The sequence below is a fragment of the Danio aesculapii genome, chromosome 24 (assembly GCF_903798145.1).
Source record: "Danio aesculapii chromosome 24, fDanAes4.1, whole genome shotgun sequence".
Classification (NCBI taxonomy): Eukaryota; Metazoa; Chordata; class Actinopteri; order Cypriniformes; family Danionidae; genus Danio; species Danio aesculapii.
The window spans coordinates 28,941,688-29,085,866 of NC_079458.1; the positions used below are offsets into that span (position 1 = coordinate 28,941,688).

Here is a 144,179-nt window from a genome sequence, read left to right on the forward strand (position 1 = left end):
AACAACTGAAAACAGGTCTAAATGTACTTACACGGTGTTGCTCTCGATGCTAAAGTGCTTCTCCTGCTAGCTAAACCTACTGTGCTCAAATATATAGTCTTTACCTGCCGTTTGGACACGCCTCCAAAGTAAAAAACACCCGAAACTGTAGCAGCGGGGCGCGAAAACGTCCGGCTCGACACACAAGCTCTTACAGTAACCAGGGAAACAGTGGCTAAACTTTCTAGTACTAAACACAGATAGCTGAAAACAATTTTAAATGTCCTACAACCATACACAACCAGCTGAAAACAAGTCTAAGTGTTCTCTAACCAAACACAGCAACTGAAAACAGGTCTAAATGTACTTACACGGTGTTGCTCTCAATGCTAAAGTGCTTCTCCGATGCTAAACCCGATGCTAAAGTGCTCCTAGTTCAAAATGCATATGCTAGAGTGCTTTTTATTTTTATTAACAACCTACAAAGCCCTGAACGGCTTAGCTCCCCAGAATTTGAAGGAGCTCCTGCTGTATTATAGCCCCTAACGTCCACTACGCCCAGTTAATTCTGGACAACTGATTATTTCCAGAATATCAAAATCTACTGTAGGCGGTAGATCTTTCTCATATCTGGCTAGATTAAAGACAAATCTCTTTGCATTAGCATACACATAAAACACAGATGCTGTTGAAATCCAAATCCTCTAAAGCAGGGGTCTCAAACGCAATTTACCTGGGGGCCGCCGGAGGCAGAGCCTGGGTGAGGCTGGGTCGCATCAGGTTTTCCACAAGATATTAATTATATTATTAATTATACATTTTTAATTTGTTTATTTTTTCATCTTATTTTTTGTTAATTTTTTTTTAATGAATAGATTTGAGAAGATTGGAATTTTTTAACACAAAATAAAATGAAAAGTAATAAAATTTAAAATTAATAAGAAATTAAATCAATTAGTAATAAATAGTAATAATAATAATAATTATTATTATTATTAGATTTACTGTTATCCGCCGTGCTGTTGTTACAGGAAAAAGCCACGCTGTGTTGTTGTTATTTGTTTTAACTACTTTTACATCATATAGAAATAAATGTAATGTTTATTGTGTGAGGCAAAGCAAATACAATGCTGGTAGAGCGATGCAAAGGACCCACAAATAATGGTGCGACCCTCTAATTGGTCCAGGTTACAGGGGACTTTTATTGTTGATGAACAGGTGTCGATGTGTGACTGCAGACGACTACATTAGGCTGCATTGAGTTCTTACTTTTCTTTAATCCCACCTCATACGCATCACTTTGATTTCTTTTCTGCTCACTGTGCACAAAATAATAACCACCAACCAATGAGAGAGATTGTAAACGCAGTAAAAATGATTAGTTGAAAATATTGTTCTGGACCAATAGTTAAACATGAATTTTGCTTTAACTAGCACATGACTACCGTCATGCGTGCGCATGCACAAAATCCACATAGCATTCGCTGCACTCATTCTCTCTCTCTCTCTCATTCTCTCTCTCTCTCTTTCTTTCTCTTTTTCTCTCATTTCCGGTGTGAGTGTTTGGGCACGAGAGGATGGGTGTGTGGGGGTGTGAGTGAGCAATCTGCTTCTATTTCCTTTCTTGTTTTCTTGCTGCTTGTTTCTAGCTGCTTAATTTGTTTGGCACCCTGTTTTCGACTTGTTGAGCCGTGTGCTGCTGCTCATTGCGAGGGCAGTATGACGGCTCCACGATCACAGGGGCTGAACAGTCTAACGCAGCATCATGGGGTGAAGGTGGCGTCCGCAGTGAGTGTTGAGGATTGTTGTTTGGCGATAGGTGTCGTGGGGCATAAGCATATAATGTCTGACTCGCGAATGAACAATGTCAAAGTTGTTTTCCTGAGTACGGTTGAGAAAGCTAATGAATTAGTGAAATCTGGCATTGTGGTGGAAAATCTTTTCACACCTGTACTTCGGCTATCCTTACCATCTAGAAAAGTTTTGTTATCAAATGTCCTGCCATTTGTTACTGATGATACTCTAGTAAGAATAATGTCTCGCTACGGTAAAGTGGTGTCACCTACAAAGATGATACTGATTGGTCCCCGCTATTGAAACATGTTGTTTCTTTCAGACGCTTTCTTTTTAAAGGAAGATGAAGAACTGGATGTGTCTTTACACCTTAAAGTTGAGGATTGCGATTACGTGATTTATGTCACTACGGAAAAAATGAAGTGTTTCAACTGCGGGGAAATTGGACATTTAATGCGCGCATGCCTAAAGATAAATGAAAAAAGATCTGAGAATGATAACGGTAGTGTTGGTGTGTCAGCTGAGGCTGGCACATCAAGTGATGCGACGTCGGTAACTGAAGTTAAGAAAGATGAAGTTTGGCATTCCGAGAATGAAAATGAGGTTGCTCTAGTGGATAATTTCAAAATTACGGTGGAAAAAAGCTCTTCTGATACTCCTCTCTGAAATCCTGATACACAATGCCATGACAAACAAAAAGACAACGTCAAATCTAATGTTTTACTGTCTTATGTGCGCTGGAGTGATTTTGAAATGGAAACAGAACAAAGTCATTTTAAAGTTCCTTCGAAAAGGAAAAAAGCAGATTTTTTTCAATCTAGTAAAACCAAAAAAACTGAAGTGTACGATATTTGTTGTAATGATGGGATGGAAAGTGAGTCTTCTAGCTCAAGCATCTGCTCGTCTCAGAATGACTGCTCCATTCGAGGGGTGGAAGTTTCTGATTATTTTCCTAACACAAAACAGTTTTTGAAAAAACTGAACTATATACATCAGAAGGCTTGTTTACTGGCAAAGACTGATTTCGCTTAAAGAAGTTTGTGACAAAATTGCTGGCTGAGGACATAAATGAAGGAAATATTTATTCGTAAGACTATACGTTTGAAAAGGTGTTTGTTTTTCTCTTTTCCTTTAATTGTTGGTGAGCTTAATATTGCGACAATCAATGTTAATGGTTTAACTAAAACTAAAACCAAAAACAAAAAAAAAAAGTTGATGTTGCAGGAAACCCATAGCGACTTTAGAAATGCTGCTGAATGGGCAGCAGAATGGGATGGGGTCTCAGTTTTGAGCCTCAACAAATCCCTTAGTGGGGGAGTTGCAATTCTTTTTAATAAAAATTGTACTCTTCATGCGTATCAAGTGGAAAAAAATTTTAATGGGAGACTCTTAAAAGATAGGGCCACCTTTGATAAAGTTATTTTTAATTTCATTTGTGTGTATGTCCCTTCTTCAGCTTTGGTAAGGATGGTGTTTTTAAATACACTTTGTTCTGTAATACAAAATTGTTGTGTGGAAGAATACCTTTGTCTAGGTGGACATTTTAATTGCAAAATGTCTAAATTAGACAGGAATCATGCAGAACCCCATCTGCCTTCTCAAAAGTCGCTTAATTCAACTTGTTAAGGCACATGAGCTGTGTGACGTTTGGAGGCAATTAAATGGGATGCAAAAACAGAACACCTGGACTCATGTTAGAGATAATGTTATCTCCTTAGCTAGGCTGGACAGATTCTATGTTTTTAAACGTCAATGCAATGTTATAAGAAACATTACTAAAGAGACTGGTTAGTTATGAATGCCTTGGAGGCTGAAATTTAAAACAATCAGGAAATAGATGAACAATTTCGTGATCAAGGTGTTTTTGATCTGTTAGTCGACAAAAAAACTCAGTTAGCTGATTTGTTCGTTTTTAAAACAAAGGGAGCTCTGGTCAGATCAAGATTTCAGAGTATAAATCAAATGGATGCTCCTTCCAGGTTTTTTTTTTACCTAGAATTAAAGAATGGTCAGAGTAGGACCATCCATGCTTTATATGCTAAATCAGGGGGATTGTTGACAGACCAACTGAAATTTGCAGGAGAGCAACTAGTTTTTATCAAGAATTGTATAAAAATTATCTCAGAGTAAACTATGGGGTTGAAAATTATTTTTTCAGCGCTTTTCCGCAGGTGTCCAAGGAGGCTAATAAGGAAATGCTCTGAGTGAAGTCCTCCAAGAGATGGAGTCAGGGATCGATGGTCTACCAGTTGACTGGTATACAACCTTTTGGCCTGATCTAAGGGAAGATCTAATGGAGGTGCTGAATGAGAGTCTGGCTGAGCGCCGACTGCCTCTGAGCTGTCGTAGAGGGGTTTTAACCCTTCTGCCAAAAAAAGGTGACCTGGCTGATATTAAGTGTTGGAGACCCGTATCTCTAATCTGTAGCGATTATAAGCTGCTCTCCAAAGTCTTGGAAAATCGGTTGGCAGGGGTAATGAGCTCTGTCATCCATCCTGACCAGATTTACTGTGTGCCCGACAGATCAATTATTGATAATGTTTCACTTCCTTGTGATTTGTTTGAAGTCTCCAAGACACTAAATATAGATTGTGGTTTCATTTCTCTGGATCAAGAGAAAGCCTTCGATCGGTTAGAACACCACTATCTTTGGACAGTTTTAAGTGTTTTTGGCTTTTCTCAGATATTTATTGATTATGTTAAAGTTCTTTATAGTGGCGTTGAGAGTATTTTAAAAATTAATGGTGGTTTGTGTGCCCCTTTTAAAATTTGTAGAGGTATCAGACAAGGGTGTTCACTATCTGGTATACTTTATTCTTTTGCAATTGAACCCCTTTAAAAAAGAATAAGAACTGAATTGCATGGCATAGTTTTACCAAATTGTAAAAATAACCTCACATTGTCAGCTTATGCTGGTGTCCTTTTGGAATCTGTAGATTCAGTGTGTCTTAATTTTTTATCTTGTACTGGAAAAGTTTTGTATACGTTTTGTGTGATCAACTTTAATATGAAAATGTTGGACAAAAGGAATGACACTCCTTGGCGTGATTTTTAAAAACTTGATAGTGAAGTAAAACGTCAGTGGAGAGCCCTGTACAAACCTCCATTGATGAAAAATGTAGGTGATTTGCAATGGAGAATCCTTCATTGGGCTATTGCTGTAAACTCTTTCATTTTAATTTTAAATCCTGAAATTAGTCCACTATGTCCTTTTTGTAATGAAAGAGAAACCAATTTTTCATTTCTTTGTGAAATGTGTTGGTGTAACACGGAGAGTGACACAGTCAACTGAAGTTAGGATCCACTTGCAGGTTTATTCGAAGACAGGGAAGCAATGGTCAACACAGGTGCAAACAGATGTATAAAGGCAGTTCAGACTCATAGTCAAATGTATCAGGCGAGAGGTCGGAAGACAGGTGGCAGACAAGGAGAAAGGTAAACAAGGCAAAGATCAAAACACGGAGAAACAAGACTAAGGAAAATGCGTTGAATTGTCACTTACAGGGAAACAATACTCGGCAAGGGAAGTGAGTATGTGTGCTGCTTAAGTAGTGCGTGTAATCAGTCTTTGACAATCCTCAGGTGGCGCAAGTGTAATCAGTCAAAATGAGTAAGCATGTGTGAGTGAAGTGAAAAAGTTAAAGTGAAACTTTACACTGGACCTCAAGCACCTTCCTCCAGACTCCGGGACCCTGATTTCTAAAGAAAATGCTAAATGTACTTTCATCAGAGAGCATAAGTTTGGAGCGCTCAACATCAGTCCAGATTTTAGACCAGGCGAGATGCTTCTGATACTGTCTGTTATTCAAGAGAGGATTGACACAAGGAATGCGACAGCTGAAACCCATGTCTTGCATCAGAATCAGTTTTATTGCCAAACGTGCTTCACACACACAAGGAATTTCTTTTGGCTACAGAAGCTTCCAGTGTACATAAAGTGACAACACAAAATAAATAAATAATAAAAAATAAATAAAAAAAGATGATAAACATTAAACAGAGTAGGGGAATATTTATTCATAAGGTAGATAGTCTGAGGAAAGAAACTTTTCCTGTGTCTGGCTGTTTTTGTGCGGTAACAGTTCGAACAGGTAGTGTGCTGGGTGTGAAGCATCCAGAATTATTTTGCGAGCCCTTTTACTCACTCTGGAGGAGTACAGTTCTTGAAGTGTAGGAAGGGTAGTGCCAGTGATTCATTCAGCAGTCTGGACTATTCGCTGTAGTCTATGGAGGTCGGTTTTGGTAGCTGAGCTGAACCAGACGGTGATTGAGTAAAACTGTACGAGCAGCTCCTGTGGCAGGTTGAACTTCCTCAGCTGACAAAGGAAGTATAGTCTCTGCTGGGCTTTCTTCACAATAGAGTCTATGTGAATGTACCACTTCAGATCCTGAGAGATGGTGGTGCCCAGGAACCTGAATGACTCTACTGCTGCCACAGTTCTGTTCATGATGGTGAGTGGGGGGAGTGCAGTTTTTTTTTTTCCCTAAAGTCCACTATCATCTCCACTCAGCCTGATGAGCATGCCGGTGCACTTCCCACGCTTGTGCGTCTTGTAGCGTTTCCACAGTACAGCTGCTCCGCCGACAATAATGTTTTGCAAAATGCCAGAGAAGTCAAAATCAGGTTCTTGATTAGTTGGTATGCACTGCCGAATGTTCAGCAGCTCGTCCCTGGTGTAACTGATCATGTTTGATAAACATAAAACAAGACAAATTAACAAAAACAGTGCAAACACTGGAGAGCTCCACACTGGAGGCGGCCATGCGCAGCGCCATCTTGATCTTATGTATTATACATCTGCGCGTAGTGGTTCTTGAAGCACTGACTTCAGCTGCAATCCACTCTTTGTGAATCTCCCCCACATGTTTGAACGTTTTTGGTTTCACAATTCTCTCCAGGGTGCGGTTATCCCTATTACTTGTACCAACATCTTTTCCTTCACTTCGCCTCTCTATTAATGTGCTTGGACCAAGAGCTCTGTGAACAATCAGCCTCTTTTGCAATGATCTTTTGTGTTTTGCCCTCCTTGTGCAATGTGTCAATGGTCATCTTTTGGACAACTGTCAAATCAGCCATCTTCCCGTGATTGTGTAGCCTACAGAACTAGACTGAGAGACCATTTAAAGGCCTTTACAGGTGTTTTGGATTAATTAGCTGATCAGAGTGTGGCACCAGGTGTCTTCAATACTAAACCCTTTCACACACTTTTTATATTTCTCATTTTTAGCTGTCATCAAAATTAAAAGAAATAAACACTTGAAATATATCAGTCTGTGTGGAATGAATGTATACATTATACAAGTTTCACAGCTTGAATAGAATTAATGAAATAAATCAAATTTTGAAGATGTTCTACATATATGACCAACACCTGTAAATGTGTGTATGTTCTTTAATCTAATCTATAGTGTTTGCTGTGCAGTAAAATATTTTATTTTACATAGCACAACATACAACTATGCTAAATGTGGCGTTTTTGCCTTGCATAATAAAATTAATTCATGCTATAATATTGAATTTAATTTATCTTGAAATTAAAATATGTTCTCTAATCCCAGTACTGTTTAGTTCAATTTTACATTAATTTGTTCTTTAATATAATCTTTTTGTTTTACTTAAAAACAACAAATGTGAAAAAAATGGATTCGGCTTTCAAATAGTTAATTGATGGAAGAACAAAGATTTCTATGCTATATATTTGTGACATAGATACTTACATTTGCAAGTTAAAGTCAGCCATTTTCTACTTTCCACTACAATCATCGCACGAGTCCAATAACAGCACTGTGTACTTCATGGTGACACTTTTTTAGTTTTTATTATAATCCAATACACATGCTAGACATACCACAACTTTTATACGCAAGCATCAATTTGGTGTAAAGTAAAAAAAAAATCATAAAATTATATGCCTATTTAATTAAAAACTAACTGAATACTTCCTTTTGACAGCCTGAAAGTCGCTGCAGTTATTATAGAATTCAAAACCCTTTGGACATGATTGACAAAAATATTAATGTCAGATTTAAAATGAGACAACACATAACCAACCAAAATCTATTCATCAATTGTGTAAAATATGGGCATCCTCACAAGGCCAAACTGTCCTTACATTTCCTGTCCATGTCACGCCCATCCCCCAATACATGATAAAGTGAACACATAACCGACCAAACTTTATTCATCAAATGTGTTAAAATATGGGGATCTGACTTCCAGCGTAGGAGAGATAGAGTAGACACGCGTTTAGGCTCGGTCCTACACTTTTTCACTTCTCATTTACTTTAAACCCCACATTTTACTCTACATTTGCTTCCAAGTGGACAATATATTTACAGTACACAACTAAACTGCGAATCATGGCAACAAAACCAGCCAAATCGAGCAAAAATGAACAGAAAACGGAGGCGAACGGAGACGAGGGCAAGGAAGTTAGCATGTCGGCTATCGCAAAACTCCTAGAGGACCACCGAGCCGCTCTCTCAGCCGACTTTAGAAACACAGTTTCTGCACTCGAGGTAAAACTAGATAAAATCCAGTCTACCGTGACGGAGCATAATTCAAAAATCGCCACTCTTGAAACCTTCACAAATTCACTAGAGCAGTGTTTCCCAACCCTGTTCCTGGAGGCACACAAACAGTCCATATTTTGGTTGTCTCCCTTTTCTGACCCATTAACTTCAGGTGTTGGAGTCTCTTCTGATGTTATGATAAGTTGATTCAGGTGTGTTTGATTAGGGAGAGGTTGAAAATGTGTACTGTTGGTGTGCCTTCAGGAACAGGGTTGGGAAACACTGCACTAGAGGAACGCGCACAATCTCTCGAAGCGACTTGCACAATGCTAACGGAAAGTAATTCAAAATTACTCACCAAGGTCATAGATCTTGAATCCCGTAGCCGACGCAACAACATACGGATCGTTGGACTGCCTGAATCTATTGAAGTTCCTCGGCCAACCACCTTTTTTTCCGAGCTCCTTGTACCTGTTTGGTAACGGAGTTTTGAATTCTCCACCGGAGTGCGATAGAGCCCACCGGTCACTTTCTGAGAAACCAAAACCCGGCCAGAGACCCAGAACTGTCATCATTCGTCTACACAGGTTCCAAGAAAAGGAAAAGATTGTTTGCGAAGCTAGAGCAAAACGAGGGAAACTTTTCTATCGTGGCACACCAATTGCCGTTTTTGAGGATTATGCTCCAGAGGTAATGGAAGATCGCTCCAAATACAGAGAAGTGATGTCCGAGCTCTATAGGCTCGGACTTAGACCAGCCTTGCTGTTTCCAGCCAGATTAACGATTGTTACAAAGGCCAGAGAGAGAAAGAGACTTACATTGGTCACAGAAACCAAGGACTTTGTTGCATCTGCCGGTCTCGCGGAGGTCTGAGAAATATGTCATCCCTTACCCTGTTGTTCCTTGTTTATTGTTCAATTGTTCACATACTATATAAGGGGGATAACCTTGTTTACCCTGAGAGTGAGATGTTATGAGTCTGATAGTGTTAGAACGCATTAAGCTGTTGTGCTCTGGTGGTATGAATCGTATTGTTGGGGGAATTTCAACAAGGCCACATCTAAGAAGTATGTGTGTATGTGTTTTTTTTTCTCCTCTTCTCTCTCTTTCCCCAGTACAGAAAGCAGAACACCTTGCAATTTCAAGTTCCCTCAGCCTATACACCATGTTAAATGGCTACTGGCTCCTATAAGAAGGGTAAAGCTTTGCGCCTGATTTCCTGGAACACTAAAGGAATGAATAGTGCCATGAAGGTTGGTAAGGTAATGACGCAGCTACAATATCTAAAAGGAGACATCATATTCTTGCAAGAAAGACACTTAATAACAAAAGATACTCAGCGAATTAAAAGGCTTGGATGAGCCATATATTTCATTCTAAATTCTCTGCTAAAGCTAGAGGGGCAGAAAATGTAATTGAAGATGTTAATGGCCGCTATGTGATAGTATCTGGCTCCCTACTTAACCTGTCAGTAATTCTAGTATCTGTTTACGCTCCAAACTGGGATGATGAAAAGTTTTTTATTAACCTCTTTGCCAAAATTCCGAATAGAGATAAGTATGTAAGGTGTAATCCTTAGTATGTAAGGTGTGTATCCTTATTGGAGGAGTCTTTAACCTTGTACAGGATATAATGCTTGACAGGTCATCTACAAAGCAAATTAAATTATCTAATTCAGCGAAAGTATTAATTGACTACTTTTCAAATTTGGGCATATCAGACCCATGGAGATTATATAATCCCCAGAGTAAAGTTTTTTCTTTCTTCTCTTAACCTCACCAATCCTTTTCCCGAATTTACATTTTTTTCTGATTGACAACAAATTGTTGAATTTTGTTACCAATAGTAATTATCATCCGATAGTAATTTCAGATCACGCACCCACTACACTCGATATTGACTTTCTCTCTACAGTTGTTGCTCCACCCCTTTGGAAATTTAGCTCTCACCTATTAACAAATCAGGAATTTGAAAGCTTTCTGGCTGCTCAAATTAGCTACTACATTGAATTCAATGATAAACCTGGAGTCAATAGTGGATTTCTATGGGAAGCTCTAAAGGCCTACATTAGGGGCCAGGTTATTTCTTTTGTCTCACAAATACGAAAAGTAGAAAAGAATAAGTCAGCGCATTCCTGACAACCTTCGTAAAATTGATTAAGCTTATGCTATCTCTCCTTCCCCTGCACTTTATAAAAAACGTCTTTTATTACAGTCAGAATACTATTGCATGATGACACACGTTGTTGAGAGAAGATTACACCAATCCAAGCAATGCTTTTTTGAACATGGTGATAAAGCAGGCAAACTTTTAGCACAACAGGCCCGTGCTTCCAGTACCACTAGTCAAATACATAAAATCAAATCCCCTAATAGCAGTTTTACTACTAATCCAACTGAAATTAACAGTCTGTTTGTTGACTTCTATATCAACCTTTATTCATCTTAACATTTATCAGCGTTTTTATCAACTCCAAACCCTTCAGATGACTTGATATATCCCAAAATTGACATAGACATCCCTAAAAAGCTTGGCAACCCCATATCTCCGCAAGAAATCCATGATGCTATTAGGTTAATGCAAAACGGGAAGTCCCCAGGCCCGGATGGGTTTACAGTTGAATTCTACAAAGCATACTCTACTTTACTAATACCAGTATTAGTCAGGATGTACAATGATTCTTTTCAAACAGGCCAATTACCCGAAACCCTTTATACGGCTTCTATATCACTACTTTTAAAAAAAGATAAAGATCCCACAGCATGTGAAAATTATAGACCGATTTCTTTGCTAAACGTAAACTGTAAGATATTAGCTAAAATTCTCGCCCTTCGCATTCAAGAAGTAATGCCTCAAATTATTTCATTAGACCAAACAGGCTTTACCTTAGAAAGACATTCTTTTTTTAACACTCAAAGATTACTTAATATAATTTCTTCCCCCTCAAGCAGTACCCCTGAAATTGTACTATCATTAGATGCGAAGAAAGCTTTCGACCGCGTAGAGTGGAAATACCTCTTTTTTTGCGTTAGAAAAATTTGGATTAGATTCTAACCTAAGGAAGCAGATCTCACGTAACGTGTGTGAGAAATACTACAGGAAGTAAAAAAAATTGATTGGAACAACAAAGCCTGATTTGGGTGAGGGTAGGTCTTTTCAGCCAGCTTTTGAAACCAAAGTCCATTTGGGGCATGGTAGGTCATTGTAAGGTCCAGACGGCCGGTGGCGACTATGGCGACGCTCACCGGTGTAGTTAATTAGACCCAGGCCCCAACCCGCCAAGCCATGCCCGACGGGAGACCGCCTTTCTGGGACGTCTCGCGCCTGGAGGTGCGTGTCCGACACCGATTGTCTCCGACCTGCCGTCAGGTTTTCTGGGAAGGCGAGAAAAAGTGGACTTAGGTTTTGACGGCTTCGCGGTTGAAGGAACCAGGGGGTCAATGGCGAGGCTGGCTGCACGCAAAAGTGCATCCGATCCCGGCCAGGGCTGGTGGGCATAGAGGGACGGGGGTACCGCCTCACCCAAGCGGTTCAGACATTAAAGGCTTGCCCACAGACAGTGCCCCGATTCCGGGCGAGCTGGTATGCGCTGGTGGGCATGGAGGACAGGGGTACCGCCTCACCCAAGTGGTTCAGACATTAAAGGCTGGCCCACAGACAGTGCCCTGATTCCGGGCGAGCTGGCGGGCGCTGGCAGGCATGGAGGATGGGGGGGTCCCAGGGGCACCAGTGCCACAGTTGGTTGAGTGAGAATTAGCGTGGCCGGTGTCGATGCTCAGCGGTGTAGTTGATTAGACCCAGGCCCCAGCCCGCCAAGCCATGCCCGACGGGAGACCGCCTTTCCGGGACGTCCTGCGCCTGGGGGTACTTGTCTAACGCCGATTGTCTCTGACCTGCCGTCAGGTCGCCTTTCGGGGAAGGCGAGAAAAAGTGGACTTAGGTTTTTACGGCTTTGCAGTTCAATGAATCAGGGGGTCAGTGGCCAAGCCGTTTGCCCCAACTGGTGTGTCCGTTTCCCGCATGCCTCCGGCCGCTCGTCCTTGGGTCATGGGAAATAAGCAAGGGGGCAGTGGCCAAGCCGTTTGCCCCAACTGGTGCGTCCGTTTCCCGCATGCCTCTGGCTGCGCGTCCTTGGGTCATGGGAAATAAGCAAGGGGTCAGTGGCCAAGCTGTTTGCCCCAACTGATGTGTCCGTTTCCCGCATGCCTCTAGCCGCGCGTTCTTGGGTCATGGGAAAGAAGCAGTGGGTCAGTGGCCAAGCTGTTTGCCTCAACTGGTGTGTCCGTTTCCCGCATGCCTCTGGCCGCGCGTCCTTGGGTCATGGGAAAGAAACGGGGTCAGTGGCCAAGCTGTTTGCCCCAACTGGTGCGTCCTTTTCCCGCATGCCTCCGGCTGCGCATCCTTGGGTCATGGGAAAGAAGCAGGGGGTCAGTGGCCAAGCCGTTTGCCCCAAGTGGTGTGTCCGTTTCCCGCATGCCTCTGGCCGCGTGTCCTTGGGTCATGGGAAAGAAACGGGGTTAGTGGCCAAGCTGTTTGCCCCAATTGGTGCGTCCGTTTCCCGCATGCCTCCGGCCGCGCGTCCTTGGGTCATGGGAAAGAAACAGAAGGTCAGTGGCCAAGCCGTTTGCCCAAACTGGTGCGTCTGTTTCTCCGCTGCCACAGAAGACGCGTCCGAACCTCCGGCACTGGGGGAAGGCAAACACAAAACCCCCATATTGACTGCTGCTAGAACTACGTGCTGCTGGTGCACCCCAGCCACCTCAAATTGAGCACTGCCCCGGGTGGTGGAACTGGGAAAGGCTGGTGCACCCGAGCTATCTACCACAGTACGACAAGTGGTGGAGAGGGTGGTGCCCCACAGCCAGGGGGGTCACCAACGCCACGTCTGCCTAGCGAGTGCTATTGACTAAGTCAATGTTCCTGGCTTAAGTGTGGGGTGCCCGGGCACTGCTGGAGAACATGTGTCAAAAAAGAAGACCCTTTGGGGCCTGCGCTTGCCCCCCGGAAAGGGTGTGGGTCCTCGGGGAGAGGGGGTGGCAGTGGTGGCCCTGGAGGTCAGGTCCTCCAGCCCCTCTAACGTGGGCGCTTGCCCCCCCGGAAAGGTTGTGGGTCCTCAGGGAGAGAGGGTGGCAGTGGTGGCCCTGGAGGTCAGGTCCTCCAGCCCCAATAACGTGGGTGCTTGCCCCCCAGAAAGGGTGTGGGTCCTCGGGGAGAGGGGGTGGCAGTGGTGCCCTGGAGTTCAGGTCCTCCAGCCCCTCTAACGTGGGCGCTTGCCCCCCGGAAAGGGTGTGGGTCCTCGGGGAGAGGGGGTGGCAGTGGTGCCCTGGAGGTCAGGTCCTCCAGCCCCTCTAACGTGGGCGCCTGCCCCCCGGAAAAGTTGTGGGTCCTCAGGGAGAGGGGGTGGCAGTGGTGGCCCTGGAGGTCAGGTCCTCCAGCCCCAATAACGTGGGTGCTTGCCCCCCAGAAAGGGTGTGGGTCCTCGGGGAGAGGGGGTGGCAGTGTTGGCCCTGGAGGTCAGGTCCTCCAGCCCCTCTAATGTGGGCGCTTGCCCCCGGAAGCATCAGCATTTGGGGCGATGGTAGGTCTTTCCAGCAAGCTTTTGAAACCAGTCCATTTGGGTGATAATGGGTGTTTGTAAGGGCCAACAAGATGATGGGTGGTCCCTGGAACGGAGCCATGCCCGACGGGAGCCCGCCTTTTTGGAACGTCCCGCGCCTGGAGGTGCTTGTCCGACGCCGATTGTCTCTGACCTGCCATCATGTTTTCAGGGAAGGCGAGAAAAAGTGGACTTAGGTTTTGACGGTTTCGCTAGGAGCTCGTTTAACGCCCCATGGGTTAGGCCCCTGCCCGGCACCCCCCCAACAATGGTGGGTTGGCCTCTATGGGTGTGGTTGGTTCCTCCCTGCCTCGGGCGTGCTTTGAGGGAGGCGTGGGGGGTTGTCCCTCCGCACACAACCCCCCCCCTTTCCCGCCTCTATCTGTGGGAGAAAAAAACTCAAATGGCCCCTCTGGTTTTGACCTAGAGCATGTCCGTCGCTCTGCCCGCCAGCCAGCCCGCCTGACCCCCTGTGCTTTGTACCCTACCACCCCCCACCCCCTGCTGATTCTCAGTACGCGCCCCCCTCAAATTCACCCGCCGCTATCGAGAGTTGAGGAGGGGGGAAGAGGGGAGGAAGAGCAGGCGGGCAAGGTCGCCTCCTGCACCGCTGGCACCATCCCCCGACCCGGCCCCCGGGCGAGGGGCAGCCCGAGGCCTCCGGGCCTCTGGAAGCCTACGATCCAACAAAGTACCCGGACCACGCCCGCGCCTTGAGTTGAGTATGGTTATGGCAATTTTCTGTTGGGCTGCTGGGGGTATGTCATCAAAGCTGACTTTTGACTTTCGCCCCCGTTCTGCAGACCTGCTTTTGGAAGAGTTCGAGGGTTTCCAATTGGGAAGCAAGCCTACCGGCCGCCTGCGGAACAATGTCGCCTCCAAACTGGCGAGGGTCAAGGCCTTCCTAGGCTACATGGCGAAAGGCCACGCGGACCCAGAAACCTTGTCCTTCCTCAACCAGCTGGCGCGCATCCGAGCTTGGTCTGCTTTGCTAGGCCAAACGGGCATGGCCGAACCCACGAGGGAGCACTACCTGAAGAACGACGCGCAGTTCCTAAATTATCTCTGAAACCCCGCCGGCCTCCTGCCGCCTCTCCAGCACCACCCTGGTGCTGGTTCGCAGGGAGCTTCAAGCTCTCATTCGCGGCATACGCCGCCGCGTCGTGGTACATGAGGTAAGAACCAAGCAGGCGAAAGCAGGCTGACTCATCTCCAAAGCCACCCTGCTACGCTGTCAAATTTGCATACGTAATACAGCAGTTTTAAGTGCAGTCTAGAATAAATGGCCTCAGATTTTTCATCCTGTGTCCGGTGTCATTACACATAAATAGAAAGTGTGTTCTTTTTTCCATGTGTGCCTCTACCTCTCAAAATGTCCATGTCCCTGAACTTCAGTCAAGTGATAAAGGACAAATACAATTGGTTCAAAGCAGGGGTTCTGAAGGGGTTCATGGTGCAATGCTTAGACACGTGACTTTGTGGCCTACCGGCCGCCTGCGGAACAACGGAACGCGGAACACTGTCGCCTCCAAACTGGCGAGGGTCAAGGCCTTCCTAGGCTACATGGCGAAAGGCCACGCGGACCCAGAAACCTTGTCCTTCCTCAACCAGCTGGCGCGCATCCGAGCTTGGTCTGCTTTGCTAGGCCAAACGGGCATGGCCGAACCCACGAGGGAGCACTACCTGAAGAACGACGCGCAGTTCCTAAATTATCTCTGAAACCCCGCCGGCCTCCTGCCGCCTCTCCAGCACCACCCTGGTGCTGGTTCACAGGGAGCTTCAAGCTCTCATTCGCGGCATACGCCGCCGCGTCGTGGTACATGAGGTAAGAACCAAGCAGGCGAAAGCAGGCTGACTCATCTCCAAAGCCACCCTGCTACGCTGTCAAATTTGCATACGTAATACAGCAGTTTTAAGTGCAGTCTAGAATAAATGGCCTCAGATTTTTCATCCTGTGTCCGGTGTCATTACACATAAATAGAAAGTGTGTTCTTTTTTCCATGTGTGCCTCTACCTCTCAAAATGTCCATGTCCCTGAACTTCAGTCAAGTGATAAAGGACAAATACAATTGGTTCAAAGCAGGGGTTCTGAAGGGGTTCATGGTGCAATGCTTAGACACGTGACTTTGTGGCCTACCGGCCGCCTGCGGAACAACGGAACGCGGAACACTGTCGCCTCCAAACTGGCGAGGGTCAAGGCCTTCCTAGGCTACATGGCGAAAGGCCACGCGGACCCAGAAACCTTGTCCTTCCTCAACCAGCTGGCGCGCATCCGAGCTTGGTCTGCTTTGCTAGGCCAAACGGGCATGGCCGAACCCACGAGGGAGCACTACCTGAAGAACGACGCGCAGTTCCTAAATTATCTCTGAAACCCCGCCGGCCTCCTGCCGCCTCTCCAGCACCACCCTGGTGCTGGTTCGCAGGGAGCTTCAAGCTCATTCGCGGCATACGCCGCCGCGTCGTGGTACATGAGGTAAGAACCAAGCAGGCGAAAGCAGGCTGACTCATCTCCAAAGCCACCCTGCTACGCTGTCACCGGACCGCTGGAAGAAAAATACCTGCCCTTCTAGGTGAGTGTTCGGTCCGCTGGTCGGCATTTCCGAAACCCTGACCTTCCCATTCTTCCCTCTTCTGCTCCGGGGCGCCAGCGAGGGAGCACTACCTGAAGAACGACGCGCAGTTCCTAAATTATCTCTGAAACCCCGCCGGCCTCCTGCCGCCTCTCCAGCACCACCCTGGTGCTGGTTCGCAGGGAGCTTCAAGCTCTCATTCGCGGCATACGCCGCCGCGTCGTGGTACATGAGGTAAGAACCAAGCAGGCGAAAGCAGGCTGACTCATCTCCAAAGCCACCCTGCTACGCTGTCAAATTTGCATACGTAATACAGCAGTTTTAAGTGCAGTCTAGAATAAATGGCCTCAGATTTTTCATCCTGTGTCCGGTGTCATTACACATAAATAGAAAGTGTGACCCAGAAACCTTGTCCTTCCTCAACCAGCTGGCGCGCATCCGAGCTTGGTCTGCTTTGCTAGGCCAAACGGGCATGGCCGAACCCACGAGGGAGCACTACCTGAAGAACGACGCGCAGTTCCTAAATTATCTCTGAAACCCCGCCGGCCTCCTGCCGCCTCTCCAGCACCACCCTGGTGCTGGTTCGCAGGGAGCTTCAAGCTCATTCGCGGCATACGCCGCCGCGTCGTGGTACATGAGGTAAGAACCAAGCAGGCGAAAGCAGGCTGACTCATCTCCAAAGCCACCCTGCTACGCTGTCACCGGACCGCTGGAAGAAAAATACCTGCCCTTCTAGGTGAGTGTTCGGTCCGCTGGTCGGCATTTCCGAAACCCTGACCTTCCCATTCTTCCCTCTTCTGCTCCGGGGCGCCAGCGGCTCTCAGTCAAACCCCGCTCGGTCACCCCCCGAACGGGGGTTAACGGGGGGTACTCTGACATGGCTCGTTTGACCGAGAGCCGCATAAGACAAACAGAGCCTTCGACACGGCCCAGTTGTCTCTCAACAAGGAAGAATACAGCTGGTTCCGGAGGTTCTTACAGCTGCTGGCTAGCCTCCCCGGGGGAAGCCAGGCCTCCTATTTTTTTTTTACTTCCAGACTCAGTCCCTGTCGAACCCTAAACAAATATTTTCAATCTGCGTGGCCCAGCATGGGGCTCCCCGGCAAGCCCACCTTCACTGACGTCCGAACTGCCATCGTGACGCATGTGAGTATCTATGCCAGTGCTACACCCCCCCCCCCCCCATGACCCCCATGACTGCCAGCTGCCAGCTGCTTTGACCCCAAAAAGTATCTGTCTGTCTGTCTGTCTCTGACGCAAGCAAAGAATTCACATTCTTCCGAGGATCGCAGGAAGGTGGCACAATTCATGTGCCACGACACCTCAACCTCAGATAAGTTCTACGCACTTCACCTCAGCCCTCTCCAAGCACGTGAGCGCCGCAGACTCTTCGAGAGGGCCTTGGTGGAGGAGGAGGAGGCAGCGGGCAGAGAGTGCCACTCAAGGAAGGGGTGCAAGAGGACAGAGAGTCCCGGGTCACCCCTGGTAAATCAGTTCCTTTTTGGCATGGACCTCAACAGAGGGACGTGTGGTGTTAGCTAACTGGCCTTATCTCTTTTTCAGCAGGGAACTAGCAGGAGGATGCTGCCATGGCAGCCTTCAAAGGGGAAATGCCCCCTCGAAGCAACAGAAGACCCTGAATCTTCCTGAATAAATATTTAACAATAAAGGTCATATGGTGTTCAGTGTCTTTATTATTTCTCTATCTGTGTGGTAAAAAATAGCTTCAATCGGGACAAATGATCCTCATCTCCTGTGTTAAAAGTGTCGCGTGGGACGGCCGGGTTCAGGTTCAGCCTTGGCTAAGTCCCAATTGGGACAAATGATCCCTGTCTCCTGTGTTAAAAGTGTTGTGTGGGACGCCCGCCTCCAGGTTCAGCCTTGGTTGATAGCCCATCGGGACAAATGATCCCTTTTTCAACACAAGGAGGTGCCAGGCTGGACGAGACTGTCCAGGGCTGCGCCGGCGTTGAATGGCCATATGGCCCATGGTCCAACCCTGGGTATTTGCAGGCATCTCCCGGGACGGCTCGGTCCTTTGGGCTGCATAAAGAGGTCGGAAGAGGGCTGCCCAAAAGCGGGGGTTAACTTCTGTGAGGAACATTGAGGGTCTGTGTACGTTTTGTTAATTTGTTTTCCAGTTTTAAACGGAATAAATGAAATGAAGAAAATGGTTGTTTTTCCGTTTTTTTTTTCACTTTTGCTCACAAAAAAACTAGATTTTGGCTCGATTTTTTTTTTTTTTTTGATTTAGGGCAGGATAAAGGATAAGCGACTTTAAAATTCATTATACACAAGTAGGCAGTGCTGAAATGCCCATTTTCCTCTGATTGGTCAACCAAATCTGAGCTCTTGACGTCGCCCTCAAAATAAAAGCCCTGCACGCAGGCTTTTAATTATTATTATTTAATTCTATATATATATATATATATATATATATATATATATATATATATATATATATATATATATATATATATATACAAACTAAGTTTACACATTCTATCATTTGAACCACACACAGTTAGCAGGATTACATCCATTGCGTATGTATAAATTAAATAAAGACATAAATTAGCAGTATTATTAGACATTTGCCATTAAAATAAATTCATAGTTCGCTGCCAAACGTCTTGCTGCTGTGCACCTGACGCTGAGCAAAGATAGCCATTTCCAAGCAGCACCTGCTTTGCATAATTGTTTCCGAGCAAGGCCCTTATAATAATAATAATATTTTTTATTATTATTATTTACTAGTGTTTTTTATTGTTTAGTTTTTTTAAATAGTTGTGAGTAGAACCAGAATAAGAACACATTGGGCCCTGGGGCTAGGCTATAACAAAGGGTACCATTTGTTTTTATTTTATTCACACCAATATTTACGATATATATGCTATTAGCCTATTGTAATTATTTATTTGATAAGTATACTATTTTATTGCAACGCCAACGTAGGCGTGTCTTATTATTTTTTGCTATTTGTTGTTGTTGCTTTTATTATTATTGTAGGCTACATGGCAGGCTATGTATTTAGAAATATTATATATATAATATAAAATGCCATTTAAAGGGAAGAACAGTGTTTCAAAGTTCCATTGTGTGACAGAAAAGACACACTGTGTGTGTTGTTTACTTTTATTGATTGTAAAAGTGTTTATAAAAATTTATTTTCATATTTCCTTGAAAGTGTTAGGTTCAAAATATCATGTCTTTACAGAGATTTTATTGTATTTTGTTTCTTTATAATTTGCAGAGGAAATAAGTCATTTGCAGCTGTGTGTGTCTAAGTTGTTGAGAGCTGACGAGCTGTAAGTTTAAATAATTTAATTAATTTTATTTGAATTCTTATGAATACTTAATCATTGATGTAAAACTGAGGAACTGAGTGTTTAATGGTAGGAGAAATTAAGCAGCTCGACTTAATCTGACAACTTTGTTGGTTGATGACTTAGACTTATTTGATTGTTTTCTTTCAGCATGAACTGATTATATCATTGACATAATTATTTAAAAAAGGTTATTTCTAGCTATTGTAAACATAAGAAAATAGGATAACACATATTGATGTGAAAAAGCTAACTTATTTTCAGTGGCTGCACTCAAGCTTAAACTTTTCTAGTCTAGTTGTTCAAATTTGCATACGTAATACAGCAGTTTTAAGTGCAGTCTAGAATAAATGGCCTCAGATTTTTCATCCTGTGTCCGGTGTCATTACACATAAATAGAAAGTGTGTTCTTTTTTCCATGTGTGCCTCTACCTCTCAAAATGTCCATGTCCCTGAACTTCAGTCAAGTGATAAAGGACAAATACAATTGGTTCAAAGCAGGGGTTCTGAAGGGGTTCATGGTGCAATGCTTAGACACGTGACTTTGTGGTCTTATAAACTAGTTAAAGGCAACAGGAGTTTCAACACAGAACAATTGTTATATTTTTGCTGACTGTTCTGAGAGCCAGAGAGAACAGAGCATGGATATCTACACAACTTCAGAATGTAAGTATTAAAAATCAAGAAAACTATATTGTCACCTTAGAATTATAATGATCTGACATTTTTGTCAAAATTTAGTTGCATCCAGAATGCAGATAGAACCTTATAATTCCAAGGTGATGATATATTATTTTATGAGATTATGTAAATAATATACACATTGTTTAAAGACATATATACACAGTATTTTGCAAAGTGCAACATTAATTACTGGGATTTACCCATCACAATTTGTCTTTGGCCATAATGTTTGCACATTAAAAATGTTAAAGGAGGAATTTCTTTGTACAAGTTTTTTTGAGAAGACAAAAGTCATTGATCTGGACTCTTGTATTCATGAATCCATAAGTAAAGCCTGTGCTATGACCAGGGAAACTCTTATATTCTGATATTAATTCCTACACCATATATTTACACTAAATATATATATTTTTCCTCTCAGGTCATATATTTGATTATGTTTACTATAATTTGAATTACCGAAACAAATTATTATTGAAATATAATGTGTAAACAGATTTCCATGATACATTCTGCAGTAATTGTATGTTTTTTTCTCCTAATAGATGAAAGTGGTGCATTTAATTTTACAGATTTTACCAACTTGGTGAGTATTAAGTTTATTCATATTTAACATAGTATTTATCTAATTAGCATCTAATAGATTTGTCAAAAACTTTGCATTAGTCAAAATGAAAATGCTGCCCATGGCAAACCTTATCACCAAGCAGTACTTAAGCTCTCATCCTGTTACTGCTGCATGGCTGTTTGTACATTATATCTATTTTCTAAATAAGAAGTCAAGTACAGTGACTTACTAATCTGTATCTTTTTCTTATTGTCTGATGCACTCATATGACTGTGATCAGGCAGATTAGGCAACACTGTGTAACTATGTAACTAATCAACACAAGTAGAAAAATTTCCACTCTGTGCATCAAATATTGTTTATCTGTTATCTGTATGTCAAGATGGAAAAGAATTTAGACTTTCACATGCTTCGGAGGGGCCCTGTTTTTAACGACCGCTGTGGCAGGTGACACTCGTTTATACACGCTTCAGAAAGCGTTGAAAGAGGATGTGGTGTACTTGTGTGGTTTCTCCACTAGAGACACCTGCACCTGAGTGTTTTGCACATTTAAATTGTTAAAGCTTGCTGAGGCGTGATGTCAGATTCCAATTTCGCTGATCAACCACAACTCAAAAAGTATGTGTGTGTGAGTATGTATGTATGTATCTGTGTTTTTTTTTAATGAAAATGCATAATTAATGTTAACAAATTGCAATGGTATGCTGTCAATTTTGGTTGAAATAATAATACGAACATTTAAAAAATAGATATTAAATTAAAAACTAAAAGAAGTAGTTTACTCTTATGGTATCTTAAACCTATTTCTTCCGAGGAATACAGGACATCAAAGAAGATATTTGGTTGAATTTAAAGGCCCTTCTTTACTATTTAAATGAGTTTGTCAATCTTCACAATGATGACAAAGTATCAAAAATTGTTCCACATGTTGCATGCACAAAAAAAAAGCCCAGAGAAACTGTACCCATTGACCAGACCAAAATATTGATTAAATTTATTATTAAGGGTGCAAACTTGTCCCCTCTCTCTATCTTTAAATAGGATGACTCTCCTCTTTGTGTGACAAGCTTATTAGCCAATAGAATGAGAGCAGCTTTATTCTCCACAATAAGCAGTGTCCAAACCAGCCTGGGTCACGGCCACCTTAAATAAAAAGGAGAGCACGGGCATGTGGAAACATTGTGTCTGCTGGGTCAAAGGGCCCATAGACTATATTTAAATCACCGATGACTGAGTATAAACAAAGCTGATTGGGATTTTGGATTTAGAATAAGAGAAGATTGGTGCAGATACATTAAAACTTGAACAGACTGAGTACATACGTTTCGGTCTCCGTATCTTGACAGTACAGTTCATATCAGAGAATCTCAGTGGATCTGACATGATCCATGAAATCTGTTTTACTGAGACATGCAAACAGAGAGAACACAAGAGAATCTCGCATATACAGAGAATCAACACATTACATGTAAATCAAACTATTTGTTGTTTTCTTTTGTTAATTCAAAGGCCTGCACTCATGCATCTGCATTTTAAAATCATTTTAACAAGTGTGCAAACTTGTCATCTTTTGGCAAAATTTGCCATTTTCATCTTGAAATTTGTCATTCTTGGAATCGTGTAGATCTGCAAATGTAATTTGAGGTGGGGGGTTCTAATTACAAAAGCTGCAATATAAATTTATAAACAGATTTAGACATCTCCGTTCGAGAGCAAATGCATGACAGTCATCTTTGTGTGACAGGCTTACTAACCAAAATTGTGAGCATAACTTCATTCCATCTAATCAGCATTGCCCAAACCACATCACACCACCATACTTACAGTAGGGCCCGTTTACACTAATACATTTTAGTTTTAAAACACATAAGTTTTGCTACGGTTACGCCTTCCGTGCACATTACCCTAGAGTTTTCGAGCCCTGAAAATGGAGCGTTTTGAAAACACTGAAGAGTTCGTTTTCATTTCAAACCCTGCTGTTCCGTGTCAGTGTGGATGGGGAAAAACGGAAACATCTGAAAAAGAAGGTGTGGCTGCAGACATTCGCCAATCTGATTGGGGCTTTTTCCTCAATATTAAGTGCACAAAGCTCAGTCTTGCATCCTTTCCTTAAGTTCAGACTTCGCAGGTTCAAAAAAAGTTTGTGTTGACTTCTGCAAAACAAACTCCCGAGGACACGTCAGGTAAAGAGAACTGAACTTTATAACATCATGCACACCCTGGCTACGTTGTGCCAAAAAATCTTGAGGCATTGTGTAACTACATATGATATTTTTATGTCATCTTTACTGTATGCATATTTATAACAAAACAGACTCTAACGTAACTGCCTCCTTTCATTTTCTTTGAAAAAATACCAAACATATCCTGTTTCTTTTGCTGAATATCAGTTTTAAAGAGCCCCTATTATGGGTTTTTGAAAATGACCTTCTATGCAGTGTGTAACACAGCTCTAAGTGAATGACAATATCCAACTGAGGTTTACATCTAAAAGTGCAGCATGTTTAAAAGTATTGATTCTTTATCAAAATAGTTGACTCAGAGTTAAATAAACGAATTGAGTTGGGTTTGGATCTTTTGTTTGATCGCATCGACGTCACCAAATATGTAGTTCCAGTTCTGGTAAAATGTGCACGTGCTTTCCCTCCACACACTAGCAGAGGCGCGGGTGATCACGGGACTGATCATGACGTGAAGATGAAGATCACTGACAGATGGAGATTCAGCTGCTTTCTCTGTCTCGTGCTGAACGCAGTCGACCAATTGCAACAGACTGGATCATCGGATCAATTACCGCAGTTTAGCTTTGTGCTAAGTTTGGGTTTGGGAACAAATTAATCACTGAATGATTCATATGGGAGTCGCTGGGATAATTAGGTAAAAATAAATGCATATTATAAGACAATGTTAGTGTTTTTTGACTTTGCACGTATATCAGCATGTTGTTGGAGACCTCTAAAACCAAAATATGACCTTTTTAATGCAAAATAGGGGCTCTTTAGTAATAAATAATGGGCATTATAAAAGTACAGCAAATAATATCTCAAATAAATACAATAAATTTACACACTATTGGAAATAAAGGCTAGCAATCAGTCAATATGGAGAATCAGTGTACGTGGTAACATTATATTAACTTTGTGCTCAGCCAAACCACGTTACCTGAGAACAAGTAATAGATTCAAAAGACCAAAGAGTTGTTAAATAAAGACAAGATAAATTGAATATCATGTTTATTGTCTATAGTCAGATGAAATTAAGCACAAGATCCGTGATGAACTGTCCGACGTGCACTGCTCTCATCTAGAGAGGTGTGTTCAAAGCCTCCGCTGACTTCCTGGAGCTCAGACGTGTGCATACGCTGCATGCCAGAGTGTGTGCATGGTCATCTGCAGAGCATGTGATTGGAGCTGAGGGGTGTGACATTTCACTAAGCATTCCGCTCCACTCAGTCGCTATCCGCCCAAAGCAAACTCTATGTTAAATTTTAATAATTTAACTATGAAATCGAATAATTCATTCCTCGATTAGGACTAAAACTATGAAACAAAAGAATTTACCTACAAATGAATTCATGGCATTTAATCCTGAACAAATGAGCATATACGAAATTCAAATTGACTAGAATCTAAAATGATTTGTTTAATTCGAAGTCATAATATGTAGACCTAGCTAAAAGAGAACTATTCTAAATTTGTGCCGTGATTTTGTCTGCATGTCATCAGTGCTCCGTAGTCCGTAGCCTAGCAGAATATATTAACCCCTATCTCTTTTTTTAGCTATTAATTTATGTTATGTAACTATAGCTCACCTTTTGTTTTACCACGTTTACATAGCACATGGTTGTGCTTTCTGGCAACATGGCGCTCCGCATTCCCTCTCAATTTCTTCTCCCTGTTCATTTATAACTTTTATTTTTATTTTACACGTGTTCAAGGCTGGCAACTACCTTGAAACAACACTTGAACTCCATAACTACCTGCTTGTTGCACAGATACAAGATCTTGAACTAACGTTGGCATAACAACCATTAAAGGTCATTCTGGGTAGAGCGAGCGGTTCTGAGCGGATGGGCGAACGGAACAGAATCTTCAGTTGGGCGCTCTTAAAGTAATTTTTCCGCTTCGCTTCCCGCTCCGCTCATATGTTCTGGTCACGTGATGTGCAGAGACTATAGGGACTTTGGTTTAGAATAGATTTGGTGCAGATACATTAAAATGTGAACAGACTGACAGAGTACATGAGTTTCACACTTGTGTCTTAACATTGCTGACCAAGACATGCAAACAGAACATGCAAAAGAATGTTGTTTGTTATGTATTTGGCAGGAATAAAATGTTCAAAGGTCAGATCTCATGTGTAACATTTACATTTTAACATCAATATACACAGACCTTATTATTATTATTACCAACTTTTCGTAGAAAAAAGCTCTTTATGGCCACCTTTTTTTTGCTAACGCCATCCTCATCTGTGTGTCACACACATCTTACAGGTAAATCCCCCCCGCGCAGTTGTTTTGGCGCTGCTTGTATCTGAAAGCAGCCTCTCACAAGACAGCAGGAGAGAATGTGAATTAACCCTTTCGGCATGTCTATGTTTATATTGACAGCGCAATGTTTTTAAGTCAATTAAATTATTGGTGTGGACATTTCAGTAGTTGCTGGATATTGGTGGGGACACATCCCCTCCGTCCACCCTAAATCTACGCCCCTTATGGGTGGCATATCAGAGATCAAAAGAGGACAAATTGTTGGTGCACAATTACAATATCATGGCATTCCCTGAGCCCAATACTTGTGCTTGATGAGCACGTTACTGCCAAGGAAGACCAAACCATTCTGGAGAACCATGTGCACCCAATGGTTTAAACATTGTATTCTTAAGGCCAAGTATCAGGATGATAATGCACCAATACACACAGTAAGACTGGTGACAGAGAGGTTTGATGATCATGAAAGTGAAGTTCAACATGTTACAGCCATAAAGAGAACTAAGAGATTTGTAATATTTTTCTATAATATTATATTATTTGTATTAAGATATATAGTTATTTTTATTTGATACAGCATTTGATTAGTATATTTTGTGGTATTATATTATGTACATGACGTTTCATATGATAACTAATGCCATACGTCATATGTATGTGTAAGCAACAGAGAAAAATATCAAGAAAAAGAAGGCTTGATGGTCTTTTGACCGTTCTTCGAAACCATATTTATATTGAAGCTTGGAAAAGTGTAAATAGTTCTTCCGATTGTTTTTTGCTTTTTGTTGAATCCTGACAAATGAAAAGTAAACTGTTGCATTGTAAGTTTGTGGTTTTACGTGTCAAATCCTTTGTGCCGAGTTCCTATGGAAATGGTGGAGAAATGAAAGGAATAGATCACCATTACAATCAGTGACCAGGGGCCTCATGTACAAAGACTTGCGTTGAATTCAAACTAAAACATTGCATACGCACAAAGCTGTAAATGTGCGTATGCAGTAAAAAAATCAGATGTATGAAAGAATGCGTACGTGTAATCCCACGCATAGTCTCTTTGTACATCTGAATTAACGTGAAACTGAGTGCACGTGCACGAGCGCAAAACCCCTCCCTGCCTCCTCCCCCTAATTAATATAGTAATGACTCTATTTTGGCAAAAACAAACGAAAAAAGCAATAGCAAAAGCAAGCAAGAAGAGAAATTCATAGAATGTGAATTGGAGGTGCTCCTTTTGGAGATAGACCGGAGAAAAGCGGTGTTATTTGCCCCCTGGAATTAATAAATGAAAAAAAAAATAGAGTGGGAGAGTTTAGCTGATGCGGTTAACACAGTGGGTTCTGAACATCGCACTGTGAGTGACTAACAAAAAAAAAGGTCCGATGTAAAGGAGTAAAATTTTGTAGTGTCTATTTAGTCGACGCAGTGGCGCAGTAGGTAGTGCTGTTGCCTCACAGCAAGAAGGTCGCTGGTTCAAGCCTTGGCTGGGTCAGTTGGCATTTGTGTGTGGAGTTTGCATGTTCTCCCTGCGTTCGCATGGGTTTTCCTTCGGGTGCTCCGGTTTCCCCCACAGTCCAAAGACATGTGGTACAAGTGAATTGGGTAGGCTAAATTGTCCATAGTGTATGAGTGTAAATGAGTGTGTATGGATGTTTCCCAGAGATGGGTTGCAGCTGGAAGGGCATGCACTGCGTAAAACATGTGCTGGATAAGTTGGCGGTTCATTACGCTGTGGCAACTCCGATTAATAAATGGACTAAGCCGGAAAGAAAATGAATGAATGAATGTATTTAGGCTAAGTGCAAATAGCACAACTCACTGGGATGAGCTAAGTGAGTGATTCCTGCCCATCACCGTTTGATTGACAGAGACAACATAACTAAAGAGAGCCACAAACCACAGCGTGAGTGGCGTAGTTCGTAAGGTGCATGGCAACATGTTTTGACAGGATTTATCATGAACCCGGTTTGAACCCAGCGTCTGATGAACTCATTCTTCTTTTTCCCCCCACTACATATCAGATTTTGCCTACTCTTCATCACGAGGAAGACAAGTAGGAATCATTAATAAGTGTGTGTATTATGGAGGACTCAGATTCATAGAACTGAACTGGATTGGAGAGGTGTTATATCCAAATCATATGCATTATATATTTGTGGAAGTTATACATTAAAAATGCCCTTAAATCCAAATTTTAGCACTGCTTCAGTGAACCTGAACAAGTATATTAAAATCCATTAATTTTCACTAGTTGTATTAGTATATATATTTTTTCAAAATGTGCTTTAAATGCTTTAAAATTAAGTTAAATCTTTGTAGCCTAGAAATATATGTACTGTATATCATTTATTTAAAATTAATTTTATTAAAAATATTATATTAATCTTAATTTTTTTATTCAAATATGGGGGTGTGGTCAGGTAAGTGCATTTGAGCATCACATATTATTTGCACATTTATTGAATGGAAATGTTTCCAATTCATGTATGCAAATTCGTCTTCAGATGGTGCATTTATAGCAATGTGCGTGCTGTCGATCACTCCAATTACATTGGTAAAACCGGTGGTCAGTGCAAATTGCTCTTTAATGTTTGGCTGGTCAACTGCATGGTATGGAAACCTTATATACCAGCTAGACATGCGGATGATCCCGTCCCATACAGTTGCCGTTGCACGGCTTAAAGGTACTTTGTAGTGTGCAATTTAACGCAATCGCCTCTAGAAGTCACCAGTGGAAAAAACAAACACACACAAGAAATGCACATACGCCAGACATGAAATTGGCGTGGACCAATGCACATTCGTGCGTTAATTTCATCATTAGTAAATCCAAACGTGAGTGTGAAATCTGGCGTACGCAAAGTTTTTGTGCCTACGCAGCGTTAATACACCCTAGCCACTATTTTGTAAGAAGAATTGCTCAAAATCACTCTGCAGGACATGTATCTGTCATTCCCAAGATGAACTGATGCTGTATTGGCCAACAGTATCTGGATGCAGCCTTTCTGATGCAAGCTGAGATTGCATCACTCAGCGATGCAATGTCAGACACAATGCACTCAAATGGAGCGAGTGACGTCACGGTGAGGGGTAGGGTTAGGGGTGTGGTTAGGTGAGCCCATTAAAAAGCATTGGATGCAGCTCAGATTGCACTGCAGCAGGTCTGCATCCAGACCCTTCTCGTATTGGCTGCAATGGATGCTCTACACCATACTAATGAATCGTGGTAAAACCAGCCATTTTATGTTCATTGTCCCAACCCTGTGTGTGTGTGTATATATATATATATATATATATATATATATATATTATAGGTGGGCATACATTAATTGTTTTTTAATCTAGATTAATTTCGAAATTAATTTAGATTAAAATGGCTCATTTGAATTCTGCCGAAGGCATTCATAATATGTGTGCTACCCAAATAATAAACCTTTGAGAACAGGTTTCTCGAGCCAGGTGGCGCATTAGACCAGGGGCTCATCTCCTGTTTCCAAAATGCATCAGAAACTGCTTGAGAAACAGTTTTTTTCTTTACGTTTGGTGAGCATTATTACATTCTATAACACTCTCACCAGTCCTTGCATCTTATTTGCATCTAATACCCCAGTTTGTCACGATGGCAAGAATGAAATATTCATGAGTTAAAGTGAAACTGTACTAAAGTAAGGCATCCTGCTGATTTGATTCAAAAGGGCTCTTTTGTCAGACGGCTCACCGGTCAGGTATAGATCCGCACTAAAATATCAAGGTGAAGGTCATCATAGCTTGCGTAGAATAGACCCAGCTCCCAACGCAACTTTGAGAATAGATTAACAGCGATATTTTTTTTAATAAATATCAGCACTAATAATATATATATATATATATATATATATATATATATATATATATATATATATATATATATACATATATATATATATATACATATATATATATATATATATATATATATATATATATATATATATATATATATATATATATATATGTGTATATATATATATATATATATATATATATATATATATATATATATATATATATATATATATATATATGTGTGTGTGTGTGTGTGTGTGTTATTTTTACCAGCCGAAACTACATATATTTGATCTTTACAAACTATTTATTAATTCACTTTCTTTTTCTTTAGAGGTTTTATTTATTGAAGAGCTTGTCCTCATTGTTCAGCTTGGTTCTGATGACTACCTTGATATCAGATGTTACTTCAGTTGTACTGCAGATTTTACTGCTGTTGAACTTTATTGCATTGTAGTTGAACTGCATTGTGAATTGCATTGTTTTTATTCCCTCGTTATACTGCGATTTTACAGTTGCATTACATTTTGCCACAGTTACTTGTGTATATAGGCTACTGCTGTTGTACTGTTCAGTTCACTGCAGTTATTTTTTTATTATTCGTTTTGGCAAATAAACTCTTAAAATTCTAATCTGAAAATTACTTGAATCCAAACAACATCCCTGAAAAAAGTACAAAATATTCCTGGAAGATGTTGAAGAACAAACTGCTTGGAACACAAGTGCAGTACAGTCCTTACCACACCATTGCAATATGAGAATACAGCAGCACAAGTGCAGTAAAGACAGGGTTTACTAATATTTACTCCAGTTTACTGCAACTTATGCTGCTGTTGTACTGTATTTGAACTGTGTTCATACTTCATTGTATTGCAATTTAGCAATTGTACTTAATTTTTCTGCAGTTATACTTCTATATACTGTTGTGCTGCAGTTTTACTTCAGTTTACTGCAGTTATTTTTTGTAAGGGAAGTTAAGTATGACTTAAACCATTGTAGAGCCTGTCCCGAGACACCTGTAGAATAAAAGTGATCTATGAGGATATTGTGGTCGATGGTGTCAAATTTAGCACTGAGATCAAGTACAACTAGATGCACCCTTGGTCATCAGCTAAAAGTAGATCGTTGGTTATTTTCACTAATGCGGTTTCTGTACTGTGATTAGGCCTAAAACCTAACTGAAAAGCTTTAAAAAACATTGTTCATCTGTAGAAAGGAACATAATTAGGCAGAAATGACTTTTTGTAGTATTTTAGACATAAATTGAAGATTTGAAATAGGCCTATAATTAGCTAGGTTGCTGGGGTCCAGTTGTGGTTTCTTAATAATAGGCTTAATAACAACTAGCTTGAAAGGATTTGGAACATGGCCTCAAGATAGAGTTGTTAACATTAATAAGAGGTTTTCCTATTACAGGTAGTAACTCTTTCAGTAATTTTGTTAGATTGGGTCTAACATACATGTAGCTGGTTTAGACATATTTAGAAGTTTATCTAGCTCTTCCTTTTGTCCTGTTAATTTTGAAGCACTGTAAATTATTTTGATTTAGTTGAATGGTTAATGAATCTGAAGTATAAGTTGGTGCAGAAAGTTTAAACATAAATTCGTTTCTCTGATTAACATTAAGAATATTGCTAAAGACTCATGCAACTACACCACCACGGTCAGTCTGACGAGCCTAATGCTTATATAAGAATCCTGAAAGAGCTGCTCCATTTAACCTAATATTGTCATTTTGTTTTAGCCAGGTTTCAGTGAGACAGAGTGCATTAAGATTATTGTATGTTGTTTAATTTACAGTAAGTGTAAAGGAGACCAAGCTTAAAAAAATGGCTATTTTCACTTTTTTGCAGTTTTTCTGGTTTGGTTCTTAATAGATTTCTTTCTAGAATACATAGTAAATTTACTTCTTGATCTAGTAATACAAAGAATAGACACAGTCTCCATGGGGTTAGCCAGATTTTCATTACTGTGATTTAAATGGGACGAGCTAGAGTCTATATGGTTAAAATGTAAATTTTCACTTACTAGTCAGACAGAGCGAAACATTCTGGAGATGTTGTCTGACAGGAGTTCAGCTCCAGCTTGACTGGGGTGCAGCCCGTCTGCACGAAAAAGTCTAGGGCGCTCCCAGAAAAGATTGCAGTTATTGGCAAAGAGCAACTTCTGTTCTTTACACAATGTTAATAGCCATTCATTCAGAGAAAGAAGTCTACTTAACCTTTCATTTCGTAGGCAGTAGGTAGGAAGTGGTCCAGAAATGATGATCTGCAAGATCTGCAAATGAGGTGCATTGAAGCGTCTTGATGGAGTCTTGACCTGTCTCGTGGAGAGGGGTGAAGCGCTTCTCCCTTGAGATCTCGAACACAGGAGGAGACAACGTTCTGCCCCAAGACCTGGTATGCACCTTACACGGCTGCACCCAGGGGTAACCAGTGCTGGAGTGAACGACCCCTGGACGAACCGCGTCCTCGGTGCGCTGGGCCTGGACAGAGAAACACGCGGGGTTGAAGTGTACGGAGTGTTGAGATTGTATTGCACATTTACCTCAGATGAGCGAGCCGCAGCGCGGTACACACCAAGGAAGGCCCGTTGTTCCCAGAGCTGCTTCACTTTATCTTGGGATCGCTAATCTGGCTCTCTACTGCTTTCTGCTCCAGCTCCAACACCTCCATCGATGCTTCTCCTTATCTCCTTTCCTCTGTTTAGAATAATACACATATACGAGTTTTAAACAAAAACGTTTCAGTATTGGTACATGGTAAACAAAGCACACCAACAAAATCAAAAGGGAAGAAACACACACAGAAAACAAATGTCAAACACAGCTCAAGTTCACACGAAATGCAGACTTGTATGCTCTAAAATGTTATATGTTAAGTGTAATAAAAATGAAAAAAATAAAGAACTAGCCCTATACATGTAGTATTGTGAGAACCACTGACAGTTCACATGACATGGGGGTAGTGGGAATCTTTAATCTCATTAGAACTTTGACATTTCCCAGTCCATGGGGGAAGGGAAAACCTTATTCTTGCGAGAACTTTGATATTTCCTGTTTTTTGTGTGTTTTGTTTTTTTTTGGTGGGAGGTGAAAACATAATTCATATGGTTTACAGGGTAGTTGCAAAGCTATACAAGCTTGCACAGAAGCTTTCTAAACTATCACTCCTTGTGCTCTGTGGGCTCTCCCTTTATGGCCCGTTTCCACTGAGTGGTATGGTACGGTACGCTTTTATGGCCGTTTCCACTGTCAAAAAGCATACCGAACCGTACCGTACCACTTTTTTGGCACCCTTTCGAAAGGGTACCAAACACGAGAAAGGGTACCAAAAGGCGGAGCCACACGCGCAGCTGAACGCTATTGATTTACAGAGATACATCATTTGCTAACGCAACAAGCCACAATGAAAACAAAAAACCGCCATGTTTGAATAACACAGCGAGAGATTATAGCGGAATTATAAATAACGAGCCATGGTCGATCTGGGCTCAAACAAACCTTGTCGTTGTCTTGATGAACAGCCACAAATCCAAGAAGAAGAGCAGATTTACCCTGTGTCCCGTAGTTTTTTAAGAGCCAGTCTGAGGCGCGAGCGGTTTTGCTTTCTTGCTTGCACTCGCGCGCGTCTAACATTATATCTGAAATAACAAACATCTTGAGCTGAGGATAATAACCTGCGCTTGATTATTGACGTGCTTTTGAAACCTGATCCTGTCAGACACTGACAAACGCGAGAGTGAAGCGCGAAAAAAAAGAGAAGCACATTATTTTTCAGCAAACATGAACAAAATGCCATGTATAACTAACTTATTATCTTCACCTGTTGGACTAATATGAACTGGGAATGACGGAATTACTCTCTAACAGAGGCTTCATGTGCTGCTGAAGATTACAGACACAGATAAGAGGTTTTCACTGACTGTGGGCTACATTTTGTGTTGTTTTGAACCTAAATACTGACGAAATGTCTGCTATATGTAGTTCTTCTGTAGTTGGTAACATATCGGAGACTGTAAGGGGCTGTATGTGTTTATATATGTTCATTTATTTAGTTATTTAATATACTTACAGACGTTACAGTAGGCTGTTTCGCACTGTCATTGGTCTGCAGTTATAATCAACTCATGTTCATTGAAAAGTTAGTAATAAACATTTCTACACAAGTATATATATGTGTAAAGCATCTGTTTTGTGAGAAATGCTTTTCATATTATATGTAAGTGACCCGGTACAGCTTTATTGTATACATTTCCTCGAGCTACAATGACGTCGACTGAAACTTTCTGTCATACACCACGCCCACCAAAAGGGTACCCTTGTTAGTGGAAACGCAAGCCTGATAAAGGTGACCCGTACCAAACCGAACCGTACCGTACTAGTCAGTGGAAACGAGCCATTAGACTCTTTCAATTGAAAATGGCCTCTAAGCAAAGGTTTTCTGTCAGTGAGATTTTTTTACAGGTTTTTGACAGTGAAAGTGACATAGAGGAGAATGTGTCTGAGGCAGCAGGATATTCTTGAGGAGAACCCTGATTATGAGGTAATCTCTTCAGATGAGACCTCAGACCTTCCTGTTATCTCAACCACCAGCAGACACTCTACCTTTCAAATATGGAAAATTATTATGGTCCCGCTTGCCACTTGAACAACATGGTAGACTTAGTGCTGCTAAAATCATCAAAATGGTTCCATATCTCCACCAGATATGCTGTCAGTCATGTTCAAAACAAAATCAGCATTTCAGCTTTTCATTACACCATCAGTTGAAAATGATATACTTGAAATTACAAACTTAGAGGGGAGAAGGGTCTATGGGGACAGCTGGAAAAACTGATTTGCAAGCCTACATTGGGTTGCTCATTTTGGCAGGAGTGTACAAATTCAAAACAAAACCAAAAACAAGCCTTTGGAGTGCTGACCCTGGAAGGTAAATGTTTCCAGCCACTATGTCTCTAAAGACATTCCATGTTATCTCGCGTATCCTACGCTTTGATGACAAAGATACAAGACAGGGCAGACGAGAGTGTGACAATCTTGCAGCAATACAGGATGTATGGAACAAGTGAATCCAGCGATTAGTCTTTTACAATCCAGGCCCCCACATCACTGTGGATAAATGTCTGGTTCCATTTCATTGCAGTTGTCCCTTTAGACAACACCTGCCTAGCAAAATTGACTCCATACATAATTGTGTTTCAGTACTTGCTAAAATATTGTTTTATTATTTTCATATGTTATAAATAACAAAAATATCTACCAAAAAAAAAAAAAAAGTACAAAACTAATAAAACAACAACAAATAAAAGACATCGTATTTTACCAATCTTGTTTATATTTTTCCATGGCCAACGATAATAACATAACATAAATTTAGGTAACAAAATCTACAGCGCGAAACAATGACTTATAAATATAAAGCACATAAACACTAAACAGTTCTTACCAAAATTTTAACTTAAGATTTATTGAGCTACACTACGATATATGAAACTACCTACATAATAAACAAACAACAAACAAATGCACACACACACAATCACACCAGTGGTGTAGTCCTAAAAAAAAAGGTGGTGTACTATTGCACCCAACTCAAAAATATATGTGTATGTATATATATATATATATATATATATATATATATATATATATATATATATATATAATTTAACATCAGCTACCTGTAACTATTCACTTCCACGAAAGGAAAAACAAATACTATGTCAATGTTGTCAATGGTTACAGGTTTCCAGCTTTCTTCAAAATATCTTCTTTTGTGTTCAACAGAGGGAAAAAAGACAAACCGGTTTGGAACAAGTAAAGGTTGAGTAAATAATGGAAATTTTAATTTTTGGAGAAAACTACCCATTCAAAAAACTAATTTGTTCTTTTTAAACGGAGATGCTAATAATCTAATCCTATTCAGTGATTTATGTTTAGCTAATAGTGCCCCCAGCACTGTTTAACTCTAAAGGGACTTGTAAAAATGTAAATACTGTACTAAAAATCAAGACAGCTATATTAAGTACTGTATGTTAACAAAAACTGTAAATTTAAAATAAATAATCTAAATCAGGAAAACAAAGGCAAAGCACACTTCTTTAAATAGAAATAAGCTACAGTATGTAGCTTATTTAATCATTTTAATATTGAAACTTACTTTTTTTACTGGCTTATTACTTTACATTTAATAGGTTCCTTTAAACATCAATCAGCTATTATGTTTGATTGTCACATTTGTGCATGCTTGTTTTAAACCAAGCTATTAGGAGTTTAAATTAAAGAATTTAAAATAATACACTTAAAACGTTTGACTAATATGGTAGGGTTGTATACCAAACTAGAAGTATTCCACTGTATTTCATAGACAGGCAAAGGCATTTGAGTTCTGAATGAGCCAAATATGCTCAACATACCTGTTTACCATAGTACAAATCATTTTCTATATTAAATTAATTTTTTTCCATATATTAAACAAATGAAAAGGCCACTTTATAAATTCAAAATGGCATAAATATGAACATAAAAATGTACATGCTATTTTGCATACAGATGTTACTACTTCAATGTGTTCCTTTTGGCGCCATTCATACCGCGGCGACAGCGATACTTGGTGCGCCAGCAGCTTTTGACCGCTGGGTGGCAGTTTAACCACAGAAATTCAGCTTTGCCTTTCCACAACACTAAACAGACTTTTCTGTGCGTACCTTATGTGATCAGATGTGTTCAATTAAAATATAATTTCGATTTAGTTTTCTTAGTAATAAACATGATCTTACCAGGGCTTAAAGTATTCCGGCACCATGCCGGATCTCCGGCGTGCTGCCGTGAGAGAAAAAAAAAATAGAGCTTGCACATGCGGTTTAGTTGGGGATGCTCAAAATAACCGATTAAGCAATAACCGAAAGGGCGCGTTTGTAACCAATGAATGGTATCAGTTAAACGATTAAAATATGCTTTATACATTTTTAAAGTTTGGCTGCATACGGGGCATCTGTTAAATGGTTTACTGACTGCAGCCAGTGTTTTACGCTCTGCTTATGCTCGCTCAGCGCGCTTCAAGTTTTGCCGTTGTGTGCTGTGTGCTCGAGCGGAAAAGCGTGTTACTTCTGTTTCATTGTTCAGTCAAATGAAAGCACTGCAAGGTTTCTGTTGAGGTGACAGTGGGGTTTGGGTTGGCAATGTGAGTATGGCAAACTTTTAAAGATGGAGGAGAGTACTTGTGGTCGCTGTTTCAAGTTATCCAGAGTTGTATTTATAGATCTTGAATATCACAATATTATTAAAATTACAATTATTACATCGACAGCAACTCGACTCGCGCACACCAGCTGATTCAGTCGTTTTCTAGTGACATACAAAAGAGTGCAGGGCTTCTTTTTTTGTCAACCATAAAAGGCAGCGCGGTGCGCGTTTTTGGAACGTAAAGGCGTGCGCTTTGTGATCGGCCCCTAAATGTACAACAAATATTTGTTAACTCTATGGATGGTAACACATGCAAACACACGTTTCTACAGACGCATTTTGCCAAAGAAGCAAATTGAAAGAAGGATATTTCTGGTCACAGTTTCACACAGAGTTGACATTAACCAGCGCTGATGCAGATCAACTCTGTGCTGTCTGGAGCCGCTTTATAAACTTGAAAAAGCAGGCTGTTGATGATTTAGGGTGGGCTGCAACCAACAAACCCCTTTTTTATTTTATTTTTTTGAAAATTACAGTTATTAATAGTTCTTATATAATATCAGCTTTTAAAATAGCCTACAATCTACGAATCAAACAAATCCAAAGATTTTCTTGATTTTGGTATAATGATAACTCCGCACCAAACTGAGGCTTTCATTTTATAGCTTATAAAACATGTATGCAATGTCATATGTAAGGGCTGTGACGGTCACCGTGATGACAATCACTCTAGAACACACGTTTTCTGTTTTGTTGCCAAGTAGCCTATACATTTATGAATATAACGTTAACTTAGACGTGATACAGCAAGTTCAAGTTCAGCCATGAACCTCGCTGGAAAACTTATATTACATCGCCAATCTGGAAACATTTTGGATTCGTGGCGAACGAGAAAGGCGAATCAATAATTAGGATGAAGCTATTTGTTGGGCTTGTTTAGAAAAATAAGTGTTAAATGGACAAACACGTCGAACCTCCAGAGCTGCGGTCATGTCACCCAGCCCATGAAATGCGGAGCCAGCTCCGGTGTCATCTACTGAACGCAAATGCCAAGCTAGCCTAGCCAGGTATGGCAGAGAGGCCTTTTCAAAAATGGCCAAATACAAAAGAGAAACTGATAAATAGTAGACGGTGATGAGAAATGGAGCAGCATATTTGGTAGTTGAGCACGCTGCTCCGCAATGTAGAGCTGGTTTCCGAGAAATGCAGGCGGCAGAGCAAGATACCCTCTTTGCCACGGTTGCGAAAAAGTATCTGCATGCGCTACAGGCACAATGTCTCAGTGCTGCTGGAAACATTGTAATCTCAAATAAGTCTCCGCTTAAACCGAACAAAGTCAACATGTTAGTTTTTCTGGCAAAGAATTTAAAATATGAATAGTAAACAAAAGGCGGAGAGACGCAGTTTTTTTTTCAACATCTGACTTCTGTTGTTACAAGCCTAGGCTAATATTTTTGTTCTTCGTTACTATTTATATTATTATTATTGATTAGTATTTGTGAAGTTTCTAAAATGTAACGTTTACTGTTTCAAGCAGTTAAAGTTATTTCTATTTAACTAGCCTACATTATTATAGGCTGTATTGTGTTGTTTTATCAACGAAAGTTCAACAACAAACATTCGTTTGTACGGATATTTAGCATAATACTTTAGTCTTTTTTGATTTCTTAATTTTTACATGAAATGTAAATTAACTTAGGTAGGCTACTTGGGTACAGGGGCGTAATTTGTTGGTAGTATACCGAGGAATGCTTAGACAGTGAATATTGTCATCGTTATTTAAAAAATTATAAATAAATAAATAAATAAATAAATAAAACACCTTACGGAAAGGACGAAATAAAGGAAAAGCATGCTCTTAATCATTCTTTATAATCTGATTCATAGCTATACATGCAATAAACTTATATTGCGCCGACAAGAACAAGCTCTAAAAGGTAAAGTCTAAAGCGAGAGGAATTATTGATATTAATGTTAGTTGTTAATATGATCGTAAACACTGCGTTGTATAATTAACGCCGTCATTGTGTCGTGTCTGCGATTTTTTTTTCTCATTGAAGAACAGAAAATTCATGTTATCGCCGTCTTCCCAGCCAGGTTTTCATGCACAGTTTCCGTTTTTGTTTCTTCTCAAACAATAAAGTTTCGCTATAGCAGGCCCGGCGGCAGGATATCATAAATGAGGGCGCAAGGGCGCAATCCCATTGCACTTGACCTGATGACTAAATTTGGTCCTTTCTTGTTCCTTTTATTTAGGCTATTTATTCATTCATTACTTTGCATTACCGATATAGTCCTACTTTTTATAGTAATAATAATGCAGTTTCGCTATTACCGATTTTATTAATGAAGGCAACGATACCGTTTACATTAATGCAGAAAGATCATGGTTTAAGCACCAAAGAAGTGGTTTAAATTATGTTAGTCTCCTTATTTCTTTCCGTTTTATTTTAAATATTATAAATGTTTAAAGTTTTAGGTAAAGACGTCAAAATATGCCCACACATGCAAGCTAAACTAGATCATCTCTGAGTCATCACGCTTTATTACCCAACCAAAATCAGCAAGGAAAAAATAAATGTTTTAAATTAAATTATATTTAAATGTTAAATTAAATTTAAAAAATGAATTTAAATTTTAAATGCCATTTAAAAATAGTTGCTAAAATTAATGTGTTACTTTAATGTGTTATTAATGTGTTAGCCAAACAGAAAGCCTGTCTACGGTAAATCCACACGCACTAAATAGCCTACCTTTTTCTTTTATAACACTGTAAACATAACTTCGCAGGTCGATCATCTTCAAACGCAAAAGGCATTTTTAAGTGTCCTAACTTGACTGCTGCTGAAGAATGGGATGTTTTTTTACATAACTTTAAACGTGTGCTTTAGCTATGTCAAAATGAAAGCAAATTTTTTAAGGGTTCTGCGTTTTGTCAATTGTATAGCTTAATAATAATAATAATAATAATAATAATAATAATAATGGATATAACAAATTATAATATTATAGTATAGACATTTTTACTAGGCTACTTTAATATTAATCCCTAACTGAAAAACTAATGTGAAAATGACTGGCAGCTGTGCTAAAATTAATATAATGGCAAATTTCTTCTGCGTTTTTTCCCTTTATAGCTCAATAGTTTTATTGAAAGAATTAGTTAAGCAAAACATGAAATAAATTAAGCTGCGTGTCTTCGTGATATCCACTAGTCCAGTTTTCTCCAGTGTGAGTTTAGAGTGCGCCTCCACCGCATGCGCATTTATGCCTGCACCAGATCAAATCAGGTGTAAAGTCCAGCACAGAGCGCTGTTAGTTGTGCATTCAACCAACAATACCCGCTCCACTGTTTACAACACACAAATACTCGAACTCTTTATTTGTGGACTTACTTTTGATAATAGGCTATATCATTACCTTTATCCTGATTCTATTTTTATTTTTATTATTCCATTTTTTTTATTTTATTTGTGTTATATCCATAATTGTTTGCACTACTGCCCTTTTTGCACTGTCTTTGTACGCAGTGACGCTGCACTGCTTTGGCAATACGATTGTTGTTATTTGTCATGCCAATAAAGCACCTCAAATGTGAAAATAGCCTAGGCAACAAATAACAAATCGGAGTCTAATAATAAAATAAATGCCATTTTCATTTTCATACATGTGTGGGTTTTGACAATATACGTTTAATTGAGCTATAAAGATTAGCCTATCAGATGAAATGCATAGTGAAATATTAAATAAATGTCTCTTTTGCTGAATATTTAATTAATCTATATCTTTAATATTTTTAAAATCACCTTGCTTTGGCCCAGAGAAAGAGGCGCGCGGCACCAGCGGACCTGTGCTTTCCCAAACAAAGACGTACAGTAACTTGCGGCTGAACTATGCATAGTTTTGGGGGGAAGGATATAGTGGTGTGTTTCTCTGTCGCAGATCCATCATTTGAATCACGTCACTATTAACCCTGCTTTTATTTATTAAATGCTTCCCAACGCCGCATTTCTGTTGCGTGAAAAAAAGCTGCTGCAAATAAACATTTATTTTAGTTATGCCAATGCCATTTTAATAGTTTCATGATAGTAGTTGCTGGTGTGCTTCATCTGCGTGATTTTGATTTGACATTCTTCCGCTAAACTTGCACTGTCTTGGCGTAAATGGGCTGTGAACTGTTGCTATTGAGGCTGAGGCATCAAGGTGTAAATAGGCTATAGTTCTCTCTTCAACTTTCAGGTTTGAGGTGGGGGAAGAAGTGGTAGAGGCAATTCAAATGTACCAGCTCTAAATTAAAAAAGGCCACTTACGCGGCATCTGTGTGTAAAGGTTATTACCTTATTTTTATTTTATTATTATTATTTATTTATTCATTCATTCATTCGTTCATTCATTTTCTTTTTGGCTTAGTCCCTTTATAAGTCTGTAATTGCCACAGCGGAATGAACCGTACACTTATCCAGCATATGTTTTACGCAGAGGATGCCAGGAGGGCCAGCTGGGGCTTCGGGACGGAGTGAAAGGAAAGGCGGACTTTGCCCCGAGTCTGGGAAAGATGGCTTGCCGTCATTACACTAGTTTTCCGATGGCACACGAGTTACATGCACCAAACACATAAACAAATAAATTAATAAATAAGGGAAAGAAAACATCTAGCCTTATAGGCTGAGTTCTTTTTTATTATAATCGCCGTTAAGTTTCCGTTTAAAATGTAAGGCTGTTGCATAGAATAATAAATTGCATAAAATAATACAATTTTAATTTATAAGTGACTTTTCTGCGTCCCCCTTGATGTTTCAATAACGCATAATAATCTATACACCATATTAAAGACACTTAAATAGTCTACTTAACACTTTCCTTAAGATCACAGAATAATATGCAACATCTAATTCCGGGGAAGTTCTGGGGGCAGGGTTTGCGTGACATGCTGCAAGCTACTAGCCCGACAGTGAAAACGCGACATGATTTCGGTCTCACTGATGCCCATTAACACCTGACAGACAAGCTTTTGGTTATGAGAAGGGGGAAGGGGTCTCCACTCTTAAGTGTTTTTCACAAACATGAATACACAAAATCCAAAACTCCGACATAGGACGGATGGCGTAACAAAACCTATGCGTTTAAAAATGAAACCGCATTAAATATGGGGCCTTATGAAAATGAATGTTTCTATGCACAATAACTTCTGAACTGAACTAGGCTACCTGTTAGGGGTGGGCGATATGACCTAAAATTAATATCACGGTATTTTTCATCTTTTGAACGGTGACGGCATAATATCATGGAATTACTTTCAATAGCAAAACAATATACATCTCAAGGAAGAACGGACAAAAGAAAGTCTCACTTCTATCACTCTTTAAAAGTTTTGGTTTGGGTCATTGTAAATGCTCAGTCTCGTTATGAGCTGATCTTCATTTCTCTGTGTTGGTGGAATAAAGCAGGCGAGTCAGCCGCTCCAATTTATGAGCAGACAGAGCAGGATTCTCGCGATGACCACCAGCGCAATTCCGCTCTTTGTTATGAGCCGTAGTTTCAGTGTAAACTTAGTAAAGGTGAGTTTCTTTGGCAATGATGTGTACAGTGTTAGATTTTATATTTAGCGGACATTTGCGCTGAACACGCGGTGAATGCAACGCATCGAGATTCGGGCACCTTCTCCGAAAACACTCGATTGATCTCAGCTGGCGGATCAACATTTACCTCATGTCATGATCGCTGTCATCTGCGCCATTATTATTATTATAACTTTAGGTGAGGTTTGCAAACCTGTGCACTTTTCACTCTTCTGCCGTTTGCATTTCCTGCAGTAATAAAAGCTCCCTGTTCATTATTGTAGTGTTTCCTCCTTGTGCTGTGTGTTATATAGACAGCTTACACGGAGAGGTATAATTCAGAAACACATTTATTAACAGAACACGAGTAACTCCCACCTTTAATTATCACATGCATTTCAGTCTCACTCTCTGACTCACTGACTCCACAGCACCCACCAAGGTGGCCCTCTAGTGGAGTGAATACGCAATTACATTATAAGGGCATATAACACTACACCACATCCCCCTTTTTTCACAGTAAACAATGCAAGCTTTAAACAAGATATATAAACACTGAATGCTAAACTTACAGTCCATATAACAAGGACATTTTTCTTATTTATAGCAAAGTTTACCCTATTACTAGGCAAAATATGTATTCAGTTCATACAGTAGTCCTGAAACCTCACAGGAACTTTCACAACCCGACCACTCCTGGTGGTTGTGGTACTGCTGTTATGTAAAGGTCGATCTGGCAGACACTCTACAGATGAATTTGTCACTTCTTGTGCCCCTGGGATGTGAGCATGTTTATCATTGTGGGTCTCATCCACAGGATCCAATGTTTCTCTGAACTTGTGATTGCTTTTCCTCAGGTGGCGTCTGTTGCGGCGAAACTGTTGTCCTGCTTCATTGACAACATTGTATGACCTTGGCTCATTTCTTTTTGAAACAATGAGACCTGGCTGCCACCCTCTGTTTGTTTCAATGTGTACAGTATTTCCGGCATTCAATTTTGACATGGATTTTGCTCCTACATTGTAGTGGCACGCTTGCTTCTTTTGCAGGGTTTGGAGCTCCTGGTGAACACCTTTGGGAGTAGCTGGTCGCAGGACTTCACTAGACACTGGTAAGGTGCTCCTTAAGACTCTTCCCATCAGAACTTGAGCTGGTGAATAGGATGTGCCAGTGATAGGAGTATTTCTCAACGAGAGAAGAGCAAGGTTATGATCCACTCCTGATTGTTCTGCTTTTTTCAGGACGTGTTTGACAGTTTTAATTGTTCTTTCCGCCAACCCGTTGGATTGAGGATAGGCTGGACTTGAGTGTGTCACCTTAATGCCCCACTCTGCAGCGAATTTCTTCATTTCATAACTGGCGAAGGGTACGTGATCGCACACCAGCTCTTTTGGAATGCCATGTCTTGCATATACTGTTTTCATTTTTTCAATTACAGTGTGTGCTGTCTTGTCATTGATGTTCATCACCTCAGGAAACTTTGACATGTAGTCAACAATCAAAAGAAATGACTGACCTCTGATTTCGAAGATGTCAGCAGCTACTTTTAACCAGGGAAGCTCTGGGAGAGATGAGTGGCTCTTTCTGATTCCTTGGCTGAAACTGTTGACACGTTGGACACATCTCAACCATCTGCTCTATATGTTTGGTCATTCCGGGCCAATACAGACATTTTCTGGCATGTGCCTTTGTGCGCTGCATTCCTTGGTGTGAGACATGTAGTTTCTGCAACATCTCTGTTCTCATCGACTCGGGAATCATTATTCTACCTGATACCAGTAATATGCCATCTTGCATGGCAACAGTGTGTCTGACAGGCCAAAACTGATGAATAGAGGGATCAAGTTTCTTTCTGTGTGTCGGCCATCCTGTCTTTTGTGTTTTCACTAGCAGCTGGAGTGTGTTGTCCTTTGCTGTAGCATCTGTAAGCTGCTTCAGCATTTCCTCACTGAGAGCCTCTGTTGCTTCAAGCGAATATACGACCCCTTCATCACTGAGATCATCTGTGCTTGTTTGTTGGCCCTCAGTGAAAGCACGTGACAATGTATCGGCAATTAGCATGTCCTTACCAGGTGTATATTGGACTATGAGGTCATATTTTTGTAGCTGTAAAAGCATACGCTGGAGTCTCGCTGGTGCTTTGCTCAGTGGCTTCTTGAAAATAGCCTCTAATGGTTTATGGTCAGATTGAACATTCACACTGCGTCCATATACATACTGATGGAACTTTTTGGTCGAGAAAACTATCGCCAGCAGCTCCTTTTCAATCTGGGCATAGTTCTTTTCTGTATCTGTTAATGCCCGAGACGCATATGCTATTGGCTGCCCCTCCTGCAGCAGACATGATCCTAAGCCATCTTTGGATGCGTCTGTCTGTATGGTGACTGCTGTGTTGGGGTCGTAGTACCTGAGAACTGGTGTGTTGGTTAGTGCTGTCTTGAGTGCAGACAGGGCCTCGTCATGTTCTGGTTGCCACTGGAATACAATGTCCTTTCTTAACAGCTGTCTAAGAGGGGCCGTCAGTGTTGCCTCACCTCTGATAAATGGTGCGAGATATCGAATCATGCCCAAAAGACGCTGCAGTGCTTGTCTGTCCTCAGGTGCTGGCATGCTTACTACTGCCTGTATCTTGCCATCATCTGCTTTTACACCTTGTGGAGTTATCACGTGGCCCATGAAATGTACATTGTTCACCTTGAACTGGATCTTGTCGGGGTTGAATTTCACGTTGTGTCGTTCTGCTCTCTGCATAATTTCAGCAACAATGACATCATGTTCTTGTTCTGTGGCAGCAGCAACAATCATATCATCTGCTACAATGTGTACACCGTCTATGTCTCCAAACACTTCATTGTTGTACTGCTGGAAAACTTCACTAGCAGATTTGACACCAAACAGCAGTCGTTTGAATCTATATCTACCCCATGGCGTGTTAAACGTGCATAGTAGTGAAGATTCTTTATCAAGTGTGACTTGCCAGTAGCCGTCCTTTTCATCAAAAATGGAGAAAATTGTCTTTCCTGAAAGCCTACACAGAACATCTTCAGTAGTTGGAATAGAGAAATGTTGACGAAGGATAGCTTTATTAAGGTCACGAGGATCCAGGCACACTCGTAATGACCCATTCTTTTTTTCAGTTATAACAAGGCTGTTGACCCAAGGAGTGGGCTGGGTGACTGGTGCTATAACATCTGCTTGCAACAGCTGATCTAGTGTATCCTTTAGTTTGCCCAGCACTGCTAAGGGAATTTTTCTACAGCCATGTATGACTGGGATTGCTTCCGGATCAACATGTATGTGGTGTTCACCCGGAAACTGACCAAGCCCTTCAAAGACTGTTGGATGTTGTGCAATCAGCTCCTCTTTGGAGGTAGTATGCTTAATTACAACAGTCTCAACTCTTTTCAGCAGTTGCATCCTTTCACATGCTTCCTTACCAAGTATTGGAATGGATGAGTGTCTGGTGATGTAAAAGGGTAAGCATGCTTGCACTTTGGGTGTGACACACTGAAGGTTGGCCACACCTTCCGGCTTTAATTTTGTTCCACCATAGGCCACAAGCATAGTTGAAGTTGGTTGCAACAGTGGTGTTTTGTGCAGAGATTGATAAATGTTCAGAGGTATTATATTGGCTTCAGCCCCAGAGTCCAGTTTGAACTTCACTGTCACATTTCCAATGTTTACATCTGTGTGCCATGCGTTCTGTACTGATCCACTTGTCTGATTTAGTTCCACTGATCCAATGAATAATGAGTCAACCATGACATTTCTATTGTGTTTAGGCTTTGTGTCTTTTTGTTGAGACATGCAAACTGAGGCAAAGTGGTTGGATTTGCCACAAGCATGACATGTTGCGCCATAGGCCGGACACTGTCGTGGAAGGTGAGATTTTCCACACTTTTTGCAAGTGAATGTTACTGTTTTTTGCTGTTGAAATGACTTTCTTTCAAATATTTTGTTCTGTTTTACATCTTTTGTCTTCTTCTTAATGGCGTGAACAGTTTTACTCTGCTCCCCCATTGCTTGAATCTGTGTTTTTGCTGCCTCTGCCGCACTGCATATGTCCACAGTTTTTTCAAGGGTCAAGTTTGTTTCTCTTAGTAGCCTCTCCTTTAAACGCTGATCACTGATACTGAACACAATCTTGTCTCTTATCATGTCAGATTCTGTTGAGCCAAACTCACAGTCCTTACTCTTTTGTTTTAGTTCTGTGACATACTTATCGATGTTAATCGCATCAAGCATGGGGTAAGCCCAGAACTGGTGCCTTTCGAAAACAATGTTCTTTCTTGGTAAGCAATACTTCTCCATTGCAGTTACTATATCTTGCATTGTTTCATTTTCCCCTTCTAGCTCAACAGACAGTGAGTTATATACTTCTAATGCCTCCTCTCCTAAAGCAAGAAGCAGAATGGCAATCTTTACCTTTTCAGTTTTTGAGTCTGATCCTGTAGCAGTCATATAAATGTTGAACCGCTGTATCCATCTTCTCCAGTTTTCACCTGTATTGCCAGACAGGACTAATGGAGGTGGTAATCTGAATTGATCCATGTTTGTTTTTCACTATGGCAGACTTACTTTAGTCAGGATGAGTTCACGTTCTTCATCAATTTGCTGTCAACTGCAGGCTTGAGTCCGCAAAACAACTCTCTTCTGACACCATGTAGTGTTTCCTCCTTGTGCTGTGTGTTATATAGACAGCTTACACGGAGAGGTATATTTCAGAAACACATTTATTAACAGAACACGAGTAACTCCCACCTTTAATTATCACATGCACTTCAGTCTCTCTCTCTGACTCACTGACTCCACAGCACCCCCGAAGTTAAACCAAGGTGGCCCTCTAGTGGAGTGAATACGCAATTACATTATAAGGGCATATAACACTACACCACAATTATATTCAGACACACAAATGCTCCCAAATATATTATGAGGGCGCATAGATTAAATTTCGGGCGCTCATGCGACCAAAATGGTTGCAATTTCGAGCCCTGTAGTATAAGGACATGTATTCAGACCACAACTGAACGTTTGAAGAAAATTTAATGCCTTGTTATTTAGAATTAGCTATTATTGATGTAAATGCAGCCGTTCAAGGCGCATAATTGATTTATTACGGTATTGACGGTATTAGAATATCCATGTTGTGGCGCAATGTCACACCGGTGATGACTATGACACCGGTGTACCACCCACCCCTACTACCTGTTATTTAAAATATCTATATTACGCTCCAAGCATTCGCCAAAACGAAAATATTTTTAAGTAAAAACACAGAACATAGCTGAATAGAGTGTTGCCTGCTTTAGACGATGGGTTAGTAATTATATTATAAATGGTTATGTTCAGGTCAATGAAATAATACCTTTAATAAATAAAATATGTTCGTAAGAACGTGGTGGGCCAGTGATTCCATCGCTGTCATTAGTGGTTTAATGAGCTCAGGAGAATTCTGCTTTGCATTTTTCTATGCATTACTAACATCACTAAACCAGATATTTGTTTTATAAGTTAACCAAATATTCGCAGAGATTCAGCAGTTTTTTTTCTGACGCGTTTGCCAGTCATGCCAGTCAGTGAAAAAAAAGTAACCGTGGCCCTGTTTGCAGGTATTAATATTCGTTTTTTTCGTCAATCTGATGCAACTTTTATTATTTATACAGGACGTTAAAATGCAATTAAAAGTTTCAAATCAATTAAACTCAATTTATAAAAAGGCTAGCCTATTTTATGCATTAAATATAACTAATTTCCTTTATTTCTGATTAGACCATGCATTTTAGACTATTTTACAATTGTAATATGTGCATATGCTTTTTTAAAATAACATTCGTTTAACAAATATTTTAGCACATCGAAAGTAATTAAGTGACCTGTTTTTTTTTATTAAAAACTTTATGCAAAAGGATCAGAGGATAAATTATCGTAGGATAAACGTATCTTATGGAAAAACACCAATTGACGGGCTCTGCTTTCGGTTTTAAAAGAATCAAGCAGCTTTAAAAAATATAATTTGCTGAAGAGAAATGACAGGAAAAAAAGAAAGAAAAAGACAAAATATATAGTGACTGTTAAAAGAACATTTCTCTTTAATATATTCTTTCGACTCCGAAACATCAGCTAAGATTATGATGAATGACGGAGTTTCTCTATTGCCTGCTTCAGCAGTGCGTCCCGGTCCCGCTGGTTATGAACGAGGAGGCGGAGAGAATGCGCTGTTTAGTTTCGGCTTCATATATTTAAATAAAAACTAACACCGAACTGCTTTTAACGCTCAAAAAGTTAAACTAAAATGCACAACTCTTGTTGGTTGCACCCGCGGGATGCACAATAAACCTAACGCGCCATTATTTTAATTCTATATTCGTGAAGAATGAGCCATGAGATTGAGATTTTTGAAGGTACTCTCTAGCGGCGAAGTTCCTGGCAGAGTAGCGAGTGAAAAAATGTGCATAAAGAAATTGGACAAGAGGAATAACATTTTAAATTATATAACAAGCATCCTATTCTTTCTAATCCTCGCCCAGTTTTAATACAAGTTGTGTTTTTTTAATATTTGTGGCTGGGAAGTTTATTAAGAATATATTTATAATTATATATTATTAAATAATTACATAATTAAAAGATACATATATATAAAGAGAGAGAGAGAGAGCAAAAAATTATTTTTATTATACTTTTAGTGATCTGCTTAAGGTAGGTCAATTTTTTTTTTTTTGCTTTTGATGAAGCAGCATTCAACTTAAGCTCTTTAGACCATGCCCCTGACCGTTTCTCAGTGTTTCGCCGCAATATCTTTAAATAAATTATTTATTTAGGCATATTTTCATTATTCATTTATTTTCATTATTCGTTTATTATTATGTACAATAATTCAGACATAAAATAAGATAGTAAAATATAATCAACAACGAAAATGTAAATAAAAACATAAATAAAAACATAAATGAAAAAGTCTTGTCTTAGTCCTATCAAAACGGCAAACACTGAACATTTAGGCTAAAAGACTGCTTTATTTATTTATTTAAGACTACTTATTTGTACTGAATGTTTGTGCTTTCATGTTAGTTGTCTTTTATTTCTTCAATTCCAAAACGAGTCCTCTTTGTACTTAAAAAGTTTACAATAAAGTGTGTTAACAAATTTTAAATGATTAATGAAGGACTTATAATGCTTTGACTTATTGTTTAATATCACTTACAAGCACAGTAGCATATTTAAAGCTGCTGTAAAGGCTATTTCTTTCCGTTCGCATCCCGTCCCTTTGCGCCCCCTGGCGGCTTTTTCACAAACTGCGGTCCTACACTAAAAACAGAGCAGCAGTTATTTCAAATGGCGGCGGTATAAGGCACGGCGGTAATAGTCACTTTGAACTCTCACCTACTGTATTTCACTATCATAATATACAGATGTTACTACTTCAATGTGTTCCTTTTGGCGCCATTCATACCGCGGCGACAGCGGTACTTGGTGCGCCAGCAGCTTTTGACCGCTGGGTGGCAGTTTAACCACAGATATTCAGCTTTGCCTTTCCACAACACTAAACAGACTTTTCTGTGCGTACCTTATGTGATCAGATGTGTTCAATTAAAATATAATTTTGATTTAGTTTACTTAGTAATAAACATGATCTTACCAGGGCTTAAAGTATTCCGGCACCATGCCGGATCTCCGGCGTGCGGCCGTGAGAGAAAAAAAAAATAGAGCTTGTACATGCGGTTTAGTTGGGGATGCTCAAAATAACCGATTAAGCAATAACCGAAAGGGTGCGTTTGTAACCGATGAATGGTATCAGTTAAACGATTAAAATATGCTTTATACATTTTTAAAGTTTGGCTGCATATGGGGCATCTGTTAAATGGTTTACTGACTGCAGCCAGTGTTTTACGCTCTGCTTGTGCTCGCTCAGCGCGCTTCAAGTTTTGCCGTTGTGTGCTGTGTGCTCGAGCGGAAAAGCGTGTTACTTCTGTTTCATTGTTTAGTCAAATGAAAGCACTGCAGGGTTTCTGTTGAGGGTTTGGGTTGTCAATGTGAGTATGGCAAACTTTTAAAGATGGAGGAGAGTACTTGTGGTCGCTGATTCAAGTTATCCAGAGTTGTATTTATAGATCTTGAATATCACAATATTATTAAAATTACAATTATAACATCGACAGCAACTCGACTCGCGCACACCAGCTGATTCAGTCGTTTTCTAGTGACATACAAAAGAGTGCAGGGTGTCTTTTTTTTTTGTCAACCATAAAAGGCAGCGCGGTGTGCCGCGCGTTTTTGGAACGTAAAGGCGTGCGCTTTGTGATCGGCCCCTAAATGTACAACAAATATTTGTTAACTCTTTGGATGGTAACACATGCGGTCATGTCACCCAGCCCATGAAATGCGGAGCCAGCTCCGGTGTCATCTACTGAACGCAAATGCCCAGCTAGTCCAGCCAGGTATGGCAGAGAGGCCTTTTCAAAAATGGCCAAATACAAGAGAGAAACTGATAAAAAGTAGACGTTGATGAGAAATGGAGCAGCATATTTGGTAGTTGAGAACGCGCCACTCCGCAATGTAGAGCTGGTTTCCGAGAAATGCAGGCGGCGGAGCAAGATACCCTCTTTGCCACGGTTGCGAAAAAGTATCTGCATGCGCTACAGGCACACCGTCTCAGTGCTGCTGGAAACATTGTAATCTCAAATAAGTCTCCGCTTAAACCGAACAAAGTCAACATGTTAGTTTTTCTGGCAAAGAATTTAAAATATGAATAGAAAACAAAAGACGGAGAGACGCAGTTTTTTTTCAACATCTGACTTATGTTGTTACAAGCCTAGGCTAATATTTTTGTTCTTCGTTACTATTTATATTATTATTGATTAGTATTTGTGAAGTTTCTAAAATGTAACGTTTACTGTTTCAAGCAGTTAAAGTTATTTCTATTTAATTAGCCTACATTATTATAGGCTGTATAGGCTGTATTGTGTTGTTTTATCAACGAAAGTTAAACAACAAACATGTTCGTTTGTACGGATATTTAGCATATTACTTTGGTCTTTTTTGATTTCTTAATTTTTACATGAAATGTAAATTAACTTAGGTAGGCTACTTGGGTACAGGGGCGTATTTGTTGGTAGTATACCGAGGAACGCTTAGACAGTGAATATTGTCATCATTATTTAAAAAATTATAAATAAATAAATAAATAAAGAAAGAAATTAATTAAAACCCCTAGTTTCTCTGCGACATGTCGCAGATCCATCATTTGAATCACGTTAGTTATAACGTGCACCCATAATGATGAAGCACACCATAATCACGAGGGCATTAAAATAAAGACAACCTAAACAAATTTATAATTGTTTATTTATTTAATGTGTTTTTTATAATCGCCCTTATGTTTTCGTTTTAAATGTAAGGCTGTTGCATAGTACAATTTTAATTTATAAGTGACTTTGCTGCATCCCCCTTGATGTTTCAATAACGCATAATAATCTGTACACCATATTAAAGACAACAGAAAGACATAAAACTTTACAAATTACCTGTCCCCTTTTGTAGACTCAAAACAAGTGTCAAATCTTGAAAAAATTGCCAGAGCCATATTAAAATCTAATTTAAAGAATTACATTATCGGATATAATAAAACCGCATTAAATAAATAAACCAATATAAAACAAGCAAAAGCAAGCTACAACAGTTTAGGTAGGTCTATGTAGCCTACATAAATGAAACCGTTAAAGCCAAATTAAACTTTCATTTTACAAGATATTTTTTTAAAAGATTTTAGATATTTTCTAAAAACAATAAACACCAGAGAAGGTTTAAATAATTATATAGTGGGTACGATGATAATAATCAAATCGTGCAAACAGAGCATTTTTGGGGAGAGTGAAAGCAGAATGCGACCTTTTTCTGTTATCCAGCTATGCAGTGCCACTTTAAAAAACGCATCGGGGAAAACTGCAAAAAAGTGTTTTGTCTCCCCAAACAATTGTGTCGATGTTTTTATATGACGTGCTAAAATTGAAAAATGAAATTTACATGAAGAGCTTTATTAGTGAAAAGCTGCCGAGCGCAACGAAATGGGCTATAAGCTATATTTGCTCTTATGTGCTGAAATACTTAACACTTTCCTTAAGACCACAGAATAATATGCAACATCTAAATGTCATATAGCCAATAAGGAAAATTAACATGTTTCAGGTCTCTCCAGTGCATTTGGACTGAATATTTGACTGTGTCTTACTGGATGTCTCCAGTAACTCTATAAACATAGAGGCACAAGCAGACTGTAGAATTCATTCATTAATTCTTTCTTTTATTTATTTATTGTCAACCAAATATATATAAATCAATATGTGTGTGTGTGTGTGTTGTGTGTGTGAATGTGTGTGTGTGTGTGTGTGTGAGTGTGAGTGTGTGTGTATGTATGTGTGTCAGAGTCCAGAGGTGCGTGTGGAGGAGGTGCGTGGGGAGGGAGCGGGGAGCAGAGCTGGGAGAGAGTTCAGCTTCCTGACAGCCTGATGGATGAAGCTGTCTTTCAGTCTGTTGGTCCTGGCCTGGAGACTGCGCAGTCTCCTCCCTGATGGCAGCAGACTGAAGTAGTTGTGCATTGGGTGGGTGGCATCTGCTGTTATGCAGAGGGCTTCACGGGTAAGACGTGTGCTGTAAACGTCCTGAAGGGAGGGGAGAGAGACACCAATGATCTTCTCATCTGTTCTCACTATGCGTTGAAGTGTTTTCCTGCAGGATGCATTGCAGGTTCCAAACCACACAGTGATGCAGCTGGTCAGGATGCTCTCAATAGTGCCTCTGTAGAAGGTGTACATGATTGGGGCTAGTGCTCTTGCTCTTTTGAGTTTGCGGAGGAAGTAGAGACGCTGCTGTGATTTTTTTTGGCATCCTCAGTGCATTTGTTTATGTAGGCTGTAACAGTCTCAGCATACTCCTGGAGGTCAGTGGTGTTGTTGTAAGTGGCAGCCTGTTTGAACATATCCCAGTCTGTGGTATTGAAGCAGTCTTGTAAAGCCTCTGAAGAACCTTCTGGCCACACTTGTATCTCCTTGCAAACCGGTTTGGTGACTTTAACGATCGGTCTGTAAGCAGGCATTAGCATGACAGTTAAGTGGTCTGAGGCACCAATGTGGGGGAGGGGGAAGGCTTTGTAAGCTCCTCTCTGTGTGATGTAAACAAAGTCCAGTGTGTTATTGCCCCGTGTTGGAAAGTCTATGTGTTGTTGTATTTTTGGAAACACACTCTTTAGGTCTGCATGGTTAAAGTCCCCTGCCAGGATGAGAAAAGCATCGGGGTGGGCTGTCTGCTGCTCACTAATGTGCAGGTACAGGTCATTTAGTGCCTCACTCCTGTTGTTTGCATTGGAGCTGGGAGGGATGTAAACACCGAAAAGCAGAATGGCTGTGTATTCCCTCGGTAGATAAAACGGACGGCACTTGATAATCATGAACTCCACCAGTGGTGAGCAGTATTTGCGGACTACAACGGCATCGCGGCACCATGACTCATTGATGTAAACACAGAGCCCGCCACCGCGGGTCTTACCTCCCGCGACGATAGCTCTGTCTGCTCTGTAACTTGTTAGCTGGTCGAGCTGAATGGCGCTGTCCGAGCCAAGTTTCTGTAAACACAAAAGCACAACAGTCCTTTACAGTCAATGTGATGAACGGAGTAGACGGATGTAGTCCAGTTTGTTGTCTAGCGAGCGTACGTTCGCTAGAATGATGGAGGGGATAGCGGGTTTGTGGGGGTTAGCCGCTAGCCTAGTTCGGATACCCCCGTGCTTACCCCTCTTCTGCTTCCTTAACACATCTGCTACATTCCAGTGGAGCCTCCGTTGCGCTCTACCACAGCTGGCAAAACTTTCTGAAGGTGGTCGATGTATCTGTTGCAGACAGTTATTGTCAAACGATGCCGCCAGAATGTTTCGATGGCTTTAAGAAGCTCGTCTTTATTTTTTGGCTTGACCTCATTGCACTCATGCAACCACTGTGCTTCAGCTGAAAGAAGCGCAAACAGCAGCAACGGAAGCTCAGTGGACACAAGACCCCATGCGTACACCCGTTAACCTGAATGAGGATATGGAACAGTCCGAAGTCACCTCTGCTGGCCTGACTCCAAATTCAAGTTGCCATCCCGATTTACTGTTCTTGTTTCGTGCAGTTGTGCCAGACCAGCGCTACGCGGAGTGGGCATCCACAACGAACTGGGATGGTTCGAGAGGCAAAGTTGCTTTGCCCGTGAACCTAAAACAGTTCGTTAGAGACAGCGTGATTAGAGATTAGAGATTCCCTAACCTGACCAGCGCTGACAGCAAACGCATAAAGGACAGAGTGAACGAATTTCTACGGTCCCCACGAACCACCGACGTCTTCAGTATTAGAGACAACTTAAAAAAAAAACATTCAGTTATTTTTGTATTTGTATTTGCTTTTTTTCTCAGAATAAATATATCCTCTTAACCAACTGTATGACTGTTTTTTTCCCGATTATACGCAAAAGAAATAGTTTTTAAAGTGTTTTTTTTTTTCATGCTTTATTTCTAACACGTTTATGAATTGTAAGTTTTAGCCTAAGGTTACCAGACAAAACAACAATAACAACATTATTATACATCATAGTAGCATGTAGACTATAAAAAGGCAACATATCGACTCATGCGCACACATGAGGCCCGTAGCAGCCTGGTGAAAGGGATGGTTCTTTTTTTCTCAAGTGGACCTTTTTGCAGTTATACGCCTCAGTTTCTATTTAACTATGAGATTTAAATACTACATTTTAGTGACTTTTTTGCTGGATTAGCCAGTCAGATGTCATTATAACCACACTTTTTGATGTACTAAAATATTTCCTAAAAAGTGCAGTTAAAAAAATTCAAACAAGAGAAATTTTTAAAATACAAATTTATTAAATCATATGTCATTAGAAAAATAGCAATCTGTTTTAAAGTTTTAAAGTAAAAAATAATAAAAGAAACATTATACACCATAGTAGCCTGTAGCCTATAAAACGGCCGCAAATCTTTTTAAATGCATTAAAAGTCAAGCGCATATCTAAGCCTTACCTTGAGTTTGTTCACACACTTAACTTACATGCTGTATTTTAATATAGCTAATTTTGATGAATTAGCTCTAACCTTTGACAGTTTTTTCTTCTTTCCGCGGTTATGCGCGCATTATATTTCAAATGCATATGCAAGGTGACTGAAATTGAAATTAAAATACAAAACATACTGGGCCATTAAGTAAAAAACAAAACAACAGTTATACTTTAAAGAGAACTTTAAAGAGAACATTGATGTTTTGAAACAAAAAAATTAACTGAAAACTATTAAAAATAAACCTGCGAGATATGTCCTGCGGCAAAATTATTTTATGAAGCAGCATTCAACTTAAGCTCTTTAGACCAAGGGTGCAATTCTGGTCTGAGAGGTGGGGTGGACCAAATCTGAGTGATGGTAATACTGTAGTAGTGGAATGTTGGTGATAGTTGTAGGAATGTGCAGCAATGTTGGGTAATTGTGTGCAGAAAAGCCTACATTTCAATTTTATTTGACATTTTATCATAACATATACAGTGTATTTTTAAAATGAGAACAAATGAAAGAATATAATTTTTGTGAAATAACGTGAAAAGTTTATTTAATTGTTTTAAGAGTAAGAGAACGAATTTGGATATTAGATATTGGAGTGTGCGGCGGGTGGGGGACGCGGGGAAAGGTGACTGATCTTTAAAGAATGCCACTATCACTATGGGAGCGGGCTATATATCCAGGGTCTTCAGCATTTCACACTACCTCAGCTTGCTAAATTATTTTTATATTATTTTATTGGGACAATGTATCTCCCTAAATCATTAATTCTTCTTAAAATGTTTATATTAAATGCCTAAAAATAAAATATATATAGACTTGCAAACATAAGTGAATTGTGAGATCCTCTTCCACTTGCATTGTAGCCTTCCCTCCCTTTCAAAGGTACTCGTAAAGGTAGTCAAGGCTACTTTTTATGTAATTTAAATATTAGGCCTGCTTGAGTTCTATTTTTCAAATCGCTATAAGGATGTGTTATAAGGTACGGGCGTATGCTGGAAGAAAAGGAGCGAGTCAGACAAACTTTAAAAAAAAAACATTTTTTTTGTTGGAAAAATCATTTTTTAAACAAATTTAGTTTGGTATCATTTTATAGGCCGATGTAGTGTATTTTTTGTTCAGGTATCAACAAGAACAACAAACATTTGAGGTGAGTTATTTAAGACTTGCTTCTTAAACAAAAAGACCAAGACTTATTGTCAGGATTTGTTTAAATAATTAAATAAGCTATAACTGTGGAAATCAGTTAACATTTAGGATGGGCTTATATTCTATTTAGGGGTGTGACGATAACCGCATCACCGCCTTACCGCCATAATGAGATGTCAATGAGATGTCAACTCTATACAATATCTTTCAGTATTGTATAGAACAACAGAATAAACTAAATAAAAGGAATAAAAGGCCTGACCTAAGTATTTTCCACCTAAATTACAAATTTAGATTACAAAACTAAAACACTGAATCCTTTTTAATAACCAGCTTAGGCTGTTTTTATTTTAGGCTTATTTTAATAAAGCAGGCCTAACTCAAATCAATCGCTCCACAGAAAATAAACATTTTTAACGCACTGCTGTAATTTCTATATTCCAATCCCTTTAACGAAACTTTTAATACAAGTCATTATTTTAAAGATTATTACTTGAGAATATGATTTTACCTCAGCGCTGCACTTTTCTCCTTCTCCCTCTCGCTGAGTTCAGGTGACGGAGTGTTATGAAGTAGTTAAACTCTCCTCAGTTCAATGTACAGTGTCAAACTGGCACAGGAATATCAGTGTATTAATATAGGCTTTGCTAAAAAGCTGGTTAAATGTAGGTCTTTTTTTACAGAAGCTATACAGAAGCGCGAGCTGCGACCACGGTGATGAGTCAACAATCGCATATATTTTGACTTATTTAAAGTAGGCTATAGCATATAATAATTTTGTGTAAAGACATTTATAAAAACATGTAGCTAATATATCACAGGGGTTTGTGTAGGAGCAATTACAGTGGAGCATTAATTAAAGCAGTTTATTAAATTAAAGTTTATTTAATTAAAGCATTAATTGCACAGTTGTGTAGCGGATGGGGACGCACAAAAATACACAATTCATATATTTTCGTCGGAAGAAAAATATTCTTTGAACGAATTTTGTTTTGTACAATTTGTATCTTAGTTTTTGTCGGTCAGTTTACAAAATAAACAAGAATAACTAATAAACTTTGAGGTGAAGCGATGTGCCTCAGGGTCCGCTATATGCCACGGCCAAAACACAAACCGGTCAAATACAACTGTAATATAAATAAAATAAAAGTGAAATATTCAGTTTGGAATATTGAGTCTTTGTTAACTGTATGATCAAAATTAAAAGAGCAGCCTATACTATCACTCTTTATGACAAACATCCATTGATCGGTCAGTTTCGCTATATTTAATCAAAGCGTTTGAACTTTTTGATATTTTAGGCAAAGTGGTCTACATAACCACTGATAGAACTTCTCCACCTGCGACCCACCCATAATTAAACATCATGTAGGCGAGCTGGCTTTTTGATTACCTGAACCGTGTATTAACGGCTGCACCAGCATAACCATCTGCGTATTAATAGCAGCACCAGCAGATATAAGAGAGTTTATTAAAAATCCTATATTAATATACTGATATTCCTGTGCCAGTTTGATAGTTTAACTACTTCACAACACTCCATCACCTGAACTCAGCGCGAGGGCGAAGGAGAAAAATGCAGCGCTGAGGTAAAATCATATTCTCAATCTCAAGTTATAATCTTTAAAATATTGACTTGTATTCAAAATGTTGATAAAAGGATTGGGATATAGAAATTACAACAGTGCGTTAAAAATGCTTATTTTCTGTTGAGCGATTTTATGTATATATATATATGGTTTCCGCTACATTCATTCTTCCATGGCTGGGCGCCAGGCCAGGATTCATCCCGCCACGGCTACATTACAGCTGCTCATTCAAAACATTTGATTATTTTAATAGCGGGTGATAATCGCACCAAAGTGTATTAAAGGGTAAGTGAGTTCTGTAACAGTAATGCTGTGCGTCTTTGTTTAACCCTTTAAGGTTACTTGCTGACTGACTGACTAGCTGACTGTGACAGGTGCGTGATGCGTGAGGCCAGCAAACACGACGCTGTTTTACTTTATTTCAGGACGCATTAATAGCGGAGGAATTCATAAATATTCCTAGAAAATCTAATAAATGCTGGAGACATACTCATTACATTAACGCACGAAATCGCACTTCAGCAGCGTTTATTTGAGAGGGCACAAGAAGATCTGCGCGCTCTTAAAGCGGCTTATATTTGAGGGGGAGGCAAGAAGTTTTGTGCACGAGCAGAAAAAAAAGCAGAGATCTGCATGCTGTAGGCTATTATATAAATGGAATCTCGGCTTCTAATACTGCGCTCACGACATTTGTCATTGATATAACGCCACAGGTAGTTAGTAGATCTGTGTAAAAAAGGCCTGCCGCCACAGCTGGAAAAAATCCTAGAGGAAACATATATATGCGCGGTTAACCGACATACCGCATGATTTCTTGCTTCATCACCGCCGTAACAGAAAATCCGTTACCGTCACAGCCCTAATTCTATTATCATTTTAAAAGGCAAAACAATATTGATATTATCATTAAAGTGTTTTATTTTTCTGTCTTGTAATAGGCAGAGGTTAAACTAAATTTTGTTTAGCAAAGCAGCATATAACCTAACCTCATTTAACCATAAGACATCTGCTGCAAATTCACTCATGCACAAATTTATAACACTGCAAACCTAACATTGCAGGCCGAATTTGCAAATGCCACCAATTAGGCTATTTGTTTTAACAAATCTTATTTGTTAAATGTCAGAATCCTATTTGTTTTTTTACATCAAAATTTCATATTCACTTATGTAAGTTTTCTTGAAAAGAATTACATCAGTTCATAACTGACTATAACTGACTATAACGTCAATTCCATTTCAGTTTCTAATGACACTATCACGTCTTTTTCAAGAAAACAGCTGCTTTAGAACTTCAAATGTTCAACAACCCGAACAGTATTATATGTCTTAACAATAAAACTGAAGAAATAATAATAATAATATTTACTTCGGTGAGGTTCGAACACGGGTCGGCGGAGTTCTAATGCAACGTGCTGACCACTGGACTACATGTAGCACTGTTACGTATAGAGGAAAAACTTATGCTTAAATCAAGTTATGTCAGATTTCTTGTTGCACTGAATCATCTGATTTTTATTGAGCAGGTGTAATATTCATTAATATTAATTATTCAAATTCTTATTTTCACTAAGGTGCCGCTGTTTGGGGTCGAATTATGGTACATCATCATTAACCTGCAGGCTGCATTCTGCTCACGGGGCTGCCGAGAAATAAAAAATAAGAGTGAATCTGCGGCAAAATAACGAGTAAAAAGAGTGAGGCTATGGTCAAATAATAAATTAATGAATGAAAAAAGTGCGATGGCTGAGAGTGCGAGCAGCTAGGGACCCAGCCCTCGTGGCCAAAACACGGACCGGCCCACCGGGAATTCTCCCGGTCCTCCCGATTATCCAATCCGGGCCTGTGCTAACGTTATATCTAAAAAAAAGTGAGTGGGACATGTCCCCCCTGCCCCCCCCCCCCCCCCCCCCCATGAACATCTCTTTACATTTAGGCTAAAAGACTGCTTTATTTTTTTATTTAGGCATACTTAGAATATTTGTAACTGAATGTTTGTGCTTTCATTTCAGTTGTCTTTAACTTTCTTCAATTCTATTTTTCAAAAAGAATCCTCTTTGCACTTAAAAAGTTTAGAATAACAATAAAGCGTGTTAACAAATTTTAAATGATTAATAAAGGAATTATAATGCTTTGACTTATTGTTTAATCTCATTTACAAGCACAGTAGCATATTTAAGGCTGCTGTGTGGGCTATTTCTGTCAGTTCGCATCCCGTGCCTTTGCGCCCCCCTGGCGGCTCATTCACAAACTGCGGTCATACACTAAAAACAAAGCGGCTCCTATTTATGCTCTTTATGGCTCTAACATTCCGGCCCCTAATTGTCTATGCCTGATGCATAACAATTATCTTTTTTCAAATGCTTAAATGGAGCCTTAAATAGTTCTCTTTCCTTAAACAGTCTTTTTGAAAAAACCACTGTTTATATTTACTTTCTTAAAGCAAATTCTTAATCCTTTTCTGCTTCTTGCAATAAGCAAAGTTTCGTTATTGGTCTATCCAACTGACAAGTCTTTGTCTGAACACAAGCACGTCGAACAATGCCAGAAGCATCGGGTATGGTCTTCAGAATTCTACCCATAATCCAGGAATTTCTAGGGGCAGAATGATCAACAATGAGAACAATGTCTCCAAGTACCAAATTTCGTTTCAGTTTCTGCCACTTTTGTCGTTCCTGTAGTAGCGGCAGGTATTCCTTAGTCCATCTAGACCAGAAGAGGTCTGCCATATATTGAACCTGTCTCCATCTCCTGCGTGAATAACAGTCCTCTTTTACAAACACTCCTGGAGGCATGACTGGTTGTCTTTTCATAATCAGGAGATGATTGGAGTCAAAGGCTCTAAGTCGTTGGGTCATCCGATGCATTAGTTAGTGGGCCTGTCATTAATATCGCTTCAACCTCACACAAAACTGTGTAAAGTCCTTCATCATCCATACCTGCTGGTTAACACTGAGTTCAAAACCTTTCGAAACTGTGCGTATTTGTCTTTCCCATACTCCACCTTGATGGGATGCTGCTGGAGTATTGAAAATCCACTTAATTCCCTTTCGGACAAGGGACTCAGCTATTTTAGACTGATCTAAGTCTCGCATAGCTTCTTTAAGCTCCCTTACAGCCCCAATGAAGTTTGTACCATTGTCCGAACGAATCGTAGATACCTGCCCTCTTCTGCAGATGAAGCGCTGTATGGCATTTATGCACGATGAAGTATCAAGGCTGTTGGCCACTTCAATATGAACTGCTCTCACAGCTAGACATGTAAACAGCACTCCATACCTTTTCACCAAGCTTCGTCCTCGTTTTATTAGGAATGGACCAAAATAATCCACACCCGTGTGTGTAAAAGGTGGATTATCTGGCACAACACGATCTTTTGGTAGATCTGCCATTTTCTGGTCATTGACTTTTGCATGTAACCTTCGACATACTGTGCATTTGGAGATCAGCTTTCTTATGGCTGTATTGGCAGCTACAACCCAGAATTTACTTCGGAGGTTTGAAAGAATCTGATTTCTGCCACTATGGCCTGTGTTGTGATGTATATCCTTCAGAATTAACCAAGTCATGTGATGCCTCTTATCAAGGATTGCTGGATGTTTGGCAGTCTCTGGCATTGCAGATCGATTTAAACGACCGCCTACTCGTAGTACACCATCTTGGACTACTGGGTCAAGTTTATACAGAACACTACATCTGTTGACGTGATTACTTTTTTGTAGTGACTTGAACTCGTCAGGAAATGTCTGTCTCTGGCTGTAGCGGATTAGACTTGATTCACCATTTTCAATGTCTTTGACTGAAAGAGGGTTTTTTGGCAATGACTGTATCAATTTGAACATTTGAGTTTGCAACTGTGCTTGTTGCTTGGTTGGATCATTTTCAGATTGTCTTATGACAGCTTGAAATTCTTGTCTCTTCCTTGATAGGTGATGCAGTATGTCCTTCAGGCGCAACACCCAAGCAACTGCTCTCTTTAGCCTGTACCATTCTGAGTAATACTCAATCAGTTTATCCAAAGGTTTTTCCTTTCCTCTAGTAGCGACGCAATTTACCACAGCTGATTTTTTCAATTCAACTTCCACTTCACCTGCCTGGTCTGGTCGCACGGGCCATTCACTCTTGTGTTTGTAAAGGAATTCAGGACCTTTAATCTAACTTTCTTTTTTTAGGAAGTTTTCCACTTTGATGCCTCGCGAAGCCATATCTGCTGGATTTAATGATGTGCCAACATAATTCCACTGTGAGGGCTCAGAAGCTTCTCTGATGAAGGAAACCCTGTTGGCAACGAATGTTTTAAAGCGTGAGGCTTCATTCTCAATGCACTGCAGTACTGTAAGGCTATCAGTCCAAAACACGGAGTCTTCAAGCTGCAGCTGTAGCTCTTGCTTTAACATTCTGTCCATTTTTGCTGCAACGACTGCTGCAGTCAACTCCATTCTAGGGATTGTTATCTGCTTCAGTGGCGCGACTCTGGATTTACCCATTACGAATGAACAGTGCTTTTCTCCATGCTCATTTGCTATTAGCAGGTAGGATGCTGTACCATAGTCATTCTCACTTGCGTCTGCGAAATGATGCAGTTGAGCAGACATGGTAGGTCCAAAGTCGGTTGGCTTGAAGCATCTACTCACACTGAAGCTTGACAAATTTTCAATCTCTTTTTTCCATAGCAACCATTTTTGTGCTTGTTTTTCTGGAATATCCTGGTCCCAGCCCAACTTGTCTTTGCACAGCTGTCTCAGAATGAGTTTCGCTGGGAGAATGCAGGGTGCTACAAGACCAAGAGGATCAAATATGGAGCTCACTACAGAAAGTATTCCTCTTCTGGTAGTAGGTCTTTCTTGTACATTTAGGGCAAATCTGAACGTATCCGTTTCCGTGCACCACCTTATTCCCAAAGCCCTTTCAACTGGCAGGTTGCTTTTGTTGAAATCTAAGTCCTTGACTTCTTTGGATCGTTCCTTTTCTGGCAGTGATAACAGAACTGCCCTGCTATTACTCACCCACTTTGTTAAGTGGAATCCACCTTTAGAGCACACAGACATTAGACTTTGTGCTAGTTGGATTGCTGCATCCTCAGATGCCACAGATTTTAAGCAATCATCCATGTAAAAGTTTTGCAGAATAGTATTGATCACTTCTGCTGTTCCTTCTGTTTTTTCATCCATTGCAGTCTTTCGTAATGCAAAACATGCACAACTGGGAGACGAAGTTGCCCCAAACAGGTGAACTTTCATTCTGTATTCCGCCATGGGCTTACTAAGATCTCCTTCTGGCCACCACAAAAATCTCAAAAGATCTGCATCAGCTTCAGGGACTCTCACTTGGTAGAACATTGATTCGATGTCTGCCATGATAGCAACTGGCTCCTGTCTGAAGCGGTTCAGTACACCTATGAGGTGTTGGTCAGGTCAGGTCCCTGCATTAGTTGACTATTCAGTGAGAAGTTCTGGTAAGTTGCCGTGCAGTCAAAGACAACTCTTAGTTTGTTCTTTTTCGGGTGATATATGCCATGATGTGGGATATACCACACTTTGGATGGGCATTCCAATTGTTCTGGAGGCACTTTTTCGGCATAGCCTTTTTTAATTATGTCTGTCATAAAGGCATTATAGTCTTTGTAGAAGTCTGGGTTTTTACGGAGCTTTCTTTTAAGGCCATTAGCTCTTTGTTCTGCTATGCATCTGTTTTTGGGGAGCCTTGCAGGATCATTTTTGAAGGGCAATCCAATACAATAATGTCCATCATTATACTGAATTGACTGCTCAACAGATTGCATGAATTTCTGGTCTTCTCGTGACATTTCTGTTTTGTCACAGTAATTACACTCAGGGAAGTCTGCATTGAACTGCTCTACCAACAAAGTTTCAATGTCCGCAACTGCAATCCTGTTTACAGTGAAACTTGAAGTTTTACCATACTCTAATTTTGTGGTTTCGTCAGTTCGCAGAGGCCCATTAACTATCCATCCTAATGCTGTCCTGATAGCATAAGGTCCGTTTCCTTCACTATTTATCACTTGCCATGGTTCTATTGCTTTATGCACATTGGCACCAATCAGCACACCTATTTCTGCTTTGAGATGAGGGAGTTTAACTTGATCCAGATAGGGCCATTTTTCCAGATCCCTTTGTTGAGGGATATTCTCATGTTTCACTGGTATCTCTTTTTGAGTGAACACTCTAGGAAGTTCCATGTAGTTTTCACACTCCAAGCCACATATTTCCAAATCTGACAGAATATTGCTGTACACAGATTTTTCTTGTCCCATAGTGCGAAGAAGAATCTCTGTCTTTCTGCCTTTCAAGTTTAAATCTCTCATTAATGCCTCGGTGCAAAAAGTTGCAGAGCTTCCTGGGCCAATAAAGGCGTAAGTCTTTACTACCTTGTCACACTTCTTAGACTTGATCTTCACTGGGACTATAGCTAGGATGCATTCACTGTTACCGGCCCCAGTGTATCCACAAGTTTCATGGTCTGTTGAAGCTGCTGTTATTTTGGCGCCATTCTCATCAGAGCTGCTAGATTTGGTACTGTTCTCCATATAAATGTGCAAAATGCTGGGGTGCATCTTGGAACATACGTGACATGTAAGTCTTTTCTTACAGCTTTTGCTTAAATGCCCTTTGTGAGACATCCAAAGCACAGTCCTTTTGTTTTCAAAAACTCAATTTTGTCTTTGTGTGCTTGCTCCTTAAATGTGAAACAAGAATTTAAATCATGGTTCTTTTGACAGAACATGCATGTAACGCAAGATGTTTGTTCACGTAGAGATTTTGTTTCTTTCTTCATGTCACCTTGCTTCTTTCTTTCAGTACAGACACTTGTGGCAAAGCTACTTCCTTTAGGACTAGCCTTTTTGTACTTAAAGTCAAGAGATTTGAATTTCTTCCCAACATTTGTGTCAGTTAACTCCTGAATGTCTCCAAACAAGGGGTCATTTTTTACTTTGGCTTGGCGATCAATATATGCCACCAAGTCTGAAAACCGAGCTCTTCTGCCTACTCTTTCATGAATGTCATATGCAACATTTCTCCAACTCTCTATCATTTTGTAGGGGAGTTTGGAGATGATAGCCCTCATGTTAGTTGGGTTATCCATTTCAGCCATGTAATCCACCTCCTGCATTACATTGTGGCATCCAGTCAAGAAAAGTGCATATGCACTAAGCATCTTCCCATCCTCTGATTTGATCTGAGGCCATTTCATTGCCTTTTCAATGTATGCTGAAGCAATTTTAAGTTCATCTCCGTAATGATGTTGTAGTAATCTTCTTGCCTCTTTATATCCAATTTCAGCATTCATATGTCCACAGCTCCTTACCAGGTCTTGTGGTTCACCGCTGGTGTATTGCACAAAGTAGAACAGCTTGTCCTTAGCATTCTCAGTCTTACTGTCTATGGCATTATCAAAGGCTCGCATAAATGATCTGAAGTTAAGAGGATCGCCAAAGAAGACTGGGACATCTCTTTGGGGTAACTGAGACAGATTTTGTTGCTTTACCAACATTTGAGTGATGTCATTTTGCCTCTTCATTATTTGAAACACACCGTCGTCTGAATTTTCACTTTTTGTAACATTCTGGCTGACAGTCTTGGCAACAGGCTGTTGTTTTTGTCTAGTTGTAAGCTCAGCGTCAGAATTTTCCTCATCGGAATCTTGCTTAAACCCGGATCTCCTCTGATCCACTGCTTGCTTTGGTTGAAAATATTCTTGCTTTGATTCAGTGATATCTTCACGTTCATCGTACACTTTTAATTTTGCATCAGAAATGGCAATTGCTGTCTGTAGCTCTAATTCCTCCATTTTAACTTTCAAGTTCATCTCTTCTAGTTGCAAAGCTTGTTTCTTTTTTAAAGAAGCAGCTTTGGCCAACAGAGCTGCTTTTTCTGCTTCCTCTTTCATCCGTAGAATTGAACTTGAACTGGTGGCTGAAGATGCAATAGAACGTCCAGCTGATGAACCCACTCTGCTCTTTTTTCTCACTGTCATAGCAACTTCTGAAACACTGTCACCTGGTTCAATGTCATCATTTTTTGCAGCACTTGCATCCTTTACCCTTCCAATCCACTGTTCAGTAGCCAGAAAAAATTCCCTGATTTTTGATGACTTGGGTTCAAACCAAATGCGCTTATCATCTTCTTTTTCTTCATCCAGCAACAGCTCTTGCATGTTATCATTTATTTCAATGAATTCCTGATAAAATGTTGTAAGCTTTGCAAGTACTTCTTTTTCTATCTTTTCTACATTTTCATCATTTTCTTTTAATTTCTCAATTTCATTCATATGAATGGTAATTTGAGCCATCTTTGACTTTCTTGAATTAACAAGTCTGTTAAAACGCTCCTCCAGCGCTTTATGTGTGTACTTGACCGCCCTCTTGTGGCCATCCTTATCTGAGTCAGCAGTTTCACTTGCATCCTCCATAATTACACAATAATTTGGGATAAAACACTTGCAAAATGCAGCAGAAAAAGTATCCCTTACGTTGTAAAAAAGTTTCAAACTGCAGGAGCAAGTTTAAAGGTCTTTATGTTCAAAATATTCCAAGACGAACTTACTTTCACTTTCGTTTTCCGCAATAAGTTTCACGTGGAGTTTTCTCCGTATGCACGTGAAAAAACGTCCGTAATCTCTACAAATCCTTTTATATAAGAACTGCAGCATCAGTCTCTGTAATCCAGATTCCACTTCGCGTTGCTCCAATGCGAAGAAGTCTTTTGACTTTAATGTAATGGCGATCTAATTCTTCAAGTTCTTCACCATTTCCATAGGGGCTCGGCACAAAGGATTTGACGCGCAAAACCAAAAACTTGCAATACAACAGTTTACTTTTTTGTTTGTCGAGAACAACAATAATCAAAATACAAACAAAAGAACTATGTACACTTTATCAAGCTTCGAAATAAATATGGTTTTAGAACGGTCAAAAGACTGTCTATCATCAAGCCCCTTCCTTCTTTCTGATCCTTTTTTCCCAGATGCCTACGCATACATATGATGTATAGCATTACTGAACACATAAAACGTCATGCACATATCACAATATCACAAATAATAATATTAAATACTGTATCAAATAGCACTAACTTTGTATCCCAATACAAATAATATAATATTACAGAAAAATATTACAAAAATAAAAAGACAAATCTCTAGTGCTCTTTATGGCTCTAACAGTCATCGATATATTTTGATATATGTGGTTAATAAATATTGTACACAATAAACAATATAGTGTTTACTTTACTTTATTTCACAAATATTGCGATCGAGACGGGCAAATGGGGATCGCTGTTTCCGATCGCCATTCAATATAACACAGAACAGTTTTCTATTAGTCATTATAGATGATCAGTCATTATTATCTGACAGAGTAAATATCGCAGTTACGTTTGCTGGCCTTGCTGAAAGATCTAAATTGCACAGGTTTATTTTATATAATGGATTCATTCATAATGAAGGAAATAATTGCAAGTTAATATAGGCAATAATACATTTTACATGTAATAAATGTATAACACTATATTAATATTTTACTCAAGCGATTTAATAGTGTGCATTTGCTTAATTTTCTAATAACTTTTAATTAATGATTTCCCACATTAAATACTGTAGTAGGCCTAATTTATAGAAAGCATTGTATTGTTTTTAAACCAAAATGTAGCAATAGAAACAAATTAACTATTAAAGAGCCCATATTATACATGAAATAGGGTCATATTTAGGTTGTAAGGGTCTCCAACAACAGTCTAATATGCATGCAAGGTCAAACAACACTTTGATGGTCTTATAATCTGCATTTATTTTTACCTAATTATCCCAGCGACTCCCATATGAATCGTTCAGCGATTAATTTGTTCCCAAACCCCTCCTCAGCGTGAAGCTAATCTGCGCTGATTGGACTGATGACAGCCTGCTGCGATTGGTCGACACGGACAAGGCTTCAGCACGAGGCAGAGTGAAATGCCCAGCTAATCAACAATATAAAAGTAGTCACAGTGCACACAGGCTTTACAGTGGATTTTGGCTGCCAGTGGGTGAATGTAAATACAGACGATGGACTAGAAAATACTGACGACTAACTATTTTATTGAGCAAAAAGTTAAAGAACTGGCGAGGAGATCTCGCAGACTACTTGCTCTTTTCACACACACACACACGCACGCACGCACACACACACACACACAGGGCCAGCGCGTCCATAAAGGAGACCTAGAGCGGCAGAATAGAGAGAGGGCGGCGCTCAGTTATATCCGCGGCGCTCAGTTATATCACCACACACACACACACACACGACACACATTACAATCCTCCCCGAGGACATGACACACGCCTAGAGCGCCTGTTCAGCTTGCTGGGTGCAACTTATACACCTTACCTCGAAAACTGAGCTGAACTATTTTAAAACTTGACCGTTGCATGCGTGTAGCAACAGCTGACGATCCGTAAACAAAGCGGCACGCGTCACATTTTCAACGTGGCTTTACACGCGATATGAGAATATAAAGAGTTAACCTGATACAGTACATGCAGTTACAAGTAACAAAACACAACTAAATACATAATGTGCAAGATAGAGTAAACGAGGCAACAGTTTTAATCGCACGTACTTACACTGGTGAAATGGGGGAAGAAACTGATTCATGATGCACTGATCCATGTTCTGAAAGTCTTTGCTGATCCTTCCTTTAACAAACTGATGAAGTCTTCTTTTTAAGCATGTAATTTCCAGAAGCATTCGATCTGCTCAAGGCTAGGCTATATTGCTGAGGTTTCATCTTTGATTAGACTGTCAATAAAATCCATCTTCACAGCGTGACTTCATTCCACCGGTGTCTCTCTGTGTGTGTGTGTGTGACTTTTTTTCTGTTAGTGGGCGGGGCCACAGGTTTCAAATCTCCCGGGTTTGCGTGTGCAACTAATTGTTTTTCGTAGCTGCGTCATCACGAAACACCTAATGACTCGTTTTCACGACGACTCATTTGAAGCACTATGAGTCGACTCTTTTATAGATGAATCAATAGTTTTAAACACTGTACACTTACAGATTTAAGCCTTAGCTGGATATTTCACTTCACTTAGAGCTGTGTTACACACTACATGGAAGGGCATTTTCAAAAACCCATAATATGGGCTCTTTAATAATTAATAAAAAAAATAATAATAAGTAAATATATATATATATATATAACTAACAGATGTGACCGTTTAGTAAAATAAATTAGTTTATAATCAGATAATCAGTTAAGATAATCAGTTTATAAATATATTATATATTGTTTAAATGATTAACTATAGTAATTCATTTTAATGTGACACATTATTGTTTGCTTTTTGTATTTTACAACAAACTTATTTTAACCAAGTATGATAATATTAAGATCCAGAATTAGTTTATTACACTTAATCCTACAATTAGACAGTCTGACATGTTTTCTTTGTGTAGCCTATGTGGACACGTGAATAAAGTCATAAGTGTCTTTAACCAATTATTCTTATTTGCATAATTTGGGTTCAGAAACTGCAGAGATGTTAAAATGATCGTTACGATATAATAATATTGACTGAAATGGGAAGCCATATTTGTGAAATTCAATAGGTGGCGATAATGCTAAGGAGTTAAGTTACCATATATGGTTTGCCTAAATCGTGTGTGCTAGATTGTGTGTGCCTGAAACGTGTGTGGTTCTGCAGTTCTGCAGCTGGATATATCCAATAATCAGCAAAACAAGTGAGTATACGGAGGGTATACGCAATTATTGATCCTCAGAAGTGGTAATACCCAAACAGCTCATGGAAAAAAGTGAAGGGGTAGGGGTGTCCCAATTCTCTTTGGCTTGAAGACGTAGGGCTAAGGATAAGGGGTAGATAGCCCTTCGAACTGAGATTTTTCAGGACCACACTCGAAACCAATGGGAAAGAAAATGTCCCAGAATACACCAGCCACAACGGCAGTATAGCTGCACCTGGAACTAAGGAGATGCATAAATTTGTATTTTTTGTCATTATTATGTTTTTTTTTTTTACAACGAACAAGCATATGTTTTTTTATATTCATATGCTGTCAGTGCCAATAGCCTAGTGGTTAAGTGTGCCGACATATAGCACCATGGTGCTCACAGCGGCCTGAGTTTGATTCTTGGCTCGAGGTCCTGAAAAATCCCTAAAAAATAGTTATAAATTAAAAAATAAAATAAAAACCGCTAAATCTCGCTATCTGAAATCCATAATAATAACTCCTGTATAGCAGTCCCACAACATGATGACACTCGAACACCCTGTCAGAAAAGTCTAGTGGCTGGGAATGACCTTTTAACAGTGTCTGCTATAATGGTAATGTTATTTTTTGTGTGTGTTTACATAGATGAATATGGCCACTGTGTAAATGCGCAGTATAGTTACGATCTTATTGCCACATTAGATTGTTATGATAACATAATATATGCCTTCAGTGATTTCCTGAAGATAAATACCAAAAAATAACATACTGGAAAAACTACAGCAGTCACGATCGTCTGATCTCATATGAAGCAAGAGATCGCGATGACACACATGCCCACAGGTCCCATTTCTTAGGGGTAAATTTTGAGGCCTTTCCCTTCAGACTCAGTTTTAAGGGCCAAGGGGAAGAGATGGGGTACAAAAAAAGAATTGGGATTGGGCCATACACACAGAGGCAGTTAAGAGGATGCAAAATGAGTTGACAACAGTCCCAAATTAAATCTAGTACTTATTACTAGATCTTAGACTCACACCTGAGTAACCACAAAAGCAGAGATTCGGATTCTCTTTAACTGCTTAAGATCAATTTGCACCAGATCAGCAAGAGACAACATTTGTTTGTGTTACTTGTGCTTTCACTGGAGATCTTGAGTCTCAATCGCGTGGTGTTTCAGTGTCAAAGCAAGGCAAAAGGGGGCAGAGAGCAGCAGCGAGGGCGAGCAAGCTAATGCACAAAGCAAGGTTTTACTGTTGCAGTAAGTTTTTAAGTTGTCTGGTTTCATCCATCCCAATGGCACTTTCTTCCAATGAGCGATTACTATGGAGAGCAGGGCCACGCCCCATACCATTGTACTCAGGATCAATCATTAACAGACTGCTTATTAAATTACGTGGTGAAATATCTTGCAAGTTCGTAACTATCTTACATCAGATGTTACAAGACCAATACTGTTTGTTCTATTAGTTTTTCATTTACACCAATGTATTGCAAATGTCACTAGCTTTCGTTTAGTAGCAGACATCATACATTTCAGACTGATGCAGATGGTTTCATCTGCTACAAGGGTTAAAAACACTTTAACTTGGCTGGTTACAATGGTTGCAACATGTAGCTCTTCGTGTACTGGGGGCTGACCACTAGGGGCTGACCACGACGACCGGGTTCGAGTCCGGGGAAGAGCGGTTCCAGAAATCAGGTAATAAAACAAAAGCAAAATCCAAAAAATAAAGCGAACAAGTTGAGAACAAGGGTGAGAATGTGGTCAAAACCTGAAAACGTGGTAAAAATTAAACAAGGGCTTTTCTTTTTCTGGACAGCTTTTGTGAATCATCGTTGGTTGGGTTTAGGGACGGAGGAGGGTGGGTCAGCCTATTGGCCGGTCGCATGGTCAATCATTCTGTCATCCAGGGAGACAGGCGGAAGGTCGTTCGACAGCAGCCTCTAGCGGGTTTACAAGAGAACGGCGTGGGAAAAAGCGCGCACAGCGGCCTCTCACGGATTCGCGAAAAACAAAAACTGCAAAAATACGTACCTCCTGGGACGTATTCGCAGTCTCCAGAAACATCTACGGGACTACGTTCTCAGAATGAGACTGGGTTGCAAAATTGCTTGCAATCCAGTGACATCCCTTCATGCTTTGAAGTGGAATGAAGTTGGAAAAAGAAAAGTTGTTAGAAATCAGGACACCAGAGTTAAAGTGTTAGCAGTTCAGTGCAATGAGAAGGCAGATGCTGCAAACTGTGTCGAAGGTTTAAGGAGAAAAATACAGCTGAACGGATTAAGTTTGTTCAAATGAATAAGCCATGTTTTGGCTGTTTGAAATCTGGTCATCGGTCAAAAAACTGTGATGACAGAAGCACATGTGAGATATGTCAGAAGAAACACCCAACATGTCTACATGAAGATCGCACAAAGGAAGTAAAGAAAGCTTCAAAATTAGAACAAACAACAAGGAAGTTAAAGGAAAGAAAGCATGAGCTCACACAAAATAAAGAGATAACAGGTGATGCAACATCCAATCGAGTTGTACAGGATGTGAACAATACTCAAACCTCTTCAGTTGTACCAGTTTGAATCTCAACTACCAATGAGCCAACACATGAAGTTCTTGTTTACGCACTTCTTGATACTCAGAGTGACACTACCTTCATTCTTGAAGAGATAGCGCAATCTCTTGATACACCAAAAGAATCGGTGCAACTGAAACTCTCAACGATGGTATCCAAAGGCAGAGTTGTTCCATGTCAGAAGTTAACTGGACTGAAAGTGAGAGGATTTTATTCAGAAAAGAAAATTTCCTTGCCAGTCACCTATTCAAGAGAGTTCATTCCTGCAAATAGAACCCACATTCCTACACCTAAAACTGCAAAAGTGTTGCCACATTTAGTGCACATAGCAGAAAAAATTGCACGTTTGTGAAATAGGCCTTCTAATTGGTTAAACTTGTCCTCAAGCTCTCCTTCCCAGAGAAAGTGTATCTGGTTAAGAAAATCAGCCCTTTGCTCAAAGGATAGATTTAGGTTGGAGCATTGTTGGAGGTGTCAAGTCCTGCGTAGACTACGGTGATGCTATTGGAGTGAGCCATCGTGTCATAGTTAAGCAAGTGATGCCAAGTTTGCCATCTTCATTTAATCTTACAATTGAAGTTAAGTATATCTGTAGAACACAGATCAAGGAAATAGTCACTCCACCAAATGTCATCAAGGCACTTGAGTCTGACTTCAATGAAAAAGCATCAAAGCATTGTCAAGTTTCTCAAGAAGACCCCCACCATGGGGTTTATCATCCTCAAAAGCCTGGGAAAATCTGGGTAGTCTTTAATTGCTCTGGAAAATTCCATGGCACATGACTCAATGACCATCTTTTAATTGGCCCAGAGTTGACAAACACCCTTATAGGTGTTGTCTGTCGATTTCGTGTGGGAACAGTAGCAGTCATGTACAACATTGAGCGCATGTTTCATCAATTCCAAGTTAAGCCTGAAGACCAAGACTATTTACGGTTCCTTTGGTGGGAGAACGGAAATCTAGAATCTCAACCACAGGTATATCGAATGAGGGTACATTTGTTTGGCGCAGCCTCATCTCATGGGTGTGCCAATTATGGGCTCAAACATCTTGCTGCTCAGGGACGAGGAAGTTTTAGTCAAACATCCGTTCGATTCATAGAAAGAAATTTCTATTTCGATGATGGACTGATAAGTGTTTCATCAGTGAGTGAAGCTATCCAGTTGAGGCAAGAGCACTCTGCGGCACAGGGAAACTTTGTTTGCACAAATTTGTGTCATACAGCCATGAGGTGATAGAATTAATTCCTCAGGAAGAGTGTGCAGACAGTGCAATGGTTCACGACTTAGTCTTAGGTGAGCTTCACATAAAAAGAGCACTCGGCGTAAACTGGTATGTCATATCTGACAGCCTCCAGTTCAGAGTTTCTATCAAGAAACAACCACTTACTAGAAGAGGAGTCCTGTCCACTGTGGCTTCTGTGTATGATCCACTTGGCTTGGCAGCACCCTTCATCCTTGTTGGTAAGAAGATATTGCAAAAGATGTGTCAAGATAAGATTGGTTGGGATGAACCACTTAAGGAAGACTTGAAACCACAGTGGGAACGCTGGATTTCAGGGCTACAAATCTTGGCAGATGTGAAGATTCAGCGATGTTACTTGCCATCAACTATGAAGGATGTTCAGCGTTACGAGCTTCATCATTTCGCTGATGCTAGTATCTTAAGGCCATTGACTCATCAGCAAAGATTCACTGCTCTTTAGTTATGGGCAAAGCCAGAGTTGCTCCTACTAAAATTACCATTATACCAGGGCTGGAGTGACAAATAAGTGACTTGCTGAAAAGGGAATTAGAGCTGGAAAACCTGGAGGAGTACTTCTGGACAGACTCAAAAGTTGTCCTTGGGTACATTAACAATGATGCGAAAAGATTTCATGTGTTTGTGGCAATCGCATTCAGCGCATTAAATCAAGTACTGATGCCAAACAGTGGAGATATGTGAGCTCTGAAGAGAACCCAGCTGATTATGCATCTAGAGGCCTTACAGCGGAAGAACTCGTATTCTCCATCTGAACTTCCCAAAGATGTTGAGCTGGAAGATATCAGAGTTGATGATCCTGAACTCCGAAAAGCACGTTCATAATACTCACACAAATGAGGAAAGATCCTTACTTGATCGGCTCCACAAATTTTCTGATTGGACACGAGCTGTGAAAGCAATTGCAAGATTTAAGAGACGAGCCAGGGAAGTCAAAGGTCTCACTGCAAGAGTCGATGAAGTGTCAACTATTGAAGAAAGAAGTGAAGCAGAATTCACCATTATCAAAATGGTTCAACAATCAGCCTTTGATGATGTGATACAGAGTGTTAAAAATCAGAAAGAGATTAAATTCAAGAAGACATTGCATCAGCTAAATCCTTTCATAGACAAGGCTGGAATCCTCAGGGTGGGAGGTTGTCTAAAACATGCTGCATTACATCCACATGTTAAACATCCTGCAGTTCTCCCAAATAATAGTCAGATATCCAACTTACTCATTAAACATTATCATGAAAAAGTACATCACCAAGGGAGAGGGATGACTATGATTGAATTGCGCTCAAATGGCATCTAAATCTAGGGATGTAGCAAGACAGTTCTTGTCTACAGATATATACAAATGCACTACAAGCAGGAAATTTAGAAGACCCACGGAAGAACAGAGGATGGCAGATCTTCCGCAGGAACGTGTGGAAACAACTCCTCCTTTTACATACTGCAGAATGGACTGCTTTGGCCCATTTTACATCAAGGAAGGTAGAAAGGAGTTAAAGAGTTATGGGCTTCTATTTACCTGTATGTGCTCAAGAGCTGTGCATGTAGAAATGCTGGATGATTTGTCCACTGACGCATTCATTAATGCATTACGTGCCTTCATTGCCATACGTGGACCTGTACGTCAACTCAGGTCAGACCAAGGCACTAATTTTGTAGGTGCAAGACAAGAATTTGCTGAAGCACTAAAAGAAATGGACCCAGAATGCCTAAAAGAGTTAGGTTGTGAGTTCAAAATGAACACCCCATCTGCCAGTCATGCAGGTGGCATTTGGGAGAGGCAAATTTGGACAATAAGAAGCGTCTTAACTTCCATTCTGGATCTGTTCAGCTCAACAACTCGATGGTGCTTCTCTAAGGACATTTCTCTATGAGGTCATGGCAATTATAAACAGCCGGCCATTAACCATGGAGCATCTAAATGATCCATCTGGTCCACAACCTTTTACGCCTAACCATATATTGATGATGAAGTCTTCAATAATTCTACCACCACCTGGAGAATTTGTTGATAAAGATGTTTATCTACGCAAGAGATGGTGAAAAGTGCAATTTTTAGCAAATGTGTTCTGGTCGCGTTGGAGAAAACAATATCTTCTGAACCTTCAACAAAGAAAAAATGGCACCGATGTTGCAGAAATGCAAAGGTCAATGATATTGTCGTTCTAAAAGAAGACTCAGCTCCACGCAGTCATTGGAAGTTAGCAAAGGTGACTAAAGTCCACACAGGCACACATCACTGTGTCAGAACTGTGAAGTTACTGATTAGTGATTCTACACTGGATAGAAGTGGCAAACGTGTTACTCAACCAGTTTACCTTGAAAGGCCTATCCAGAAAATCGTTACCCTGATTGAAGCAGAATAAGAACTTACAATTGTTTACAATTCCTTGTGTTGATTTATGATAGTCATGAATAAGAGTCATATCAGTAAAGTTTAAAAGCACAAGAAAGTGCTTTGGTGGGAGTGTAACTGACTGAGAATCAATTTGTGTTTATTTAATTATTTCATAGACTTTTAATTTAAAATTACAAAGTACAGACTACGAAGCTGATGGCTGTGTGAAAGAACCTCTCTTAATCGGTTGATTCATAATCCCCTAGAAGATTCACTTAAGAAACTTAAGACAAACTGAAAGTTAACATGGAAGGGGAGAAGCACAAAAGGGGTAAAAAATAAAGTAGGCTCGAAGTGTGAAAAAGGTGAAATAACCGATGATACTGACGGCGGTGAGGAGAGCCGCGAAAATAATGGCGGTGCGGGAAAGGCTAATGTGGAAGCAGCTAACTCAAGTATTAACGCTATTCGAGACGACATCTGAGCATTCAGAGCGGATCTTAAAAACGATATGGATGATTTTCGACTCTCTATTCGGGAAGATATGCGTAAAGAGCTGATTGAATTTAAAGAGGAAATTAACCAGAAATTTAAAAATCTCTCAGACGATCTACAAGCCGCTAACTCCAGAGTGACTGAAGCAGAAGAACGCATAACTGATATCGAGGAATGGGACGTGGTGGCTGGGGACGCTCTTTTCAGAATGTTAAGATAGTCAGAGAGATTTGCAAAGAAAGTTAACCGACTTAGTAGCTCGTTCGAGGCGCAATAACCTCTGTATCTATAGAATCCCAGAGGGATCCGAAGGAAGCAACCTGATGGAGTTCGTAACGAGGCTTATTAAAATGGAGCTCGACCTGCCATTAACGGAATTGGAGATTGGTATACAGCGATGCCACAAAGCACTTGCCCTGAAGCCTCCCCGCGATGCACCGCCGAGATAACTGGTAATTTGCTTTCTACAACACAGAGTAAAAGAACAGGTGCTACACACCACATGGAAAAAGAAAGAAGTCTGACTTGAATGAAAGAGGATTTATTTCGACCACGATTATCCTCCGGAGATTTTAAAGAAAAGAAAGGCGTACGCGGGGATATTGAAAGAGCTCAAAACCAAAGGGATTTGGTTCTAAACTCCACACCCGGCCAAACTTAAAGTTTTCTTTGGAGACAGTACTCAGATTTATGAGAGCGCGGCAGAAGCTGCAAAAGATTTGAAGAAAAGAGGATTTACTGTGGAAAACGTTGTGGAACAAGACCTTGAAGAACCGAAACGCAGGAGTTTCCCTTACGTTACCTGGAAAAGAGCAAGCACAAAACGTCATCGCAAATGAGTGGACCTAAAAAAACGGATTAGGGAGTAGTTACAGAACTTTCATCGCGTCGCACATGAATTGTCTGACAAGTGAAAATATTATTCTCATTGAGAAGTAACATAAGTGACTGACTACGTAAAAGACATTTGGATGATTGATACTATTATTAAGCCTTTAACCGAATGAATGAATGTTAAGGCCTATGACGCGTTACGCCACTCGGACAATAACATATTTTGATAAAATAAGCAATTGATGGAGCAGTTAATTTATCTCCTATATTTTTATTTAAGTTTAACTATCTAATCGAGGCTACCAAGGATGAATCGAGAAACCGATTAAGCAGGAGCAGATTTTTTTTTATAAACTTTTTTTGCACCAAAGAGAGGCCCTTGACGGTCATAGGGACATTCTCTCAACTCAAAGGTTATATTTATAACCTAGGACTTGGAAGCCTTTTTTTTTTTTTTCTTCTTCTCTCATATAGTTTGTTTTGTTATGAATGTTCTTATCTTGTTTGTTAGGTTGTTGTTGGAAATGTTTCATAAAAGTGAGCGGGTCAAAATGAATATATGCGTGGTCAGGAATATAAAATAGTCACGTTGAATGTCAATGGCATACATAATCCAATTAAAAGAAGTAAGATTATTGCGAAAATGAAACGAGAAAAAATACAAATAATTAACTGGCAGGAGACTCATCTATCACCTCAAGAACATGAGAAATTAAAGAGATTTGGCTTTCAAAATACTTTCTATTCATCACATAAATCAGGACGTAAGAGGGGTGTAGCTATTCTGAGTCCTAATTCAGTGAACTTTGAATTTATATCCGAAATTAAAGATAAAGAGGGTAGATATATTTTAGTTAGGGGGAAATTAGATAATAAAGAATTTACATTACTTAATGTGTATGCTCCACCAGGAAGTACAAAAATATTATTTAAGAAAAAATTTTATTTTATAGTTACGGAGTCACACGGTACTCTGATAGTAGGTGGGGACTTAAATTTTCACATTGCACCCAGGCTTGATACAACTAATCTCAACAAAAAGAAAACTCAAAATGCTAAAATGATACAAAGACTGTTTAAAGAACTGGGCATGTTTGATATATGGAGAGAGTTTCACCGTAGGGAAAAACAGTTTACCTTTATTCAGCATGTATACAATGTATACAATGTTCACAATGTACTCAAGAATTGATTATTTATTCATGAACAATTCAGATAGACACAGAATTAAAAACTGTAGTATTGGGATTAGGGATATTTCCGACCACTCTGGAGTATACTTAACCTTATATTTAGATAACCAGCAAAAAGAGACACTCTAGAGGCTTAACACAGCAATTTTGAATGATATAGCTATGCAGAAACAAATTCACACTGAGTTTGATCTATATATCCAAAGCAATGACAATGGAGAAGTGTCTCCAAGTACCCTATGGGATGCTGCAAAGGCAATAATCCATGGTAAAATTATTTCCCTCACTGCTTATCGTAAAAGAGAAAAACAGAAAAAATAATTAAACCTCCAAAAGGAAATAAAAAATCTGGAAACAAAACAAAAAGATTTAACAAAAAGACCCACAAATATTGATGAGATTAAAAAAAATTAAACAAGACCTAAATAAAATATATGATGAAGAAATAGAAAAAAAATTTAAATTCGCTAAACAAAGATATTATGAGATAGGACCTAAAGCAATAAAATTATTAGTCAGGAGGATATGAAAACAACAGTCTAAAAACACAATCTATAAAATAAGGAATCCTAAAACTAAAAAGGTGTGTACTGAGTTAAAAGACATTCAGAAATCTTTGGAACTATATTACAAAGATTTATACACCCAACCAACTTGAGCAGAAACGGATTATAAAGAGTTATGGATATAAAATAAATATTCAAAAAACGCAAACTCTTACTTATAATTTTAGACCAAATTTAGAAATGAAAAAACAATATAATTTAAACTGAAATTCTATTTCACTAAGATATTTGGGAATAAATTTAACAAAAGACTTGTCAACACTTTTTGACAGTAACTACGGCCCCATTTATAAAGAGATAAAATCTGATATTTCTAAATGGACTCTCCTACCATTAGATATGAGCAACCGGATAGTAATTAAAATGAACGTGGTACCACCGTTACTTTATCTTTTTCAATCACTGCCTCTGGAAGTACCACAAAAACAATTTAATGAATGGGATGATCTCAAGGTTCATCTGGAGTAGTAGAAGACCTAGGATAAAGTTCAAGACACTGCAGTTGAGAAAAGAAAATGGTGGGAGAGCCCTTCCATGTCTTCAGGATTGTTTTTTTGCTGCACAACTAAAACCTTTACTATGTTGGTGTATACAAAGTTATGAGTCTAAATGGAAAACACTAGAAACTACACAAATAGATACACCTTTACAATCATTACTTGGTAATAAAAATTAAGCATAAAAGTACTACAGTAGATTGATTAATTGGACCGTGTTCTCATTGAAGTTATAGTTTTGTATACTGAAGAAATTACAATTAGAAAAACATAATGGAATATTAAGTTGGATAGCATTCAACCCAGACTTTCAACCGTGTATACTAGATGGGAGATTTAAACAGTGGGTTTGGAGAGGAATCACATCATTCAGTTCAATGACCTCTAATGGACATTTAATGAGTTATCAGACCGGATACATTTGGCCTAGACAAGCTGGACTTTTTCAGATACTTGCAAGTCAGAGATTACTTTAATAAAAAAAAAGATTAAAATAAATTTAAGGATGATTCTAATTTAATCACAGTATTTGCGGATGCATACATAAAAGAAGAAAACAAAAAAATGGTCTCTAAATTATATGAATGCATACAAAACAGTAAGACTCATTCATCAAATTACATAAAACAAAAATGGGAGAAAGTGTCAAACCAACAAATAACAGAGGAAGACTGGACAGATGTGTCACACATGCAAAAACTACAAACTCAAGAGCTTGGAGAGAGTTTGGATGGAAAAATCTGATGAGGTTCCTCATAACTCCTAAACTGTCTGCATTGCGTACAGGTGCTGAAAGTTTGGGCTCTTGTTGGAGACAATGTGGAACTTCAATGGCTAACCATTTTCACGTTTTTTGGGCTTGCCCAAAAATACAAACCTTCTGGTATGAAATAGCGACTGAAATAAAAAACATAACTGGAGAAGAACTGGACTACTCGTTTATTACATTATACCTTGGGTAAATACCAGAAATTATTCCAACTATTGACAAATACTTAATTCAAATCCTTTTGGTAAGTAGCAGAAAAGCCATAACTCGAAAATGGTTTCAGGCTGATCCTCCAACAAGGGCTCAATGGATAGGAATTGTAAAGGAAATACACTGTATGGAGAGACTGACTTTTAATCTAAGATTTAATTCAAAAAAGTGTAACAAGTACTGGAAAAAATGGTCTGAATATGTCATTGTAAACAATTTGTGAGAATGTGTGTCAAATGTATTATGCCTTGATTTTGTAACCCTTATGACAACCACTTTGTTCTTTGTTTTTTATTGCAAATTGTTTTTTCTTTCTTTTCTCTAAAAAAAATAATAATAAAAATTACAAAGTACAGAGTTGTATGGGGTTGAAACTTTTATTATGAAAACCATACAGAGTAACCAGGAAGACAAAATGGCTGCACCTCATGGCAAGTGAAGTAGAATTTGTTTCCCTGCTTCAGTTATATTCATCTGGTTTCAAGAAGCATAACAAGATGCCATAAGAAGTACCTCTATTTTGTAATAAGCAGGCAATGAATTTTTACGGCATTTCGAGTTGGTTGGTCATATTCATGGTGAATCAGTTAATAAATCGCCAGTCATCAGAGAATCCTTTGTGCTCGTGAAATTACTGGGGGGAGCTACATAAAATATGAATTGATGTTTACTTTAAACTTTTAATTACATTGTTCTATTAAAATTATTTTTTAAAGAGCCCCTATTATACATGAAATAGGGTCATATTTTGGTTGTAAGGTTCTCCAACAACAGTCTTATATGCATGCAAGGTCAAAAAACACTTTCATGGTCTTATAATATGCATTTATTTTTACCTAATTGTCTCAGCGATTCCCATATGATTTGTTCAGCGATATATTTGTTCCCAAACCCCTCCTTAAAGCTACGGTCACACCGGGCTTTGTGTGTGCGGAATTCTGTCGTGCAGCGCTGCGAAAAGGGGCGGGATTAAACAAGATGATTAGACTTTATTAAAGTGAGCGATTGCTCCATGTTTTAATTTTCGCACGCGAATGCGTCAGACCGGAAACGCAGGGTCATGCGTCAAGTTTCGCATGTTGCTGCAGTGCAAAGTTCAAGCTTGGTGAACTCTAACCTGCGAAATTGCATCACTTGACTGCGTGAGACCAATCGAGGATCAAAACAGGACCTCTCTGGACAGAAATTTAAAGCATGGAGCAATCGCTCACTTTATTAATGTCTAATCATCTTGTTTAATCCCGCCCCTTTTCGCAGCGCCGCACGACAGAATTTCGCACACACAAAGCCCAATGTGACCGCAGCTTGAAGGTGCGGTCACACTTGACTTTTCTTTCTATAGACTTCCATTCATACGCACGCGAATACGTCAGACCGGAAACGCGGGGTCATGCGTTAAGTTTCGCAGGTTGCTGCGGTGCAAAGTTCAAGCTTGGTGAACTCTGACCTGCTAAATCGCATCACTTGACTGCATGAGACCAATTGAGGATCAAAACATGACCTCTCTGGACAGAAATTTAAAACATGGAGCTATCGCTCGCTTTTTTAATGTCTAATCATCTTGTTTAATCCCACCCCTTTTCGCAGCGCCGCACGACAGAATTTCGCACACACAAAGCCCGGTGTGACCGTAGCTTGACGCGTAGCTAATCTGCGCTGATTGGACTGATGACAGCCTGCTGCGAAACTCCTAAGCAGCTGTAAAAGTGTAATTTGTACTTGTAAAGAATAGCCACACATGTGTATCAGTAAATTTGTACTTGCAGAGCAAATTTGCAAATGTGTATCAGTAAATTTGTACTTGCAGAGCAAATTTGCAAGTGTGTAGGTATTTTTTTGTCTCCAACAAACACAACGCATTATTTACACTTTTCAAATCCTTCAGTGCAGGTGCACAAATCCCATCGGACAAATCACAAATACAGAAACTGATCTGCTCATGTTCTTTGCTACTATTGTTGCAGTGAATATGTTGCAAAACACATTCACACACCTGCATCCAGAAATGTGAAGTCACAGACAAAACTTGCACATCTGTAGATTAGAACGTGTATCCATGCAAAGAGAGCTGAACACATGTAGAATGTTTGATTTTTTTTTTTAAGCACGAACACAAATATGTTACTGCAACAGCTCAAACCTGCTACGAGTCTCAAATCTACGTTTCGCACTCTCGCTCTTCTGCACCAAACATCACTGTGATATTTGGTGCAAAAGTGACTTGTGTATCTACCAACCAAAACGTGGGCTCTCAGAGAAATTAAGCCAATCAGAAGAGGTTTCCTTGACCATGCTTAGCCATAGAAAAGAGCTTACTACAGAGCCACTGGGGAAACGCTGACATCCTGAAAGCAGCAGTCCTGTAAAGGTACGTTTTCATTGCTTTTTTTTTTTTTTATAAAACCACATATAGTTGCATAGTTTGTTGTTAGTTTAAATATATGGTAGTGATCAGTATTCATAGCTAGGATAGCAATTCTTGTTTTACGAAAGGTAACGTGGCTAGCTTACCCTAATGTCAAGTTTGCGTTTCAGTCTTCTCATAATACGACTATGTAAATTAAAAAAAATTATTCATAGACTATATTTATTTTAGTAAAATGGCAGACCAGGGTGCGTCCAATGCATTGAAGTGAAGTTGGTTTTTATAGTTGCACATTCTGACATTCACCTTAATAATATAATTTCAGAAAAATATTATTTTCAAATTATATATAGGGAAATCATATTAGCTGCCAATGACTATAAAGATACAGCACTGTCCACAGTCAATTACAGTGTTAATGTTGTTCTGAAGTCATTCAGACCGAATATGTAATGTACCGTGGTAAACAATATAGGGACTATTAAAATGTTTAAATGTGCAAATATAAAACCAACTTTACCTTAACAACCAATAGTACCATGTTTTTATGATTCATTTTACACTCGAAAAACATTTAATTTTAACTAAACATTTTAGCCAAGAATGCATTGCTAGTAATGATAAATATGGACAATTAACCAAGTAAATCTACATAAATAGTCACTAGACAATGTATCTTATTTTCTTAAACTTCTGCTAAACAATGGAAATGCATACATTATTGAAAGTATTATCATTATTTATTGAAAACAAACAGAAACATAATTATATTATTAAAAGAATGAATAGGGGTAATCATGACGAATAAATACAAGTCAGCAACACATGAAACCAAGCTTTATTTTAACAGAGATATATTACAGACAGTAGCCCATGTTTTGCTGTATCTCTACACAGCTGGGCCAGTTCTGCAGATGATCAGAGGGATTTCGCCATCATCACATCCCTCATTGCTGCAGTCAGACTGAAAACGGACGGAGATACATGGCAGTCTATGCCCGAGATACAGATGATAAAGAGACCACAGCAACATCTGGCCCAGATGAGGACACAAGGGCAGGTGGACTGATGGAGGGTCTCATTCACTGCACTACAGGAGAACAGGAGTGCCCAAACTCAGTCCAGAACTGCTGCTGTCTTGCAGTTTAGTTGAAGTTGATTGGGCACCCCTGCACTTCAGCATTTCCAGGATGCTGCAGTGGACTTCTTTACCCTCACCAATCTGCAGAATTTTCAGATCATACGAAATATAAAAAAACATTCAAAAGCAAAGTCATTTTACTGCACAATGTGTTATTTGATTTCTGTAGTGCTAGTAATAAACTTATCTTACCTCTTATTTTGGATTCTTTTTTCCTCAAATGTGTTAGTTCCCTTGTCTACAGGTCCAGCTCCGTCACAACAGCTCTGCAGAAAAAGCACACACACCAGCAATCAGAAAGCTGATGTAATCGCTGTTTGAAAATACAATAACTAATAATAAATAGCAAATGCAAAAGATACTTTATTAATTTCTGTACCGTACTCAATAAAAACCTCCCTGTAACATGGAGGCTAGATTAAATCACCACTGTGATTTACATGCTCAAATAACATGTTGGTGTAGTTGCTGATGTAACAAAAACCTTCCTCAATTAATCAACTATACTGATGCACAGATTAAACAAATTTTTTCTCTTTTTTCCCTTTTTTCTCATTTGTTAAAATTACATGTATATAATTTAAGCTGTATTGACAACAGTAAATTGACAACAGATTCTATATCAGCACAAATACATCACTTACTCAGATGTCTGTTTAGTCTTGAGATCTGCAATACTTCACATATTTTTTCTGTCAGACATTTGATAATAATCTTTTTGATTTATGTGAATTTACTTTTGAAACATGACTTTATATGTGCTTACTGGAGACCTTAATATTACATAATCAACATTTACAGCAAAATAAAATAGACTATAATGTTAATTTAAAGCGTTTTTACACCCTCAGCAATTCTACAGTGCACTGTACAGTAGCTCAACAAATGCCAGTTTAACACAAGGAAATGTCTTTGGTTTAATACTCACATTTCAATCTGACCGCGTCCTCTTCCTCCATCAGGCAGTATGCTGTGGCTTCCTGGAGTAGAAACGTATTCACTTGGCGTACTTTTTTAGGGTTACTAAAGTTTCAAACATACTCCTTTCTTTAAGCATGTTGCTCCTGCTATGAAATAGTTAAGCAGGCATTTTCGAACGCAAATCAGGTATAGATATGGCCAATCTCACAAAGGGTAGGGTTTTGAAGTTCAGCTGCCGCAACTCTAGAGCGGTGATGTCACGCCCCATCCCCTATTGGCTGAATTTCTATGAGAGCCCATGTTTTGGTTGGCAGTTACACAAGTCACTTTTGCACCAAATATCACAGTGATGTTTGGTGCAGAAGAGCGAGAGCGCGAAACGTAGATTTGCAAGTGCAAAACAGCGCTTGAGACTTGTAGCGGCACACTTGAACTGTTGCAGTAACATATTTGTGTTCGTGCTTAAAAAATTATAAATCAAACATTCTACATGTGTTCAGCTCTCTTTGCGTGGACACACGTTCTAATCTACATATGTGCAAGTTTTGTCTGTGACTTCACATTTCTGGATGCAGGTGTGTGAATGTGTTTTGCACCATATTCACTGCAACAATAGTAGCAAAGAACATAAGCGGATGAGTTTCTATATTTGTGATTTATCCGATGGGATTTGTGCACCTGCACTGAAGGATTTGAAAAGGTGTAAATGTTGCGTTGTGTTTGTTGGAGACAAAAAATACCCACACACTTGCAATTTTGCTCTTCAAGTACAAATTTACTGATATACATTTGCAAATTTGCTCTGCAAGTACAAATTTACTGATACACATTTGCAAATTTGCTCTGCGAGTACAAATTTACTGATAAACGTGTGACTATTCTTTACAACTACAAATTACACTTTTACAGCTGCTTTGGAGTTTTGCACCAAAAATACCTTCATACGACTGGTTGACACTGACAGCCTTCAGCGCAAGACAGAGTGAAATGCCCAGCAGCTAATCAACAATATTAAAGTAGTCACAATGCATACACGTTTCATAGTGTAAGGCGTGGATTTTGGCTGCCAGTGGGCAAATGTAAATACAGACGATGGACTTGAAAATACCGACGACTAACTATTTTATTGAGCAAAAACTCCAAGAACTAGGGAGAAGATCAACATGAGTCATAGCCCGTCACACTCTACCTGCTCTTTTTTCACACAAACACACACACACACACACACACACACACACACACACACACACACATTACCCTCCTCCTCAGAGGACACAACACCAAAACATTCAAAAACAGAATACATAGACTTTCGGGTTGAGGACGGTGAACTATTTTAAAAATTGACCGTTGCATGTGTGTAGGAACAGCTGACGATCCATAAACAAAGCGGCACACATCGTATTTTCAACGTGGCTTTACACGCGATATGAGAATATAATGAGTTAACCTGATACAGTACACGCGGTTACAAGTAACAAAACACAACTAAATACATTATTTGCAAGCTAGAGTAAACGAGGCAACAATTTTAACCGCATGTATGAAGAAACTGATCCATGTTCTGACATAGTCCATCAGTAGTCTTTTCTGATCCTTCCTTTAACAAATGGCTGATGAATTCTTCTTTGAAGCATGTAGTTTCCAGAAGCACTCAAACTGCTCAAGGCTGGGCTATAATGCTAAGGTATGTTTTGCAAAAATAAACCTCAATCACGGACTCTTCACAGTTTCATCTTTGGGTAGAGACTTTCAATAATATCTAGCTGAGCACAGCGTGACTTCATTCAACTGGCGTCTATGTGTGTGCGCTTTTTTTCTATGTTAGTGGGCGGGGCCGCAGGTTTCAAATCTTCCGGGTTTGTGCGCGCAACTACTGGGCGGGGCAACTACATAGCCGCGTCATCGCAAAACACCTGATGACTCGTTATCAAGATGACTCGTTTGAAGCACTATGAGTCGAATGTTTTAAAGATAAATCAACAGTTTTAAACACTGCACACTTACAGATTTAAGCCTTAGCTGGATATTTCACTTCACTTACCTACCACTGCTATGCTGATGATACCCAGCTATACCTCTCTTTTCACCCTGATGATCCCTCGGTTCCAGCTCGCATCTCAGCCTGCCTGTCAGACATTTCAAACTGGATGAAAAATCATCATCTTCAGCTTAACCTTGCGAAAAACGGAAATGCTTAAAGTTTCTGCCAACCCGACTCTACACCATAACTTTTTAATCCAGATGGATGGGGCAACCATTACTGCATCCAAAATGGTAAAAAGCCTTGGAGTAACGATTGATGACCAACTAAACTTCTCTGACCACATTTCTAGAACTGCTCGATCTCTATAACATCAGAAAGGTCCGACCCTTCCTATCTGAACATGCAGCTCAACTCATTGTTCAAGCTCTTGTTCTCTTCAAACTGGATTATTGCAACTCTCTACTAGCCGGGCCTCCAGCTAACTCTATCAAACCTCTTCAGCTGCTTCAGAACGCAGCAGCACGAGTGGTCTTTGATGAACCCAAAAGAGCACATGTCACTCCGCTACTCACCCGTTTGCACTGGCTGCCAGTTGCTGCTCGCATCAAATTCAAAGCTCTGATGTTTGCTTACAAAGCGACCTCTGGCTTTGCTCCTTCTTATCTGCTCTCACTTCTGCAGATTTATGTGCCCTCCAGAAACTTGCGTTCTGTGAATGAACGTTGCCTCGTTGTTCCATCCCTAAGAGGAAAGAAATCAGTTTCCCGAACTCTCGCATTCAATCTGCCCAGTTGGTGGAATAAACTCCCTAACTGCATCAGAACGGCAGAGTCACTTGCTGTCTTCAAGAAACGACTAAAACTCAACTATTTAGTCTCAACTTTCCTTCCTAATCTGTAACTGCCTCTCTGGCTATACCACTAACTGTACTCTCTCAAAAGAAAAAAAAAAAAACATTACTAATGCTTTGCTTCTTAGACTTTACACACCTAAAACTTGCCTATAGCACTTATTTACTGTTGCTCTTATAGTTGTGTAAATTGCTTCCTTGTCGTCATTTGTAAGTTGCTTTGGATAAAAGCGTCTGCTAAATGACTAAATGTAAATGTACTTAGAGCTGTGTTATACACTACATGGAAGGTCATTTTAAAACCCATATATGGCTCTTTAAAAGATTTTGTCAAGTAAAAGATTTTTCTTGTGTCATCCACCATAATTTTGTGGCTCAAAAGTATCGGTTCAGGTACCGTTTTGGCACCGGTACCGTTTTAAAAAGTATCGATTTAGCACCGTTATCGAAATAATCCCAAACAATACCCAACCCTAAGTCTAACTGAGAGGTCATGAAAGCATGAATAAGCTTTTCTGCATTAGACATTGATAGCATATGTCGAAGTTTGTCAACATTTTTTAAATGAAAAATGCAGTTTTACAGATGCTGGAAATCTATTCTTTAAATGATAGGTTGCTATCAAACCCCTCCAAATGTTTGACTGAAGATGGGAACTGAACTTAAAATCCATTAAGGTTTAGGCAGTTTTCTAGGTTCTAGGTGTTTTTGGGTTCAATAAGCAAGACCTTAGCTTTGAATTTAGTAATAAGAAGTTTTTAGTCATCCAGTTTTTAATTTCAACTATACTATCTGTTAATTTTGTGAGTTTGTTGTCAGTTCGATGTCTCTTGTCTTGTCAGGACTCTCATTTGGCATTTCACTGGATAATCCTGAGCTGCTCTGCTGTTTTTGGCACTTATTTTATTTTTTGACCACTTTCTGTGGTCATAACAAATATTATTCTTGCACCTAGGGGCTATTCTAGAAATCTGGTTAACTTACCATCTGCTAAACCCTGAACTCTCTGTTGATTATTCGATGATAACCACACGATATGTCACTGTTGTAAGTGATTGTTGTCAGGTAGCTTTAGGTTCTTTTTATGCTTTTTATTTTGCATGCAGATGAAGTTCCTTCTGCCTCAACTAACAAGCAGTGCAAGAATGTGTCTTCTCTTTTCCATATTTGAATTTCACTATTGTATCACAAAACAACCATTTATTTATTTATTTTAATTCTAAAGTAGCCGTATAAGGTCCATCTTCAAAGACAAATAGTCACATGAGCATCACCTTAAGGAGAGGAATGTATAGGAAAAAAACATTACATGTTGAAAGGTGTGTATAAAGCAGTGTAAAAAAAATCATTCATTTTATTTCGGCAAATGAAGAAATGAACAGTGCTTCAGACAAAACTATTTAATTAAGCATTTTTTTTAGACAAATTATATCTCGTAGCACTCTTCCATCTCTTTGGTGTGCTTGGGTCACTAAGGTTTCCTCTGGGTCAGGCTGCAGGTAGGGTGTCATCATAAAAGGCAAAAAAGCCTTTGTCCTTCAGCAAATCAAATCACTTTCATTGCCACATCATCAGCAGCACGTGTGCTGTGATGAGTGAAAAGCTTAGGTGCTGGCTCCAGTGCAAATACAACGACAATGCAAAATACAGACAGTGCAAATACAATGACAGTGCAAAATACAACAACATACAACAGCATACTCCCCAAAAAAAAAAAAAAAAAAAAAGACAGGACAATGTAAAATTGGCAGTGTTAACAGCAATATGTACAATAAATAGGTGTACACATAGCTGTAGGCAGTATTGTTTTAATGTGGGGGCTCATTCCAAACCTCCTGAGATGCCTGAGAAAGAAGAGGTGTTGATGTGCCTTCCTCAGCACTGCGTCTGTGTGAGCAGTCAATTCCTCAGCGATGTGGACTCCAAGAAACTTGAAAGTGCTGACTCTCTCCACTGGTGTCCCATTGATGGTGATGGGGGTGTGTTCTCTCTTCTCTCTCCTGAAATCCACCACCAGCTCCTTGGTTTTGCTAATGTTGAGTGAGAGGTGGTTTTCCTGACACCACTGCATCAGAGTGTGCACCACTTCTCTGTAGGCCGTCTCATCATTATTGGTGATTAGGCCCACCATCGTTGTGTCATCAACAAATTTAACGATGATATTGGAGCTGTGTTTGGCTGTACAGTCATGTGTGTACAGGGAGTACAAGAGTGGGCTGAGAACACAGCACTGTGGAGCACCAGTGTTGAGGACCAGTGTGGATGAGGTGATGTTATTCATTCTGACCACCGTCTGCTTGACAGGAAGTGCCGGATCCAGTTGCACAGAGAGCTGTGTAGACCCAGAGCCTGGAGCTTCACCACCAGCTTGGCAGGGACTATGGTGTTGAATGCTAAGCTGTAGCCAACAATCAGCATTCCCACATATGTGTTTTGTCTTCCAGGTGAGACAGAGCAGTGTGCAAGGTAAAAGCAATTGCATCATCAGTGAAGTGGTTATTCCTGTATGCAAATTGCAGAGGGTCAGTGTGAGCGGGCAGTACAGAGCAGATGTGCTTTTTAATCAGCTTCTCAAAGCACTTGCTGAAGATGGGTGTCAGTGCAACTGGACGCCAGTCATTCAAGCATGTGGTTTTAACTGATTTTGGTATAGGCACAATATTAGCTGTCTTATAAAGCATGTGGGAACCACAGACCGAGAGAGCGAGAGGTTAAAGATGTCCGTGAAAACCCACACTAGCTGGTGTGTGCATGCTTTAAGTACACGTCCAGGGATGCCATCTGGGCCCGTCGCTTTTTGGATGTTCACGCGACGGAAAGTTCTCGTTACGTCCGCTACAGAAACAGAGAGTGTGCTGGCGGTTTCGGTATCGGCCGTGGGAGCGCGCAGTGCGTAGAACGAGTTGAGCTCGTCCAGGAGAGACGCAGCAATGTTTACAGTGTTGGGTTTGTTACTTTTAAAGTCCGTGATGTAATTAAGTCTCTGCCACATGCTCCTTGCGTTATTGGTGTTAAATTGACCTTCTACCTTGTCTCCGTATTGACGTTTTGCTTCTTTGATAGTTTTTCTGAGGTTGTAAATTGCTTGATTTTGTTCCTCAGCATTTCTGTATTTATAGGCGGAAGCTCGCATTGATAGAGCTGTTCGAACTTTGCCATTGATCCATGGTTTTTGGTTGTGGTAGATACGGACAGTTTTTGTTGGGACCACGTCTTTTATACATTTTCTGATGAAGCACGTAACTGTGTCTGAGTACACTTCGATGTCGTCATCAGAAGCTGCCCGGAACATCTCCCAGTCCACGTGATCAAAACAGTCTTAAAGTATGGAATCCGATTGTCTGACCAGCTCTGAAACCTCCTGAGGGTGGGTGGTTCCCGTTTCAGTTTCTGCCTGTAAGCAGGCAAGAGCAGAACAGAAGAGTGATCTGATTTGCCAAATGGTAGGCGGGGAGGGCTTTGTAGGCATCCCGCAACAGAGAGTAGCAATGGTCTAGAATGCGATCACCATGCGTGTTTGTGGTGACATGTTGAATGTATTTCGGAGCGATTTTCCTGAGATTGGCGTTGTTAAGTCCCCTGTAACAATAAACGCTGCCTCCGGGTGTGCGGTTTCCTGCTTGCTTATGCTCCCATACAGTTCCCTGAGCGCCTGCTCCGTGTTGGCTTGAGGGGGGATGTAGACAGCCGTAATTATAATTGCTGTGAACTCCCTTGGTAGCCAGTATGGTCGACATCAAAGCATAAGGTATTCCAGACCAGGAGAACAAAATTATCTAACTGAGTGTATGTTCCTCTCATCACACCATAAGTTGTTAATAAAGAAACAAACACTTCCTCCTTTGCTTTTCCCTGTGAGTTCTTTCGTTCTATCCGTGCAGTGCACGAAGAAAGTTCAGCAGCTGTGTCTGGTACCTCCGCAGATAGTCAGGTTTCTGTAAGGCAGATAATGTAGCAGTTTCTGGTTTCCCGTTGGAAGGCAAAGAGCTACACTGAATGTTTCCTATGGTAAGCACAGACCCGCGGGTTATTTGATTCCAAAAGGTTTGTTACATACATTAATGATTCTTTTGAAAAGCGACAGCATTCATTAAAATATTCATTTGGTTATGAAAAGAACTATGCACTTAATTATAAGTTAATTATATTAATTATAACCCTCTCACAATGAAAAAAAAACTTGCATATCTGTGCTTCTACGTCCATCAAAGTTTTCATCAAAAGAGCATGCAATGCACAGTAAACTCTCTGTAACAGACAAACTTTGGAACATAACCTGCTCCAGAGCAGGTTATCTTCAGAGAGTAAGTTGCTAAGGTTAGTTAACATACCCAAAACATTACCTCCGTTTTTGGAACCAAAAGCTGAGGTTCCCCTTTGGATGGGAAACTTCAATGCTATAGTGGATTTTTAATCCAAGTATGGTTGGATTTCGTCAAGAAAAGCCAATCATATGAAAGAGTATGTAAACGGGCCAATGAAGAGCACTGTGTTGCATGTTTGGGGGTCCAGCATGTTAATGCGATGCATGAGGGTGGGTCCGACCCAAGATTGCTACACAAGCTCCTCACCACAACCGACTATGCTTTTCGGACCACTAAGTTCGCTGCGTGTGCATTGGGGAGGACGATGTCCACATTAGCTGTCCAGGAGCACCACCTCTGTCTAAACCAGCCATCACATCTGCTGCTCCTCGCCAAGGGCGCCCGCCTACGAGAGCTCCTCGGAAGCAGGCAGCCCCCCTGCCCAGGGTGCCTTTTAAGTCCGGTAAACGGACCGCAAAACGTCCCTGAGACAGGTCATCCGGAGAAGAGAAAATTTGCTCTTTCCCCTTCCAGCACGTAGGTTCTGTGCATTTCGCCAGTGGCTCACAGGCACTGGGAGAACGGTCTACTTTCTCCCACCCCACGAGCCCCCCTCCGGAGCTTGGGTGCGAGGTGAGAGTGAATCTCTCCCCTTCAGCTCTTCCGTTGGACCTTCGCGCTTCCCGGATCAGCACACCCACTCTGCGCTGCCCCACTGCTGGTACGTCAGTGATTGTAGTGATGAGTTTATTAGCGAGACCTCTGCCTGCCTGGTTAGCACGGGCCAGCCCTTCGGCTACGCGATTCAATTCGCAAAGCGGCCCCCCAACTTCACTGGTGAGTATTTCACCAGGGTCAGCCCTCTGTCGGCCCCTGTCTTGCGAGCGGAGATTTCTGTCCTCCTGGCGAACGATACAATCGCGCCAGTCTCTCCAGCCGAGATAGAGAACGAGTTTTACAGCCCGTACTTCATCGTGCCCAAAAAGAGTGGTGGGTCACGGCCAATCCAACATCTGCGCATTTTGAACCGCTGCCTGCATAAGCTGCCGTTCAGAAGGCTCACGCAGAAGTGCATACTCCGGTGAATTTATCCTCAGGATTGGTTTGAAGTGATAGACCTGAAGGGTCTTCCATGTCTCTATTTTTCCACGCCACCGTCAGTTTCTGCAGTTTGCGTTCGAAGGTCGAGCTTGGCAATACAAAGTCCTCCCCTTCGGCTCTCTCTGTCTCCGCGGGTCTTCACCAAGCTCGCGGAGGGTGCCTTAACGCCCCTTCGGCTTGCGGGCATCTGCATACTCAATTATCTCGATGACTGGCTGATTTTAGCCCACTCTCTGGAGCATTTGATTATGCACAGAGACAAGGTGTTCCAGCAACTCCACCTGTTGGGGCTTCAAGTCAACCGAGAAAAGAGCAAACTCGCCCCCGTGCAGAGGATCTCTTTTCTCGGGCTGGAGCTGGACTCAGTTACCATGACAGTGTGCCTCTCCGGAGAGTGCGCTCTGCTAATGCTGAACTGTCAGAGAGTTCGACAGCAAAATAGGGGTCCCACTGAAATTATTTCAGAGGCTCCTGGGGCATATGACATCTGCAGCCGCTGTCACGCCGCTCGGATTACTCCATATGAGACCACTTCAGCACTGGCCTCACGATCGAGTCCCCAGACGCACATGGCATGCAGGCACACACCAAGTCACTGTTACTGCGCTGTGTTGCCGCGTCCTCAGCCCTTGGAACGACCCCTTGTTCCTACAGGCTGCAGTGCCTCTAGGACAGGCGTCCAGTCATGTTGTTTTACAACAGATGCTTCCAGCACGGGGTGGGAGGCTGTGTGTGGCGGGCATGCAGCTGCAGGCCTGTGGAAAGGAACTCAGTTGCATTGGCATATCAATCGCCTAGAGCTGTTGGCAGTGTTCCTCGCTCTCCGTTTCTTTCCGGTGCTGGAGCAGCAGCTTGTGCTGGTCAGGACGGACAGCGGCTGTGTCGTATATATCAACCGCATGGGGGGTATTCGCTCTCGCCGCATGTCTCAGCTCGCTCGCCGTCTGCTCCTCTGGAGTCATGCGCGGCTGAAATTGCTGTGCACCATTCACATTCCAGGCGAGCTCAACCGTGCAGCCGACATGCTCGCACAGCAGCCTTTACTTCCCGGAGAATGGAGACTCCACCCCAAGTCTGTTTAGCTGATATGGGCACGATTCGGGGAAGCCCAGATTGATCTGTTTGCTTCCCCCGAGAACACTTTGCCAGTTGTTTTTTTCCCTGACCGAGGGCTCTCTCGGCACGGATGCACTAGCCCACAGCTGCCCTCGGGGTGTGCGCAAATATGCGTCTCTCCCAGTGAGCCTGCTCGTGCAGTTACCGTGCAAGGTCAGTCAGGACAAGGAGCATGTCTTGCTAGTTGCGCCCCTCTTGCCAAACCGGACTTGGATGTCAGAGCTCTCCCTCTGAGCGACGGCCCTCCCCTGGCAGATCCCTTTGAGAGATAACCTACTCTCTCAGCGACAGGGCACCATCTGGCACCCTAGCCCCAATCTTTGGAACCTCCATGTGTGGTCCTTAGACGCGAGGAAGACTTTGGTAACCTACCGACTGTGGTGGTTAATACCATCACTCAGGCTAGAGCCCACTCCACGAGGCGCACCTACGCCCTGAAGTGGAGTCTATTCACTGAATGATGCGTCTCTCGCAGAGAAGACCCCCGAGATTGCCAGACCAGCGTTGTGCTTCCTTTCCTCCAAGAGAAGCTGGAGAGCAGGCTGTCACCCTCCACACTCAAGGTTTACGTGGCTGCCATCTCCGCTCATCATGACGCGGTGGCTGGCAGCACCATGGGAAGGCATAACCTCATCTTCCGGCTCCTCAGAGGCGCTAGGTGAAATAATCCAACCCGCCCCCCTCTCATGCCCTCTTGGGATCTCGCCCTCGTTCTCATGAGCCTGCCTACAGATCCCTTCGAACCACTCGACTCAGTATCTTTAGGATTTCTGTCCCTGAAGACACCTCTGCTGGTTGCGTTGACATCGATTTAGAGGGTCGGGGACCTGGAGGCATTTTCGGTCAAGCCTGGAATACGGGCCGGCTTACTCTCACGTTGTCCTCAGACCCCGCCCGGGATATGTGCCCAAGGTTCCTATCACTCCATTTAAAGGCCAGGTAGTGAGCCTGCAAGTGCTGCCCCCGGAGGAGGCAGACCCAGCCCTTTTATTACTTTGTCCAGTTCGCGCTTTGCAAATTTATCTGGACCGCACTCAGAGCTTTAGATCATCTGAGCAGCTCTTCATCTGTTATGGTGGTCAGCAGCAGGGAAGTGCCGTATTGAAACAGAGGTTGGCCCACTGGATAGTGGATGCCATCTCCCTCGCTTACCAGAGCCAGGGCGAGCCGTGACCCCCAAGAATGAGTGCACACTCCACTCGGAGCATCATATCCTCTTGGGCGCGTGCACGCGGCGCCTCTCTAACAGACATCTGTAGAGCTGCGGGCTGAGCGACACCTAATACATTTGCAAGGTTTTACAATCTGCGAGTGGAGCCGGTTTCCTCAAAGGTATTAGGTAACCCTTGGTGATTGAGGAAACAACTCGGTTAAGGTGTTGATTACATTCTCCCTAACACGGACATATGCGCTTATTCACTCTGTCAGTAAGTTCCTCGCTTAGGAGAGCCCTGCTGATTCCTCCAAGGCCCCCAGCACTGACTCAGCAGAGGAGTCACTCGCTGGCCCATTACATTGTAGGTCTGCCCTTTGCTCAGCCCACGTTTTGGGTATAGGTGCCCGCTATCCGTGAGGGCTAGTCCATATATTCTGTCATCATATCTCCCCATTTGGGTAGCAGGTGGCCTCCGCAGTGTCCTCCCCTTTAGGACTGCACGCTTTCCCAACGTACTGTCGTATTTAAATTCCTGGAATTATCTAGACGCTTGCGGCTCCCGAAAAATATATCTAAATCCGTAAATCTTCTTTGAAGTGGGATAAGTAAGGGCCAGGGATCACGTTGGAAGACCAGGCCTCTCTATGATGCAGGAGCGCTCACGCTATGCCTGATTATCCTCTCATTGGAGGCGAAGGTAAGGTGCAGTCATTATGGCGTTTTCCAAACGTTTCTCCATACGTGGATTAAAAATCCACTATAGCATTGAAGTTCCCCATCCGAAGGGGAACGCTCTGGTTACTAAAGTAACCCTCATGCTATATTGCATTGCCATAATGATTGTTCCATAGCTGTAGGTATCAGTCTCTTCAGCTTAAAAAGGATGCCTCATCTTGCTTTCACTGTGCTTTTATGCTAAATTGATTGCAACAAGGATCAGGTGCGCGAGCTGACGCTGCCAATTCATTTGACATTTTAATGGCCCATTCACCTAGTCTTTCAAATGATTGGCTTTTGAACGAAATCCCCATCCGTGGATTAAAAATCCACTATAGCATTTCCATTCCCCTCCTTGGGCAACGAGGGTTACTTTAGTAATTAGAGCTTTATCCACCTACTTACTCTTAAACTTACCTGGGTATGTCACATAACCTGCTTTCTGGAATACCCCCACGATTCATCTTTGTTTGTTTTGTTTACTTTGAGCCTGACAATAAGTGGTGTATCATAGGCATAACAGTAGATTTTATTTTTATTTTTAATGAGATCACCTAACGGTAGCGCATATATAGTGTGAGAAGTAAGGGACCAAGGACTGAGCTTTGTGGTACCCCACAGTGTATTTTTGATCGGTATGATGCCTCTTCATTGACTGATACAAATGGGGCATATGCCAAAGCATGCTAATAGGACTTTTAATTTGCCAGTAACCTGGGTTAATCGTTTCCGGGAATTGTATGCCAATGCAAAAATCGGCACGTTTAAAGTCTGTTTCTTTAAAAATCAGCGATCTCCACTGGCTGAGTGACATCCTATATAAAGTGGGTCTCAGATTGTACAAGAAGCACTGCATTAAATTACAATTTTCCTGCCATGTCTTTATAATATGAGCATTTATTTTACCCCCAGTAAATTCAATGGAGCTCTGCGCTAGCCTGCCGATTCTGACGGGCGCGTGCGAGCAAACGGTTGTTTGTGTCGTTTTACGCTTGAGCAACTAAATGAATGCCAAAGTCTGTTTAACTGATTGTATTTGAATTACATTACAACATCGATGCTGTAAAAGGAACCGTATAAAAAATGGAAAAAACTAACAATAACAGGTCACCAGAAGTTTATCAGTATGGGAAACACACTAGCTCGGCATATACCCTATTGATAATGTTCAGATAGATAAGAAATGAACCAGGCCATTGCAGTTCCAGTAATACTCTCCTGCTCTCAGTTAAATGTACTTATTTAGCCTATGCAACAAGCTAAACATAAATGGCTTCAGTAAGCACTCGAGACAGTGTAGCATTCTTCAAAGCTTTTACTGATGTACCACTTGTAATAATGCTTCTTATTTTTCTTGTAAAACTGTACAGAAACAATACTGACAATAATGTACATCCAATGTCCTTGTACATACATGAAAATGAGTATATTACTACTTTTGCATGTCAACAATTAAATCAAAATGCTAACATCAACTACTGGTAAACATAATATGCTTCTAAACTCCATACTACCATGCTGTAAGCTAGCACATGGGAAGACGGGTAGCTCCAATTACTTTACTAACAAATCTAATGCACAGTAACAAAAGGTTATAATATTGCTAAACAACTCTAATATAATACATAAGCAAATTATTTCACAAGAACTTACAGATCATGTCTTATCGAGGGACAGAAAACCAACAGTAAGCAGAGACAGCACGTAGGTCTTTCCATTGTAAGTGCTTGTAAAAAAATGGCTCCTCTTTACTATTCACTGTCACTTGCTACTTTTCGCAATGTGAACACAAGATGGCAGTGTTCATCAAAAGAACAATTACAGAGCCACTGCCTTCTAATTCAGTAACACATTTTACAGGACAAATTACTAAGAACTTTTAATTATAATTCTCAATGCAGAAATATCATTTTTTAGCCTATCGAAAAGAATATCATGATCAATTGTATCAAATGCAGCACTGAGGTCCAACAACACTAAGGAAGAAATCAACCACAATCAGAACCAGGAGCAGGTAATTCATAACACCTAGGAGTGCTGTTTCTGTGCTATGAAATGCTCTAAATCCAGATTAAAATTTCTTACAAATATTGTTTCTCTGAGCATATACAGCTTTTTTTTAGTATCTTTGATAGAAAATGCAGGTTTGAAATGGGTCTATAATTCTTTGGGATCAAGCTGTGTTTTAATAAGAGGCTTAATGACCCATTAGTGTAAGAATGGGTTTTAACCACAGCAGTTCGAACTGTAGTTCTGCAGAGTGACTTCTAGTCAAACCAATATTCTGCAATCTTATACCAAAACGTAAATAAGGGCAGTGTTAAAAGCTAAAATTGTGGGAGAGAGTTGATATTATGTGATTGTATTGTATTGCAATATGGAACAATTAAGTGTTGATGTGAAATCAAAAGTAATTCACAAATACTTGAAAATGAGATGATTTAATGACAATAATTATCAATGGTTACAACTGAATTAATTACAAATAACTGTATAAATGGAAAAAAATGAAAAAATGTGATAATAATTGTACCCAGCTTAAATGTAAAAATAAGTTACCAGAGGTAGAAGGAGAGACAGGGGAGGAAGAGACAAAGAGAGCAAGTAGGCCTCAAAGAGGCAGAAAGATAGCCTCTAGAGCAGGAGACAAGCAGACCAGGAAAAGAGGCAGAGCAAACTTTACCACATATTTTGTCTCTTCTTGACCATGTGACCAAAGCCCAAATACTGAGACATCAAACTGACCAATCAACATGTGAACCACATCGTAAAAACCCTCAAAGTCCACACACTAGGCCCTAATCTAATCAGTATCTGCCTTGGAATTTGTGTGAGCCTTCTTTGGTGAAAAAAAGTCATTCTTTTGCCATATAAACAAATGCATATGATAATTTAGACTCTTACAATCCTCCCCTGGCCATGCTGCTGTCATCTTCGGACTTCCTGTCCAGGCTTGTTGCAGGTATAAGTTTGGTCAGTCTTTGTTATCCTTCAGCACTGCTTATATGCAAATTGTCCTTCATACCCCCACAAGAAAAGGTGCTGAGGAATGCAGTAATTCACAAGACGTGAACTTTCTCTGCTTGGATCCTTTATTTGAAAACAGCAAATGGCACAACAAACAGCAAAAGCAAAACACATGGCATTTGTCATTGATCAAAGTATTGATGTGGTCAGTTTGAGTTCTTCTCAAGCAAATGCCCTTATTTAATGTAATTAAAAATATGGTCAAGATCAAGACAACATAAGATGAAACAATCTCTTCACACAATATCTGGAAACATCAAAATTAAATTGCTTTACAACAAAATCAACAGTAGCTGGTTAAGAGGTTCAGCAAAATATTCAGTGTAACCAAATACAGTGAATTAAACGAATCAATGTTCAAAGATAATCACAACTGCATTCAAATGGATTAAATACAAAGTGAACACAAATAACATTTGTTGTAGAGATATCAAGAATGTTACAAAAGCAACAATATTTCAGCATTTTGGAATTAGAATCCTAATTCACATTCTGATATAACTTGTTGAAACAAATAATAAGTAACTGGTTAAACAATCAAAAGAAACCAAAATAACAAAACAAGATAAAAAATCCATAGTTATGATAAAGTCTGATTAAAAAGACTTAAATAACATGTCAAATCTATATGAAGCAGTGTCAGACAAATGTGAATTGACTATGTGTGTGAAGATTTCAAATGTTGTTCTCTGTGTTGCAGTGTTCCAGCTGAGGCTGTGTTTTAGTAAACATGCTCCTAATAAAGGGTGGAAGTTTTACGACAGTGTTGAAAAATGTTGTCCTGTTGTAACAGGAAGCCAGCATGGAATTTGAGTATGAGATGTGAATGTGATCTGGCTCAAAATACTTCCAAATCAATGTTTTTTTAAGGAGCATGATCAAGTGCAATGTTCAAGGCTGAATCCTGTAAAAAAGCATTTTCATAATTACTGCAATTACTACACTGGAGCCATTATTACACTAGGCAGTTCTATACTCCTGTTTGTAATTTAAACTGGAGCTCTATTGAGGATAGCACACTTTTCCAATTTTAAGAGATGAGACTCATCTGACATAGGAAACACAAGTACCTTAAAATTAATTAATTTAGCACACAGTTAATTTCTTTTTATACATGACATGCAGTCTAGAATGCATCTGTGGCTTCTAAAACCTTAGACCTGAGTGTTTTTACACCTACAGTAAGAAAAACACGTTTTAAGAAATTACTCAGTCTATGTGTACATGTAGTATCACAAAATACCATTGTGTTCTATGGCAATGAAAATGTGTTTAACATAAATATAACAAATTTGGAAATGCAAACAGGATCAGCAATTATGAACTTTTATTGCTATTAGGCTGCTAAGCCGCCAGCAAAGGAAGTTAACAGTTGCAGGCCCTGTATTAACAATGCAGTTAGTTCACTAAGAATCTTATTAGCAGATGAGTTTTTGTTATATGAAGACCATTGATTTTAAGTCATTTCTGTTTTCTCAGAAAATATGGTGGAGGTCTTCACTGCACCAAAGTCCACTTTTTACAGGTCATACAAAGCCTGTTTTGTTCTTTGGATATGTAATCTGATATGATGGCTCTACCTGTCTCAGCAGGTTTTTACCAGACCCCTTCGGCTCGCGGACATCTGCATATTCAATTATCTTAATGACTGGCTTTTTATAGGTCACTCGAGGGATCAATTGGTTATGCCCAGTGACTGGGTGGTCAGGCACCTTGACCTGTTGGGGTTTCAGGTCAACCGAGCATCTCTTTTCTCGGGTTGGAGCTGGACTCTATCACCATCAGGTCGACACCCTCTCGGATGAGGCACGCCGAGCTGGTGCTGATCTGACTGAAAGAGTTTGACGGGAAAACTGTGGTCCCACTGATATTTCAGAGACTCCTGGGGCATATGGCATATGAGACCACTTCAGCATTGGCTTCACGATTGGGTCCCCAGATGCGCATTGCATGCACTAGGTGACTGTCACTTCGCTGTGTCGCCACGCCCTTAGCCTCTAGACAGACCCTGCATTTCTACAGGCCTGTGTGCCTCTGGTACAAGTGTCCAGGCATGTCATCGTTCCGATGGATGCTTCCAGTTAGGGCCGTGTGTTAGGGCTGCTCGATTATGGGAAAAATCATAATTACATTTTTTTGTTCATAATTGTAATCACGATTATTCAACACGATTACAGTTGAAGTCAAAGTTATTTTTTATAAATATTTCCCAAATGATGTTTAACAGAGCAAGGAATTTTCACAGTATTTCCTATAATATTTTTTTCTTCTGGAGAAAGGCTTATTTGTTTTATTTTGGCTTGAATAAAAGCAGGTTTAAATATTTCGAAACCTATTTTAAGGTCAATATTATTAGCCCCTTTAAGCAATATATATTTTTGATTGTCTGCAGAAGAAACTACTGTTAAACAATAACTTGCCTAATTACCCTAATTAAGCCTTTGCATCACACTTTAATCTAAATGCTTGTATTTTGAAAAATATCTAGTAAAATATGTGCTGTCATCATAGCAACGATAAAAGAAATCAGTTATTAGAAATGAGTTATTAACTCTATTACATTTAGAAATGGGTTGAAAAAAAATTTCTTTCCATTAAAGAGCCCATATTATGGGTTTTTGAAAATGCCCTTCCATGTAGTGTGTAACACAGATTTAAGCCTTAGCTGGATATTTCACTTCACTTAGAGATATAAGTGTACAGTGTTTAAAACTATTGATTCATCTATAAAGGAGTCGATTCATAGTGCTTCAAACGAGTCGTCTTGATAACGAGTCATTAGGTGTTTCGTGATGACGCGGCTACGAAACACAAGTAGTTGCGCGCGCAAACCCGGGAGATTTGAAACCTGCAGCGCCGCCCAATAACACAGAAAAAAAGCCCCACACACACAGACACGGGTCGAATGAAGTCACGCTGTGCAGATGGATATTATTGACAGTCTAATCAAAGATGAAACCTCAGCAATATAGCCCAGCCTTTAGCAGTTCGAGTGCTTCTGGAAACTACATGCTTAAAAAGAAGACTTCATCGGTTTGTAAAAGGAAGGATCAGTAAAGACTGTCAGAACATGGATCAGTGCATCATGAATCAGTTTCTACCCCCATTTCACAAGTGTAAGTACGTGCGATTAAAATTGTTGCCTCGTTTACTCTAGCTTGCAAATTATGTATTTAGTTGTGTTTTGTTACTTGTAACCGTGTGTACTGTATCAGGTTAACTCTTTATATTCTCATATCGCGTGTAAGGCCACGTTGAAAACGCGACGCGTGCCGCTTTGTTTACGGATCGCCAGCTATTCCTACACACATGCAACGGTCAAGTTTCAAAATATTTCAGCTCAGGTTCAAGGGAGGTGTCTAAATTGCACCCTGCAAGCTGAACTGGCGCTCTAGTCTAGGTGAACGGTGAGGGTAATGTGTGTGTGTGTGTGTTGCGCAGGGCCGGTTCAGCAAGCTGAACTGCCGCTCTAGGTTAAGGACAATCACACCGCCCTCAACCCGAAAGTGAAAACGAAAGTGACCCGTTAGCAAAGTGAGGACGGGGGAGGTGAGGGAGGTGTCGCGGACGTCTCCCTCTTTATTGGTGTTGTGTCTTCTAAGGAGGAGGAGGAGGAGGAGGTGTTTGTGTGTGTGTGGATGTGTGTGTGTGTGTGTCTGTGTGAAAAAAGCAGGTAGACTGTGACGGCATCCTCACCAGTTCTTGGAGTTTTTGCTCAATAAAATAGTTTGTCGTCTGTTTTTTTTTAAGTCCATCGTCTGTATTTACATTCACCCACTGGCAGCCAAAATCCACACATTACACTATAAAGCGTGTATGCACTGTGACTACTTTTATATTTGTATTAGCTGCTGGGCATTTCACTCTGTCTCGCGCTGAAGGCTGTCAGTTTCGACCAATCGCAGCAGGCTGTCATCGGTCCAATCAGCGCAGATTAGCTTTGCGCTGAGGACGGGTTTGGGTACAAATTAATCGCCGAACGATTCATATGGGAGTCGCTGGGATAATTAAGTAAAAATAAATGCAGATTATAAGACAATGAAAGTGTTTTTTGACCTTGCATGCATATTAGACTATTGTTGGAGACCCTTAAAACCTAAATATGACCCTATTTCATGTATAATATGGGCTCTTAAAATAGAAAGTGGGGGAAAAGGGTCGCTGATAATTCAGGAGGGCTAATAATTCTGATTTCAACTATATATAGTTATTTTCCTCCCTGTAAATAAGGAAAGGGAAATAAATACAATAGAATAAAAATATGAAACAAACTGTGCTTTAAGCAACTTCACTGTAAGAAAAAAACTTTAGTTATAGCTACAAAAGTCCTTCAGTCAAGAGCAATGAGTGATTTTCTCCTTTGGTTGTTTGATTAATGATAAAAACAGTCAGCAGCAGGAATATTGTGCGCTGTCACTTTAAGAGCAGTACCGTTCTGATTTATGGTTTCGGATTCACATGTCTTTTGATTCTCAACTCGTTTGTTTATTACACAAAAAGGATTAATATGAATAATAACTAAACACCGCATTTTGACATCTGTTTGACCATTAAAGCGCACACATTAAGATGACTTTAGATGTGTGTGCTCTGCTCTGCTCTCTCTGAGGCTGACCGCGCACAAACACAAAAGTATGCGGTCTCATTGGCGCTTTTAAAAGCATGAATAATTGGAATATACATCAATGAGTGATGTGCTTCCCATGCTGCAACAGTTACATAACAGTACATGCCTTTAGTAATGTTCATGTGAAATTGAGCTTTGCAGAGCATCAAAAGTGTACAACTGAAAGGGGGCGGTATATGACGCAATAATCGTTTATTTTGATTAATGCTTTTTCAAAAAATTTTAAAGCCAAAATCAAAATCGAATTTTTTATTAATTGCACAGCCCTACCATGTGTTGTGGGTCTGTTTATTGCAGCTCCTTTCTTTGCTGTGTCCTGTTTGCACAATGCACTATGTGCCCACATTAGAGCTTGCGATTCTAAGCAGCTACTTATCGGTAGACAGGAAGTGCCGTATCTATACTGAGGTTGGCCCACCTGATAGTGGATGCCATCTCTCTTGCTTTTCAGTGCCAGGGTAAGAGCACACTCGACTAAGAGTATTGATTCTTCTTGGGCGTGAGCATGCGGTGCCTCTCTAACAGACACCTATTGAGCTGCGGGCTGGGCGACACCTAATACAATTGTAAGATTCTATTATATTTGAGTGGAGCTGATTTTCCTCACGTGTGTCGGATAACTCCAGTGAATGAGGAAATTTGGTACGGTGTTGAAACACGCTTGCTGTGCCTTACTCTCTAACACAGAAATACACGCACTTTTCTTACTCTGCTCAGTTGAGTTCCCCATATGGCAAACCCTACAGAGTTCCTCCAATGCCCCCAGCAACTGACTCATATGAAATATGACTGCTCGACCCAAAAAAAACTCGAGCCAAGCACAACATACTAGACAAGACAGGACTAGAGTCAGGGCTCTGTCACTAAAACAAGAAATAACAAGGCCGAAGTGGCAGAATCCTGACACTAGCCCCATCAAAAGGGAGCACCCAACAAGACACAAGAAACACCAGATGACAAAAACAAAACAGAAAACAATCAACAGACAACACAAGACAGGGAAATTAACATAAAAGACATCAGGGAGGGAGGGAAGGGAGCCAAACCAAACCCAGCAAGACAAACAAGGGAGGGATGGGAGGGCAAAGCCAGGGAGGGTCAGGAGGTTCAGAGACTCTGGCTAACAGGAAGGCCAGGGCAGCTGGAACGGGAGTCCAGGCTGAAAACCAGGAAGGAGCAGGAGGGACAGTCCAGGGCAAGACTGGAGGGACTGGTCTGCTCTCCCATCCCTCCCTTGTTTGTGGGGCGGGACAGGAGGGACAGTCCAGGGCAGATTCAGTGGGTCAGGAACCCCAGCAGGGGGCCAGGGTAGAGCCAGAGAGACTGTCTAGGGTGGCAGAGAAACACATCAGGCAGAAGCAGGAGGGATGACCCAGGGAGGATCAGTCAGGGGTGCCCTGAGTGGAGCCAGCAAAGCAGGAGGGCTGAGGGAAGCCGGCTGGGTGTGAGGCCTGAGGGAAGCCAGCTGGGCTGATGGCTTGAATGTGAGATGGCTGGACTGGAGGCCTGAGGGGAGACTGGGAGTCTGGATGGTGCAGGCAGTGCTAAGAGCTGGGCTGCTGTAGGGATTATTTACAGTTTTAACGCAAAGAATGACCAGTCTGTCAGTTGAAGAAGAGCCGGAGTCAGAGATTCAAATAAACAAATAAAGTTTACTAAACATAGTTTGCATTTTCATCAGCAGAAGCCAGCTTTAACACTCGCAATGAGTTCCTAGCCTGCTCTGCTTACAATCATAAATCAACATCAATTATACTCTTACATAATGTCATTAACTGCGTCATACATATAGGTGTTTTAACCTGATTGGTTAACACACAGATGGTCTAGGAAAATTTCCATGTGGGTGCGTGTGTACAATTCAGAACAATATCTAAAGCATATAAACGTCAGACAGCCACTAGACTGTTTAGAGCTGACCCCAGACTAGTGAAACGGATCCACAATCAATAGAACACACACACTTAAAGTACAATCTGTTTCTTACCCAAGGCTGAGTGTACTCTCAGCCGTCTTTATCAAAACTGGTAAAACCGGTATAATCTACAGGCAGGTTATATCCTTACTACACAAAGTCTATCTTGAATAAAAATTAGAATCATTTTAAAAGAATTAACCATAAAATAGCAAATCACTTTAGACATTTTAGAAAGGGTTAAAGGGGTGGTCCACTACGATATCATATTTTAAACTTTGGTTGATGTGTAATGTACTGTAGCTGCGTGAACATAAACAGCATCTCTGAATGTAAAATGCTCAAAGTTCAAAGCAAAGAGAGACCTTGGTTTTTACAGAGTTAGCTTAGCAAAGCCTACAATAAACGAATTTTGGGGACTACAAAAATACTTCTGGGCCTTGTGAGATCACAAACATACTTTTACCGGCACACACACAGCGTAGCTAAGGGCCGTGGCCAGAGCAATGACTGTATAAAGGGCCAGAGATGCTATAACGTTACAGCAGAGGGAGAAATGCCATCCTGCTATTTCCACAGAGCTTTTCTTTTTCTGTATTTGGGCTTCCAAAGGACACGACACAAATACAAAAGTTCTTACAGTTCAATATTAATTATGTGCCAGAGAATTATAAAATACATAGAACGCATGATTGACAAAACAGCTTCCAGAATCTCTCCTAGTTCAGTGCTGGATTCGGTTAAAATCTCCTCAAAGATGGAGCAGCTACAAGCAGACGCTGTGAACTCTGAGCTATGACCTGTAAGTGTTTTTATTTGTTAAAATTGATCATGACATGTACAGTGTCTAGCGTTAATTGTATGTTGTAGCAAAGATGTAAACAACTGAATGCTGTTCACCACTGCTAACGATTTAGCTACAAATTCATATTTATCAGTGAAACTGTGTAAATACACACACACACACTTCACCAGCGCGTGCGTGTCTCTCTATGTGTGTGCAACTGCAGTGTTTCTCTATAGTCAGCTTTCCCATGCGTTTTATATCTCAAATAATAAACTCGCAAAAGATATGTGAACGATTCATGTTACTTACACAGGCATATTACGAATATATGTGAAAGACATCATGTAAGGCGTTGAGTTAAAAAAATACAGGAGAGGTCGTGTAGCAGCAGAAAAATAAATCAAGGCTCACACAGGTCGCATCCCACATCTTGTGCTTTATTCTCCTGTCAGTGTCACTGTAAACAGAAAATAACTTAATCCGAGCATCAGAGAAAAATAAAAATAAACATTGGTCCCGCACACATGCGCTTCTCCTGTTACATGGGTCTACAGATAGTTCATAGTATTCACACGCACACACACAATGGCACACATACACACACACACACAGCAAATCACAGTACATTATGACACATGACCAATCAGAGTCACTTGAGGGCAGGCCTTTTAGAGGAACTAGGAAATATATCAGTCGTTTTCATGTTAGCTGAGAAGCTGTATATAAATCAAAGTTTATTATATAATCAAAGATTTCCTACTAGTGAAACATGAGCACATATTGCTTTGCATCTTATTTACACAACCAAGCCTTAAAAATACATTCTGGACCACCTCTTTAACGCATAGAAATAACAATAGAAAACAGTTGTTTCCAGTTATCAGCCCTTCAGTTCCACTCGAGGTCTCTGTGACCTCTGACCTAGTTTGGTGGCTCCTGAAAATAGTTACAAAGAGACAAGCAAATGCACTGAACATTCATACAATAAGCTATGTGTTAACTTTATTCATTATTCAAATAATCATATTAGTAAAGTAATGAGAAACAGGATGACGAGAAACGATAAACGTTGATCCATGCTGAGACGCATTGGAAGGTAGAAATCACAATCCTTCTCTGCCAAAAAGCAAAACTCGACTGGGCTGGCAAGACAGGACACAACACGACACGACTGGAACAGGAACACAGAGGAAGCATTGACGACAAACTGGCACAGGACAGCCAACAAGAGGAAGCTATAAACAGGAGCAAATTGACAAACAAACAGGTGAACATAATTAACTTATAACAATAGACAAGAGAGCACATGACACAAAGACAACACAAGCCATGTGCTCACGAGAAAACAGGTGTAGATCATGCAGCCAATGAGAGAACCCATTAACCGCGTGTTCACATGAAAGAACAGCAAGACACGAGAACATGATAAAAAAACACTTACCATGCACTCACACGTGAAGGTTAAATTGAATTTATGAATTAATTCGAATTTATGAGCTAATTCTTAGAGTACCGGACATATTAGATGGTCCAGGCACTACAGTGGTCTCAACAAAAACTGTCCGTATCTACCCCAACCAAAAACCATGGATCAATGGCGAAGTTCGAACAGCCCTATTTGTGCGAGCTTCCGCCTAAAAATCCAGAAATGCTGAGGAACAAAAACATGCAAATTACAACCTCAGAAAAACTATCAAAGCAGCAAAACATCAATACAGAGACAAGGTAGAGGGTCAATTTAACACCAATAATGCAAGGAGCATGTGGCAGGGACTTAATTACATTACAGACTTTAAAAGTAACAAATCCGCCACTGTAAACATTGCTGCGTCTCTCCCGGACTAGCTCAACTTGTTCTATGCCCGCTTTGAAGTCCAGGAGAGCGCACACAAACTGCGCAATAGTGAAACCAAAACCGCCTGCACACTCTGTTTCTATAGCGGACGTAACGAGATCTCTCCGTCGCGTGAACATCCGGAAAGCTACGGGTCCAGATGGCATCCCTGGACGTGTACTTAAAGCATGCTCACACCAGCTAGTGGGGGTTTTCATGGACATCTTTAACCTCTCGCTCTCTCGGTCTGTGGTTCCCATATGCTTTAAGACAGCTACTATTGTGCCCATACCGAAATCAGCTAAAACCACCTGCTTGAATGACTGGTGTCCAGTTGCACTGACACCTATCTTCAGGAAGTGCTTTGAGAAGCTGATTAAAAACCACATCTGCTCTGTACTGCCCGCTCACACTGACCCTCTGCAATTTGCATACAGGAATAACCGCTCCACTGATGATGCAATTGCTTTTACCTTGCACACTGCTCTGTCTCACCTGGAAAACAAAAACACATATGTGAGAATGCTGTTTGTGGACTAAAGCTCAGCATTCAACACCATAGTGCCTGCCAAGCTGGTGGTGAAGCTCCAGGCTCTGGGTCTACACAGCTCTCTGTGCAACTGGATCCTGGACTTCCTGTCAAGCAGATGCCAGGTGGTCAGAATGAACAACATTACCTCATCCACATTGATCCTCAACACTGGTGCTCCACAGGGCTGTGTTCTCAGCCGACTCTTGTACTTCCTGTACACACGTGACTGTACAGCCAAACACAGCTCTAACGTCATCGTTAAATTTGCTGATGACACAACAGTGGTTGGCCTAATCAACAATAATGATGAGACGGCATACAGAGAGGAGGTGCACACTCTGATGCAGTGGTGTCAGGAAAACCACCTCTCACTCAACATCAGCAAAACCAAGGAGCTGGTAGTGATTTTCAGGAGAGAGAAGAGAGAACACACCCCATCACCATCAACGGGACACCAGTTGAGAGAGTCAGCACATTATAGTTTCTTAGAGTCCACATCGCTGAGGATTTGACATGGACTGCTCACTCAGACGCAGTGCTGAGGAAGGCACAACAACGCCTCTTCTTCCTCAGGCGTCTCAGGAGGTTTGGAATGAGCCCCCACATCCTCCACTCGTTCTACACCTGCACTGTGGAAAGCATCCTGTCTGGCTGTATTACCACCTGGTATGGAAATAGCACCAGCAGCAATCGCAAAGGCCTACACAGGATTGTGCGAACTGCTGGATGTGTAGTAAGAGGTGAGCTTTCCTCCCTCCAGGACATCTACACCAGGGGTGCCTGATGGAAAGCCAAGAGAATTATCAGCAACTCCAGCCACCCAAGCCATAGACTTTTCTCTCTGCTACCCTCAGGCAGATGGTCCCGCAGCATCCGATCACGCACTAGCCGACTGAAGGAAAGTTTCTTCCCTCAGACTATCAGGCTGATGAACACTTAAGACACCCCACATAGACTCTTCCATACCCCCCACTGCACACCATCAATATGTAGCATGCACTGCACCGCACTGTGCACTAATCAATACATACTTGAAACAATACTGCCTACAGCTATGTGTACACCTATTCATTGTACATATCGCTGTCAATTTTACATAGTCCTGTTTTTTTTTTTTGGGAGTATGCTTTTGTATTTTGTACTGTCTGTATTTTGCACTGTCGTTGTACCTGCACCGTCTGCATTTTGCACTGTCTGTATTTTATACTGTCTGGAGCCAGCACCTAAGCTTTTCACCCATCATAGCACACATGCTGCTGATGATGTGACAATAAAAGTGATTTGATTTGATTTTGTACATGTCTATTATCATACACAAGTAGGCTACTAAAGTGATTGTACGCGAAATTTCATATCAATAAATGAATAAATGAATCACCAGGTGACAGACAGTCTGTACATTTATTTTGGAGTGCAGATTGCATAAGTTTTATTAATATATATATATAAGGTAAAAGGTGCTGACACAGGCTGCTCCACACAACAGCAATAAAGAAGGCTCGGCTGAGCGAAAACATACTTCACTGCATCACTATTTTTGTTATATAGATTTTTGTACCTTATCTGGGTTCCAGAGGCAGTCTATAAACTTGTAGCGGAGTTGAAGCGGAGTTTGATCAGGAAATTATTCCATTACGCTGCATTATCAACATCTGCAATCAGGTGCTCTCTGTTTACGTAGCCTCTGAATGTATGCACTTGTGGGAGTTACATGGTACGTTTAATTACTGTCTTTTGCAGACAGCAAGATATATGCTATAGGCTAGTTGACCTTAGCATAGCTTTCCATCACTTACTATCTTTTAGTATTATATAGAATACAATTTTTGTTCTGCCAGATTTCCCAGTTCATTCATTCATTCATTTTATTTTCGGCTTAGTCCCTGTATTAATTCGGGGTCACCCACAGCGGAATGAACTGCCAACTTATCCAGAACATGTTTATGCAGCGGATGCCCTTCCAGCCGCAACCCATATCTGAGAAACATCAGATCTCCCAGTCAGGGTTTTATTTATTTAATTTTAGTATTAGGGCTCTGTACATTTGTGCATTAGAAAGAAGTTCTTTCAGAAGAAGAACAGTTCTTTGAAGTATTATTTGTTTTTATTCTGTCTATTCAGTGTTTTTCAACAAGTTCGGTGGTGGTGGGGTTCATAATGTTCACAATGGTATTTTATTAGTTGTTGGTTTTACCATGGATGAGGTAATGGCTGTTATGTTATTTTCTTTCTTTTCAATGACGTTTCTTGTTACATGTTCAAAAACATCAACCAATATTGCATGTCCATAATTATTATAATAGATATAATTAAAGAATACTTACAGTATAAAGTAAATTAGAACTGTAATACATAAATACATTATTATTACAAAATATTCTACTGTAAATTTTACTTACTATGTAATCTGTGGCATGTATTCTAAAGTGTTACCAAATTATTTATTTGAAATATTTGCCAATGTTCAGATTCAATTATGTATTTTACCTCTAGACACAACATCCTTACTAATGATTATCAGCATGACCTATTGTAACTGTGAATATAGGCGAGGGCAAAATTATGAGTTAATAACAGCTTTACATTATTTTATCTTGCAAATGTTTTGTAAATAAAGGCCTAAAGACAAAGAATTTAAAAAACAACATCAATAGCCAGTATGTACATCAAGTATGTTCCATTATATATTAAAACATTTTAATTGCACAGAATTTGTAATGCCTGAATATGTCTTTTTTTTACATTTTAGATTACTGATACTGATGACTACGAACCAGACCTGGATGGATTATGTAGCAAAGAACTGGTGCGACAGTTCAGTAAGAACTTTGAGCCCCCTCTCTACTGGATCATCTTTGTTGTGGGGGCTTTGGGCAACCTACTGGTTATCTGCATCTTCACAACTGTGCGGAACCGTCTCAAGACCATGACTGATGTCTACCTGCTGAACCTGGCAGTGGCTGATCTTATTTTCCTAGGTACATTGCCCTTCTGGGCAACAAATGCAGCTCAGGGATGGGTGTTCCACCAGGTCATTTGCAAAGGAGTTTCAGCAGCATACAAAATAAACTTTTTGCTAGTATGCTCTTGCTCACTTGCATTAGTGTTGATCGCTACATTGCTATTGTCCATGTAACTGAAGCACACAACTACAAAAACAAACGCATGTTACATAGTAAGATTACATGTGCTTTTGTGTGGCTTGCCTCTTGCATTTTAGCTTTACCAGAATTTATTTTTGCCAAAGTTAAAAACATTGAGCCACAGCACAACTCCTGTGTCATGGTATACTCAATAATGGATAATAACCGTACAAAAGTCTTGGTGTTGGCCTTGCAGATCTGTGTCGGTTTCCTAGTTCCATTTATGGTCATTGTCTTGTGTTACTCTGTCATTATTCGTAAACTGATGCAGGCTCGGAGCTTTGAAAAACACAAGGCTTTAAGGGTAATTATTGCAGTTGTGGCTGTTTTTATTTTCTCACAGTTGCCGCTTAATGGATACCTTATTATAGAAGCAGGCCAAGCCAACAATGCCACAATTACAGACTGTGAAGTCATGCAAAGATTAGATATGGTTGGGCAAATTGTAAAGAGTCTTGCTTACACACACTGTTGCTTGAATCCCATTCTGTATGTTTTTATTGGGGTTCGTTTTCAGAAAGATCTCCTGAGCCTACTTCAGTGCTTGTCCTGTGGCCTAGGATCAGTTGAAAACGGTAAACTGCAACACGCTACCAAGAAACCCTCTGTTATGTCTGACACAGACACTACTCCTGTTTTTTCTTTATAGAACATTATTGATTTTATCAACAACTTTTATCCAAAAACTTTAACAGTGTGCCATGTTGAAAGTGTGATATACTTTTTTTTCAAAGTTTAGAGTCAACATTATTGTGCAAAGACTATTAAATGTGCTTCATCGTAGTATTATACTTTTACAGCTTTTAGGCTCCTTTTTTCTTGATAGATTATCTTCCAGGACATTTAACCACTATTTTGGGAAATATGATTTTAGTTAGTTTAATGACTGTTTTAGGTTTATTATTATATTTTTGATGTATACACATCAGCAAAATATTATAAAGTTTAAATATATTACTCACTTTTCTTAGCTTACTTTCTTTCTTATCAGGGCTCACCACAGTGTTAATCTGTCAATCACACACTTAATCTGGACCAGAGTATGAGAGTGGAGTGGAGTGGAGTGGCAAAAAAGTCCACTCTGCATTCAAAGCAGATTCAAAAAAATCTGAATCACAAATTGAATTTGCTTTTAGAATCTTTTATCAAGTATTTGATCAGTATTTGACTACAATACAATCATTAATTGACTCATTGATTATGTAATTTATAAACAGATCATTAATAAGGACTATTATAACTGTAATTCTCAGAGAGGACAATGGCTGGTTTGTTAGTTTAATACATCAAATCATTCTATCATTCTGTCAAAATTACATTGGTTGGTGAAGGAACATGCTCAAAAGTAAGAGAAAAACATAATGCTCCGACTTTTAAAAAATACACTCCGAACTCTGACTAAAATTATTACACTACTACCTTGCTCCGCTCAACTCATATACTGTGATCTGGACTAAGTTTATATACAGTGGTGTGAAAGAGTGTTTGCCACTCACTGGTCTGATTGATTTTAGCATTTTGCAAGTGCATTTTTTTCAGTGACTTCAAAATTTAAAATTTTCAATAACCAGAAAGATAACCATAAATATATATTTTTGGTGTCAAGGTGACTCAGTGGTTAGCACTGTCATCTCACAGCAAGAAAGACACTGGTTCGAGTTGGCATTTCTGTGTGGAGTTTGCATGTTCTCGTGTTTGAGGGGGTTTCCTCCGGGTGCTCCAGTTTTCCCTACAGTCCAAAGACATGCGGTATACAGTAGGTGAACTAGGTAAACTAAATTGGCCGTAGTGTATGAATGTGTGAATGCTAAAGTGTATGGGTGTTTCCCAGTACTGGGTTGCAGCTTAAAGGGCATCCAATTGTAGGAATGAAAATTATCATATGCATTTGTTTATATGGCAAAACATGTCTTTTTCACCAAAGAAGGTCCATACTGACTCCAAAGGCAGATACTGATAAGATCAGGGCATGGTATGTGACTTAGGGGGTTTACGATGTGGTCATATGCTGATTGGTCAGTTTATATGTCTCAGTATTTGGGCTTTGGTCACATGGTCAAGAAAGATACAAAAGACATGGTAAACTTTGTTCTGTCTTTTTTTCCTTCTCTGCGCTTTCCTGCTCTGCGTCTCTCCTCCTCTGGAGTTATGTTCTCTCTGGCTCTACTGCTCCCAGGCTTTCTTTGAGGCCCACTTAAGCAGAATTCTAACATAGGTTTCTATCAGGGTACACACATCGGCGCCGTAAGTCGGCGGCGCCCAGCCACGACTCAGGACACTGTTCATTTTTCTGCCGCGCCACCTGATTAGTTTAGTTTAAAATAGCATGCGAATGTGCGCGTCTGGTGTGCGATACTTTTAACTGTCATGTGCGTGCTGTTGCGGCGCTGAGCGACGCATCCGGTGTGTGACGCCCTTTACTGTCTTTGTCTCTCTCTCTCTCCACCTGTCTCTCCTTCTACCTCTGGTAACTTTATTTTTACATTTAAGCTGGGTACAATTATTATTTTATGTTTTATCATTCATATTTTATAATTTTTAGTTATTTGTAACTAATTCAGTTGTAACCATATAGAATTTATGTTATTAAATCATTTCATTATGAAGTATTTGTGAATTACTTTTGATTAACATCAGCACTTAATTGCTCCATATTGCAATACAATACTATCACATAATATCAATGCTCTCCCACAATTTTAGCTATTAATACTGCTCTTATTTTCGTTTTTGGTATAAGATTGTAGAAGGATGGTTTGATTAGAAATGTACAGTTTTATACCATCATACTGATAAATTTTTTGTCATTCGGCAAAACTACAGTTCAAACCGCTATGGGTAAAATCTATTCTTACATATGGTGCCGAACCCAGGATCCTTTGCAGTGAGTTTTTTTTTTTTACTTTAAACCGGTCTTAGTTGATTTTTCACAGCTGACCTAGTGAATGGATTAAAACTGGCTTTCTAACCACAAGAGTGGGTAGGTCTGCTTTATTGTTCTTCCGTTTGCTTAAATTGCATGAAACATAAATTACAACACTGTAATTCGTTTTTAATAGTTCAATTTGGTAAATTTCAGATTACCTCCTCAAGGATGGAAGGGTTAATTTCTAAAGTGATGTATTGTTTGCTTGATGGACCCAAAAAAGTCAAACCTACACTGTGTAACTCAGCAAAAAAGGACTTGAGTTAACAGACTCAGAGTCTACATTGTTTGTATAGTGGGATGTAATTGGCAAAAATGGAAAGAAATCAAAACATGGTGATATATTAGAAGCGCTAATGACATGTGTTACTCAGGACTGTGTAGCATGACGTCAGAATATATTCAATTACAAAGGTTAGATGTGAAGAATTTGATGTTCACAAATCAGAGGCAGAAAAGTCAGGCAAAAATTCTCGATGTCCAGTTACAGCTTGATAATTTACAAGCTGAACAGTTTGCAGAAGTCAAAATGACACTTTGCAGATTTAAAAGCTATGCTAAAGCACAGAAGTTTGTATCTCCCAAATGTTTAACATAGTGGGATTTAAAAGCATGTTCACTTCTCAGATAAAGTTACTTGTAATAATCTGAAATGATTTGTTCAGAGGCCGTAGCTCAAAAGAGTTTGCCTGCTTCAGTACATAAGGTGATGCAGCACCAAAATAACGCAGCAAAGATGCATGGTGTAGAAGCATTAAAGAGTCTTAAAAACCCTCAAACCTCAGATGATCACAGCAATCAACCCTCAGGCAAACAAAACAGGCTTTGTATGACCTGTAAAAGTTTGGTCACAGAGAGGAACAATGTTGGATATCAGGACAGGGAAGATCTCCATCATATTTTCTGAGAAAATGAAAATTACTTAAAAGCAAAAATCAATGGTCTTCACATAACAAAAACTCAACTGCTAATAACACACTTAGTGAACTAACTGCATTGTTAATACAAGGCCTGCAACTGTTAAGTTCCTTTGCTGGTGGGTTAGCAGCCTAATAGCAATAAAAGTTAATAATTGCTGATCTTGTTTGCATTTTCAAATTTGTTAAATTTGTGTTATACTTATTTTTATTGCTATAGAACACAATGTGATACTACATGTACACATAGACTGAGTAATTCCTTAAAACATGATTTTTTTTTACTGTAGGTGTAAAAACACTCAGGTCTGAGGTTGTAGAAGCCACAGATGCATTCTAGACCACATGTCAGGTATGAAAAAGGAATTAACTGTATCCTAAAATTCATTAATTTTAAGATAGGGGAGAGTGGGGTAAAGTGAGACACTTTTTACATTTGCTCCCCTGTAAGTGAGCTAAAATGATATATTGGTAAAATGTACACATTTCTCATTAATTCAGAATGATTTCTAGCAATTAAATTTATGAGACTCTATTTAGGATTAAAAAAAAAGTGAAAATATGATTGTTTTAAAAAAAAAAGTTTCGGGGGTAACCTGATCCACTTAATTTTTTTTTTTTTTTTAACATTAAAACTACTATAACAATGCATGTTGTAAGAGTCTGAATCCTGACAGCTAGATTGACAACCACACATTTCAGAATTAATGTCTGACAAGTCAGTTATGGATTGGGGATTGGTCAATTAAGCACATTTGTTTTTCTAAACACTTGAAAGTAACTCTGAACAAAAGCAAACACAACAATCTACTTCAAACTATTTGAATTTTCATTCTAATGACAGATAAAACCACTTAGATTAGAACACAATCTGGGGGTCAGAACGCAGGACCCTTTGAGCCAGCTGTAGTAAATGGGGGTCAGAGAAAAAGACAATCAGAACCAGATAGAATACCTTGGGACTTAGGACTAGACCTACCTGGATTAGAACATCAGCCTACTGTCATACTCTATAACTCCCACTCTTTTGTGTTTCCTTGGATTCTTCTTAAAAATTGTGCATGAACTTCGTCGCCAACCTAATTTCACCCATATGTTTCTGTATTAACATCTATGTTGATCCTTTAACAAAATTCCAATCAGCCAATCAGAATTAGGGGTATGTTTACCATTTATGTTCAGTTTAGGCAACTTATATGCTGGATAAGTTGGTGGTTCATTCCGCTGTGGCGACCCCAGATTAATAAAGAGACTAAGCCGAAAAGAAAATGAATGAATAGATGAATCATCAGTGGCGGCATGGGAGACATGGTTCTTTCTCACAGCACCTGTAACACACAAGCAGATATTCTTTAAAGGGGTGGTCCACTATCATATGATATTGTAAACTTTAGTTGATGTGTAATGTAGCTGTGTGAACATAAGCAACATCTCTGAATGTAAGACACTCAAAGTTCAATGCAAAGGGAGACATTGGCTTTTTTAGCTTAGCAAAGCCTACAGTGAATGAAGTTTAGGGACTACAAAAAAATACATCCGGGCTAGTTAGATCACAAGGGCGTCTGGTTACACACATTTGTCACACGGACACACCCTGCGCAGCAAAGAGGCATGGCCAGAGGCAATAAAACATTGTATTTAATTCTGAAAAAAGGTCAACCAGATTAACATATCATACTGCTTTCACAATAGCCTACTCATTTATTTTATTACTTAGGCTATAATGTCCTTGACCACCAGCAAATCAGAATATTCAGCTGGACAGCACTTTAGTTTGGTGTTCAGAGTCGCTGCCTCAATCAAATAAAGCCTACAGCTCAGACTACAGGGGTTTAAGCCCGATTTTCATTTTCTGGGATAAGAAGAGAAATAAGTTTACTACAGCCTGTGATAAACAAATAAACACTTAGTTTATGTTGTCATATTTTCATTGTCAATTCTTTAGTTTCTAGCGTAATAAAGAAAAAAAAAATCATAACAATCATTTTAAAAGTATTATATTTATATATTTTTTACCGAATGATAGGGTATATTTTACATATTAGGCAACTAAATCACAACAACAGCCTGTTTACGTTCTTTAGATTTAATGTAAGTTAAATTTTTAGTCAGTGAAAGTCAGGGAATTTATTAGTTCTGGCTTAAAGCCTGCGCATCTCTTTCTCCATTCGCCATGCTGGAGAGGAACAGTCTGCGCAAAAGCAGCGCAGAGTCTGTGACATTGAAAACAGCTCTCACCTGATTGGCTGAAAGGTTCGAGTTGCCTGCTTCTGCCAGAACAGTCTCAAAAATACACACACAAATGTATCCGTATGTGAAAGAGGATTTGCACACTCATTCAGGATGAACTCGCAAGTTTTAAACATTCAAAACTTTTTGTACACACTCATACATTTGCAAATGGTGTTTTGCATTTGTGAAATGTATTTTATGAATATGTATTTTTATTTTGTGCACGTGAATTGTTTCTATGAATATGTATAAATATTTTACGCACATGAATTTGGTTTTATGCACGTGGATTTGGCAATGCATGTGTACATCGTGTCTTTTCCGTGAATTTCTTTTGCATCTATTCTGTCTCCATACTTCAGTCACTGTTTAAACTCGTCTTTCTCCAACCAGGAGTACGTAAACTTACACATTCCAATTTTGCCGTCTGTTTCACTCTATGGTTTCTCTACATGTGGAAAGCATCACATCACCCTCCCGCATTTGTCAAAAATTATGACATCACCGGCCGGAGGAGCTTGGCTGGACGCGCCCCAGCCCGAACCAATCGCGTGGATCAAGGACACTGTTGTTAATATTAGAAGGAAAATACATACAGATGAAGTCAGAATTATTAGCCCCTCTGAATTATTAGCCCCCGTTTTTTTTTCCCCCAATTTCTGTTTAACGGAGAGCAGATTTTTTTAACACATAAATATAATTGTTTTAATAACTCATTTCTAATAACTGATTTATTTTCTCTTTGCCATGATGACAGTAAATAATATTAGACTAGATATTTTTCAAGACACTTCTATACAGCTTAAAGTGACATTTAAAAGCTTAACTAGGTTAATTGGGTAGGCAGGTTGCGGTAATTAGGCAAGTTATTGTATAATGATGGTTTGTTCTGTAGACTGACGGGGGAAAAAATGGCTTAAAGGGGCTAATAATTTTGACCCTAAATTGGTCTTAAAAAAGTAAAAACTGCTTTTATTCTAGCTGAAATAAAACAAAAAATACTTTATCCAGAAGAACAAATATTATCAGACATACTGTGAAAAATTCCTTGCTCTGTTAAACATCATTTGGGAAATATTTAAACAAGAAAAAAAATTCTAAGGGGGCGAATATTTCTGACTTCAACTGTATATTTATGCCTTTTTGGAGTCAAACACTTTGGACAACGTTTAAACAAAATTTTAGACCTCGTAAAAATGTGATTAAGACTTTTAAATACCTTTTAAGGGCCTTAATTGATACTGTAGCTACAGATATTTACGTTTATTTGACAGTAAACCTAAAACTGCTAAATTTACAGCACAGGTTATTCATTATAGACATAGCAATGTGACTTTCTGATTGACTAGAAGACCATTTTAACAATAGAGTATATGCAGAAGTATGCTAAAGGATTTTAATTTGTCAGTAACCTGGGTTAAGTGCTTTCAGTGAACTGTATGCCATTACAAAATCAGCGCGTTTAATCAGCATCTGTTTTCTTTCTTTTTGTCTCATTTTACGCTTGAGCAACTAAATGAATGCCAAAGTCTATTTAACTTATTGTATTTTAAATTCATTGCAACATCGATGCTGTAAAAGGAACCGTATAAAATGGAAAAAAGTCACATAAATAAACTGTTCACCGGAAGTTTATCAGTATGGAAAGAAACACTAGCTCTGCATATACCCTATTAACACAGTATGTGTTTTTTCACTCCTAAGACTGACATTCAAAATGTAAAAAACCCAACAACTTTTAACAGTAAAACACTGTAAAAAATGCTAAAATGTCCCTCTCTGTTGTCATCTGAAAGTCAGTCAAATTTGTGCAGCCATCCCTAATTTGTTCAAGTCGTTTAACTACATCTATATGTGTTCTCCTACTTAAGGCAGAGCTAGAGACAAGAGCAGTTTTCCTATTCATCTAAAAGAAATTTTACAGGAACACAAAACAGATTACAACCAGTGAGTTATGGAAAAGAAAAACGTGTCTCTTTAGACTTAAAACTATTAAACTTACTTTAGCAGCTGAAATAGTAAGATGACTCCAACAACAATTATGAAATGGTCCAACAGACGGGCTGACTTAACTATAAGCTGCAACAGAAAACACACATGCACACAGTATCTTAATATGATTTTGTATGATATGAAATAATGATTTAAAACATTACACGAGGAGCAGCATATATGTTAAAATTTAGGCTTAAACCGAAATAAGCTGCAACAGAACACACACAGCATCTTGCTATTATTTAGTATAAAAAATAATGATGTAAAACATAACATGTGGAAAAGCATTAGGCCTATCATGATATCTATTTTTTTGTTGTACGATGTATTGCACCAAAATACTTATTATTGCGATACTTATTTTATTGTCAATTGAAGATTGTTTTAAGCCACTCATTATATGACAATAACAATACATGTACATACATACACACACACACATAAATACACACACACGCACACACATACATATATGTATGCATAATGCAAGTACACTCTTTCAAAAAACAATTAATATTTTATTCTTTAGAATGTTTGATTTAATTAGTCATTTTAACAGTTTAATAACGATTCATTGGAACCAGAATGTGAAAACATATGTCGTAAACAAATAAATAATAAATGTTAAAGAAGTGCAAGGTAAAAAGTAACAGAGGCTGCGATATCTGCTAGCAGATCTATTTTCAGCTGTCAGACACCCGCATGAAAATATACTATAGTAATTTATAGTAAATACTATAGTGTTTTTTTAAACCATACTGACACTGACACCTCGAGTAAAGATGTTGCACAATCAGCTAAAATGTTGTTAGAATTGTTTTTATGTATGGGCGATATATATTGCATCATCAAAGATTATTGAGGTCATGTCCATGTGTTGTGCGATAAGTCAAGTATTGATTATTGTGACAGGCCTAAGAAGCTTGTAAAAATGTAAGCATAAACCAAAATAAACTCAAACTAGTATCCTATACCAGAACCAAAGAATTGTGATAAAAGTGGGTTTTCTAAACTCAAAGTATTGGAATGAATCTTTTTCAATTGCACATTTATTACATGTTAAAAGTTGTAGTACTGTATATACCATTGCCATTATTTAACAAAATAGCTAACTTTCAAAACTTACATTACTCAAATGGTTGATAAAGGTGAAATGGCCCCCAAGAGACTGGCAGCACTTGAACGAACTGTAAGCTGCAACAGAAAACATGCACACACGCACACACACACGCACACACACACAGAGTATCTTAATATGACTTCATTATGATATGAAATAATGATCTGAAACGCAACATAGGGAGAAGCAGCATACATGTAAAAATATAGGCATAAACTAAAATAAGACACACAGAACACACACAGAGAATCTTGTTATGATTTAGTATAAGAAAGAATTATGTAAAACATAACATGGGGAGAAGCGTGTAAAAATGTTGGCATAAACCAAAATAAACTCAAACTAGTATCCTGTACAATATCCAAAGAATTGTGATAAAAGTGGGTTTTCTAAACTAAAATATTGATATGAATCTTTTTCAATTGCACATTTATTACATGTTAAAAGCTGTAGTATATACCATTGCCATTATTTAACAAAATAGCTGGCTTTCAAAACTTACATTACTCAAATGGTTGATAAAGGTGAAATGGCCTCAAAGGGACTTGAATGAACTGTAAGCTGCACACATACAGAGAGAGAGAGAAAGACGAAATTATCATTTGAAATAATTATCTAATAGAATATATTTGTCAAATATATAGACAAAACTAGTCTCAAACTAAATGGAGGTGGGTGTAAAAAGTAACTTCAGGCCTAAACGTTAGGCCAGGGCTATTCAATTAGTTTGTCACGGGGGCCAGTTCATGAAAAGCATCCCAACTAGGGGCCGGAGAGATATGACTTGCAATATCAGAATCAGAAAGAGCTTTATTGCCAGGTATGTTCACACATACTAGGAATTTGTTTTCGTGACAGAGCTTCTACAGTGCAACGGGATTACAGAGACAGGACAAAAAACAGATAATAAATATATTTTAAAAAATAGAAGTAAGTAGTGAGTGCAAATATACAGATTGACAAGTGTATGTACATGTTTATTACTATATACAACGTTATATGTGCAGCTGTTATGTGCAAATTGGCATGTAAAGTGTGTTGTTAAATAAGTGTATATGTGTATAAAAGTGTATAGCAAGTAGTGATGTTGGTTTCGCAATTATTATCATCAAGTGTTCATGAGATGGATTCCCTGAGGGAAGAAACTGTTTCTGTGTCGGGCTGTTCTGGTGCGCAGTGCTCTGTAGCGTCGACCAGAAGGTAAAAGTTCAAAGAGGCAGTGTGCTGGGTGTGAGGGGTCCAGAGTGATTTTGGCAGCCCTTCTGCTCGCTCTGGATAAGTACAGTTCTTGGGGAGTAGGAAGGGTTGTACCAGTGATTCGCTCAGCAGTCCGAACTATTCGACGTAGTCTTTGGAGGTCGTATTTAGTAGCTGAGCTAAACCAGACAGTTATTGATGTGCAGATGACTGATTCAATGATGGAGGTGTAGAACTGTTTCAGCAGCTCCTTTGGGAGGTTAAACTTCCTCAGCTGACGAAGAAAGTACAGCCTCTGTTGAGCTTTTTTGACAATGGAGTCAATGTGAGTGTCCCACTTCAGGTCCTGAGAGATGGTGGTGCCCAGGAACCTGAATGACTCCACTGCTGCCACAATGCTGTCCATGATGCTCAGTAGGGGGAGAGCAGGGGGGTTTCTCCTGAAGTCCACTATCATCTCCACTGTTTTGAGCGTGTTGAGCTCCAGGTTGTTGTGGCTACACCAGACAGCCAACTCCTTGACCTCCTGTCTCTAAGCAGACTCGTCACCGTCCTGAATGAGGCCGATAAGTGTGGTGTCGTCTGCAAACTTCAAGAGCTTGACAGAGGAGTCTTTTGATGTGCAGTCATTCGTGTACAGGGAGAAGAGCAGTGGGGAGAGGACACACCCCTGGGGGGCGCCAGTGCTGATTGTGCGGATGCTAGATGAGAATTTCGTCCGTTAGGAAGCTGTTGATCCACTGACAGACAGAGGTGGGCACAGAGAGCTGAGTTAATTTGGGCAGGAGAAGTTTTGGGATGATAGTGTTAAACGCCGAGCTGAAGTCAACAAACAAGATCCTCACATAGGTCCCAGGTCTGTCTAGGTGTTGCAGAGCATAATGCAGTCCCATATTTACTGCATCATCCACAGACCTGTTTGCTCTGTAGGCAAACTGAAGAGAGTCCAGTGAGGGTTCAATGATGTCCTTCAGGTGGGCCAGCATCAGTTTTTCAAAGGACTTCATGACCACAGATGTTAGTTCCACCGGTCTGTAGTCATTTAGTCCTGTAAGTTTGGGTTTCTTTGGGATGGTGATGATGGTAGAGCGTTTGAGGCAGGAGGGCACTTCACACAGCTCCAGTGATCTGTTGAAGATCAGGGTGAAGATGGGGGCCAGTTGGTCAGCACAGGATTTTAAACAGGCTGGTGTTATAAAATCTGGGCCTGGTGCTTTTTTTTTCTCTTCTGTTTCCGGAAGACCTGGCGCACCTCATCTTCGTTAAACTTTAGGGCAGGTATGAGGGAGGCGGGGGGTGGTGGAGGTGTTAATGGTGGCGTGAAGAGCAGTTCAGAGTGGGTGTGGGGGGTTTTCTCTAACCGGCAGTAAAACTCATTCAGGTCGTTTGCAAGTCGTTCATTGTCTACAGTGCTGGGGGATGGTGTCTTGTAGTTTGTGATGTTTTTCAGACTTTTCCACACAGATGCTGAGTCGCTGGAAGAGAACTGACTCCTTAGTTTCTCAGAATAGTTCGTTTTTGCGACTCTGATCTCCTTTTCCAGTGTGTATTTGGCCTGCTTATACAAGGCCCTATCCCCATTCCTGTAAGCAACTTCCTTGGCCTGACGTAGCTGTCTGAGTTTTACAGTAAACCATGGTTTGTCATTGTTGTATGTGAGTTGAGTCCTGGTAGGAATGCACACGTCTTCACAGAAACTGATATAAGATGTTACAGTCTCTGTGAGCTTATCCAGATCGTTTGCAGCAGCTTCAAAAACACTCCAGTCAATGAGGTCGAAACAGGCTTATAGATCCCGCTCTGTTTCGTTAGTCCATCTTTTCACAGATCTTAATACAGGTTTGGCTGTTTTCAGTTTCTGCCTGTAGGTTGGAATGAGATGAATCAAACAATGGTCAGAGTGTCCCAAAGCTGCTCGTTGGACGGAGCGGTATACATCCTTTATTGTAGTATAGCAGTGATCCAGAATATTGCTGTCTCTTGTGGGACTTGTAACATGCTGTCTATATTTTGGCAGTTCACGGGACAGTTTTGCTTTGTTAAAATCCCAGAGAATGATTAAAACAGAGTCCGGGTGTTGTTGCTCTAACACCGTGATCTGATCAGCTAGTTTCTGTATCGCCAGGCTTGCGTGCGCGAGCGGAGGAATGTAAACACTGACGAGGATGAACGAGCAGAACTCGTGCGGGGAGTAAAAAGGCTTACAATTAATAAACAGTGCTTCGAGATCTGGACAGCACATCTTCTTTAAAACTGTTACATCTGTACACCACCTTTCATTGATGTAAAAGCACGTCCCGCCACCGCGTGATTTTCGCGTTGATTCTTCGTCGCGATCCGCTCTGAACAGCTGATAGCCCGGTAGGTGAAGCGCGTTGTCCGGTATGGTGTCGTTCAGCCAGGTTTCCGTGAAACACAGAGCAGCTGAATGCAGAAAATCCCTGTTTGTCTGAGAGAGCAGAATGAGTTTGTCTATTTTGTTGGGTAGAGAGCGGAGATTTGCTAGATGGATGCTAGGCAGCGCGGTCCAAAATCTGCGCTGTCTGAGTTTCACCAGCGCGCCTGCACGCTTTCCTCGTCTGCGCGCTTGAAAGCGTTTGAGTAGCACCGCGGCTCCGCCGACTACAATGTCCAACAGAACATCAGATAAATCCAGGTATGGAAAAATATTCGGTGGTCTATGTGCCCGAATGTCCAACAATTCGTCTCTGGTGAAACTAATTGTAGGAATATGACTCGAGACAGGACAAACTAACAAAAACACAAACACTACTGCAGAGTACGACACGGAGGCTGCCATCGTCATCGGCGCCATCTTCACACTAGATATGAATGATGAAACAACAGCATAAGAGCTCATATGCTGTATTTCAGCTCCTTAGGACACCCACGTTGGCTTTTTCTACATTAAAATGTTAATATGTTGTATTTTAAAACTAAATAATATCAGTGCATTGTACAATATGCTTTTTTACAAACATATTCAAATGTTTTATTTCAAAGCACAACAAAAGCAGTGTACAATAAGGTATGTATTGATGTAAAGTTGGATTTATATTCGCACATTTTAACTTTCTCCTCAATAATCTTATTAAAGTATTCTTTGCAAATTCTAAATGTTGAAACAATATTAGCAGCCAATGACAATCAGGATACAACATTGTTCACAGTCAAATAAACAGTGCTAATGTTGTTTTAAAGTCATATTTACATGTGATTTCAGACCGGATATTCAAATTACTATAGTAAACAATAAAGGGAGCTTGTCAAAAGTTGTCATTGAATAAATGTGGAATATGAAACCAACTTTACCTCAATGCAATATGTGAACGGCCCGCTGCTATAGTTAATCTAGTGTGTGTGCGTGTTAGCCTTGGTGTAAGTTATAAATTTGGCCCGCGCGCCGAAAATTGAATAGCCCTGCGTTAGGCCTTGTCTCGCTATTTTGCTGGAAAGGGGTGATAAATTACAATAAAATATGCGCTCACTACTGGATTAAAAACCAAATAGGTTGTTCAATCTCCTCCACACCAATAAATCCCATCCTAATAGCTTTAACGTTACTCAAAGTTATTTACCAAAGCTATTTTTAATGTTACTCAAATGTAGCTATATGCTAAATACAAATGAACAGCTAACTTTAGCTTATCTTGGCTTAATTTTGAAATATCAATCATTTTAGGATAAAAAAAAATATCAAACAAAGTAATAATGATTACATGAATGCACAGATAAAACATATTTACCGTTTTCCGATCTGCGGGCTCCTGCTGCTTCACTCTGACGACTGCACTGTGACTGCGACCGTTGAAATGGGCGCGTTAGATCAGCGCATCCGCCCAGGGTCTGTTGCGAGCCCACGAACTGACAGTCCGCCGTCCGGAGGCAGGGTATATTGTTTGCGAATAGCCAAACTGATTCTGACAGCATAGCGGAGCTGGTGACTAGAGGGCGGATCCGCCCTGGAGTCTTTTGCTATCAGGGTTATGTTTAGATTTATGCACTTCTTCTTGATTGTTATCTAGCTATTATTCCCCTCTGATTTTGGGAGTGATTTACAGTTATGACTGGGTCTAGGGGTATTGAATAGGTATGGATTACATTTTCCAACAAAAATTATGTTCCAGGATAAACATAGATGTTAATCTAGGATCAGATCATATTTGGCAAAACATGCGTATTTCGTCATCTTCAACTTTCTTAACCATGCCAGTGTAATAAACGCTTGTGTTTTTTGTCGCAAAGTTAACTATGACAAAGTCTTCCACAGACAGATCTGTGTTTCTTGGACCACTACTCTAATCCTTAGAGTTCTCTTCGTCAGACACATTACTTTTCTCAGAGCTGCTAACTATGATTTGCTTTTGGGTTGCTTTCTTTTTTTCGATTTTTCCTTTTATTTGCTATTATTTTCCCTGCTACTTTATTTGTCTTTCTTTATAGGCCTTTTCAATTGTCACACCTTTTCATTTGGATTGTGTTCTGTTACGACATTTGAGAGTGGTAGCATTTCATGAGGAGACACATATCCAGGTTCGCTGGAAACACATGGCACATCCATGTAGACTATGTGCAAAGAAATGATTAGCATCAGGTGATCTGCAGGTGGATCATCTGTAGGGGATAGATCATCCAAATCTTCTGTAGTGGCAGGCTGGAGCTCTGGATTTGGCCAGTCTGACATAATGAATATTGCAAATGCTTTATCAAGAAAAATTTCTCGGTTATATGTAAAAATGGCAGTGCACCTAAATCCAGAAGTCAGGTTGCATGGTGTCACTGTTGATTTGAAGGCCTCATTCACAAGTCACGCAGTCTGGTAGACTAAATTTTACTTGTGCCTTATGTCTCACGTTACCCCAGAGCATTTGTCTCACTTTACCGCACTGCCAGCTTTTAGAAAAAGATTATCTTTTTTAACAATTCAGGCTAATCTTCAGCTAGCATCATCACATGGTTTTATATTTTAATAATTCATCAACATTTATGATATACATTTTTCTACTTGAATCAATTTGCTTTGGCAACAGTTGATTAAGTTGACAGCAATAAATTTTTCTTTTACATGCAAAAAACTAATTTTTGTGAAAAAAAGAAAACATGCTCCAGGAATTCCTATCCTTCATGGTAGAGGGGAAATGGAAGGGGCTTGAAAACAAAATTGTTTTAGAGTGATATATAAAATAGGTTGCCTAGATACAGGGGGTGTCTCACATTACTCAATGTCTCACATTACCCCGTTCTCCCCTACTTGTGTTCCTATGTTGGAGGAGTCTCATCTCCTAAAAGCTGTGCTATCCTCAGTATAGCTGCAGTTTAAATTTCAAACAGGAGTATAGAATTGCCTTGTGGCTCCAGTGTAATAATTGCGGTAATTATGAAAATGCTTTCCTACAGGATTCAGCCTTGAACATTGCACTTTATCATGCTCCTAAAAACATTGATTTGGAAGTATTTTGAGGCAGATCACACACATCTCTTACTCAAATTCCATGCTGGCTTCCTGTTACAACAAGACCAACTTTGACAACACTGTCGTAAAACTTCCACTCTTTGTTATAGCCTTTTTATGCTAAAATTTGTAATCCTCTGTATTGCCAGGGAAGTTTAGCTTTTTGTGCTAAAGTCTGTTATCCTCTGTGAAGCAGAGAAGATTAACCTTACATGTTAATATTTGTTTGTTCTGTTTAGCATGAAGTGCTAGTAGTTTGTGTTTGTCCTCTGCATTGCCAGGGAAGTTTAGCCTTTTGTGTTAAAGTCTGTTATCCTCTGTGAAGCAGAGAAGATTACCCTTTTGTGTTAATAATTGTTTTGTTTTTTGTTTAGCATGAAGTGCTTTCAGTTTGTGTTTCTCCTCTGCATTGCCAGGGAAGGTTAATTTTGTTAACAGTCTGTTTAATCAGAAAAGTTTAGTGTTTTGTTTGTGTGGTGACCCAGAAACTCAAAAAATGTTTAAAAATAATGCTAGACTGATCCCCACAAATTAAAAAGGTGCTCTTGCAACTCCTTTGTGGTCAGATAAGAAATTTAAATCATTGTTAGGAGTACAGATGGACCTAACAATCACTGAGAAAGTTAGACAAGAGCTAACTCAGAAATATGAAATCCATCCAGACAAGACTTTGTCTGTAGATGAATGTAAAAAAAGTACTAGGTGCCAGTATTGGTAAAAACAATTTAAAAGGCATTATCTGCTGTCACAGAGAATTTTCTTTAGCATTAGCCACACAACAAGCTAAGCGCAACTCAGAGCTAGAGGAGCAGAACAAACAGCTCAGCGCTAGAGTAACATCTTTGACAAAGAAACTGACCTGCAACAAAGCTTCAGATAAGGCTGACGTTGAAGTAAATAGTGAGTCTGAAAATAGTTATCCAGACTTAGCTTTCTTTGAAACAGATGTACCTGTAGAGTCAGTGAATGTTTGTGGTGCTAGGAGGAAATCACAGAGAATTGAGGAAATTGTAAGTGTTTCTCCCAATGCTTCTGTTGTCAGAGTTTAAACTGTTACCAAAGCCCTAGGACCTAAAGACATTGAAAGACTGTCTCAGAGTTTAGCTTCAGCCCACACAAATATTTCTGAGTTTAGGAGAGCACTAGTCTCAAATTCTAACAGAATTCTAACATTTGAATTGAACAGTTTTGAATCTGCTGTTTCTAATCTGCAACATGCCAGTAAAGATGATTTGAGGGAGGGTGTTTTGAAAACTCTAAAAAAATAATATGGGACCTAAAATAGACTGGTCTACCCTACTGAAAAAAACAGCTTAAACCAGCCTAGGCTGGTTTAAGCTGGTCAACCAGTCTGGTTTTGGAGGGGTTTTGGCCATTTCCAGGCTGGTTTCCAGCCATTCCAGCCTGGTCTTAGCTAGTCAGGCTGGGAGATGACCAGCTAAAACCAGCTTGACCAGCCTAGCGAGGCTGGGAGCCCAGCCAAAACCAGCTATGTCCAGCTTAAACCAGGCTGGTCAAGCTGGTTTTAGCTGGTCATTTCCCAGCCTGACCAGATAAGACCAGACTGGAAATAGCTGGAAACCAGCCTGGAAATGGCCAAAACCCCTCTAAAACCAGTCTGGTCAACAAGCTAAATCCAGCCAACCAGCCTAGGCTGGCTTAAGATGGATTTCTCAGCAGGGTAGAGTGACTAACTGTGCTCAAAAGAAAAATGAATCTGTGAATGATTTCACTGAGAGGTTTTGTCAGGCAGCCATAGCTTACAGTGGAATTGTTGACAACCCTGAAAATGTGTTCGATGACAAGGGACCACTAGTTTGCATTTGGTCCGATGGCCTTGTAACAGAGTACAGGAAAGCATTGCCTTTTCTAGATCTTACGTGGTATGACAATACCATCAAAAGTAATCTAGGCAAGTTAGCTGCAGGGGAAAAAGATGCTGATGTTAAAGCAAAAGTGAGATTAGCAGCATTTAGTACAAGAAATCAAGACACTATGTGGCCTAAAAGAGAAGGCAAATGCAAAAAGGCAAACTTCTGTGGGAAATTAAGACAGTGGGAGAAAGAGTGTAGAAATTAGTTGCAGGATAGTAGAAGACATGCTGTGTATACTTCTGCTCCTTCTCAGCCAGCCTACAACCCTAAAGTAGTTCCGCCATTGTCTACGGCAGCTTTAGGACAGCTTGCTCAATCTTTTCAGAGAGCACAACAAGAACAGGAAAAAATGATTGTTCAGGCTGTGAGTAGTGTAGGGAGTCAATGGATCCTTCCAGAACTGAACAAGTTACAGACCATATATCCTTAAAAGATTGGTTGGTGCCTACATGTCTGAGCTTTGATTTCATTTTCAAAGCAATCCACAGGCACCCAGCAAAAGGTTATCCAGTGGATGACTTGCCAGTTGCTTGCTAATTAACTCTAAACCTTAAAACAATAAAAGAGGCTCTACACTCAAAACCCCAAACCGGTTTTTGAGAGTGCCTTTTGGTTCACACCTGCAACCCACGTCTGCAAGGGAATACACATTCTAGGCAGACAAAGCAGGGATCAAACAAGCTTCCAAAATTTAAGCGGACATTCAGTTAAACTGTGTTTATTTGAGTTAATATATGCTTATTTTACATTTATGTAGGTTTGTGTGTACATGTTCCATGTGTTTCATGTTACATGCTCCGTGTAACTGTTATAGATAGTTAATGAGTTATAGTCGTTGGTGTTGGATAAAATCTGCAGAATGTTTGTGAAATACTTCATGTTTGGTATTGATTAAAAGCTAGGAAAGTTTCAAATGCCTTGGTTTAAATGAAGAAACCATACTATGAAAAGTGTCCATGTTATGATACTTTATTTTAAAAACTTCCAATCAATGCGGCACTCACACAATGTGCCAACTCGGCCTCCTAGAGGAGGGAATGGGGGTGTGATCCCACCCCGCAGATTCTCTAATTGGACAATCCCTGTGTAGGCCCAGCCTATACCAAAGCCTATAAAACTTTGAACAAGAAAATTTCTTTGTTGTCTTCTGCCGGTCATCTTTGCCAGTTGTCGCCGCCCGGACGGTGCTCTTCTCGTGCTGTGGCCGTTACATCGCCTCGCTGGAAGCCTCGTTACATCACGGAGCAAACTGTGACCTTCCCTTGCCGCTGGCTCGACCCCGATCTGCTTGTGCAATCGCTTCAACAACAAGCCATCGGGTCAACACATCAGAACTCTGAAACACCGTCATAACTACAGAAACCCTAGGAAGGACTTCACCTACAACTCTGCCTCGTCCCAACATCTGTATCAACATCTTTCCTCAAACTGCTTGTGTGTATGTGTATGTATGTGCGTTTGTGTGATTTATGTAGATTAGTTCGTTGTGTTCTAGAGTAGCAATAAAGTTTTGTTTCGTTTTTAAGATCCGGGTTGGTGTGTTGTGTGCTTTATAAGTTATCAGCTTCAGATACTGCTACCTTGCTCATTAAATAATTAGATTATGTTTTTACATTGTTACTGTTGGCCACGTAATAATATAATACAGGATTGCTTAACACTAACGGCTCTATTTGCTGGACAAATACTTAGGTTATTTCCCTGAGATGGGTTGCGGCTGGAAGTGCATCCGCTGCATAAAAACGTGCTGGATAAGTTGGCGGTTCATTCTGCTTTGGCGACCCCGGATTAATAAAGGGACTAAGCTGACAAAAAAATAAATGAATGAATGAATGATACTTAGGTTAAGTGTAAGCTTTGAATAATTCTATGTGAATCACGTTCGAATCTTTAGGTTCAAATCCCCAAAGTTTAAATGTGATTTAAATCAAAGAGTTGATTCTTACAGTAGCATACAAGATAAAGATATTGATTTTTTTGCTTGATACAGGTGCAGAAATTACAGTAATTCCTATGAAATTGGCTAAACATTTTAACATTCCGTACAACAAAACTAAACTTTCCTTAATTGTTGTAATAGGTGAAGATTCTGTTTTGTTTGAAACCCCGCCCATAGAGGTACAATATGGCAAAACTCTGACAACAAAATTGCTATGTGCTCCATTAAATACAGATGCAATTCTAGGCATGGATATACTAAGACAATTACATCTAACTTTAGACATGTCTTCAGAAACAGCTAGCATAAAAATTTCTTCAGTACAAGTTTCTACTGATAATGCAGTTGCTCCTAAGTATGCTTTCTTACCGAATCATCCAATCTGGGCAAATGACAAGGATGATTGTGGATTTCTGACAGGTGTAGAACCAGTCAATTTGACGAACTGTTTTTACACACGTGCAGTGGTCAAGGTTCAGAATAGTTTAGCTTTTGCTGCTGTGTGGAATAATACTGAATGTGTCATAGTAAAAGAGCCCATATTATACATGAAATAGGGTCATATTTAGGTTGTATGGGTTTCCAACAACAGTCTAATATGCATGCAAGGTCAAAAAACATTTTCATGGTCTTATAATCTGCATTTATTTTACCTAATTATCCCAGCCACTCCCATATGAATCGTTCAGCGATTCATTTGTACCCACTTACCCTACTTTTGGGTTGAGGGCGGCGTGATCGTCCTTAGCCTAGAGCGGCAGTTCAGCTTGGTGAACCGGCCCTGCACAACACACACACACACACACATTACCCTCACCGTTCGCCTAGAGCGCCAGTTCAGCTTGCTGGGTGCAATTTAGACACCTTACCTGAAATATTTAATATGAAATATAAAATATGGGTGCAATTTAGAACCTGAGCTGAAATATTTTGAAACTTAACCATTGCATGTGTGTAGGAACAGCTGACGATCCGTAAACAAAGCGGCACGCGTCGCGTTTTTAACGTGGCTTTACACGCGATATGAGAGATTAAAGAGTTAACCTGATACAGTACACACGGTTACAAGTAACAAAACACAACTAAATACATAATTTGCAAGCTAGAGTAAACGAGGCAACAATTTTAATTGCAAATACTTACACTTGTGAAATGGGGGTAGAAACTGATTTATGATGCACTGATCCATGTTCTGACAGTCTTTACTGATCCTTCCTTTTACAAACCGATGAAGTCTTCTTTGTAAGCATGTTGTTTCCAGAAGCACTCAAACTGCTCAAGGCTGGGCTATATTGCTGAGGTTTCATCTTTGATTAGACTGTCAATAATATCCATCTGCAAAGCGTGACTTCATTCGACCGGTGTCTGTGTGTGTGTGTGGCTTTTTTTTCTTTGTTAGTTAGCAGGGCCACAGGTTTCAAATGTACCTGGTTTGCGCGCGCAACTACTTGTGTTTCGTAGCTGCGTCATCACGAAACACCTAATGACTCGTTATCAACGACTCATTTGAAGCACTACGAGTCGACTCCTTTATAGATGAATCAATAGCTTTAAACACTGTACACTTACAGATTTAAAGAGCCCATATTATGGATTTTTGAAAATGCCCTTCCATGTAGTGTGTAACACAGCTCTAAGTGAAGTGAAATATCCAGCTAAGGCTTAAATCTGTAATTGTACAGTGTTTAAAACTATTGATTCATCTATAAAAGAGTTGACTCATAGTGCTTCAAACGATCGTCTTGATAACGAGTCATTAGGTGTTTCGTGATGACGCAGCTACGAAACACAAGTAGTTGGGCGCGCAAACCCGGGAGATTTGAAACCTGCGGCCCCGCCCACTAACAGAAAAAAAAGTCTCACACACACACACACAGACAGACACCGGTCGAATGAAGTCACGCTGTGCAGATGGATATTCTTGAGTCTAATTAAAGAGGAAACCTCAGCATTATAGCCCAGCCTTGAGCAGTTCTGAGTGCTTATGAAAACTATATGCTTTCAAAGAAGACTTCATCAGTTTGTTAAAGGAAGGATCAGTGAAGACTGTCAGAACATGGATCAGTGCATCATGGATCAGTTTCTTCCCCCATTTCACCAGTGTAAGTACCTGCGATTAAAATTATTGCCTCGTTTACTCTATCTTGCAAATTCTGTTTTTAGTTGTGTTTTGTTACTTGTAACCGCGTGTGCTGTATCAGGTTATCTCTTTATATTCTCATATCGCGTGTAAAGCCACGTTGAAAACGCGACGCGTGCCGCTTTGATTACGGATTGTCAGCTGTTTACACACATGCAACGGTCATGTAATGTGTGTGTGTGTGTGTCTCCTTGTGTGTGTAACGCACGGGTATTCGCCGATATAACTGAGCGCCGCGCCACCTCAATTCAGCCGCTCCTCTATGGACGAGCCGGCCCTGTGTGTGTGTGTGTGTGTATCTCCTCGTGTGTGTAACGCACGGGTATTCGCAGATATAACTGAGCGCCGCGCCGCGCCGCCTCAATTCAGCCGCTCCTCTATGGACGCGCCGGCCCTGTGTGTGTGTGTGTGTAACGCACGGGTATTCGCGGATATAACTGAGCGCCGTGCCCTCTCTATTCAGCCTCTCCTCTATGGACGCGCAGGCCCTGTGTGTGTGTGTGTGCGTGTGTGTGGGTGTGTGTGTGTGTGAAAAGAGCAAGAAGACTGTGACTAGGAGGCTAGGAGATCTCCTCGCCAGTTCTTGGACTTTTTGCTCAATAAAATAGTTAGTCGTCAGTATTTTCTAGTCCATCGTCTGTGTTTACATTCACCCACTGGCAGCCAAAATCCACTATGAAGCGTGTATGCACTGTGACTACTTTTATATTGTAGATTAGCAGCTGGGCATTTCACTCTGTCTCGCGCTGAAGCCTGTCACTGTCGACCAATCGCAGCAGGCTGTCATCGGTCCAATCAGCGCAGATTAGCTTCGCGCTGAGGAGGGGTTTGGGAACAAATGAATCGCTGAACGATTCATATGGGAGTCGCTGGGATAATTAGGTAAAAAAAAAATTCATATTATAAAACAATGAAAGTGTTTTTTGACCTTGCATGCATATCAGTATGGTGTTGAAGACCCATAAAACCGAAATATGACCCTTTTAATGTATAATAGGGGCTCTTTAAATATAGTACAACCAGGATTAGTCTTACATTCAGGCTCAATGGATGGAGCATAGGCACAGCATTAGAGACCTGTTGATTTCTGACAATCACTGACTTACTATGATATAATCTAGTGGCTAAATCAAACTTTCTTTATTTATGAGCAAGCATAGGCGGCCTAATATTACTTAAAGGAAATTAGTTTACAGTTATATCCTCTATCTAAGAACCAGAACTGGCGAGGATGTGTCCGTGAGCAGATAAAACTGGCCAGCATACTGATTGTGAGCGATTTTGGGTAAATAATGAACCACTTACTCGAAATAAGGATTTATTAGGTTAATTGATCTAAATTCGACCAAATCATAACTTTTAAGATCTAATGACATATAATGAGCTTAAATTGGATGAATCTAAATTAAAATTATTATAAATTGGAGTTAAGAGTGTTAAATTTGGAGTTGGAAACAAATGAAAATAAATTTGAACAAATAAAATTATTTCTTTTCACATGCGCTAAAAAGGCTTACAAGCACTTAACCTTCACCCATACTGTTATTTCCATCATAGGACTAATAGATGGACCCCTACAAGCCATTCATTAATTTTCTTTTCAGCTTAGTCCCTTTATTAATCAGGGGTCGCCACAGCAGAATAAACCGGCAACTTATCCAGCACATGTTTTACACAGCGGACACCCTTCCAGCTGCAACCAATCACTGGGAAACACCCATACACTCTCATTCACACACATACACTACGGACAATTTAGCTTACACAATTCACCTGTGCCACATGTCTTTGGACTGTGGGGGAAACCAGAGCACCCGGAGGAAACCCACTCACACGTAGGGAGAGCATGCAAACTCTACACAGAAACACCAACTGACCCAGCCGAGGCTCGAACCAGCGACCTTCTTGCTGTGAGGTGACAGCACTACCTACTGTGCCACCGCTTCGCCCTTTGATGTGCATCAGACTGCAAAATAAAGTGTGAGCAAACATCTAACATCTGTGAGCAATGGAACAGACAGAAAAGCAAGCAGCTTACGATGATGAAGATTGGTTCAATGATGATGGCTGCTGGATGTGACCGAATTGAAAGTCATTATTTGTGCTTTACATGTATGGCTGGTATAATTGTGTGTGTAAAATCGATAAATTATTTTGTTTAACTATTTTCTGCAGTTAACGAGAGAAAACACTTTCCTGCTATCGACGAGTTTTATGGCAATAAGTGTTTTAGTTGTATTACAGTAGAGGAAGCCCTAACGCATGTCCTGTGTGAGGTACCTGATGTCAGATGCTCCGGAGAGTGAAATCTGAGAGAAACTTAGATAGTGGATAAAAATTTATGACCCATGTATTCTGCACGATAGGGCATTGGATTCAGATTGCGTACCCCTTAGTAGGTCACAAAAAAAGCTGTTTTAACAACACTGCCACAGCATTTCTGTATCACTCATAAATGATCAAAAATAATAGTAACAATAATCAATAACTCATTCATTCATTTTCTTTATTAATCCGGGGTCACCACAGAGGAATGAACCACCAATTTATCCAGCATGTTTTACGCAGCGGATGCCTTCCAGCCACAACCCATCTTTGGGAAACATTCATTCACACTCATACACTATGGACAATTAAGCCTACCCAATCCACCTGTACCTCAGGTCTTTGGACTGTGGGGGAAACCAGAGCACCCAGAGGAAACCCACGCGAATGCAGGGAGAACATGCAAACTCCACAGAGAAACGCCAACTGACCCAGCCGAGGCTCGAATCAGCGACCTTCTTGCTGTGAGGCGACAGCACTACCTACTGTGCCATTGCGTCACCCAATAATCAATAACTTTTCCCTTAAAAGTAATTAGACAGCTGCGTACAAAAACTTTTGCATTTAGAAAAAGGGGTAAATGCCAAGCTTTTGCTGCTACTCATGATACTGTTGATGAATCTGTCGTAGCACTTTTCCCACTCGAACTTCATATATATTGTTATAAAATGTTGACCCCACCTGTTAGACAAGAAAGATGTGATATGAATTGTGTGTGTGTGTGTGTGTTTACAAAGCATTTAACATATAATTTTAAATCTTTAAATGCATTTACTGATTTGAAAAGATATACAGAAACTGGATAAGGTTGTGTGGCATCTCATGTGCTCTGTGAAAAAAGGCAACATATGCTCGGAACCACAAGTAGCAATACAGCAATTTGCAAGTGGCATGACATAAGTTAAATTTAATCACGCACAAAATAAAAAAAAAAAAATCCATGAAATTACAATAAACAGCTTACAATTAATTTAAACTGCTGTAGGAACTCAGCCATATTCTAAGCGGAGTTAAAAATCAGCAGTCATGGAAGCCTCATTGCGCCCCTTTCATCTCCTTCTTAATTAAGTATCACCTGGAGCTTAATTCCATTACACACTCTTCTTCCCCCTTTATAAGACAATGACCGTGTTGTCACCACAGGTTACTAAGTAATGGCCCGTCAGGGAAATCCGGCCATTTTGCCCCTCTCATGACTACGTAAATTAAATCTTACACCCAAAGGAAGAAAAGACATATGTGTGTCTCTCCGGGTGCGTGGTCTCCCGCCCCTTTTCCTGTCCAAGGTAAATAGCTCTCTCATTGTCTCGGCACAAAAGCCCGCGAGATTTTCGGACATCTCATGTTTAAAAGTATGTTTTGCCTTAATGTTTTATTGCTAATAGTTGTGTATGTTTTACTATGTATGTAAGCAAGTGTACTCACTATAGGGTGCATGTAAACTAAACGTTGTAGCATGTGTAACGCATGTAATTAACTGTATTTGATAAAGGCTGTGATGTTTGGTGTCAAACTGAAACTATAAGGCTTAAGAGAACATTGATTTAAATGATAAAACTGTATTTGTAAATAGTGGTTAATTGCAGAGCTTCGTTGAGTTTTGATAACAGTAAGTGAAGTTTTATTCCACGGGTCTCCCCCTCCCTTGGTGTAGACAACCAGGGAAAAGAGAGGCATGGTCTCGCTCAGTAGCCATGGCCATTGGACAGTTAAAGTGTGGGCTGGTGTGAACTCTGCCCACTATAAAACTTCAAAGACGTGAAAGTTCGTCGGCTTTCGCTTGGCTTCACGAGGGGTTTCTACGCACAAACTTTGCGTTGCACGCTTCCCGTCTTTACAACACACCTGCTGGACATCGCTCTTGAAAGAACTACCCATGCGTCTGTCCAGTTACATCACTATGGCAACGAGAACCCGTTCACAGGACTCAAGCTGCTTCTGTGTACGTTCGCGACTCGCATGAACTCAGTCTGACCTTGTTCTGCTTCACCCAGCAGTAGGGTCAGTCACTCAACTTCTCTGAACTCTGACTTCCTAAGTCTCGTAATTCTGCCAAGGAGCAGGTCATTGGGGGAATTCCCATTCCACAAACTTCCCGCGTGTTGATGTCAAACTCTCCGTCACCAGGACTAGGAGTCCCACACTCCAGAAGACGAAGGAAAAACCCTCTCTAACAAAGGACATCCCAGCCACGTCAACGCTCTGCAACCAATCGGCTTCGCTGGGGTTTCCCTCAACCAGCTGACGAGTGAGACATCAAAACGCAAGTAACACAAAACAACTTTCACTCCTTGCTGAAGCTGGTAAGTTTAAGCAGTAAACCTTAGTCAGATTCTCTGCTTGGTGGTTTTCTCAGGTTGCAATGCTAAGAACTTAGCAAGTGCAAGACATTTGGGACTCTTTGTTGTTCATCCTCAGTCATTCACTCATTCCAGAACTGTGTGTGTGTGTATCTGTATGTTTGTCTGGTTTACGTAGAGTAGTTTACTGTGTGTGTAGCTTAATAAACTTGTGTTTCATTTTAAGATCCTTTTCTGAGTTTTATGTGTTTCTAAGTAACTGCCTCAGCTATGTGGTCTTGCTACCTCGCTTGTATAAATATTGAAATCATGTTTTATGTTATTATTGTTGGCCACGTAATAATATAACATAGATTTACTAAAGCTGAAATGGCTGGAAATGTGGTGGTTTTTTTTTTTTTTCTTCAATGAACAGCCACGCCTGATAGTTTTGATTTCAGAAGAATTCTTTATTGTCGACAACAAAGGAGACTTTTCAGGAGACCCCCAGCAGCATCTCTGCCTGAAAACTCTGCCTCACTGATGTTCTGGTCTGCTTATATCCTCTTTTGCAGCTGTTTTTCACGTTGTTCTACATTTGTCACACAAGATCCAAACTAGTTTCAACCCCCAAACCAAACCTGTTTACAATATATCTTGTCCATCTAAACTAACCCTGTTTACTATATATCTTGTCCATCTAGACTTTACTGTTTCAACAGATGTTGCTCTATTCTCATGCATTTCTTGTGACACCTTAATTGTTCACTCAGGCCATATCTCCTTTCTAACTCTACATAATACCTTGATTCCTCTAATGGTATATAAGTACAACCAGATTAAACACATACAATTTGATTATATAGGTTAGTTTCACACTTTAAAGAGAAAAATCCACTTCAGAAACCAGCCTGGAATTGGCCAAAACCCCTCTAAAACCAGCCTGGTCGACCATTTATTAAAGCTGCTTGCTTCTATTAGCGTGGACCAATAGATGGCGTAAGTGTACGTGTTAACCTGTTTCTGACTGTGAGCCAGTCATTTGAATCTTCTGATTCGAATCCCCGATAATTAATTTGAATTAATTCGAACTTATGAGCTAATTCTTAGAGTAACGGACATATTAGATGGTCTAGGTGCTACATATAATGGTGGAGTAAAATTTTGGGCAGTAGATTGAACAAAATTTTAAGCACATAAAACCCTCGAAACACATCATTTCTATTTTTGACCATAAAGATAGATTAGAGGAAACAGAGTGTGCTACACATGTCATTACTCTATCATTGTACCATGCATTTTATTGCTTGACTGCATGCTGAAGTGTTGTTGAGAAAGTAAAACTGCATTTAATTCATCCGTTGTGACGAACCGTACACAAAAGTTCATATGATTCGTCCGCCGAGACAAACAGCGCATAAACTGCATTTAATTCGTCCTCCAAGACGAACCGTGCACCAGGCTGGAAATAGCTGGAAACAAGCCTGGAAATGGCCAAAACCCTTCTAAAACCAGAGTGGTCAACCAGTTAAAACCAGCCAACCAGCCTAGGCTGGTTTAAGATGGATTTCACAGCAGGGCTGTATTCACTGGTCACTGATTATCAGAAGGATAGTATTCTGAATACTGCTATTGTGCAGTGTGAAGAGCGGATGCGATGGTGATCGTCGTCATAGCAACAACTTTGATCCCGGAAGTCCTGAGGGACTCGCCGGAACTTCAGTCATTTGCGCATGCGCAGCTCGCCAGCGCCGACTTGAACTGAAAGTAAACAAAGCCTAGCACAAGGCTACGCTAACCGACACTAATGCGTGCATTGAAGTATTTGTGTGTTTTGTGATAACGAAGGCTAACACAAAGCATTTGGTGGCCATTTGAAGGCATTGTATGGCTGATGTTAAAGTGAACTTTGATTCATGCTAGCGGATTTTCAATCTTTGATGCTCTCTCTTCATGCTTATCCTATGTCTCATCTCCTTTTCTCATTTGGAAAATAAGTTGACAAGTGCTGAAGTTAATAAAGGGTGTACGATCTCATTGTTGATTTTAATCACATTTGTCTAAACGGCTTTTACTGCTATATTTGGCCTGTCACTAGTCGGAACTCTCAAAAGCTGTTGGTTTTGTGGAAAACGAATAATTGCTTAATCCCCTCGTTAGACCTTTAATGTTTCACGAGTGACATGCTTTTATCGAAACTACTCAACCTGTAAGAACGACCATTTCTTACTACGGTTGATGTGGAAGTCGATTTTTAAGCATAGTGTTAAGTTTAATCTTAAGGTTAATTGTCCTTCAGACTTAATGACTATTTCTCTCAGTTGAGTTGTGACCATCATCACTGCTGTTGTGAAATTTCAATTCCATTTATAGTTAATGATGCTTGGCTGCTCATCCCATCCTCATTCCCTCCTCACTGTGGAATTCTACCCATCAGAGCTAAAAGCAGGTTGTCAAGAAGATAAGCGTCGTCAGTCCTTATTTTTAACATGTATTCAGGGACAATTTATTTGGTCTGGAGTCAATCCCATTGATAAAGAAATAAACACTGTTGTTGTTATCACAATTTCTCCTGTTTCATAGGAAATTTAAATAACAGCCGCAGTCCTGGTGATTAGAGACCCTAAGATTCAAAAGTTAGCTAAGGAGCATTCTTTTGTTTTAGATTTAAGGAATCTAAATCATTTCTCTCTCTTGGAAAGTGCAAACACCGATCTTTACCCTATTCTTTACACTTCTTATCACTTTGTATTTTTCTGTTCCATAGCTGTGACAACTGTATATGTTTACTGATTCTCCCTACAGAGTTTACCAGTTATATGCACATCCAGCAGAGGACCACAGCCCAGAGAACGAAATTCACCTAGAGCACTCACACTAGAACATTGGTACACATCTAACTGCTCACTCTTAACATAACACACTGGCATTGTTGTTCCTTTTGTTCTGCTGTGTTTCGTTTTCTCTCTTCTCTATTTTCATCCCATATTAAGGTCAGTGTCAGATCGGTTCTAAGTCTCGCCCACTTCAAAAAACATGGCCCGTACTAAAGACCCTGCTGGCCATTGGAAGGACTTAGAAGCATGGCTGAGTGTGGTAACAGACAGTTTCCTCCCTAAGGCCACCGAAAACCTGCAGCAACTGACCCAGGATCAGCTGGATGAGAACCTATCAAGCCTAATGTCGCAAGACCCAAGCCACAGCTACAGTCACAAAGACCTAGCCAAGATAACTGGAACACTCATCGTCACCCTCAAGATAAGTGACAGTCATGGCAGCCAGCTCCAGCACAAGCTGACACACAGACAACTTCACATCGAGCAACTAGAACTGGAGACTCGACAGTGAACTTAGGAAGAGATTTAAGGAAGAGATAGATAAACTGCGAGAGAACCTAGCTACTGCCACCCAAGAATTGGAGCAAGCCAAAGCAAACCACGCTGATGCTACCAACAAGCTTGAAGATGCAGAACAGCAACTGGAAGAAGCAAAAGTTGAAGCAAGAGACCAAAAAGGCAAAAACAGAGCTCTTGAAACTCACCTAGATGAAGTGAGACAGGAAGTCAATCGACTAACACTGGAACTGGACTACTCCAAAGAGGAGTCTGCCAGTGTCAAAGATGAACTTAAGTATGCCTACAAATTGCGACAAAACCAAAATCTGGCTGTCGAAACCCACCGTCCAGAACACTAGAGGGTGCCCAACGTCCAGACAAAACCAAACAGTCTGCTCAAGAGGGGAAGGTCAATCAGCCCAAGGAGTTGACGAAAGCACTCACCCTGATTCTCCACTGACCGAACTCAATCTCAATCCCAACAAGAAACTACCCCATCTGGTTTCAACCCTCAAGAAATGATGAGAATGATGATGAAAGAATTCTTCCAACGCAAGAAGGACGACAGGAAGGGCGAAAGAAGGATAAACCGGATTCAGCCTGACTAGCTGTCGAACAAAGAAGCAGCAACCCTTAACAGACCCCTGAGAATAGCACTGTATCCTCTCACTCTCAAAGAGCCATACCTGCAACTATCTCAAGTGAAACAGGAAACCTGTTTGAACACCAAGCTATGGAGTTAAGCACTAACTCCACAGTTACTGCAACAGATCCAGGCAGCATCCCACAGACACCTGCTGATGAACTGCCACAAATTCCGGAATGTGCCATTCTGGTAGTGTGCCACTCCTCCGACGAACCTCAAGCCAGCCCTAAAATCCTACCTGTCCCATGACAAACTCCTGTCCCTCAACTACTGGGTGACCTCATCGAAACAGGTGTAGCAAGGAAATTCGGTAACACTTTATTTTGATGGTCCCCCTTTAGACAGTCTGCTGACCAATTCTTATCTGTTTACTCTCATCGGGGTAGTATCTGTAGATTGTCTTTTATATGCTCTCAGACAATCACTACAATGTCTACATCATGTAAACATTTATTAAACTTTCAGTAAGTTAAGTGTTACCAATTTATGTATGTTGTTTTCAAGTGTCAACAAAGTGACTGAGGTAGGTATCCTGGATTTGAGTCTGCGTCCCATGAATAACTGTTCTGGTGAGTACCCAATACCATTCAATTGTGTGTTTCTGTATTCCAATAAAGAAATGTAATGATCGTTTTTACCACACTGAGCTTTCTTCAGCAGGTTTTTTATGGTTTGAACTGCTCTCTCAGCCTGTCCATTCGACTGTGCGTGTCCCGGGCTGGATGTCACATGTTCAAATTCCCATGTTTTTGCAAAACTGCTGAACTCTGTGCTGGCATACTGTGGACCATTGTCTGAGACCACCGGATCCGGTATTCCATATCTTGCGAACATTGACTTTATTGCCATAATTACACTCTGAGCAGTTGTGTCAGACAGTTTGCTGATTTCTGTGAATTTAGAGTAGTAATCAACAGAAAGTAAGTAATTTGAACCATCAAAATGGAACCATCTGTGCCAATTTTGGACCAAGGTCTTCCTGGTATTGGATGTGATATCATTGGCTCTCTTGGATTACTGTTCTTGTGTGCATTGCACACTCGACATTGTGAGACTAACTCTTCAATTTGAGTCGACATGTTTGGCCAATACAGAACATCCCTGGCTCTTTCCTTACACTTTACAACTCCAAGATGTGATTCATGTATTTTTGTTAACATTTCCTTTCTCAATTGACATGGAACAATGATCTTTGCAGATTTAAAAAGAAGTCCAGAAGTGAAACTTATTTCTTCTTTGAAAGTCCAGTATGTCTGAATCTGTTTTGGAACTTCACTTTTTTCTTCAGGCCATCCATCCATTGTCATCTTGCACAGTAGTTGCATTTCTTGATCAGTAGCTGTAGCTTTGCGAAAAACATTTAGTTTTTCTTCTGAAACTGGTAAGTATGTTGTTATACAGCACAACTCCAGCTGTTGACCAAGCAATTCTTCTGTACACTCATTAAGTTATGCAAGACTTAATGCATCAGCAATGTGCATCTTTTTACCTGGCTTGTAAACTACCTTCAGGATGTATCTTTGAAGTCTGAGAAGCATAAGCTGCAATCTAGGTGGAGCTTGGTTTATGATCACTTTCAACCTCCACTTCTTTGCCATAGAGATTTTGATGAAATTTTTCACATCCATAAACAATAGCAAGCAACTCTTTTTCAATTTGTGCATAATTCTTTTGAGCATCTGTTAGCGCACGTGATCCATATGCCATTGGTTTTTTGTCTGGCAGAATAACTGCTCCAATCCCTTCTGAGTTGGCATCAACTGAAAGTGTGAATAGTCTCTGTACATTGAAGAACTGTAGTGTTGGTGCATTTGCTAACAAATTCTTCATTTTTGTAAAGCTTTTTTTTGCTCTTCCTCACAGTGCCACTGAATATCTTCTTCAAGCAGTTTTTGAAGAGGAGCACTGATATC

General features: G+C 40.1%; 1 protein-coding gene across 1 annotated transcript; it reads left to right on the top strand.

The window, feature by feature from the left end:
- The first annotated feature begins 20,359 nt into the window (after positions 1 to 20,359).
- Positions 20,360 to 111,943, top strand: ccr9b (chemokine (C-C motif) receptor 9b). The gene is made up of 3 exons (XM_056450637.1): positions 20,360 to 20,444; positions 21,008 to 21,048; positions 111,496 to 111,943. Exons 1-3 carry the CDS (start codon positions 20,420 to 20,422, stop codon positions 111,880 to 111,882), a joined length of 453 nt encoding a protein of 150 aa, XP_056306612.1. The 5' UTR covers positions 20,360 to 20,419; the 3' UTR covers positions 111,883 to 111,943.
- The last annotated feature ends 32,236 nt before the right edge of the window (positions 111,944 to 144,179 follow it).

Excerpts from the sequence above, each read along its gene's own strand:
- ccr9b (XM_056450637.1), top strand. The coding sequence starts at position 20,420 with ATGGATATCTACACAACTTCAGAAT. Across the intron at positions 20,445-21,007 it reads TATCTACACAACTTCAGAAT|ATGAAAGTGGTGCATTTAAT; the intron begins GTAAGTATTAAA and ends TTCTCCTAATAG. Across the intron at positions 21,049-111,495 it reads TTACAGATTTTACCAACTTG|ATTACTGATACTGATGACTA; the intron begins GTGAGTATTAAG and ends TTTACATTTTAG.